Source organism: Eublepharis macularius, chromosome 4, assembly GCF_028583425.1.
Source record: "Eublepharis macularius isolate TG4126 chromosome 4, MPM_Emac_v1.0, whole genome shotgun sequence".
Taxonomy (NCBI): Eukaryota; Metazoa; Chordata; class Lepidosauria; order Squamata; family Eublepharidae; genus Eublepharis; species Eublepharis macularius.
Genome location: NC_072793.1, coordinates 67,789,759 through 67,911,654, shown reverse-complemented (window position 1 = coordinate 67,911,654; position 121,896 = coordinate 67,789,759). Strand labels below are relative to the sequence as shown.

The window sequence follows — 121,896 nt, the reverse complement described above, 5'->3', positions numbered from 1 at the left end:
AGAAATACAATTTCTTGAGTACAAAATTAGGATGCAGTAGCCAGGCAAGAGAGTGTGAGGTCTGCTTTGTTATAAAAGTACTAGACATTTACTCAGCCACTCCCAACTGGTTCCAGCCATTCAAGGTCAAGTGCTACTACAGAAAAGCCTTCATCTTGTCTTGATCTTACAAGGTAGTGCAGCATTTTTTTCAGCATACAATTAGTCCCATTGACTTTGCTGAAACATGCTCAGACAGAGCTGCTCCAGGCAGACTGAAGAATCAGTAAATTGTTTTTTCAGTCACTCAGCTAAAATGAGACCCAGCCTAGCTATAGCCTTCTGAGAATGCAGTAGTAGCCTCTACACTTTTAACCAGGGTTATTTTTAGTCCAAAGTCTAATCATTATCAAACCATTTGAGTTTTTGTCACCCAATGCTGGGCTGTAGGAGGCTGATCCTGCTCTGTGATCTAGTGGGGCTATGGTTCAGTGGTAGAGCATCGTGCTTTGTATACAAAAGGTCCCAGGTTCAATCCCTGGCATCACCAGTTAAAGGGATTAGTAGAGGGTGATGTGAAAGACCTCCACTTGAAACCCTGTTGCCAGTTGGAAGAGACAGTACTGAACCTGAGAGACTAATGATCTGGTTCAGTATGGGGCAGCTTTCTGTGCTGATGTCATTAGCCATTTGCACCCTGAGAAGTTCACAGGGCCTACCTTTACTTTGCATCAGCCATTATTATAAACTAAGGGTCAAACACACAGTTGCTTTTTGCAGGGATTGTTTTCAGACTAGAATGACTTTCTTCTGAAATGTTTATGCCCTTCCTGATGCTGAGGTTATAATGAGATGTGTGAGATTTCTCACTCGTCCATTCAAAGTCCATTCTGGTGGGGAAAGAAAAAATGCCTGCCACTCCATAGTGCCATTGCCTTACATATTAACCAGATGCCTCATCTATTAATTGCTGCACTCCTCATAGAACTGATAGATTGCAAGCCCGCTAGAAAAGTAACAGGCCTGCTTCAAACATTAGACATTTTATACAAAGCACAAAGGGGAGAAGTATGATTGTACACAGTGTTATCCATAACATACCCCTCAAGAGATTTGGATGTAATTTTATTTATTTATTATTAAAATATTTATATTTCACCTTTCCTCTTGGCTCAAGGTAGCTAAACATGGATAAGTGCCAGGCTATCCACCTGGGTAACAAAGATACAAAGCTTGCATACTGGAAGAGGGATATACTTCTGGGTAGCAGTGTGTGTGAGCATGATCTTGGAATACAGGTAAATGGGAAGCTAAATATGAAAAGTCAGTGTGATGGAACAGCAACTAAGGTGAACACAATCCTGGGGTGTATTAACAAAGGCATAACATCCAAATCACAGGATGTCATTATCCCATTATATACCACATTGTTCAGGCTCCACCTGAAGTATTGTGTGTAGTGCTAGAGGCCTCAGTGAAAGGACGTGGACAAATTGGAACGGGTGCAGAGGAGAGCAACAAGATTGATCAGGGGCCTGGAGCCCAACACAAGAGACCAAAAGGAAGTATGCTACTGCAAATTATATATCACGCAATAAATTACAATTTCAAGACCAGTGGAACTTCATTGTATTGTACCACATTGCTGGTCTGTTACTTGGAGTTAACTTTACTTGCGATTTGCTCCCCTTGGCGGCATTACAGTCACACGACGTCGTGGTCAAGAGTCTAATGGCTGACCTACAGACGTGTATGGAACTTACATGGACTTAAGCGATTGGATTTTGGTTGTGCATATTGTTCTATCTACAGGAATTGTTTATGAATGTGACTTTAATTTTCGAATGAGAATGAAGTTCCACTGGTCTTGAAATTGTAATTTATTGCGTGATATATAATTTGCAGTAGCATACTTCCTTTTGGTCTCTTGTGTTGATCTCGGAGGAAGTATTCTCCCCACCCCTTTTCCTTCTCTGATATCCTTCTTGCCTGGAGACCAACCCCTAAGAGGAAAGACTGAGGGACCTGAGAATGTTCAGTTTGGAGGAGGTTGAAGGGAGACATGATTATTCTCTTTAAGTATTTAAAAGGTTATCACTTAGAGGAGGGAAGTAAGCTGTTCCTGTTGGCCACAGTGGATAGGACTAAAAACAATGGGTTTAAACTACAAGAGGAAAGGTGAATACTTGTCAGGGATGCTTTAGGCTATTTCTGCATTGGGCAGGGGGTTGGACTAGATGGTCGGAAAGACCCTTTCCAACTCTATGATTCAAATCCAAATGGTTGCCAGCCATTTGGTAAACCCTAGGTTTACCAGTCCCCCAGTGGAAGTAGGGGATCACCCTCGCCCAGCCTCTGACCCCTGCCATTGCTCACCTGGCTGTCGGGGGAAAGTAAGGTGCAGGCACACAGTGATAGAGGTTAAGCGTGCTTTGATGTGCTCTGGAGTGCCCCAGCACATGCCTGCGTTGTGCCAGGAATGAAGTCATTCCTAGTGTGACATGGAAGTAATGGTTTATGCCAGGGGTGAGTGAAAATCAGCTCCAAATTTAGTGCTGGTGTGATGCAGGGTGCTCCAGAGTGCCCATACGCAAAGTGCACACCCGAGGTAAGTGCCCCCTGCGTGACTCCCCCATGCCCCCACATCCCCTGGTTTAGCCCCCAGGGACCTGGCAACCCTAGAACTCACCCAGTCCCCCTCCCATACAGTCTGTACTATGCAACAAGCTACCTGTGACATTCAAAAGTTCAGAATCAATTTCTGGGGGATGCTGTTAGCGGAAAAGAAATTTGGTATGCATATGTTAACCTCTTGTCTAAAGTAGGCCCTTATACCTGTACTGGCTGAAAGTTGTACTTTGATTTATGGCTGTGTCAATGAACATAGAAGGCAAGAAACAGTTACACTTTTAAGTGACTATTACAGGGGTTGCTCAGTTTATAAAATCAAATTTGACTGAAGTTCAGGGACAAATGTACCAGAGAGAGAAAGAGAGAGAGGGAGAGAGTTCAGCTTCTGAACAGCACTTATAACTTTAACAGAGAAGCTGTTTAGAGAGCTAGTACTTAAAAAGTACACCAGTTCAGATGACTAGATCTAATACACCTTTTTGCACTTGGTATTGTACTAATAATGGAAAGGCTGGTTACTAATTATGCCAAGTTCACACTAATTGGGCACAAGGCTTTGCTTTTTGAAACCGTGTTATGCAAAGTAGAGAGCATAACTGCTGTTCTGTCATATTACTAGTACCTTTAGTGCTTAGGTTAAATGCTGCCTCAGCAGGTTTCCCACAAGCCATTCCATCTGGTTTTTGATACAGAATCAACAAGAAGTCTCTCTTTCTAGAATGAGTCAGTTATTCCATGGCAACGCCCCCCCCCCAAAAAAAAACTGGCAAAGCTTGCTTTGTGAGCACAAAATCATTCTGAATTCTATTGCATCATTATGTTCTAATTATAGAACTTGCAATCAAATATTTGAGGTGGCACTGGTAGTCTGTAGCAATTAAATTTCTGCTAACTTATAATGTATTGATTTTTTTTCCAGAACAGCATGCTTGCAAATGGAACATTATGACAATAATAGCAATATTAATTTGCCTGTCCCACTGCCAAAAGGCTTGTAAGGCAATCACTATACATTATACCATAGTAAATCCTGTACAACTTTACAATATATAAATGACTTTGTATTTCTCAGATTTAGACCATTCTTAATCATAATCATCCGCATGTCAGATAAACAGCTATCTGTGATCCTCCCATACATGACATAGAGCCTATGTGTGGAGGGATCACCACAGAGAATAACAGTATCCTCTCCCCTCCCTCCCATATATATGGAAAATCCATCAAGGCTGTTATAAGGTATAAATGATCTGACCTGCAGCTCCCATATCTCCAGACTATTTTTTCTGCATGGACAAGAATGCAAGCTCTGAGCTCACTTGAGGTGGGTGGGAAAGACTCCATTTACAGGTCTCCCATTCCCTGTAGTGGGATGATTGTACTTTAATGTGCATGTGGGTAGGGGTGGGGTCCTAGTAGGCCATATGGAGTTCTTCCACTGCATGGTAAAAGTCTTTTGCTGAGAAACGTACATTGCTTCTGAAAAAATTGTACTGCCTACAGATGATGCAGTGGCTTGAATCCCACCTCCATTTTTACTAAAAGAAAGATTTCTGTCAGTGGAGTGTGATCTCCTCACCTCTCTCTTCCTGCTGCAGATCAAAATGCCTGCTGAAATGCTGCTTCTGAGTGAAAATGCACTCCCTCACATCAGCAGAAGAAATCCTCTGAAATCTTCAATCCACGGGCTTTTGAATATCTCCAGGGTCCCAGTGTCTCCATTGTGCCACTCTAGGAGCCTGGATGTTTTCCAGTATTGGGCTACAATAGCTTTGTTGGGTTTTTATATTTCATAGGTATAACAGTTAGTATTTCCCTGAGACCATTATATAGGCTTATTCATATAAGGGAGTTTTAATAAATTACATACTGTTATAAGTGGGAGAACCCTCAAGGGCATGCAGGGGGCATCTCATTCTCTTCCCCCACTATTTTTTCTTTCCCCTCTTGAAAGCCCCCCCAATCTCTCTTTTTTCCTGCTTCCTTCTCACTCACCAACAAACCTACCTTTTATCTGCTCCCCATCTTTAGCTACTTCTATTTACTTCATTTATACTCCGCCTTTCTCACAATAGGGTCCCAAAACAGCTTAGATCCTCCTCCTCTCATCCATTTTATACTATGAACTAAGTTAAAGCTGAAAATGTGTCACTGGCCAAGGTAACCCAGTGAGTTTCCATGGCAGACTGGCGATCTGAACCTGGGCCTTGCAGTTCTCCCTCCCTCCGCCTGTGGAAGTCAGGCAGCCTTTTGTACTGCAAAACAGCTTTAAGTCTTCAGCTCATCACTCTAATGAGAACGCTCCAGCCACTAGCCTCCCTCCTGTAACTCAGCGCACCTCCTCCCCCACCCCAACTGCCAGGCACGTACTGAGATTCAAACTTGGAAGGACACACGCTTTTGAAAAGCATCTCCTGAATCTTGCCTTAAGCTAGGAAGAGTTTGCTCTGCGCAACAGTTCCTTTAAAACAAAGGATATTCCAATCCATGGTTCTCGAGTGTGATCCTGAATTTCTTACTTACTGTTTACTTGCTTGGTAGAAAATGTCTGGCAAATTTACTATTCAAGTGCAGTTGGGAGTTGGTAGATATGGGAGTGGGACTTACCAAAGGCGCCCCGCATCAAGCAGTAATGCTCGCTGCTTATCCAACCTCTCTAGGATTCTACCTGCTGACAATGGGGCTACATCCACCCTGCTACACTAATCCTATGCAATACCAGATCTGTTAGAAACAAGGCTGCATGTATTGCTGGGATGTTGCAGGACGAGAAAATTGATGTAGCTTGCCTAACAGAGACATGGCTGCAGGAAAATGACAAGGTGTGTCTGTCCCAACTAACTTCCCTTGGCTATGCAATCCTATACCAATCTCGCTATAGTAGCCAGGGAGGAGGGGTTGCTATTATCATCCGTGAGTCCTTCAACTTCCGCAGATCTCCAGTACAAGCTATAGCTAATACTGACTGCATGTTCCTGTATCTGGGAATTAAAGATAAATTGGGTATCCTGCTTGTGTATAGACCACCCAGCTCCAGTTGGCAAAGCTGCTAGCAGACATGGTGTTGGAGACACCTAGGCTTATTGTTCTGGGAGACTTCAACATCCATGCTGAATGTTCAAAGTCAAGTCCAGCTCAGGAATTTATTGCTTCTCTGGCAACCCTGGGCCTCTCTCAAATTGTGACAGGTCCTACACATGAAAGAGGTCACACTTTAGACTTAATAATTTGCACTGAGCCTTTAAGAAATATTCTTGTTTCAGTGTTGGAGAGTTGGCCTGAACCATGGTCAGACCATCATCTGCTGAAGGCAAAATTGAATATAGCCCCAACACCCCACAAATGGGGGGTCCTGTTAAAATGATTCACCCACAAAGGCTCATGGACCCTTCTAGATTCCAAAACTCCTTGGGGGATTTTAGAATTCTAGACACATGCTTGACAGAAGCTGCTGAAGGACCGTGGAATGCAAAGCTCCTTGAAGCTATTGACTCCATTGCTCCTTGTTGACTGCTCTGGCCCTTGGGATGGACACCAGCCCCATGGTTTACCACAGAGCTGGCTGACTTAAAGAGGGTTGGAAGATGTCTAGAAAGACACTGGTGAAAAACGTGGAAGCAGATAAAGCATGCTACAGAACCCACTGGAGAACCTATGAAGCAGAAATGAAAGCAGCAAAGAAGCATTATTTTTTGGCAACCATTGCATCAGCTAGTTCATGACCATCCCAATTATTTAAGATATCACCTCCTAACCCCTAAATCTGTATCTTTACCATCCCAAGAACAGACAATTAGCGGTGAGGCTTTTGCTAAGTTTTTTGCTGATAAAATAGCACGAATATGCTCTGATCTAGACTAACTGCAATGCAAACAAGATGGAAGAAATGCTTAATACATCATCTAGCTTACATTTAGACTGCCTTGAACCAATTACAATAACAGATCTTAACAGGATCCTGATGTCTATGAAAGCCACTACTTGTGCCCTCGATCCTTGCCCATCCTGGCTGTTAACAACAAGTAAGGACCACAAAAGTGAACTACTGAAGTCTATTGTAAATCAATCGCTCACTTGGGGCAGCTTTCCCTGGCAACTCCAACAGGCTGTTATCCACCTGCTACTTAAAAAAACATCCCTAGACAAAAATGATGTGGCCAATTATTGCCCAGTTTCTAATCTGCTCTTTCTGGGAAAAGTGATTGAGAGAGCAGTAGCTGACCAACTCCAGACCTTCTTGAATAACTCTAGCACTCTGGACTCTTTCCAGTCAGGATTCAGACCAGGGCATGGGACAGAAACAGCACTAGTAGCATTAGTGGATGATCTTTGTCTGAAGATAGACAAAAGCCATGCCTCCTTATTGCTCCTCCTGGATCTATCTGCAGCCTTTGACACAGTAGACCATGACATCCTGTTGAGGTGTTTAGAAACATAAGTGGGCATCAGAGGATGTGCCCTGGACTGGTTTAAATCATTTCTCATGGAACAGACTCAAAGGGTGGTCGCTGGAGATCAGCTATCTCCAGAATGAGAACTATCTTGCAGGGTTTCATAGGGCGCAATCTTATCTCCCATGTTATTCAACCTCAACGTAAAGCCTTTAGGAGAACTCATTCACAGCTATGGAGTTGGTTGTCACCAATATGCAGATGACACCCAACTCTATATCTCTCTAGGTCCCCACAGGATGCAGTAGAAATCTTAGATCGCTGCCTGACAGGTGTGATGAAATGGTTGAAAAACAACAAACTGAAATTGAACCCAGAGAAGACTGAAGTGATGCTTGTTGGGAAGGCATTTCTCAGGTTTGTAGAAAGAGCTCTTTTCATGGCTGCAGTTAAGGGCACATTGAGAATTAGTTATATTGACAAGTGGAGAATCCACAAGAACTTGTGAAGAGCATCTCATTTTCCTCTCCCCCTCTTTCCCTTCCTTGAAAACCCACATAGCCTCTTTCCTTTTCCTGCTTCCTTCTCTCCTTCTCATCCAACGTAGCTTTATCTATCCCCTCTGCCTCTATTTTCAGCTTTCCCTGTTTCTCTCTACCTGGGAAAACTAAGACCCATTTACAGTACATGGTGCAGGCTGGGCCCTGTGGCACAGAGGGGAACCTGAAAGGACTTGGTGCACGTCACTTTCCCCTGTATCCCCCCCCCCCCATTTTATTTTCTCTTTCCCTCCTCTTGGCAACACCCATATCCTCTCTTTCCCCTGCTTTTGTCTTTCCATCCCACCCACCAACACACCCACCTTTTATCTGTCCCCATCTTCAGTTATATTTATTATTTATTATAAATAATATTATTTATCTAGTTCATTTATATCCTGCCTTTCTGCCAGTCAGGACGTCATTCTCCTCACCTCCATTTTAGATGCACAACTGGGAGCTAGAGAGAAGGCTGTGAGTGAGTGACTTGCCCAAGGTAACTCATTCATGATGGGTGAGATGGGATCAGACCTGGCTCTCCCATATCCTAGTCTGATAGTCTTACTACTACATCACACTGGCTTTCATGCAGTGGCTGCTGTCAAATAGCAGTGAGTCCCTAGGTGGACACCACTGAGCCTGATGAGTTGTACAATTTGTGTGGTACTGAGTCTTCTGTTGGTTCCTGCCAAGCCTGGCCCCAGTTAGTCCTGTCTCCAGAGCAAAAGAGAAAGGGGCATAGTTTGACTGGGAGGCCAAAATGACCCTGGAAAATGACCCATCCTCTTCTCACCTTTTACTTACAGAAACCAAGAAATGAAGGCTGGTATAGTATTGTGGTTGTCTAGCAACCTCCAGAATGACCACTGAGGGCATTCATTTTTAAAGGTACAGATGTTGCTTTTATTTTGGGGTGTTTTAACCCCCCTCAATTTTAAAAAGAAGATTTTAAAATTTTTTGCAGACTTCAGTCTTTTCTCAACTTTGTAGGAAGATCTGTATTTTATATTCCAGGTTCCAATCTCAAATATTCACAGATGGGCCCATATCGAGAATTAGACTGATATAATTTATTAACATCAAAAGAAAACCTGGCGAAACAGAAGGCTAATGAGTTCTCTTGGTTTGACAGATTGGCCACAGTACAAATGAATGTGCTGGTTCAGAGGGGAGTTATCTATGGACAGTTTAAATCTTGGCAAAAGATGACAGAAGAGTTTTCAGGAGTAAAGGCGCCAGGATCAGGGGTCCAGGACGATAGCTGTCTAAAGGTGTGAGTTCATAGGCTATATGATGGTTTATAGTATTATGCAGTACAATTTAGGTATATTTTTAACTGAGGGAGCAATAATCCTGACAAGCAATTGAGCAATTCTAAGGGCAGTAATAAAGCAAAAATCTATCAATGCTTTTGTGAAGAAAACAGAGCTGTTAATCTACACATCTTGTTAATCAAATGATAGTAGATGGACATAAACATGAGAAAAGGAAAAATTCTTTTGGAGCCTGGACTTTTTTCTGTCATCAATAATTGCTTTTACGCAAGAGCAAGAAAGAAATACTATCAAGATGCTGGTTAAACAAATGTGGAGGTTTTATTGCATAATGGAAATTAATTAACACAAAAAGTTACCATGCACTGCTTAAACAAATAAAACTTTGATTCTCCCAAAATTTGCAAGTTACTTTGTAATGTCTGCAATATTTTAACGATATAAAAGTAACCTTGATTAGATTTCAGTACCTGTTAGATGTGCAGTAAATTGTTTCAGGATTGTGTGCTTATTTGGGGGCATATTTTAAACATAACATGTTACAACGGGAGAAGGATTTGGAAATGGATTTACATGGCAGGGCAGATACAGATACATGGCAGGGCAGTGGATATTGTGTGCTGTGATTCAACACAGATGTTTAAAATAGGTAATGAGGCTTTTTGGAACACATGTGGGGAGAAAGAAATGTCTGGCTGTTTTAATGTATCCATTCATTTAAATGACTATTGCTCCTGAATTTTAGTTTCAATTAATGAAGAAAATCATGTGTAATTCTGTATCATGTACTGCTACAACATAGGCAATTTATTTTTTAATTTTTGTCTGATAGTCAAAACAAAGGGTTCAGCCACTATCCAAAAAATGGAAGAGAGGAGAAACCTTCATCTAGTTCCCCTAACTGTCTGAAGAGAATCTTTAACTTTTGTTTTAGGCATTTGGTTAAGTGAATTGATAGCTTTAGATATAAGTATGCTAGAAATGCTGTGATCTTTGTGGTGAACATACTCAGTAGATAAACATGCTGTTTTTAACAGTGACATTTTCTCATACACTGAACCTTGGACCTCCTCATATTGCTCCCTACCTGGGTAGTTGCTGTAAAGCTTTGTGGTAGTACAGGAATTGTGGTGGGAATATCATTTCCTTCTTCTACTTTTGCATCTGCACAGTGGATTGAACTGATTGCCCTCAGGGTCATTCATAGTCAGGGAACAAAATGGTGTGTGTGTATCTTCAACAGGCTATACAAAATCACACATGCACAACATGTCATCAATAATATGGACTTAGATGAATACCAAACAATAAGACTTACAACACACACACACAAGGGTGACTGACTGACTGGTTCATTCACCCTTTATTTAATCTACTGGCTGCAGAGCAGAAACAGTGATTACAGGTCTCTGTGTAGGGAAAACTAGGACTGTCACTAGGGTGTGAGAACGTGCATTCATGAAAGGCTGTGGATTGCACACCACTATCTGAATAGGTGGAATGTTAGCTGCTGAACAGGCTCAAGCTGCACACAAGACTGTCAAACTGCCCACTGCAATATCTGTTCCCTGCTCATCAGAATGGGAGCTGAGCTGGTGTGTGAGAATCAATAATGCATTCCATTTTGAAAATATAACAGATGTTTTGGAAATCTTAAGTTAATCAAATGCTTTCTCTGTACTGAGAGCCAGAATAATAATTCAATTTTTTCCATTTTATGTATTTACGTTAAAGTGTTTTACTTATATTGTCAGACATTTGTCTGGTAGAGATAAACCCCATTGGATGTTTTCCAAAGGATTTACGTATGATTCTTTTCATAAATTTTGCCAAGACTGCTGTAAATATTTTGTTATCTTGGTTAATAAGTGATACCAGATGATAGCCAGCACACACAGGCTATCTGCTCTTGGGTTAATACCATGATTCAGGGGTTCCCTTTTAAAGCAAACTCTTTAACAATGGAGTCCTAAACAGAATAATACTGAAATATGTTCAGTAGGGCTTACTCTCAGGAAAATGTTCTTAACTTAGTGAGCCAAGGTGCTAACTGTTCCATGTACCCTTTTAAAACCTGGAAGACACATCCAGTCCATGAACAAGATTAGAGTCCAGTAGCACCATAAAGAACAAAAAGATTTCCAGGGTAAAAGCTTTCAAGAGTCAAAGATTCCTTTGTTAGTGTATCCCTAGAAAGCATACACCCCAGAAATCTTGGTCTTTAAGGTGCTACTGGACACCAATTTTGGTCTTCTACTACAGGCCAACACAGGTATCCATCTGAAACTATCCAGTCAATGTGATTTTTTTCAGCACCATCTCCCACTCTTCCCAATTTCCATACTCAAAATACTTCTATACAACACAAATCAATATTTTAAAGTATAATTTCCTTCAAAGACTTTCATGGTCTTAAAGGATGAATTCAGCATCTGCCTACTGGAGTTCGATTAAACCATTAAAAAGTATCATCTTGTTAAGTTACTTCTGGGTCTTGATTTAAATGTTTACCAAATAAACTATAGATTTGAACTTTCCCAGTATTTTTATAAAATTATATCCTGATGTATTGTATTTAAAATGTTATAATGAATATAATTGCTAACTTCTATTTCACCTCATTCATTCATACACAAGTTTGTATTTGTGGTTTATTGATTCTGCCAAATTTAGTAATGTAAGTATGTAATCTAATTTTGAATAAGAATTATAAACTGCTACATAAATGTTTAGCATTCTCCAAACATCAGTTATATAAGCTTGGACCAGAATTTGATGCAATATTTTGTCTGCTGTTTTCTCATAGTGGAGCCATCATTGCATTCTAATCGCCCGACACAATTTTTTTTTACCAACCATGAAAAAGAAAGTTTTCTTTAAAATTCTGCTTTAAACTATTTTGGAATATTTTACAAAAGTCAGGGTTAGTTTTTTATTATATAAGTTTAGGGATGCTGCAAATTTCTCAACCAACCTGTCCAGCAAACAAACTTACCTTGTTTGATACTCAAAATCAGACCCATCAGGGATGTGTTTGGATTGCATCAAGCAAACAACTGCCAAATGTTAAATTTGCAACTGCCTGATTGGGGGAATCAGCTGAGAGTTACCTACTCAGCAAAATAGCTAATCAGTGAAGTTGCAAAAAGGCGCTCTTCCAAGCTGAGAGGGGACAGATGGACTGCTTTTGATCTCTGCATTGCGTAAGGGAGAGGAGAAAGAGCTCAATTCTCTCATTTTCTCTGCAGCCAAAGCTGACAGTCTTGGATGAGAAGGGAAATCAGCTTCTGATCAGCTCTCCTCCCAATTTACTGAATCTCAGCATTTTTAGAAGGCAGGAAAGTTTACAGGATGGGAGATCAGAATTCCACTCTCACCTAATCTGCGGAGAGTTGACTCCACCCCCCCCCCAAACCCTGCCAGCTACAGAACAAAATTTCTCTCCCAACAGATCAGAAGCTGGCTCTCAGCTTATCCCTTATCAGCTGAGAGTTGGCTGCTGATGGCCACAAGTAGTCTGCTCTTGGTAAGAGACATAAACAGGCTATTAATAGCTGAACAGCAGGTTCATTAATTGGCTGCCTGATCACCACTGGTGAACTGGAAATGAGCTGAACTGACAGGTGTTCAAGCATTCCTATGTAATATCCCTTCTTCAAAAATCTTGTCTCTCTTGCTGAGAGTAAAGCCTTTCACCTACAACAGTTGGTCTTCACCTTTCCAAACCTGAGATTTACCTTTAATCTTCAGAAGACATGTGACAGGAAGCAATGATGTCACAGGAGCTCAGGTGTTCTTCTCACAGCCATGTCCCAGGCATATGACAGGAAGAATAGGAGCCACAGTTCTAACTTCATTGGCTCAGAGCTTCCACACTAAGTGTGAATGAAACATTGGAAGAGTGTGAGTATGGCAGAGTGTGGCTAAGTCAGGCAGAGAGAGAAAAGGCAAAGGATAAAATGGGGAACAAGAATCAAGCACACCATTCTGAGCTCATTACAAGAGCTGTAGAAAAAAGTGCTAGAAAGAGTGGTGCTTTCATGTGTGTGCAGAATGTTAGAAGTCTAACACGAACGTGAGATGCGTGGATTTGTTGGATTGAGCTGGGCTGGGTAAAAAGGGAGAAGACAAGGGACAGCTTATGTGGAGAGGGAGCCTCTGAAACTACCAGGACCTTACTTCACTATCCTGCATGTCCAAAACTTTTCAACAGGTGTCAAGTATCAGTTATAAATCTTGCAAAGCCCTCCCATTCACTGAAACTCTACAGTCACAATTTCCCAAATTGTATTATCACATTTACTTGAAATGCTAAATAAAATCCAAAAACAGTAAGAAAAATTAATCCCAAATATTCAGACATTCTCAGCCAATGCAGCAAACAGGAAAAATCTTACTTCCATCCACGGAGAAGAAACATTTAGAAACTATTTGGAAAATAATAGTTTAGCTATAGGCCTTCTCAACTGACAAATTTAATTTTTTCTGGAATTGGGAGTGCGCAACAAAGCAGTCAACTTTATGGACAGACTGCAAGGAGCTCCAAAAAGGTCACTCCAAACTGGGTGAATGGTGCATGTGACAAAATTGTTGGCTCTGTGTGCAACAAAACTGAAGAAGGAAATTCAACTTAGCATAAATGTTAAAATTTAATGCTATCACTCAGATGTTGCATTTAACTATGGTTTGGGACAGCAACTATTTTATAAAGGTGCAAGAGACCTGTGAAACTTGTGTGCTGAGATTTTGTCCACTTGCCCCTTCTACTCAGCTGTTTTCCTTCTTACCCCCCTCCTCGCCAAGCTACATGACCCCTTTTGATGCTTCACTCACCCAACCAGCTGCCTGGCTCATGCTGTAATGGTGATGGCAGAAATTGGTGGTGGGAGGCAGCCGAGAATCCTGTTCCTCTTCAACCTTCCAGCCTTACCACCTCAGTGGCAGACCTGACAGCAGATAGAGGACATGGAGGATTGTCAGCAGAGGCTCACTCTGCCTTGCCCACCTTGTCTGTCTTTGTGGCAGAGGGAGGGGGTGGCAGCAGCAGCGTTCTCTTATCCCCCTTCAGCACTACTTCCACAGTGGGGGAGGCGGCTCCTCCTTCCTCCCCCATTCCACAGTGGTGGTCAGGAAGTGTGTAAGATTGCTGTTTGGGTTTTTTTCTACCCCACCACTTTAAAGATACGGGAATTTTCTCCAAACTTAGGGAAGTCCCTCAAGTTTGGAGAAAAAGTTCTCATTGTGTCCCCAATGCACAGATTTAAATATCCAGATAGAACTATGTTGACTATTTGATTGCTTTATAATGTTCTGTATTCTCCTACTCATTTAATCAGAATCAAGGAATCTTTGTTTCAGGTGGGTAGCCATGTTGGTATGTAGTGGAAGAGCAAGATTTGTGTCCAGTAGCACCTTAGAGATCAACTAGATTTCCAGTATGTATAATGCATGTTGCAATTATCTAGATAGAACATGGGGGCGGTGTGTAAAATTAGCATCAGTAATGCAAGAAAATTATAGCCAGCTTCCTGAAGTCCTCTTCCTGGACTTTAAAGACTCTTACCCCTTTTCCATTCCATGCCTGATGGAGCTTTGACTCTCGAAAGTTCACAGCCTGGAAATCTAGTTAGTGCTACTGGAAAAGAATCTCTGTGAAGTCTGTTGTTGACTGCTTCAGTTACCTGAAAATCATTTCTGTTAAAACCCTGGTTTCAAAGAGAATTTCCCTCATCTCCTGCTTGTGACTAGTTAAGCAGCTCCTTTCAATCCTTTTTTAACCTGAAGAGTTTGTGTGCGCTATCTCGTTGCTTTTTAACTTGACCTGAAGTATTTGCCACTCTATGTATTGTCGAAGGCTTTCACGGCCGGAGAACGATGGTTGTTGTGGGTTTTCCGGGCTGTACTGCCGTGGTCTTGGCATTGTAGTTCCTGACGTTTCGCCAGCAGCTGTGGCTGGCATCTTCAGAGGTGTAGCACCAAAAGACAGAGATCTCTCAGTGTCACAGTGGTGCTACTGAGAGACACTGAGAGATCTCTGTCTTTTGGTGCTACACCTCTGAAGATGCCAGCCACAGCTGCTGGCGAAACGTCAGGAACTACAATGCCAAGACCACGGCAATACAGCCCGGAAAACCCACAACAACCATCACTTGCCACTCTTTTCCTCCCCTCAATTTTTTTGAAACCTTTTCTTTTTGATGTAAAGATTTATGGGTTAAACTGTTCACATGTAAGGCGTCACTTAACCTCCAAAACATATTTAAGTCCTGTTTCCAAAACAATAAGCCATTTATTTGTATTCTACTTGGGGAATAAATAGAATTTATTGCTCTTCAGTTTTCAAATTGAGTTGCATTCACTGGGAGAGAAAGAGTATCAAGAAATTGCAGTCAGCTTTCAACCACTCTGGGGACAAATAAAGCTTTTCTGTTCATGCTCCCCACAACCCTGCTGGAGCTTTCAAGACTCTGACACCAGTTCTCATACAAAAATTGGGCATTGGAGGAGACCGGGAAGGCTTTGTGAAGATACAAGTATTTTTCTTAAATTTTGCATCTTTCTGCTTTAGTATTCTAACTAGTAGACAATGATGGCTTCAAAGTAATTATTGTATGAAGACAATAGTGTTCAAGGAAAGTAAGTGGATGAAGTTAGTCTTTAGCTCTGTACGAGACAAAAAACTACTTCAAAGGCATTTGAACATGTAATGAAAAAGCAGTTTTTTATTAATTCTGTCCATTATTCAGCATTGCTGTAAATGGCTTACATTTACTGCAACTTCTGTACAGAGGTGTGGTTTTGAATTTACTAGAACAGCGAAATTTAAAATGAAAAATAAATGCTTAACAGTTCCACACAAGATTTTACAATCCAACATTTCACTGAGTAGGTGAAAAGACAGTTACTACAGAGTTATTCAGCATGAATAAAAAACTACAACTTTTTATTTTTAAACAGGAGTCACTTGTTTTAATTTTTACACTGTTTAAAATTACTGTGAAAATAATGAAAAAAGCTTTTTAATAATGCCATACACCAGCATAATATAGGATTTGTCCCCATTATATATCTTTTAATATACAAAGTAGAATGTTGACACTACTGAATCCGTGCTCTTAGAATGGGAGGGGAGGCTATTTTCATACACAGCCTTTTACCAGAAAACAAAAGCCTCATAAAGGGTTCTTTAATGTTTTCCAACAACACAAGGCTCTATTCCTTGCCTGAAAGTATTGTTCCTATGAAACAGCAGTAGCATAAAATGTGTTTACCTTCATAGAGATGATCCCACTAGTTTCAATATTGATCAGATGGTGGATGAGGCTCAGTTCTGAAAGGGTGAAGACTATGGTCCCTTACAGAGTTCTTAAAGTACACACTTTTATCTTGAAGGGGCTCAAACACTAAGGACTTGCCACCCGTTTGTTGAAGTCTATGTCTTAATCCTCCTACACTTTAGATGCCGTAACTGACACCACAGAGATATTTAAAAATGTGAAGCCATTTTGTTATTTTCTTAAAATCATGAGATCTATCATTTCTGTGGTGTTCAACCTCCCTCCATCCCCTCTCCCCGCGTCTTTATGGGTTTTATTAAAGTTAGATTGGTGCGAGTTGACGTACCTCCAATATGGTGAGAACTAATTTACTACCACCATTGCTATCTAATGCTGAATCAGCAATTCAGAAACTAGGCATTCAATTTGTTAAAAGCATCCCTCCCTGAGGAATAGGATCTAAAGAACCACAAGTAGAATGAGTGTCACTACTAGTGGTGTTCTGTAAAGCTTGCACAAAGAGTTTCTGAATTGTTTTTTATATGCATGCAGTTCTATAGCAGCCGTTGTTCAACTGCTTGTACAAGCAGAAAAAAAATCTTTGGATTTTGTTCAGTTTTACTGGGTGACATTCTAGTAAAAGTGGAAAATAGTCCTTCTGTCAGTGGAAGCCAAATTCCACGTGAAGAAGGGTAACTTTGATTCAATACTTCAAAGGAAAAAGAACACTTTCACTAACATACTTCCCTAGCTCCAACTCAAAATACTCTGGTGGCATTAGTTTTTTTTTTTTTTTGCCAAACTCCAGGTGGTGGCTGGAGATCTACCAGAATTACAACTGATCTCCAGACTACATAAATCAGTTCCCTGATCTTTGGACTCCTGTATAACAATAATTAATTTCACTCCCCCCATATTCAATTGGAATCAAATCAATTCTTTCCTTTAAAAAAATCCTACAACTAAATTGGGATCTACTTCCTTTCAAAAACTGGGCAAATAAAGTGCTTTTAGCAAGTGTCAGAAGACTAAGCTCTTTCCATGGCCAATAGCAGAGTATATATGAGTATACATGACCATTTAAAATTAATTCCCATCAACTTTCTGCATGTTGGACAAAATGAAGATATGGTGAGCTGTCTATCAGTCTGATGCTCTTACACTTTTGCAAATACTCCTTGTAAATATTTTGCAAGCATGACAAAGACTATATTCTCACTCCACTTTCTACCTTATTCATCAGTAGATATTTTGTAAAGCTAGGAGGCTGTTTTCAAAGATAGCTTGGCACTTATTTCAAAAATTGTGTGCACTCTTTACTTCTGCTGCTGTTTTTAAGATACAATGTAGTATTTTTGGTTTACTCTGGGTGGCAAGATTGGCACACTGATCCTAAACACATTTACTTAGAAGTAAGTCCCACAGATTTTATAAGAGTTTACTACAAAGTAAGTATGTTGAGGTTTACAGCCTAAGGCTCTGACCGCTGCTTTACTGGTTCAAGAGCTGTATAATTTCTTCTCTCCATTAGCATGCCCTAACATACCTTATGAAAGGCCATTCCTATTAGATCCCATGTGCAAGTTAACATACAGCATGCATATCTGGGGCTATCCAATTATTCCCATGTCAGCATGATATGGCAAGGCACTGAAGAGACAGAAGTCAGAATTTTCCCTGCTTTATTCAAAGTGCTTTTTTCTCCCAGCACTAAAAAAGACTAGCCAAACAAGAAACAATGTATGTTTGTTGATGCGTATGTACTTTAAATGGCTTGTGTCGAAACTTTAACAGCATGTTTAGCTTGAAAGTTCTTTTCCCAATCATTTGCATTTAAAAAATGAAATCCATAAATTGAACGAACACATAAAATCAAAAGAATCAGAGCCTTCTCCCCCTTGCTAAAGTACTCATGTAATCATAGTACTGATTCTGGTATACTGCAATTATATTGGTAAACAGCCACACATACACTTGTCCATGCACACCACTAGTTTAAACTTAGGTAGCAGGGACTAGAATGATTAATATGTCACTTTGCAAGTATCACTTGTTCTAATTTTAGTCAAAATAAGGACAGGGTCTCATGCTCTATCTTTTCAGGAACCTTATGGAAACCAATACTTATTGTTAGAATTAGCTAAAAACTGGTAGAATACACACTTTCATCTGATTGGTTTGCAAACTATTGTTAAAATACTCTCTGAAGCTGAGGTTAACTGTTAAACGTACATACCATTAAGAACTCATTCAAGAAGACAGAGAGACTGCTTATCTGTAACTGGTTTTTCTCTGACTGGTCATCTGTGAGTCACACAAATGGTTTCTTCTTACCCTTGTGCTGAGCACCTTTGGAACCTTTTAAAGCTTTAGTCAGTACTCCTCTGGAAGAGCTGTGAGAACTCAAGGAGAATGTTTTTAGCAATGCTGCACTAGCAGCAGCCAGAAGAGAAGTCAAATGGGAAGATACTTATTCCGCTCCTTGGGACTGTGCAGAGAGGCTCGTCTCTGTACCTCAGAGAAAGGGCATGAGTGCCTGCTATCTTATTAGAGGTGTAAAAGGTTCTGAAGATGTTATTTGCAGTCACAGCATCCAAAATTGTGAGACTACAGAGAGGTCAGAAAGAATGATTACTTCATTAATAAATGTGACATTTTACTCCCATGTATTGAGTATAAACAGCTGGGGATTTTCATTTATAAGCCTAACATTTAAAAAGAGAATTAAGAAGAGATGTTCGGGTAAAGTTCCAACTTTACCATGAACGTTTTTGTTGAGTAACAGAAATGTAGTTAGTACACTGTGAATAACCTATGCTCTATATTTACATATTGCTGGTAAATGTATGCATTTTATTGCCAAATTTGACTAGCTCTTTTGCTGTGCTCTGTGAGGCTGTATGTGAAAGTAACCCCAAATATCCAGTTGTGTACATGAATAGCCAAATGCCTGCATGAACACACTAATTCAGTTTATTTATTTTTGCAGTGGAGGTCAAATAAACCTGTACAGCTTGTGTAAGTTTAGTCCTGGAATGTGAGGGGTAACCAAGCACACAGGCCCACTTATTACATCCAACTTCCAGCCTGTGGTTTTACTGATAGCAATGGATTTCGGTTTCAGCCCCAGGAACCCCCACTGAATTCTGGGAAATTCCTTTAAATGAAAGGGGGGGAGGGGAAGAAAAGAACAAAAAAAATACATAAAACCAGAGTACCTCGTCAGATACTTCAGAACAATGCTGTCAGGATTAATACTTCCAGACATACCATAATTCAACACTTTTGTGACCCCCTAGAAAAAATATATCGCGTGTCATGATAAAGCAATCTGTCATCTAAAAACCATTCTTATCATACACTATACAAGCTATTTTACAATCATCTGATAAACTGCTTTTAAAGCTGTAGTAGCCCTTCCATTGTTTTTTTCAAATATCAACAAATGATACATATTTGAAACAATATCTAAAATACATTAATAGCTTAATGTCCTAGTATTTTGATTTTTAGCCTCTTGTTAGGTTATTAAGCCCCACTATTTTCTCTTACAGAAATATTCAAGCCACTAGAGTAAAAATCTTTCCCCCCTTTTTCTTTAGAGTGGCAAAGTATTTTAAAATTTTCAGAAAATTGCTAAGGTGCTCAAAGAATGGGCTACTACAGCTTACAAATTGTTTAAAATATAAATCAGTGATGACAAGGAAAACTTCACAAGACATATACGGTTGTTTTATGGCACACTATTAGTTTGATACAGAAGGGATAGAGCTGCACAGAGACTAAGTTCTACTTTAAATCACAAAATCAGTAGCGGAATTTTCCTGTTCTCCAGGAAACAAGATGAAACAGTTGATGACAACAAGGTGAAAAATGGGTGTGTAAGCATACACAGGTTTGGGATTTTTATTTTCCACAAGTAAGAGGATTTTTTTTTCCTGTAGTTTGGTCTGTTTTATCTTCTGCATATCTTATTTGAAATAAAATCTTTTAAAGAATTATTACAATAAACATAAAATATTGGGCATAATTACAACTATTTTGTAAGTCAATGATATTTATGTGTTTATATATATGTATGTATGCATTTATATAGAAAGTATGTATACATGTACATATATATATATATATATATATAAGTTCCTGACAAAGTCAATGGAAATTTAGCCATCAACTTAAAATGGAGTCAAGTGTATACACGTTTGCCCCAATCCAGCAAGTGATCAATGAGCAGAAAGAAAATTCCTGCTTGTGGATCTGCTCTACTGGGAGTGCAAAAAGCTGCCATAGAGGTAAGCCCCTGATGTTCAGAACCCAGAGTACTTCTGCACCATGCACACACTGCACAACAGATGAATACCACTAACAGCTCTAACACAGTTTTGGTATCCCTTACTTGCTTCTAAATAGACAATCAGTGCTACCAATGCTGATGACATCATCAGATTGAGGGGAGAAGTCTCAAATGTGTGGCAGCAGAGCTCTGCTCTTACATTTGAAGAATGGGGCTGCAGGCTGCAACCCAGTAATTCTAGCACCCCACAGAGGTAAATGCACAACTTTACACTTTGTGGAAAATGATGATTGGTCACCAATAGTGATCTCCTAATTTTTTTTAAAAAAGCACAAGTTTTGTGGCTTTTTAATTATGTCTAAGGAGAACATTAGACATGTCATTGGTTGTGCATATCAGCTTTGTTCTGCCCACTTTAGCTGCTCTGGATTGTGGCCACTGTATACATATATATATAATATGCACCAATACACATAGAAGTACACACACTTATGGCAATAAATTGAGTATGGAAAAAAGTTAATTTCTCCACATAGAAGTAAACTTTTTAAAAATTATGCATATTTTCCTGAAAGTTTCCTGATGGGCAGTCAAGACTGATATTTTTACTGTCAATCCAGCCCAAGATTCTTATAACTATGGCTATCGCATTAAATGGAAATATCTAGGCTGTTTTCTTTAAAAAAGTTTAAACATCTGTTTAAGACAGAGTTAGTTTTCTAGTAGCTCACAGAACATGTTCGACAAATATCAAAAGTATGCACTTCAGATTAGATTTGGAATACATTTCAATCCCTACTCCCACCCCCTTAAAGAAGGCTGAATTTATCGGCCAAATTGATTTATATAGAAGGGTCACTATGACAGTCGTGATCAGGTTACAAAAGTCAACCTATATTCACATGAGTATATTCAAAGATTAATATCTAGAGGTCATTAAGCTATGAGCTGCCCCACCTTAAAAAACAGCTGTACAATAGGCATCTTGAAGTTTTACAAAATTATGTAAGAAAAAATGAGCAAGCTTTCACTGTATATAAAGTTAAAGGAAATTGCTAAAACCAGACAATAATAGCTATAAAAGGCACAACTTCCCTTTTCTGATATACAGTTGTAAACTTTCTTCATGTTAACATGCACAAATCAAAAATGCTATCTTAACTATACAAAAAATCTATACCAAAACAAAAACCTAGAAAATTTTATCCAGCCAACTTGCAGAAATTCCTAGCAAAATGTTGACAATGTAGGTTCTGAGCTTGACACCGCTGGTTTTGGTGCATACTATACTGCCAACAGGGTGGTGTAGTACATGGATGGAAAACCCCAACCCATCTTTCCTTCCTTTTCTTCTTCCTTCAACCATTTAGTTTGAAGGGTCTGCTTCTGAAACCTAGGTCTTGGCCCTCTGTAAACCACATGTAGTGCATAATTACAAAAACAAAACAAGAACACCCAATATAGTTGCAAGGACAAAATTAACAAGTCTTTTAGTTTATAAAAAAAGAAGCTATAATGACTTTTTTCTTAAGGCAATCTTTCTGTATTAAGGCAGTCACTTCTGATGAAATAACAGTTTTTTGATATTTCCATTTGAATATTTTGGTAACTGATTGCTGATGATTTCTGCCAACATTTCTGGAAATTCAACACTCATGGATTTATCCAAAAATGTCTGGAAGCAAAAGCTTAGAAGATTCTCAACCACCTGCAAATTATAAGAGAGAAGGATGAAGCCAATTTTTTAATGTATAAAAACAAACATTGGTGCTGTGTTGTGAAATAGTTGAAAACAAGACTAAATTATCAAGACTTCTGTATCTGTAGTAGCATATATAAAGGTTGAAAATGATGTCAATGTATATGAAACGGAAAAAAAGAACACTGACTTGGTTCAGAAGTAATAGCAAGCCACTGTTTGCCATCGTGGGTAGAGGTGGGGTTGAGGAGAATCTTTGGGCTTTTCTCTCCCTTTTCTACCTTCCCCTCATAGCACTATCTCTGCCACAATTTAAACATCACACCAAAGCAAGGTTTGCACCAAAGACAATTTGAACCCAGAGCACCATCTGACCTGGCATAAGGCATTGTAGCTAAAAAGGAAAACCTGGATGTCCTCCCCATGTGCATACACATGGGCCTTTCTGGATTCTGGCCAGTGATTTCATGCCTATCTATGCATAAAGGTTTATAGAAAACATAGCACAGCCAGTCACCTATTTTCAGTGTCAAAGATTACCCCCAAGAACAACAGGAAAAGTATATACAGTGTTGTTCAGACAGAAGAATACAGCACAGAAAGGTCACTGGTCTTTCCTGCCCCCCCCCCACTGTAATCTCAATTATTTACTCTGATTGAATCACGTGTTAATTTCTACAGAAGCTTGAAAGTGGGAGACTATGTTTGTACTCTCCGAAGACCCTAAGTACCAGAAAGTTATGCTGTTGCTCCTGCTTTCATTGCCCTCTTGACTGCAACACTTTGATTTAAAATGGTCAACACCGGCAACCCAAGGGACTTTCCCTTTTTTCCAGAGATTACCAGCTGCCAGTCATAACTGTCATGTGCACAGAATTAATGAAAAACAATAAACAAGCCATAAAACTTACATCATGCATGGAGTCCAACAGTTTCGTCAGTTGGTAAAATCGCTGCCAGTTCTGACTTGAGTTCCCTTCTCTCTTCACAATGGCTTTCCCCAGCTCTTTGATGTAAGTCATACGAATTTCTTCAAACAGGGCTTGGCTCTTTAGGCCCTCCTTGGGAACTGAAATATTAAGATGTAGTATTTACAATATGTTTCTTGTCCAAGTATTTATTTACAGAATGTCACTGTCTTCATGGACTTTGAAGCAACAGAATATGGCAAAATTTGGCACTTTAATAAATGCATGCTTCAGTTATTTACAGTGATATAGTCATTTTCACAATGACATAGCACTAGTCTGTGTGTGTTACGTGCTGTCAAATAGCTTCCAACTTACAGAAACTCTATAAATTAATTCCTTTCAAACCATCCTATCATTGATAACCTTGCTCAGGTCTTGCAAACTGAAACCAGTGGCTTTCTTTAGTGAGTCAATCCATCTCAGTTTTTCTGGCATTATCTTTTCAGTGAGTCTTGTCTTCTCATGATGTGACCAAAATATGATAGCCTCAGTTTCATTATTTTAGTTTCAAGGGAGAATTCAGGCTTGATTTGATCTCGAACCCACTTATTTCTCTTTTTGGCTGTACCATAAAAACTCTCCTCCAGTACCACCATTCAAATGAATCCATTTTCTTCCTGTTAGCTATTTTGATTGTCCAACTTTCTCATCCATACATAGAAATGGGGAATGGTTGATGATTGAACTAAAGAACAGAAAATCTTTAACAATTTCAATGTCTTCATTGTCAACCTTCAACCTTCAATAGCTTCTAGATGTTCAGCTGTAATCCTGCTTTGGCGCTTTCTTTTTTAACCTTCATATGTAGTCATTTCAAGTCTTCACTATTTTCTGCCAGTAACATGGTGTCATCTGCATATCTCAAATTGTTAATGTTCCTTCCACTAATTTTCAGTCCTCCTTGATCAAAATCTAATCCACTTTTCTCCATGATAATGTCTACATAGACTGAACAGCCAAAAAATGCAATAATCCTTGCTGACACCTTTGCCAATTGGAAACCATTCTGTTTCCCTACAATCTGCCCTAACAGTAGCCTCTTGTTCAGAGTATGTTCATAAGATGTTGTGGCACTCATTTCCTGTAAAACTACGCATATCTTTGCATGATTCACGGTATTGAAGGCTTTGCTGTAATCTATAAAACTTGAAAAGATTTTCTTTTGAAATCTTCTAGTATGCCCCAGTGACTTGTAAATTTACAATAGCATCTCTTCCTTTTCTGAATCGAACCCGTCGGGGTCTCCTTCTGATTTGGGGGAATTAGCATTCAAGGAGTCACAGCGGGAAGGGGTAACTAGGATCTCCACTAATGTATACCAGGACTGTTCCCTTAGAGATTCTCAAACAAACAGGCAGATGTTCTACAGGAAAGGTTTCTCTTATTAACAGAGCAATAAAAGGCAAGCATACATTACACACACAGCACACATACAATGCTAGCTAGAAAACAGGGAGGAAAGTGGGATAGAGTTGTTGGGCTGGGGTGATATTTACTAGTCCTGAAGAAAAGGAGAGGTCTCTGAGAACAGCGGCAAAACAACCAGTGCTTCATAGAGAGAAGTGGGGGCTCAAGCAAGGGTGGCTGGATTCAAAACACACATGCTGCACATGGCTGAGGCCAGCCCAGTTACAGTGTGAGACGTGCCCCGGGGCAGACTGACATTTCTCTGCTTTCTCTGGAGGTGGATAACGGAGTTGAGAGAGATTTCCTAAGATGGACTATAGGTGTGAAAAGTGCTTGATGATCTTGCTATTACCAGATGGGAAAAGCTATAAGGTCCCTGAAGGAAGATAGGTGAAGGGAGTATGGAAGGGGATGGGTGAGATACTCAGGAACTTCCTGGAAGATCTCATTGTTTCACTTAAGTATTTCTCTGGGGTGTGGGGCAGCTAGTCAGTCTGACACACATCCTGGTAATTTTCCAACTCCAGCCAGAGCTGACATCGGTTCTGTCTTGCCAGGCAGTGTTTTATGCTTAAGGCACATGGAGAAAAGGTGTTTATGATATTCCATGTTCATAAACTGCCCTTTCAATCTGAGAAAGGGGTCTGACTACTAATAAAATGTGATGAGAGTCTTTGCTGTAAGCATTTGAACATTATGGTTGTTGTGGATTTTCCGGGCTGTATAGCTGTGGTCTTGGCATTGTAGTCCCTGACGTTTCGCCAGCAGCTGTGACTGGCATCTTCAGAGGTGTAGCACCAAAAGACAGAGATGTCACACTGTGGAAAAGATGTTGGCGGGTAATTTATATCTACTCAGGAAGGTGGGGTTGGGCTGAGTCATCCTGTAAGAGTTTCCCAGGGTGTGGAATGCTAATGGCGGGAGGCTTCACTGTATCCTGAGGAGGTTCTTTTGCATATGGATTGGTGCTTGATATGCTAATCTTCTCTGCAGGGCTATTGTAGGGTGTAGAGTATTTTGTTAGCCTGGTGTTTTTCAGGACTGGAAACCATGCTCTATTCATTCTTAAAGTCTCTTCTTTCCTGTTGAAATTGTGCTTATGTTTATGAATTTCAATGGCTTCCCTGTGCAATCTGACGAAGTAGTTGGAAGTGGTGTCCAGTATTTTAGTGTCCTGGAATAGGATACTGTGTCCTGTTTAGTTACGTTATGTTCAGCCACTGCTGATTTTTCCAGATGGCCAAATCTGCAGTGTCTTTCATGTTCTTTTATTCTTGTCTGGATGCTACGCTGTGTGGTCCTGATGTAAACTTGTCCACAGCTGCAGGGTATGGAACTACAGGAACTACAATGCCAAGACCATGGCTATACAGCCCGGAAAATCCACAACAACCATCGTTCTCCGGCTGTGAAAGCCTTTGACAATACATTTGAACATTACTTTGCTTACATGGGAAATCAATGCAATGGTCTGATAGTTGCTACAATCTTTGACATCCCTTTTTTGGGAACTGGAATGTATATTGAATGTTTTCAGTCCCTGGATCATCATTTTATTTTCCATATTTGTTTGCATATTCTCGTTAAGATTTCTGTAGCTTGAAATAGCTCTATGGGTAATCTCATCTACTTCTCGTGATTTGTGTCTCCCAATTGCTTTGAGTACAACTTTCACTTCACTTTCTATGATCGCAGGTTCTTCAAAAAAAGATTCTTCTTTGAAAGTATCTGATATTCTTTCATCTCTTTTGTATAGTTCTTCTGGGTATTTTCCCGATCTTTTCTTTATTTTGTCCTGAGAGATAATGTATTTCCATGTTGACCTTTCAACTTCCCTAGCCATAGTTTGAAATTTCCCTTTGATTTCTTAGATTTTGTGGAACAAATCTTTTTCTATTTCTTTGCACTTGTTGTTATATCTAGAGTCAGTTTGGTGTGGTGGTTAAGAGCACAAGACTCTAATCTGGAGAACTGGGTATGATTCCTCTCTCCTCCACTTGAAGCCAGCTGGGTGACCTTGGGTCAGTCACAGCTTCTAGCTCTCTCAGCCCCACCCACCTCACAGGGTGTTTTGTTGTGGGGATAATAATGACATACTTTGTAAATGGCTCTGAGTGGGTGTTAAGTCATCCTGAAGGGTGGTATATAAATCAAATGTTGTTGTTATTGTTGTTATTATTATTACTTGTTGTCTTTGTCTCTATGTGCAAGTCACTGTAAAACTGCATTTAGAATTCTGATTCTATTTCTGTCACCTTTTGTTTGCTTCTAGTCTATCTTTAGCAAATTTAAGAGCTCCCACAGTCATCCAATGAGGCTTTTCCTTTTTTTAGCTACAGGAATAGTATTTGCACATTCTTATTGATAATAACTCTGGTTTCAACCAGGGGTGTGCACCCCAAAAATAACCCAAATAACCCAAGGATTAAGCAGGAAGCCACTTCAGGATTCGGGTGTTTAGATCACTTTGGTATGCTCCTTAAAGATTCAGCACACCGAAGCTTTAAACTTCCTGCCCTGTGGCTCCCCACCCCCTAGCCGATGGGTGAAGAAAGCAGATCGTTTGAAAGCGCTCCTTTCCATGTCGCTTGCAATTGGAATGAAAAGGAGTGCTTTAAGTTTCACGCTGCTTGCTTCAGCTGATGCGAGGGGGGCTGAAGCAAGCAGCGTGGTGTTTGAAAGCGCCCCCGTTCGTGCTGCTTTCAAGTGGCATGAAAAGGATGGCTTTCAAACTTCCCGCCTCACCACTTTTTCATCCCATGCGAGAGAGAGGAAGGAACCCTCCTCCTGCTCCCATTGGGGGAAAAAAGCGGGGGGACAGGGGATTTTGAAGGCAAGCAGCACTTTTCTGGCTGTTTGCAAATGCAAACAGCCAGAAAAGTGCTGTGGGCTGCTCCCACTTGACCTAAAGCTTTCCAAAACGATCCAAATTGCTTCAAAAAGCTTTGATTTGATATTTCCGAATTGGGCCAAAAATGCTGGGTCCGATTCAGGAATGCCAAATCTTGCTGAACTGCGCCTAATTCAAGTTTTTATCTTGAACTGGAATCCTGAATCGCACACCCCTCATTTCAACCCACAGTTCTTCCAGTTCACGTTCAGTTGAATGCTGTAATGCAAATCTGTTCTTTGGATGGTCTGTAAACTCTTCAGGAATGTTATTTATTTATTTAAATTATATTCTCTTCTGCTTCATTTCATAATCCTAGTGCAAATTTTCCGATGGTAGTTGATTTTGTTTTGTTTCCTACTTCTGCATTCTGTTTCTTACTCGTGTAATTACTTGTGATTATTAACACATCTTGTTTAGATGTATGATCAATTTCTTCCTGGACATTTGCACAAAAGCTTTCAATTTCTTCTTCTTCAGCATCTGTAGTTGGCGTTTAAATTTGAATGATGATTATATTGATAGGGTTTCCATGAAGTTGATGTTAATTGGTCAGACTTAGCATTATAGCCCAATTGCTTGTGCTAAATCTCATTTCAATATTATAGTAACACCATTTCTTCTGAGACTGTCATTTCCAGAGGATAAAAATGGTTATTTTTTGACTGTTCTAATCCGGTTCTCTATAGTTCACTCACACCCAGGATTACAATGTTTAAACATTCTATTTCTTGTTTTACTATTTTCTATATTATGTGTAGCATTAATCTAATCACAATTTTATAACACTCTGCATTACTTTAACGTCTGTGTGTCATTTTTACATGTCTAGTATTCAACTACAGAGGAATATTTAGTATTGACAAATGTACATGCCTTGTCCTGCCTTCATGTATATGAGGACGGAGATATTGCCCTAAGATGAGAGTCTGATCACTGATAAGGTACAGGGAGAGCAGGACTCTCTGTTTACTGGAAAGTAATAAGTAGTTCAAATTAGGCTAAACGGGTTAGTCCCAGATGCAGATTTCTAGACAGGGGAGATTTTCACAGAGTCTCCCTTCCAGAGACAGACCTCTGCCTCCCTCTCATCTTGTTCCTAGGAGCAACACTGGAGAGAGGCATTCTGGGATGCAGTAGAGTGTGGAAAAAGCTGACAGAAATCTCTTTTGTCAGAAGAAAACTCTAGTGGATCTAAGGTAATGATTCCTGCTGGAAAATAAACACTCTGACCCCATATAAATGTCAACTACTTTCATTATCAAAGTTAGTTTATATATTCACCTACCTGTAGAAAGAAGCAGCAAAGTTTTCATACAGAGGTATTCTTCATATGAAACCTGAAGCCGTGTTAACTCATTAGTAACCATCAGCAAACGTTTGCATTGTTCATACATGCAGGGTAAATTCATTCTCTGCCTGAAAAAGAGGAGAATCCACAAACATCAACATCAGTACAAATGTCAATCCTCTCTGGGTGGAATTGACAAGGATAAAAGACCAGCAGGAAGATGGGAACATCTGCCAGCTGTAAAGGATCCATGCTGAGCTTCGGTTTCTGGTGCTGGTATAAGGATCTCTTGGCCCACTGCCCATAGCTCAAAATCTATAGCCTTGGATGAGCCCATCAACTGGATCCAGCACCAATCCAAAACGTAGCTTATTATATTTTTTTTGTCGTTTATTTAAATTGTACTTTTATAAGCTATTTCGTTTCCCCATTGGAGAGAGAGAGTGCAGGAAAGAGTTAAATACTTACATACATACATAAATGTATGTTCCAAAACAGAAAATAAAAATAAACAGAGATACCAGTTTTTTTAGGAGCTGGGATTTATCTGGAAGCATATTCCTACACATTATGTAATACTGGGTTGTTCATGCAGTCATAAACAGCTGGATCCTATGCATGCTTACTCAGCAGTAATCTGAGTAAAGACTTACACTCAATGACATATGTGCAGAATTGGAACCGTATAATGTATAAACTATGCCTATTTGAACCTTGAGGTTTTGAATTGAGCTCCCAAGAAGAATGCTGTTCTCTGCTAAGCTACAGGAAGAGATATAAAGCCTAAGCAATAATGTTTAATTTAATTTAAAATTTCTATCCCGTTCAAGCCTACAGAGCAGTCCGCAATAACAGCTAAAAAGAGCAAGATCTCTGAGATATAAATGAATCAGAAAAGCAGCTGAAGATAAACAATTCAGCTTGAAAACAGCAGGCCTTCAAAATACTCAACAATAAAATGGGTAAAACTCAGGTCAGCAACTGTTTCCAACAGCATACCCGAATGGGCCTAATGACGTTCCCAGGGGAGGGAATTCCAAAGTATGGTGCCCTGTTCTCTGTGCTTGTCAGTGTAACCTCATGCAAGGCCAGTCATGCGAGCCAATCTTACCTGGCAGGGAAAGTATCCTCTGACCCAGGTCATTCAAAGCACTGAAGGTCAACATCAACACTCTGAAGTGTGCCAGGAGACTAATAAGGAGATTGTTTCCCCTAGCTGCCTCGGGTGGGCTGTTATGCTTTTAAGTGCCTGGTATTTTTGAATATTCTTTGAAATGAGATTTACCCTTCCAAGTAAATCTCATACTGTATTTCAGGATGGTGTCCTGGTCATTCTTCTCTAGTAGTAGTCGATGTAATCAACTGAAGTCAGAAGAAGGCACTCCTATCCACAAATGTCATCAGAGAATCCAAGAGCAGAAGCAGGTCAAAGAGCAAACTAAACTGCATATCTGATCTCTCAGGGGAAGGGGAAATGCCATCCGGAACAAATGATCTCCCAGACCACCCACTATGGTATTTACATTAAAGGTAATGGTCATTACTGACCCATGGGGGATGTCGTATCATGACGTTTTCTTGGCAGACGTTTTATGGGGTGGTTTGCCATTGCCTTCCCCAGTCATCTATACTTATAGATTACATTATAGATCAGTATTTCTGGACTGAGCTTCAATTTATTAACTCTTGTGTCATCTGTCACTGATTTCAGACACCCATTCAGGGTTTCTCCATCTTTATGTGGTTTGGGAAAAAAGGAGCTGAGTGACACTGGTAAACAATGGTACTGCACCCAACATCTCCAAATGACTTCTACCAGTGGTTTCACTTAGTGACAAAAATAAGAATGAATCCTGCTGCACCCTAGAGAAGAACTCCAATGGGATAGAGAAAAATGCCCCAGTAGCACCATCAGAGATCTCCCTGACTGCAAAGCAGTGTCCCCAAATCTCAATCAGCGTGGCCGATGGTCGTGGTACCAAAATCATCTAAGAGGACAAGCAGAGACTCTACTGGATTGTACCACCCATCTATCTCCCAGTATAGGTCATCTGTTTTGACTAGGCCTAAAGGAGACTCCTAATATGATAGCCAAGTACAAGAAAAAGAATCCCAACCCTGCATCTGTCATAGGCCATTTCTACCAACCAACGCAGCGGGGAAAAAAAGAAAAAGAAAAAAAAAGAGTAGTCTGTTATAGACTTATTAGACCCTCCTCCCTGACAGGTGCAAAGTTATAAAAATTACAAATGAATTTACACTTATATCAAACCAACTTCACAGCAGAATGTCACAAGTAGTACACATGTACACACGAAGCTATCTTATACTAAATCAGATCACGGATCCATCAAAGTCAGTATTGTCTACTCAGACTGGCAGCGGCTCATCAGGGTCTCAGGGAGAGGACTTCCGTATCACTGACCACCTGGAGTTGCTGGGGGTTGAACCTAGAACCTTCAGCATGATAAACAAGATGTTCTATCACTGAGTCCGAGCCTTTTCCCCAAGCTTCAAGCTTTCATGAGTGAGGAATCAAGCAGTGAGATGCTCCGAATGTACATAATACAGCTACTTTGGTAAAGACGGACTGGGGTGGTAAGTATTGTAGATGGAGACCTTCTGGGATCCCTATGTATACCACTATGAGTTCCATGAAGAAAGGGTAGGATATAAATGTAATGAATAAATACATGTGCACGTCCTCCAATATTGCACAACCAGAAAACCTAATTTCCAGTTTTCTCTCCATTTGCTTAATGTGTGAAGCCACTCTTCAAAGATGGGTTCCCATCTTATGATACAGTAAGGAGGCCTACTGCTTGAAGAACTGTTTCTGTACAATCTCAGCACTGTATCTGTCCTGCTATAATGACCATGGAGACAGGGACCAGCAACTGAGCAATTCTTCAAGTCATGTGCTTGCACAGAAAGTTCTAGCTATCAGTAAAGGCACAGTCATATTCATGCAGGTACATGCGTGTGTGGAGGAGAAGGGACATAAAGTGAGATTTTTGTAAAGTTAGCTTTTAATACAGCCCTCCCCCCTCTCCTGATCAGAAGAGGACAAATGTAATGAAAGATGTTTACTACATACTATCAGAATAATTATCTCCTTCCAAGGAAACATCTCATCACAAGTGCATTTCCACAGTAAATTATTTTGCTGAACTATACTACAGCAAATAGAAAATTTAACAAGTGAGTAAATTTATTAATGTACCTTTATGTTTCACAAGTTTAAACATCAAAAATAATCTAAAAACCTAGGTTTGCTACTAGTGCTGTTTCTCCTGTGTGCTGGTTGCAAGCTTTGCAAGAGGCATTTGGCTGGAAACAGAAGACAGGAAAGGAGACACTATGGGCTAGGAACACGAACTTAGTGCAAGCCTGAAGTGAGGGCTGAATGTCAAAAACTAGCCACTTCTGAGACCGCGTAACTGTTACCAAAAGACAGAATCCCTTTTACAGAGGACAATAAAGCGGAAGACAAGAGAACTGACAAAATTCACTTGTCTTCAGCCAAGTGAATTACAGACTGCAGGACCAGGAAGAGTTGTGATCAGAGCTCCAAACACTAATCCTAAGAAGATCCTATAAAGTGCCATGCTCTGAACTGTTCATCTCAGTTTCCCTAGATTTCAAAGGTAATTAAAAAAACCACAAAATTTAAGAGGTTTCTCAAAGCAAAGCAAAACACACTACTTTTTCACACAATGCACAATTAACTAGTGGAATTCACTATTGCAGGATACATTCCTGAATCATCATTCCTGTACCCCTAACACATTGAAAATTATTTCTGACAACATTCCTGATTTTTTTGATTTTTCCTTCCAGTTCATCTAAATTTTTCTTTCTTCAGTGAGTCATGTCAGTTTGGTGTAGTGGTTAAGAGCTGCAGAACTGGCTTTGATTCCCCATTCCTCCACTTGAAGCCAGCTGGGTGACCTTGGGTCAATCACAGCTCTCTCATAGGGGATAATAATAACATACTTTGTAAACTGCTGCTGTTGTTATTATTCAGTTTTTTTATATTGTCGAAGGCTTTCACGGCCGGAAAACCATGGCTGTTGTGGATTTTCCGGGCTGTATAGCCGTGGTCTTGGCATTGTAGTTCCTGACGTTTCGCCAGCAGCTGTGGCTGGCATCTTCAGAGGTGTAGCACCAAAAGACAGAGATCTCTCAGTGTCACAGTGACACTGAGAGATCTCCGTCTTTTGGTGCTACACCTCTGAAGATGCCAGCCACAGCTGCTGGCGAAACGTCAGGAACTACAATGCCAAGACCACGGCTATACAGCCCGGAAAATCCACAACAACCATTCAGTTTTTTTGTACACAGGGGTGGAAATGTGGGAGATGGAAGGGGGTCTCATGCCATAGCAAATGGTAGACATCCCTACAGATGCATGGTAAGATGCCAGTATGGTTCACTTCTTCCACAAAGAGATGGGACTCAAACAAAACAAGGTGCACAATTCATAGGTTATTTTTATAGTATTTTGAGCAATCTATTTCTCATACTTGTCACTAGCCATTTTAGCTAAAAAAAAACTCTTGACACTTTTAAAATTATATAAACTGAAAAAGATCTAAAACTATTTTCAAAGTAGTCATGGTTTTAAAAATGCACCGATTCACTAGTAGAAAGCCACCAGCAAAAACCTCATAGCTAAATTTCATTGTTCCACCCATCCATCTGAATGAAAATGTCAAATATTCAGAATTAGATGCTGAATACTTCTAAAATCTCCATGCAAACCTTGTGCACCTTTTCCAGCACATGCTAGCAGTGTATTAGTGTTAACTAGCTTTATATGTAAACAACTCCAAACTCCTACATATCTTTTATTTAGTAAGGTACAAAGGAGCTACTTTAAAGTAAAATTCTAGTAAGATGTTACAGCCTAATAATTTTAACAGCCTATGCAGTTTATATGACATGCAAATCTGAAATCCAGTATAACTAATTTAAAATAATGCTCGTGTTTAGCCATATGTTTGTATGTGATGCAAGACTGTCCATCTCTGGTTCTGAACTTGACAAAATTCATTGTCATATCAATTAGATTTAATGTTGTCTGTAAATTATGAATGCCTAGAATTTATTTAACAAAACCTTACACGTATACAGAGGAAGAGTGTTATAAAAAACACTTATATTTAAGAACCAAATGTTTATGGTTAAGATCAGCAACTGCCTGTTCATGTAAGAACCAGTATGGGTGTCAACCAGTGTGGGGTAGCAGCTAGAGTGACGGACTAGGATCTGAGCAACCCAGATTAGATTCCCTGCTCTGCCACAGAAGCTTGGTAAGTGATCTTGGGCCAGTCAAACATTCTCAGTGTAAACTATCTCAGAGGAAAAAAATGGAGAGGAGAATTATGTAAGTTGCTTTGGGTTCCCATTGGGGAGAAAGACTATAAATAAGTAAATAAAAAAAGATAAAAAATAGATAAATATGCATTTTTATGGTGGCTCTGATCTTCTGGAACAGCTTACCTGGAGAGGTCAGAAGGGTCTCCACACTTCTATCATTTTGCAAAATATGCAAAACAGAAATGTCCAGGAGGGCATTTTTCTAAAGGGATTAGAACTGTAGCAGAATGGAACAACTCAGAAAGTTGATTTTTATAGGGGAACAGGATTGTAGTCTACTGCAATGTTTACTGTATATCACATTACTCTCACTCACTCTTCCACCTTTGCAACTCACTTTCTGTATTATGGTTTTTTCATGCCTAGATAATTTTTTATTTCTCCTTTTGTTGTTGCTTGTGTCCTACTGCATTGTTTACTGGAGGCCCCTGCTGTCTGATCAAATTATTTTTTTAAGAATTTGCAACTCACTTTGAGTCTCAGTGAGACAGGTGGGCTATAAATGAAGTAAATAAAATAAAATATTTATATACCATTTTTCTAAACTAAGTTTAATTTTCTGGGTTTGGAAACGTGATGTTACTTTTTGCCACCAAGCCACTATTCATCATGCTGTATTTGAATAGCCAGTGGTTGCTAGCTGGATGCTGTATTCATTTAACACATGCTGCATTCAGAACGCTTTGCATAGTACTGAGCCATCTACTGAGTCATCACATGCAGTACTTGATCTTTTGACTTGATTTGTTAAAAATTCTGGTCTGTACTTGGGAATATATGCCTCCCGCTTTGGCAATCATCATGGATCTGCTGAAGTGTGCTCTGGCCCACAGGTTTATGTCACAGTACATTTGGCAAGATGCTTTATGGCTCTTGGTTGTCTTTTGCTGCAATAAATGAATGTGGCTTTCCTTTTTTTAATTTTTTTTTTATTTTAATTTCTAACATAGAAAACTACAAAAAAACTACAAAAATATAAAGGAAAAAAAGGGACTGGGGAAAGGGGAAGAGCAACATGTAAACAGAAAACACACACTACATCTACATGTCTTGTATTCCCTTCATGCTGCAATTTTTCTTTAAAGTTAACTTTCTAATATGTTGTCAGATTGGTAGATCTTATAAAATACAGACTACATTCAGGATCAGGTCTCCCCCCCCCCCCCCCGCGTCTCGGTCTCAGTTCTCTCTGCGCAGCTACAATAGCTGCGCTCGTTCCCTCTTCCCCCCCCCCACTCTCCCCTTCAGACTTTGGACTTTCTTCTTGCTGAAACTCCTGATGGTTAAACAAAAAGTCCCTCAGCTGTACTTCCGATGTTATCTTGTAGGTTTGATCCTTGTATCTGAACCAGATGCCTTCCGGAAACAACCATTTATATTTTACTTCACATTTCCTCAGGAAAGCCGCAAGTCTTTTATATTTAAATCTTCTTTTACGAGCCAAAAATGGAACATCCTTCAATATCTTAACCTTATTGCCCAGATAGTCCAAGTCCACATTATACGAATTATATAAGATGGTGTCCCAAGTCTTCTTAGATGAAAAGTCGATAATAATCTCGCGAGGCAGCTGATGCTTCATTGCATATTTTGAAGATGTCTGACAGACTTCCAGAATATCGCTTTTTAACTCTTCTTTAGTTGCCTTTGCGAATGGCGCCAAAAGTCCCAACACCAAATCTTTTAAATTTTCACTTTGCTCCTCTTTTACATTCTGAAGACACAGTACCGTTTGGGCACGGTCCACTTGTAATCCTATTATTTGATTCTCCAAGAGCTTTACTTCCTTACTTGTTGCTTTCATGAGTACTACGTTTTCGCGTGCAGACTGCTCTGCCCCAGACGCTGTTTCTTTAATGGTTTTCACATCGCTTTCCACTGAATCAACCTTTTGCCCCATTTCATTTAACTTCGCTACAAAGGGCTGCATAGCTTCAAAGACCGCTCGTCTAACCATCTCTTCCAGGGTTTCCCCCTTCCCCTGTAACATCGTCATCACCGATTTACTCATCGCAGGGCTCTGCTTTTTCGTCGCCATCTTGGGGGGCGGGGTGCCAGCTAAGTTCCGAAACTCCATGAAGGGGAAGAAATCCAAGCCTTCTTAGTTTCAACTCCCACCAATCCTTCGCATACGCTTAGAAATCAGAAGGGATTCGCTTACTTACAGGTTTTCACCGTAAATCTGCTTATTGCCGTTCTCCATGGCCCGGCGGCACGCGATGTGCTGCGCAAGTCTGCCGGCCTCCATTGGAGCAAACGGGCAATTTACCCCCTGCATTGCTTTCAGGAGGTTCTTCCCGCCGCGCTCCAGACCCTGACCCCCTCACTGGGAGTCCTGGGGGTTAACCCTCGCAGGTCAACCGCCCGGTCAGGCTGCTCGGACGTTTCCTCCCGGACCTGCGGAGAGGAGCGTCTGACATGGCCGGGAAAACGAAACTGAATGAAATGAATGTGGCTTTCCCACTGCCATTTGTGACAGACAAAACTATCATTTTCAGTGCAATTTTGAGTGCACTGGGAGTAAGCTTAATAAATAAACCTGCATGGGGTCATGCTGTGCACCTTCTATCTATTTTTCATAGGGCAAAAATATTTGTCTCAGTGAAAGTATAAAAACACACAGACATACACACACACATTTGTCTCGGTGTAAGTATAAAAAAGAAATGGTGTCGAATCAGAATGGTTGCTTCAAGAGAGAGCAGGATAATAACAAAAGTGAGTGTGTAACAGCAGCAAAAATGTTTTAAATGAAATAAAAAAGCAACACAGAAGATGGATAAATATCTTTCAATGGGATCCAATAACTTTATGAACTTTACCAACAAATTAAGAGGAAACTGCTCTACTTTTACAAATCCCAAGGATCAGGAAAGTGCCATTTTGTTTCAGAATTAAATACTGTCAGTTAGATGCAACAGACAAGAAATAAGTAGTATAATCCAACTGATTTTTGTTCTTGTTCACTTACTAACATTTCTGAACTAGCCTGCAGAATGTAATGTTTAGCATCTGTTAGCTATATTTTACAAGTGCACCAGATATGATTTATCTATAATTATGACATGAACGGGCACAATACAAGAGAGATTATAAAATAAACATGAATAGTAAGCACAACATACCTGCAGCTAGCTTTGCCTTCTAGTAAAGCAAACTAGTAATGATATGGTGCTAAAGCAAATCTGCATTCTAATTACATTCTAATTTCATTATAAGTACTCTGCAATTACAATTCCCATTTTCTCCTTGTGTTATATGTTCTGTGACTACACTTGTTGCTATTGTGAAGCCTGTAGTTTAAAACAGCTAGCTATTTAAACACACTATCTCTATTTTGACCCTGACCAGGATGGCCCAAGCTAGTTTGATCTTTTCAGATGCTGACAAAAGCTACGCAGGGTTGGCCCTGTTCAGTGCTTAGATGGGAGACCTCCAAAGAAGTCTAGGGTTGTTATACAGATGCAGGCAACAGCAAACCACTTTTGTTTGTCTCTTGTCCTGAAACCCCTATGGGATTTTCATAAATTGGCTATGATTTGATAGCACTTTATTCACACATCTCTAGTTTGAATGAAATACCATGTTGGTGTGGCAGTACTTTTTAATCCTCAAGAATCTGTACTTTATTTAAAAATGTTTGCACCCTGCCATTTGAGTGAGTTTACAAATAAATTAAAAAGATCAATAAAATTATAAAATAACAACACACACACACACCTTAAAAGTATAAGCCAACCAATAAACCCTCAGAGACAGAACTAAACTATCCCAGTCAATGTAATGATCTCTCTGGCCCAACTTCTGTCCATCATAACACACTGGCTTCTTGCTTAATTGTGCAATTATTAGAGATGCATGGTTTATGAAGACTGCTGTATTCAGTTCTCCTTGGCACAGCATTTCAGTTTCTGTTGGCAAAAATGTTTTAAAATACCAAGCAATACTACTGTAAGGTAGTGTAATCTTCCTGCTTAAAAAAAGGTTCACCTCCTGAAATTACTATTCACCTAATAAATAACAGATAAATAAATAGTTCAGATTTGTTTGTTAAAAGAACTCATTACTTATCCCTTGATAGAAATGCAATTAAAAGAGATGAAATAGATGAGCGCTACTAACAGTGAAAACTACTGTACACAGCCTAACAACTTCTATTTCCTGTTTACCTCCTGCTTCTCTTTTAAAAATGTTTTGGTAGAAGTCAAACCTCTATGGGAGAATTCTACAAAACTGTATTTGGCACATAATCTCAACTACTGCACTAATGACTGATTCAGAAAAAAGAACTATTGATTCATTAACTGGGATGCAGAATATAAATATATTAAGTCTTGGTATATATTAATTGGTAACACTGACATGAATCCTCTGATTGCCTCAGTTTTCTTGATTATATATAAAACATGGCAAGGATGCAAATTACTTGGGGAATGAAGTTACTTCTGCCTGGCAGCATCTAAGTTTCGGTTTCATGCTCTTTTATTCCAGGGGTTAGATAGGGGTGCTAGCTAATGAGTTAAAGAGGTATATTCTCTCCCTTCACCTGCAAGAGCTGCTTGGCAGCCATCCAGAGTTCTTGCAGTTTCACCTAGCTGCTGTGCTGCAACATTATCAAATGGTTGTATGAAATGCAAAAACATAACCATGCTTCATTGCTCACTTATTTCTACTTTCTCACTTTGGTCATGAACACATAGGCAAAAAAATACAGGTGCTCAATAGTTCATGGGGTGTATCCCAGGGGCCAGTAAAGAATCAGACAGACTGATGTCCATTAATGCCCAGATCCACCAACCAGTGACAACAGAATCCTGGAGATGCTTAGACAGACAGCCTACCTAGACCCAGCCAGCACTCGACCAGCCCCTGGAGCACAGCTTGGACAATGCTCCCTGTTAAGGGTTGACATGTATCAGCTTGCAAGACACACTCACACTACAGACACTCACTCAGCTACAACCTCTCTTGGGATAGACTTTCTATGTGAGTAGAAGCAATCTCTGCAGAATAGTTTGTTATTATCTTCGTCAATTGGTGTCACCACAGAAGCAGCTGCCATAGTATTTTCTAAAGGGAGAGGTCTCCACATGCTAAGCAAGGTGGGAGAATACTTTGTTTCTCTTCCTATTAGTTTAACCCTTTCTTACACTTTGCAGTACTGTTTTCCCTTTTAGCCACTCTTTTATAATGTACCTGCAGTGGCGCACGCACACATCTTGCATGATTCTTCCCCAGGTATGTTCACCACTTGCATGTGGAATTATTTCCAAATGGTATAACAGAGCCCGGTTTCTCTGTACTCCATAGTGGCCTGGCATGATTAATAACGAGGCATGAGTGATAACTCATGCCTCGTTATTAATCATGCCAGGCCACTATGGAAGATCTTTGTGCCTTCAGAATATTCTAGGTAACCTCATCTTGCAACAATGCATTCCTTTTGCTACAATGCTTAGTACGGTTTTATTCATTTATATCTTCCCTTTCTGTTCAAGAACACCCAAGATGGCTAACAAATACAAAACATCCAGGTAAAATACAATAAGTCAATCAGTTATTAACAAAACACTGAGCAGGTGGAAAGCTCATCCCCTGATAGAAAGTTCTGCCCAGCAGAAAAATCTGCTGACATTATGAGGTAAAGCTCTTTTATGAGTCACATAGTCTAATCTAGAATGTGAACTCCACATCTGTGTTACCTGTCTAAGCAAAGGGTGAAACAGAGAAGATATGTGAAGCATACACAGGGTTCCATTCCACACAACAGCCTGGTATGATGTTTGCATTCAGATTCATGCATTGTGGGACAGGGGTAGAAAAAGCTTTTTATATTTTAGAGAGATCCCTTCATTTGCAGATACAGTTCCTACATAAAGGTTAAGTGGAGCTCAGTTTCCTTTATGCATTTCTGGGCTACTATAACAGATTCCCAAGTATCTGAACAAAAAACCTGTTCCAGAAGTTCATCCTGGAGAACAGTATTTTGCGATGGAGTTTGAGAAGTGTGCTATTTGAGCAATCTATAAAATATGTCAGGAAGCTGTTTTTTTAATGGCCAGAAATACATGCTGGAGAACAGCATTTGTGTTATAAAAATAATGTTGGACTGCCCCAGATCAGTAAAATGTGTGTCAAGGATCTAGTTGGTCATCTGCAAACCTAATTTATGTCACAAACATCTTGATGTCACAATCAGATTTAGGGCTGCTGATGACATTTATACACCTTTGGCTCCAGCAGCCTTCTCTGGATTGAATAGTAAATCCAAGCCAGAATAGCCCTGCTCCCTTCCCCCATTTAGCTGCACAGCTGATACAGAAAACTGAGACAATGATATGAAACATATGAAAGGAGTGAAAATGCTTGAAGCATGCTTCCCACCCCCACTCTTTCCCACTTTCCTAAGCAGTGCATCGAGGAATTTTAGTTCCTACAATGCCTTATGCTATCAATATGGTGTTCTGAGAATGAAATACTGGACTCGCTGTGAAGGTTCTTTCTATTTCAGGTACTCCTCTCATCATGATCCCTGGAGGCTGGTTTCTCTTTCCACCTTAGTTGGTAGAACAGCACCCACCCCTCTTGAGTTCAGGTTTACTCAGCTGTCTAGCAACTTCACTATTTATTTATTATTTGTTTTATTTAGATCATATTTGTATTCCGTCCTCCCCGCAAGCGGGCTCAGGGCGGATAACAACCTTAAAATCATTTTAAAACGTTCCATATTAAAACATTAAAACATCATATAAAAATAGCAGCACTCTTTTGCCTGGCGGCAACAATACAACTAATAATCAACGATACAGCAATACAACTGCATATAGCAGCACAGCAACAGCAGCTGAAAAACAAACAGTGGTGGGCTACTTTCACGGGGGGGGGGGTAGACGTTGCATCCTCCGGTCAGTGGAGGCCCAACCTCAGCCATGAGCCTGGTGGAACAACTCTGTCTTACAGGCCCGGCAGAAAGATAGTCAATCCTGGCGGACCCTGGTCTCAGTAGACAGAGTGTTCCACCAGGTAGGAGCCAGGATTGAGAAAGCCCTGGCTCTAATCGAGGTGAGGCGGGCCTCCTTGGGGCCAGGGACCAATAACAATTGTTTTTCTCCCTATTGGAGGATCCTCCGGGGAATATACGGGGAGAGATGGTCCCTCAAGTATGCTGGCTGCAGTCTGCACAAGGCCTTTTTTTTTTAATATCTAACATAAAAAACTACAAAAGACTACAAAAGTATAAGGGGGAGAGAAAAAAAAAAGGGAAGGGGGGACTGGGAAAAGGGGAAGAGCAACATATAAACAACAAACGCTACACTACATGTCTTGTATTCCCTTCATGCTGCAATTTTTCTTAAAAGTTAACATTCTAATATGCTATCAGATTGGTAGATCTTATACAATACAGACTACATTCAGGATCAGGTTTTCTCCCCCCCCCCCCCGCATCTCGGTCTCAGTTCTCTCTGCGCAGCTGGAGCAGCTGCGCCCGCTCTCTCCTCCCCCCCACTTTCCCCTTCAGACTTTGAACTTTCTTCCTGCTGGAACTCCTGATGGTTGAGCAAAAAGTCTGTCAGCTGCGCTTCCGATGTAATCTTGTAGGTTTGATCCTTATATATAAACCAGACGCCTTCTGGAAACAACCATTTATATTTTACATCACATTTCCTCAAGAAAGCTGCAAGTCCTTTATATTTAAATCTTCTTTTACGAGCCAAAAATGGAACATCCTTCAGTATTTTAACCTTGTTGCCCAAATCAGTCTGCACAAGGCCTTATAGGTCAATACCAGAACCTTGAACCTGATCCGGTACTCCACTGGCAACCAATGCAGCTCATGCAGTATTGGTGTAATATGCACCCTATTTGGTGCTTTCATGACTCGTGTCGCTGTATTTTGCACCAGCTGCAATCTCCGGGTCAGGCTCAAGGGTAGGCCCGCGTAGAGCGAGTTACAGTAGTCTAACCCAGAGATGACCGTTGCCTGGATCACTGTAGTTAAGTTACAGGTAGACAGGTAGAGGACAAGATGCCTGGTCTGCTGCAGGTGGAAAAAAGAAGCCATGACAACCGCTGTGACCTGTGCCTCCATTTTCAGGGAGGCATCCAGGATCACCCAGACTCCTGACCCTCAGAACTGGCACAAGCTGTTCTCCATTGAGGGCCGGAAGCTGAAGTTCCAAACCCAGTCTCCCATGGCTCAAGTACAAGACTTCCATCATTGTTGGGTTCAGTTTCAGTCGACTCTGTTTCAACCAATCAGTCATGGCCACAAATGCATGTTCCAGGACATCTGGGGCTGAGTTGGGCCAGCCGTCCATCATTAGATTCAGCTGGGTGTCATTTGCATATTGATGACACTCAAGACCGAAACTTCGCACCAACTGGGCAAGGGGGCGCATGTAGATCCACCACCCATCTTAAATGTTTCTTGACAGTTATGGCATGTTGTTAAGGAAATAAGAACCACTGAAGGCACCTAGATTGAGCCGGGGCTCACACAGTGGTAGTGACTGCTGCAATCATAGAGCCCACCAGTTTAGTTAGGACCATCAGATCCACTGTTTTGGATGACTGGACGAATTTTACAGCATCCATTCATTTTTTGGCTTGTCTAGGGGTAACAACAGCTTGTAGTTTAAACTGACAATGGCAACCAGATGAAGAATCACTTGAATAGGGACCGGATAACTTTTAGTAATAGCTGATCAGGAATGCATGGGCTGAGAGGCTCTCAATGGTGGTCTGGATATTCTAGAATACCCTGCTCATGAATGAATCAGGAGATTATCCAGGTAATGATGCAAATGAATACCCTTGTCCTGAGGCTTGTTACAAGAAACATGATCAATATGATTAAGAGCACAGTCCTGAACAGAAAGTGTTTCTTTCCAAAGGTGAACTGAAAGAGTATCTTATGTGTGTCTGTGTGGATTGATACATGCATGTATGCTTCTGCCAAGTATATAGATACCATGAAGTTTCCTGGTTGGTGAACCTCTGCAATGGTTTTGAAGGTGTCCATCTTGAATTTTTGACACTTCACAAATTTGACACAGACAAAGGCAATAAACAAGAGGGGAGACATGAGAAAAAGATGGATAATAAACCAGCAACCTGAGAGCTTTGCAGCGAAAAAAATTCAGAGCTCTCTGAAAACTCATGCTCTCATAGAAGAGACAGGAAAAGAACTGAAGTATGGGCAGGCACTCCCTTCCCCCTTAGAGGCAGAAAGAGCTATCCATTTCCTGCTTCCAGGAGCCATGGAAAAAAGGAAGAGTCAAATGTAGTAGCATGTTCTCCTCCTTCTCAAATGAGAACTACATTCACAGAAAGCAAGAAGTACCTACCCTCCCCCATCCCAGTGCAGTCTTGGAATTGTAGTTTCCAAAATGCCTATCATTAACTATCTGGTGTTCTGGGCACTCCAATCTGAAAATGTATTGAGCGGGTGTAAAATAAACCCAAAGGGAGATGCATCCTCTTTCCAATGCACCGACTAGCAGACAACTTAGGATGGGATGGACGGGAAGGGGAGAGGAAAAATCATCAGGATGCTAAGAACGTGTAGCATTCCTGATGATATCATCAGTATATGACATTCCCAGCTTTCTGAAAGCTCAGATTTAAGCTCTAATATAATACATTATGCAACAAATTATTCTCATACCACCTCAGCTTGTTCAAGCTGGAATCTGAGATGGGGGAAGAGAGTCTGCCTGTATCTACAAAACACACACTTCATAAACTCTATACTAAGTAGACCAATATCTAGCTTAAGATTATATCTAACAACTCTTTCCAATGACTGGCAAGAATACCTTACATCCTCATAACATTTTTGTTGTTATTAAAATTATTGATTGCAGGTAGAAATATTAAAATCTAACTTGACTTGCATTTGAGGATTAACTCCATCAGTTCAGAATTTATATGAAGCAACTTTCACACATGACTGAAATACAGAAGTAACGTATTGCTAAAGACATACTCAACTGTTTATAGTTTTGGTTAATTTTCTGACTTCTATAATTATGCAGGGCCACAGAAATTCTACCATGTTATTAGAATTCTGTTACAATATCATCTACCCAACAGTATTAGAATCATCATCATGTATTATGTAGAATACATGATGTAGAGGGCATCTGTGGCAGAGACATTTAATCCTCTAAACTTACTATCACAAAAGAATTCACAGAGGTAAAAATGGGGTCAGGGTAACTAGACTAGTATCAGTTAACTGTTAACTAAAAACTAAACAAGCTATATAAATTTATGTGACTGATAGGTAAAGGTGCAAGCACCGAGTCATTACTGACTCATGGGGGGGGGGGATTGCATCACGACGTTTTCTTGGCAGACTTTTTACGGGGTGGTTTGCCATTGCCTTCCCCAGTCATCTACACTTTACCACCAGGAAACTGGGTATTCATTTTACCGACCTCAGAAGGATAGAAGGCTGAGTCAACCTTGAGCCAGCTACCTGAACCTGGCTTCTGCCAGGATTGAACTCAGGTTGTGAGCAGAGCTTGGGCTGCAGTACTGCAGCTTACCACTCTGCGCCACGGGGCTCTATGTGACTGATATTGAACAAATATTATTGTCTTTTATTCTGATAGTCCCCAAAAAGCACCAACAGGACAGCAAACTTGATTTAGTGGAATATTTCAGAATAGGTGAACATGTTGAAATAATAAGCAGTCTACTGAGAATATATATACATACTTTAAATTATTGTTTCATTTTTGTTTTCCCCCACACATTTTATAGTCCATCCTTAGCACTAACACACAAGGTAGGGAGTAAATTTGACACTGGTTGGCTAAAATTTTATTTCAGATAACACGTCTGGAGGTCCAAGTTGAAGGGCAACCAGGACAGGTAAGCAGGGGCAGGTATATAGCCACCCCAACCTGGGAGTCTGTACCTATTCCCCTTGCAGGAGGTCAGACACTATCCTGCTCATGCCAGCTCCCACAGTCGTGGCTAGTGGACTTCATGAACAGAACAGCCCAAGCCAGCCCTGCCCAGCACCACAGCATATGTCATGCAAAGGGGTGGGCTCCCAGGGAAATGTCCACAGGACAGTAGTCAATTATTGAGGGCAGGGATGCTTGCAGCCCTGCAATAGGCTGTCAGCACACTCCCTTGCTCCCCTGCATACTCCCAGCTCTCTTTTCCTAGGCAGTGGACAGGGTACAATTGTGGTTTGGGATGCCTGGCAGCTGATCCACTGTGGCGTGTGGCTCAGCTGGCCATGTAGCCCAGGGCCCCTTTGCCTTGCAGAATTTGAGACCTATGCAGCAGCAGCACAGGATGGGGCAGCTGCAGACCATTTTTTCAGGGGTTGGATAAGTATCACTGGGATGGCACGAGAATGTGTCTTTGGGGAGAGGGGTCTCCTGGCCAATGCCCCCCATAGGGTTGGGACTGCAAAGCCTGTTGGGGCACCACAGGCATGGCATCTGAGCAGTTTGCCACTGCCTCATGCACTTGCTCTAGCATCTGTGCAGGCAGTGATTCAACAGGGAGATCTGGGAGCATAACCCTTACAGTGCTGGCCACGCTACTCAGTCACCAGTTGCAGCCTGCCTCTTTGAGCATCCTACCTCAGGCAGCTGGATGTCTACCCATTCAGAGGATGGCTCAGCCTGTCCCCCCATGGCAGATGCCATACTGGATAAAGGGAGTTGGCAATCAAATCACTGGACCTCAATAAAGTCTGGAGAGTTCTACAACTCTATCCCTGCCTTTTTTGGTTTGCACCTGGAAGAAACCAGCTCCATGCCCCTCCCCAGCCCACCTCTTCTCCCATGTATGACCTCTTAGTGCTGTCCCATCACACATCTGAGAGGGTAGGCTCTGACTCAGAGTTGCCTATGCTGGAATGGCTGTGACTGGTCTTCCTGGTAACTCTGGACATTTGCTTCACTCAGCTGCCACACAGAGCAAGGGTCCCATGACACCATAAAGGCACACTCAGGTTCTCCCTTCCCCACTCTGCTGGCTACTGTGCACAGGGTAGGATGTGTCACTGCTCTGGGAAGGAGGTTCCTCTGGAACACTACCTACAGCACTGCTGGTACCTGATAAGTCATGCAGCTTGTTGGTGTAGTGGGAGGACATGTAAGATACACAGGAGTTGCAGACATGGGTGCAGTGGGAGCAGGGTCTCAGCTAGAATGATGGATCAGCCCATCAGCTAGCCCACCCTATCCCCCTCCCTTTTGCTGTTTGCAGAAGCAAAATAGCAGCATCAGCACTTTTGCCTGCCTCTAGCGTCTCTGGGGATCCAACTGGGTGCTCTGGCCATGCTATCCCAGTGCCCTTACACTGAGCCATGCCTGTCTGTACCATATTCTCTGCCTGGCCACATCTGGCTAGGGATGACTTAGAGACTTCAGTGTAGTGCATAGTATCGGTAGTCAGATCTCCTGTAAATTCCTTGGTCTAGTGTTTGGATGCTGATCTTGGGTATGAGGGGCTGTGGATTCAAGGCCTTTTTATTTTTTATTTTGTTTTACGGGAAGGGGGTGTATGACTTGGTGCAGGTATGGGTGTATGTAGGCAGCACTTTTGCTGCCAGTCAGACTCTTGCCATGGAAGGAGAATGTATCCTGTCCATTGCTGCTCCTGTGGGGCATACACTGTTGTTTCCCCCTGCACAATATCCACATAAATGGACCAACACCACTGCAACTGCATTGGCAGCCTTACACTTCTGCTGTTGCTGGCCCTCAGGATTGTGCTGCCCATTATGTTCATGCATGTCTTAGTATAAAATTTAAAAATATCTGTATTCATTCACAGAAGTGAAGGGCAAACATGTCTCTCTTATTCTATGAAGTCCCATACAGTTTATTCAAATTCTTCGAAATATTAAAAATGAAACAGATTTTAAAAGTTAAGCATTGGTATTATTACTGTGTAGCTACTTAGAAGAATATAAAATGTTATACCAGGAAATATTTCCCAAAGTTTTATCATGCTTTAGAAATTTCGTTAAAAGGGCTCCAGTACAACTTACTCATTAATGATCAAGTCTGGTGCAAAACACAGCAAGCTACCATTAGACTGCTTATATGATCTCCATCCTAGAGCAAAAGCCATCAGAAACATCCACGAATATTGCAGAAGGGTCATTTGGTCATCCAGGTGCAAGTTTCTGAAACCTGATTGGAAATAAATGTACAGGTTCTTGAACACTTCCTGTTACCATTGTCTTATGCAGTATTTTGAAATTTATAGTTCAAATGAAACAGTGGTGCCTCAGAGACTAACATAATGTGTTCTAGCATAAGTTATTGCGAGTAAGAACTTAGTTCATCAGATGCAGGAACTGTACTTCCATTAGGCTGGTGCGTATAGTGAAATTAACTCTATTGGTTACCAGTGGGCTCCTGCCTATTGTGCTGCTACAGATTAATATGACTACCCACCTGGAATTATAATTAGAACTGTTTCTTCCAGAATCACTTGAACTAAACTGCAACAAAAATCATTACTAGTGGAGAGAAAATATGGTGACCTGGAATGAGAGCAACCCGTTATTAACTATGAATGGGGAAACTGGCAACAGGAAACCTCTGCAGTGTTGAAGCAAGGAGAGCATTCCTGGAAGTAAGCTAGGGTTGCCAGGTCCCTAGGAGGACAAACTGGCAGATGAAGGGCACTTACCTCACGCACGCTCCTGAGTGGCCCACGACCCATTACTTCTGTGTTGTGCCAGGAATCGATGAAACCCATTACCTCCAAGTCGCGCTAGGAATGATGCCATTCCTGGCACAACAAGGGCATGTGTGTGGGTGCTCTGGAGCACATGTGAGTGTGCTTTACTCCCATCACGGTGTTCCTACACCTTTCTTCCCTCTGCTGGCCAGGAAAGAGGCGGCAAGAGGAAGAAGCTGAGGGCGGGGGATTCCTCACCCCCACTGGGAGGATGGCAAGCCTAAAGTGAGCAGGTACTAGCAGGGCAATACACACTGCAGAAAAATAGTAAGCAATTATGCTGATAAGTAGTAGTGGGGCAAATCCAGTATTCCAGATGAGAAGCAAAAGTATTCTCATGTTCGTGCTGAAGCTCTCGTCCATCACTGCCACTTATTTCCTCATCTGTCATCTTTTCCAATGCTGTGCTTCACTGGCTGCATCAAATAGCTGCAATAGCTATGTTTGAGAAACTATAATTTATAAAGTAGTAATTAGCTAGACATAAAACCTTTCAAGGAAATTCAAATACAAAACTACAGTTGTTTTCCCAGTAAGAAGGTTTTGCAGGGACAGTGAAACAGAACTAGGTAATAAACATGTCTCAAACTAGGAACAGTTCTATGAGGAAGGCATATTTCTTCTTGGCCTACTTTTAATCCTTCAGGCACAACATATCACTACAACATAGTATGGTTCTCTGGGAATTCTTTGGTACTTCCAATATTACATTTCAGTCTATGAAGTCATCATATTGTAATGGTCCACTATGATGACTGCACAGACTGAAATGGAATACAGAATACTACTGATGCCTTATAAGAAACATATATTAACTGTAATACATCCATTATGTACATATTACAGAAATGAAATTACCTGGTATCGCCTTTGCCCATTTCACTGCAGCTACCACTTGCCTTCCTCCTAGCATATTGAGAGTTGACATTATACGCCATGTTGTGTCTGGTATTGTGCTGTCATAGCCTGAAAACATCACTTCTGGTTCAATGACTTCCAGTAGGGAAACCAGAGTAGGAGTTAGTTGTGGTAGGGATACAGGCACTACAGCCTTGTTTACGGGACTTTCAGCAGTATCTCTCCCTGAAGAAATGCTGGACTGTTGAATTCCTTTTATTTTCTTCTTTGTCTTTCGAGCTAGGGAAGTATTCCAAAAAGGCAGTCAACAAAAACAGAAAACTAGAGAATGCAGTTAACACAACTGACTTCTTAATGCTATTTTTATGAGCAAAAGCTGAAGCTCTGATTTAAACACAGAGAAACAAAGGACAACAGTGTTTATGAAGATTAATATAAATCTTAACCCTGTAAAGGGCCTACAATGCAGTGGTTTCAAACAAATCTCACAGTACAAAATCATGACAAGAGGAACATGAGTCAGCATAACTTGGCAATGAGTCAACGAAATAAAATATACACTATGGAATTGTGCATACGTGCACATGCATTGTGCGTTTCTAGACATGAATCAACGAAGCCAGGAAAATTTTGTTACTGGAACAGCTGGGCCCAAGATGTTTTTTTTTCCTTGGCAACTTCCTGTTGTCATAATTAAACTATGAAATACATATGCTAAATGAACTGCTTAAAATGTGACTTCACTAAAGATTTTTTTTTTTTTAAAAAACATTTCCACAGTAACTATACCACCTGAATGCTTTTTAACTTTTATGAAACAAATCCTGACTATATTCCTTCAATATATAAAGACAAACTCATCTCTTTGCCTTGAGGGAAAACAAGCTAGCAAACTGCAGTTAAAGATAACAGTGGCAAGAACTGGAATGGACTTTTATAATCTTTTCAAACGTTTTTTATATCTAACCGTACAATCCTAAGCAGAGTTATACTTTTCTAGGACCTCTGAAATCAGTGGGCTTAGAAAGGCCAAACTTTGTTTAGGATTGCATTGCTAGTGACAGTTCAGACTAAACGATAGCAGGGGCATGATGACATTAAGGTGCCCTCCCTCTTAATTGCTTCAGTACTTTGGCAGCTTTCAGTAGATGCTCAATATTCCTGCCATGGTACTGTGACTCTGGTGATCCTACATATTCCAGAGTTGAGTCTACACAAGTAATATTTCGGGGGGAAGAAAGCAATACGAAAATGCAAAAATCATGATTTTTTTGGAGACCTTGTGGAGCACTATTAATCAACTGGTAAGGGAAACAGCTTACAAAACTCTCTATTCTATACTTAAGCCTCTTGGCATGAACAAAAATGTACATTACTAATATATGGGAGGGTCATATAGAATCCAAAGTCAGTCACAGAATTAGAAAACCCTGGTGTTTCACTAAGCATTGCAACAGCTGCAAAGAAAATAAAAATCTGCATGTCATTAAGTGTTGCACAAAGTATGCCCTTTGGCAGTATAAGAGTACAACAGCATCATGGAGAAAATAAAGGAAACTACAATTTTGTCACTATGTGCATCTAATTTTCCAGTTCAAAGCAAGTGGTAAAAGTGACCTCAGCTCTGTCAGAGGACACTATGAAAATTACATCGGAAGGAGCACAAATAAGCACGGGGCAACTGATCTCATTAAGGCTGAAGTGGAATCATAGAAGATTTAAAACAAAATTTTGAGATTTTTTATTTATTTCACTTCTCCAGATTGTTTGACTACACTTTTTGGCACAGCAAGGCAGGACATTTTGCTAGACACTGGCATTTAAGCTATCCTAATTTACACTTCTACTCTATACGTTATCCAGTACTTGGATAATAACTATAGTCATTATTATAATTCAGATTATTTAAAGTATTCTTTAATCACAGGAAATAGTAACAGGAAAATATGCCAATATTTAAAACATTGCTTGTTAGCATGCCTTTTAAAAAAACCACTTTCATATAAACATAAATCTGAGGTCAATGGGTCAGAGATACCCAGTGAATTTTTTTAACACAAATTCTGAATTGCTAATGTTTGCATTCGTTCATCAGTCAGATCTCCGAATCCCCAGACAGCAGATCAGAAGCCCAGTGGTCAGGTTACAGCAAAAGGTTTATAAAAAGAAGGCACCTACATCAAGTTAAAATTTGGACTTTAAACTCCCTGTGACAAAACTGCTGTGCAGGGTCACTATGCAGAGGCAGGCAGTAGCAGCTACCTTCTTTTGGTTCTAACTTTGAAAACCCTATGGGGTCACCATAAGTAAGCTGTGATTATGGCACAATTGTAAAGTAGCAGAACACATCAGACCATACTAAACTAACATTTTTATGATTGCTAGAATGCTGCATTGTATTTGCTAAGTTCTGGGGGGGGGGGGGAATTCTGTGGTGTTAGAATAATAGCAAACACAAAACATATGGCTCATTGACACTACTTTACAACAGCACAAACAGCCAACTATTTAAGTTGTTTACCCATCAGGTATACTATCTAAAAAGTGTGCTGCAAATTTTCAGTACATTCTGCCTCCAAATTTAGTGATCTCTGGTAAAGAGATTTCATTGTTGGATAAAAGCACTTTTCACATTTCAGGCATGTTCTAGACCAGCATTTCTGAAACTAGAGTTCATCAGGACACTCCAGAAAGTCCATGGTAGTTAAACATATCTGTCCATGCAGCTAGTGGAGCTCTGCCCTTCTCTCTCTGCTCACTCACTCCAGCAGCAGCAACTTTATACCAGGAAGGAGGTTATGGAAGGTTGCTTTCCTCCAGCAGCAACAATACCAGAGGGAAAAAAGGCAGGAGATAGGCTGCTATCTTCCACTGGTCAGGAACAGAGAGTGTAGCATCTCGGAGCAACAAAAGCAACAAGATGAAGGCAGTTCCTGCTATGCAAAAAGATATAATCTTTCTCTAGCATTCATTCTCAGTCACTGGCTTGGGCTGAGCTGCAAATGCAGCAGGCAGTCAAAGAAGGGAGCAACTGGGTCTGTGTCTACGAGGAGGCCTGCATTGCAGGAGGAAGTGATTACGCTGTAACATGAATAGCTCATTTGCAAAAAAGGAGGAGGGAAAGACACAGCCTGATTACTAATTCTGGGAAACAAGCATAAGCAACTGCCTATCCTGCACTTGCCAACAGGGATGAGCAGTTCAGTTTGGAATTTAGATTAAAACGTCGACTTTTGGCTGGTTCAGTAAAATCCACATATTCCAAATAAAAAATCAGGTATCTTGAATTTTTACCAAAGTTTCAAAAAAAAAATTGTTAAAATGCATCCATTGTTTTCTATGGGGAAATCATTCTGGGAGATATCCAGTGGGCTGGAGGGGTCATTTTTTCAACCAAAGTTCTCCAAATTTGGTGGGAACGTACTCCTGACTGTTTTCTAAGGACCCCCAAAGTTTCATTATGATTAGACCCCAGGGGCCAATTTTATGGGCACCCAAAGAAGGTCCCCCAAGGTTATCTTGGGGCTGAGGGTGGCATTTTCCCAGCAAACTCCCCCAAATTTTCAGGGGACGTACTCCTGACTGTCCTCTAAAGATCACACAAGTTTCAGAAAGATTTGACCCCAGGAGCCAATTCTATGAGCCCCTTAAGTTTTTCTTAGCCACTCCAGTTTCCTATGGGGAAAAGTCAAAGCTGACTCCCACTGCAGAAATACAGTGGGGCAAGACTGCCATGACCAGCTGAGCTCATCCCAGAGAAAGCCCAATAGAACCAAACTGAAGCACAAGAATAAATCCTCCCAGAACCAAAACGAAGCAAGGGGACCAACATTACACCAGAGAATCACATCCATTCTACTCAAAACAAACTGAAGCAAGCAACACTGTTGCAATTTAGCCGATCAAAACTAGCGTCATTCACAGAAGCCAGATGCTTGATTCAACTAGTGGAGAAACACTACAGAACACAACTGAACACAACCAAGCAGTACCAAATTACAAGCACAAAGCATTCCCTTGCTTCAGTTTGCTTCTGTTGTGCCCATAAAGTTGCTCCCCGGGATCCAATCTTAATGAAACTTGGGGGATCATTAGAGGACAGTCAGGAGTAGATTCCTTCCAAATTTGGTGAAGTTTGGCTGAAAAATGACCCCTCCAGCCCACTGGGTATCTCCCAGAGGGATTTTCCCATAGAAAATAATGGCCAGAATTTGGGGGGTGGGGGTGCACACCCCCAATTGCCAATGTTGCCCACCAGCTGTCTCCTTGCTGCATCCTTTCTGCTTTCTTTTTTTTGTTCTCAGGGCCTAAGTCAAGCCAAGCCAAGCCAGAAATACTTTATTCTTTTTGATGCTTTCTAGATCCAAACGCAGCATTGAAAAGTACCAGTGAACCCTGGCTTTAATTAAGTCACACTTGGAACCACAGAAAAAAATGTAAGATTCCATATAGTTCTCACAAAGAGAATGGGAGACATGCTCCCCCCCCCCATAAAAGGGAAGGGTTACCAGGTTCATTTAACCTCCTTGGGGGAGGGGGGCTGGCACTTACCTCTGTGTTCTTGAGTGTACGCTCCCAGCAGGAACGATGATGTCACTTCCAGAAGTGATGTCATCGCACCCAGCAGAAGCATGCCTGGTGTTCGCTGGCTGGGGCCTGTTCCCCTGGGCCTTCCCCCTTGTGGCCAGGTGAGTGACAATGGGGGACAGAGGCTGGGAGTGGGGGAACCCCTCCCTCACCAGGGGACTAACAACCCTATACAAGGGCTTCCTTGAATCATCTGGCTGGCCACTGTCCAAAAACAAATGCTGAACTAGATGGAAAAGCAAAGCTCTTCTAGTGAAATGAAATGGTAACTGCAGCCTTATGGGAGATATCAAAGAATAATTTAGAGCAACATTTCTCAAACTAGGGTCTGCAATGGTATGTCAAGTTGTTTATGACAGAAAGTAAGGGCCATTTTCTCAAGACTCCTTCAGACCAGCACTTCTGTGACTGCACTTTGGCTGTAGTTGACTCACTGTTTCATACTTTTTTCCACTGTTCAAAGCATGCAATAACCAGAGATAGATTTCTTTAAAAATGGCTACTGAAGTATTAAACCATTCCTGACTCTAATGTTAAGACTGCTTGTGGATGTGGCAAACTTTTGTTTTACTGTTATTTTTAATTCTTAAGTTTTGTTTATAGCGTATGGCCTATGGGCTGTTAAGCTTGAATAAACTGTGACAGAAAGTGGTGGCAGTTAGGTAAAAATGTCCATTCCTTCTTTTCCTGCTCTCTACTTAACTGCTGCTTGTCCAAGAATGTGATGTATGTAACGTATGAAAAATTTTCCATTGTTGCATTTCTATGGTCTTATGGCCAAAGTTCCCATCACTGCATGACAGACAAGAATTCAACAGGAGCAGATATCCCCATTACTGCACTTCTACAGAGAAGAATGCTAAATCGCTAAATTTCTGTTTCTCTGATAATTGTTAAAGGCAAAGAAACCTAGCAGAAATTAAGCAAAAAGGTTTAGAGTTGGGGTATCCATAACAATAATTAAAGTTGAAGATAAAGTAGAAACTATGATTTCAAAACCAGCCTGAAGGTAAAATCATTTTGAAAGCTGTTTGTACAAGGCCTTTCCCCCTTTGAAAATAAACAAAAATGTGCTTAATGGTTGAAGACTCCATGCATCTGATGAAGTGAGTTCTGACTCATGAAAACATAGGGTGCTACTGGACTCCTGTTTAATTTTACTGCAACAGCTATATCCCTTTGGAATATTCAATTTGGACCAGATAGCATTTCAGTATAATGTATTACTTTGTACTTTTAATAGCCTGCAACAGCACAGTTTGAGAAAAATAGGGCATCCCTAATCCCATCTGTATGACACTGAGTCCTTCAACAAAGGAAAGCTTCTAATTCATGTACAATTGTCTAGATTTATATTAAAATGTACATCTAAACATCTGCAAATATCTGATAAAATAACAGGCCTTGATTTCCCATTTCCTTTACCTCACAAACTGACCATTTTAACTTGCAAACATACAATGGCTTCAATCCAAACCACCAAAACCGGAGAGCATTTGTGGAAGTGATTTTTACCAGATTCCCTCTTTCCATTGTATCCAGCTCCTCTCAAAGTTTCAGAAACCCTCGAGAACAGTGTGTGATGAACACATCACAGTGAAAATTAACACACATCACGCTCTTGTGTTACCTCTTACATAAAAATAGCAAAAAGTCTGCACAAAGGGAGGGTGAGGACTTTCACCTATCCCCCTGAAATGTAACACATGTCATTCTGGCAAGTCCATGACTGTTAGAAGATTTATGAGCAGAGCAAAAAGCAACTGGCAAAGGCCCCTTCTACAAAAGCCACTTAATTTCAATGCAGGGCTATGTAACTAAACACCACTAGGGAATAAAAGCCATTTTATTTGTACTATCGTTTCAAATAATGCCACTGTTCCTCTTTCTAGTAAAGGTGGCAATGTACCAGTAGAAAAATAGTGTAGCAACTATACTGGGTTGGATTCAGCTTATTGTTTCTGCAGCACAAGGATTTCTTCCCATGGACTGCAACTTTTACAGCTCCGTATACTGTGGGAGAAGGGATCCTTGGAACAGGATTTTAAGGGGCATTTCAGATGGTCACAGAAGAGCTGTGAAAGTCGCTGGCTGAAGTCCTTGCACCCATGGAAACCCTTCTCTGGATTCAACACATTATTTTTACTGTCTAGCACGACTTGAGCCTTGAAAGTCACATGTTACAGCGCACGGTTCACTATTCAAAAGTTTTCCAACTTCAAGAGAGCAGGAAGCATCAGAGTCTTTATCCTGCCAAGTGATCTTGACAATACAGCTACTAATATGGCTAGCATATTGCAGTCCTAAATTTGAAACAGTCACTACTAATTAGTAAGGCCGAAACCTGTACGTTTGTTCATTAAGCAGATCCCCATAACACGGTCACTGGATGTTACTGCCTATTCCAGAGGAAGAAATATTTCATATTGTTGAGGATGTGTACATATAGAACACCACAGCCATTTATTATCAGGATCTATTACACCTGATGCATAACTCTCTTTTTATTGCATTGTCTTCTACCTTTGTCACCTACTTTCTACATTATAGTATCTCATCCCATAGACAGTTTTTTGTTTGCACTGTTCTCAAATTCTGATATTGCACTGGAAGTCTTTGCAGTCTGGTTGAATTGTTTTTATAATCTGTAATCCGCCTTGAATCCCAGTGAGAAGGATGAGTTATACATACATTTAATAAAATAAAAATAAAGTTGCATTCAGATTGCTTCAATTGCTTCAAAAAGCAACAGTAACTATTGAAAGAAACACACACAAACACTAAGCATGTGATGCACAAAGAGGGGGGAAACAACCCAGGGAAAGAAAAGATTTGCATGAACATAATACTTTACTGGAAGACTACAATAAAAATGCAGTTCTTTTGGTAATAGAAGAAACTTGAAAAGCATGCAGGAAGAAACATCCAGCTTCTACCAAGAAAAATACCAGTGAAAGCTAATATATATACAGTAATAAATACTTGTACAAAATATGTTAAAGCATAGTGCATATTGTCTCTATGTCCTAAAAACTGATAATCAAGTTTGTCTGGGATTCAGGCACAAAACAATACACTAAAGCACTACAAGTTACCTTCTAGGTTCATGCCAGCTTGAAGACATTTCCTGTAGCGGCAAGCTGGACAGTTCTTCCTCCGAATTTTGTCAATAATGCAATCATTTCTTCCAGCACAGAGATAATTGTGCTGTCCTGTATTTGTAAACAAAACCAATTGTAATTATTTCCATTTTAGTATGCATTCCATGGGAGAGATCAAATGAACCCTGCTATAATCTCCAGCTAGAAATATAAATACACGATTTTTCCATATTAGCCAATTCCAAAGTCTCTTTTAAATGGTATCATTATAACGTTCTTAGAGGTACCCCAGGAGCAGCAATTGGGGGCTGCAGTGGAAAGGGGGGGGGGGGGGAGAGAAAGTCATGTTCTGTGAATGGAACACCTACTCTGTGCTAAGTTTCAACAGGATCCAAGCCATAGTTTTTAACCCATTCAAATACAATAAAATATGTACACATTAACAAACACAACTCCCAACACAAACAAATTATGGATTGCCCCAAATCTCTTCAGATTTTTATGAAAAACATTCTCGACCAGAAAATGTACACACTGTACAATATTTGTACCTGTTCAAGTTGAATTCATTGAAATAAATTTATAACGACAACAGTGGTAGGATATTGCCAATGTAGCCCAGCTACAGGATGTGGATAACTGATGACTAATCAGCTATTACCAGAGTGCAAAGAGATTGCTCTATGAAATTCAGACCAAGCAGAATGACAATTTGTTAGCAGATAAGCGGTTATACCAGCACTCCAGAAAATTGCTCAATGCACAGAAGGCTACAAATGATTCTGCTTAGTCACTGCAATGCACACTTTCAAAATATGGCCCTATCACTGCAGAAATTTCTATGAAGAGGAAGTGTAGTTTCTTGAATATCAAAGCAAAAGAATTGTAAACTTAACACAAAAACGTAAAAGCTAAACCAAGTTAAATAGAAAAACAGAAATTAGAATAGCTAAAAAAACAAAAAGAAAACACAGTACTTCATCTAATATAGGAGGATGTCTAACCTTGATGCTCTGATTCTTTTGGTAACCAGCATACAAGATAGCAGCTTGACAGTTCCCTTGTAGCACACATCAACCCACCACCCTAGAGAGATTCCCCATTACAGGTACCACTGTGACCTTTGCCCTCTCTGGCAAAAGCTCTTCCCAACTATTTGCTGATGCCTGAAGATCTGTTTAAAAGCACAGGACAAGAACAGGGATTGGCGAATGCTGCCATTATCTGCATTTGCTGCCAAAAGTTAGTACATCCCAGGCAAAAAACCAGGTGGGTGATAAAAAAGGGTTAATTTCATGTGTTCCTTCGTTAAAAGTAGCATGTGAATCATCCTTACTGTGTATATGCTTTGATTTGCCAAGAATGAAAGGACAGACATAAGAAGAACTAAAAACTTTCCCTCCTTTAAAAAAAAAACAGTTTTATCATTATAATTAAATATTACATTACAAAAACAAGAACACAAAATCTCACAAAAGAAAAATACTAATCACCATTGTTAGCAAACTAAACAAAATGCAAAATGAATTATCTAACAGCCTGCACTATTTGTTAACATCTATACTAAAAACTTCCTTTTCCACAAGCAAGGATAAGCAACTCCCTGCCATGTAGATGAGTGGCAGTTCCAGAAATAGCTGTTAGAATTTCCTTTATCTACAAACTCACCTCACAAAAAGCATTAACTAAACTATTATCTACCCCCTCCACCCCACTAGAAGTCTAAAATTGATTTTCAACATGTCTTCGTATCAGTACTGGTTAACTAAGTCAATGTCTGAACAAATATCAAGCTATTTTGAAAGAGAACAAATAGACTGGCGCGCGCGCGCTGCGCGCGCGCACACACACACACACACACACACACACACACACACACACACACACACACACACTCATCACAGCCATCTTCCATGTTTTAATTAGATTATGTCCTACCTTCTACAGCTCTTTTGAAGAATACTTTGCAGCTGCCACAAGTTAGGACACCGTAATGACAGCCAGAAGCCTCATCTGAGCAAACAAGGCAAAGTTTGGGAGGTGGTCCCGTAGCTGTTGAGGAGGTAGATGGTGAAGTGCTCACATCAGATCTCATTCCAGGACTAAGGAAATAAACAAAACACAAATCAATCTATAAGCATTAAAAAAAAAACTGACTCATTTTCTTTGTTCTGCTAATGAGTCTCCATGGCCAAAACTTGAGAAAATTTAGTTTTTTGTGATATCCGTTACACTTGAAGCCAAGTACTTTAAAATCTTTAAAGCCTTAACACGTAGTACATAAAGCCTTAACAGGCAATACAGTGATGTTTGCCCTGAAAAAAGAGCACCTACATTTTTAAAGATATATGCAACTATAACTACAATTATATTTAAAGGTATCATTTTCTATTTCCTCCTTGACTGAAAGACAACATAAAAATTGGGCATGTACTGTGATACAAGCAGCTTGCTTGTGCTTAATCTAAGTAATTTTAATCTGAATACACAACATTAGGAAGTTTATTGGAAGCCAGCCTAGACACTCTTTTTACAAATATTGTCTTGAGGCCATTAAGATCAACAGAATATTTAAATGCTTCAGTTTACACACATGGTACTTTCACAGAGCTAAAATGGCAACACTTTCTTAGAGAAGAAACATTACGTAATCTTGGCCCAACAGCAACTGGAACAGAACTGGTTACTGAAGGATGTTAGAATAAAAGATTGAGGCAATCTCTGCTAACTGCATTTTAACATATGCACTTACACAGCAAAGCTAGTAGTTTAGGCTAAGTGAACTGTGAAGTCTTACTAAGGAGTTGCTTTGAGGCTGTTTTAAAATAAACTCTTATTACTACAAGATTAGAAATGACCACCACACATTCCTTAGTGTGAAAACAGAGTTATTTAATTTGGGAGCGTACTCTAATTTCCATGAACTAATAGTCCGCCTGTATTTTGGCGGCGGCAGCGAGGGGGGGAGCGTTGAATGGTAAATGTGGAACACTCATCAAACAGACCATTTTGGAGTTAGGCTTGGTAATAGAACTTAGTATATGAAAGCTGTGTATGTCAGTATTAAACATATGGTAAACCTTGCTCTTTGTCTATTACATTGTTCTATGGGCAAAGGTATGCACTATTTATGAATTGGTAAATATCTGTGTGTACTGCAAAATTTTCCTTATCAGAAAATGAAGGCTCTGTCTGCCACTTTCATTTATGACTCATCATGACTTGCTCTATTATGCCACTTTTAAACTGCATGGAAATATTGGGGCTGACCCAGCAGCTAGATTTGTATGTGTCCATTAAGCTCTCAGGCTAGCCTGTCCATGCTGATATTGCAAGGCAGTAAGACGCAATTAGACTATCAGGGAAGCAAGGCCAGACGAATTACAGGGCTGAGAAAGCATGACATGGAGAATCCTTCTCAAGACCATACACATGCATGAGTTCCAGTGAGAAGTAACTGCAGCCCACAGTGGAAAGCATTCTATCATTCAACTTTATGGGGCCAAGAAAGGTAAGGGCAGCTATTCAGTATTACTGGTAAGAATTGCAATATGAACACTATACAGCTAGCTTGGCTCAGTACTAAATTAACAGTGAATTACAGCACCCTATAGGCACTGACAACCCACTTCTGTTTGTCCTTTTCGTTGAAACATCTACAGGTTGCCATACGTTGGCTGCGACTGGATGGAACTTTACAAATACACAGCACGCTACAGCATAAAGAATTTGCGCTAGGAAAAAAAAACTTGTTGGTCCTTAAAGCACTCCAATCCTGTTTATTTTTGTTGCTGCAGTATATTTATTTATATTTAGTAATATGCACCATGTGCTTGTATGGTGTACAAATATATTTTTCTACCTCATGAATTTATTTCCAGACCTTAAAACACTGAGTTCAAATAATTTCAGACTAGGTACCTTCCGCATCATTTAATATGTCGTGTTTAATTGCTTGTGCTCTTTTCAGCTATGTATAGGATTTCCTCTTGTTTTCAAATTTCTGCAATCCGTACTCTATTGCACTGTTTACTGAACGCTGCAGTCATTGATCTCTGATACTGATGACACTTTAATCCCAATCTCCAGATGACAATTCCTAACATTTATGACTACCAGCCTAAAACCCAGACATTTATTTTTCATCTTTAGTAGTTTGCATGCACATTGCCACTTTTAAATTTTTTGAATTTTACCACTTTTAAATTTCTTGACACCTGTTAGAGCCCTATCCTGTGCATGCTAACTTGAAAATAGATCCTCAGAATTCCCAATAACCATGCAGCGAACTGCAGGCTCAGTTTGCAAGCGTGTCATCTTGCATATGTTCAAAGACAGCCAAACAAAAATATGACTGCTGCTTCTAACACATAGGGCAAAAGGCACTGTGGGCTGCACTGCCAGGAGTTCCAGATTATTTTCTTAGGTTTCATAAAAGCTTATTTAGTTACAAACCAGTATGTTTCACTATTAATGATTTTATAGGTAATACAAATCAATTATTTAAATTGATCTTGGGATGGGAAGAGAGAGGGTAGAAAGACTTCTCATTGCAAAAGTATTCACTAACAGTGAAATCCTAAACGGAGTTAGTCCAGTCTAAGCCAACTGAAATCAATGGTCTTAGACTGGAATAACACGGTTTAGGATTTCACTGTAAATTATCCAGGAAATTCATATAATTCTATACTAAGCACACCCACTTATTTAAAGGGCTAGAGTCAGCATCTGTTCAGTTGGTGCTATTCTCTCTGTCTGACCTCATGGTTTTACTACCTTTCTCTATGCGTAATCTAAATTACTGGAGGGCACTTCATGGTCTATAATATAGCCTGCACTCATACCTACACAGGCGGATAACAGCTTGTATAATGACTTTTTTTAATTGCTCCCTCTCCCAAGGTTAACACTATAACATGACTACACTGATTATAAGACGTATTATATTATTTGCATAAAGGAAGCATTTGTGTGAAAGGAGTGATTTCTGTCTATGGAATGCCACTTTCTCATTCCCCCCACCTCCTGCTAAGGCCCAATATATCCCCCTTGCAATATTACAAGGTTATTGAAGACCACATCATTTTGAATACAGTGCAACCCCCCTGCCCCGGCCCAAGTTTTCTACAAAACTTAATTTTCATTTTACTATTCTGAAAAAACAGAAAAAAATCTATTTCTCTGTAGACAGTATGGAAGATAGTATTTATTAGATTTAGCCCATGGATAGACAACTGACTAGTCAAGATCCTGGTAGCAAGGTTTTATACAGGACAGGTATGCTAAGATTGTGTTCACTTTGTCCTAGATAAGTTTCCCTCAGCCTCTTTAATTATTGGTGGTGATTTTAACGCAAGATTAGGACATACTGACGAACAGCTGATCAACGAATGTGGAATAGGTGGTCTAAATTTAATTGATGAATCCTGGCCTCTCTTTAGGCGACGATCACTAGATCCAATCACAAATTTTGCTGGTGCATGCCTTTTTCAAATGGCACTTAGGTTAAATCTTGTCATTCTGAATGGTCTATCATTGGGAGATTGCCCTGGCCAATTTACTTATTGGTTGGGACTAAAACACTCCACCACTGATTACATCCTTATTTCGCAAGACCTTTATGATGACCATATTGATTTTATGATTGATATAAGAACAGAAAGTGACCATTTGCCTCTAAATCTTAAAAAGATTGATCCACCAAGACTCCTTAGGAGCTGGGCCTGTCCCAAAACAACCAAACCCGATGGTTTAAAACAAAGAGGCAGATTTAGAATTAAATGGTCCTCCCACATTAATGACAATTTTGGCTCTTGGATAAAATCAGCAGATGGTCAGCTTCTCTTAGACACCCTAACCTCTAATAACACTAAAGGGAACTACCTAATTGATCAGTATAATTTATTAATCTCAAATCTTCAGCTATTGCTTTCAAGATCTAGAAGCCCTAAATATGATAGGATCCCCAATAATAAAAAATGGTTTGACCATGAATGCATCCAAGCAAAATTAACCCTTAGGGAATGCTTTAGTGTTTTCCACCAAAACCCAAACCCAATTACCAAACTTGAATTACAACTTAAAAAAAAGAAATATAAAGAGCTGTTAAAAACTAAAAAAAGAGATGCTGATCGTCTTTTATGGCAGTCTCTTATCAAAGCCACCAAAGAAAAAGACAATGTTAGTTTCTGGAAGATTATTTCTAATCTCCAAACCAAAGCACCCAAGGTATCCAGTACTATCCCCGCAGATGTATGGGAAAAGCACTATAGTGCTTTGTTTAGGGATCAGTGGCACTCTGCTCCCCCTGCTATCTCATTAGATAACTCTACACAGTGGCCACCAGTCTCTGAATCTGAAATTTCCTTGTTAATTTCACAAATGAAATCTGGTAAAGCCCCAGGAAGTGACTTTATTGTTGCTGAGCTTCTGAAATCACATATAAACTGGTGGGCTCCGGTCTTAGCAAATCTGTTCTCATACATAGATGCCTCAGCTCAATTTCCTAAGGATTGGGGCTTGGCCACAATTGTTCCCATATTTAAAAAGGGTAATCCCTCTGATCCGTCAAATTATAGGCCAATTAGTCTTTTGAATGTGATCTGTAAGTTATACACGAAACATCTCTGTTTAAAACTGTGTGAATGGTTAGACCAAAATAATCTACTCGAGATTGAACAGGCCGGTTTTACACCTGGTCGCTCCACTATTGACCACTGCTTGGTGTTAGATTATTTTATTTATAAATATGTGAAACACTGGAAGAAGACACTGTATGGGGCCTTTGTGGATCTCAAGGCAGCCTTTGATTCTGTGTCTAGGGGAAGGCTCTGGGTTAAATTGGCTGACTTGGGCATCAATAAAAGGCTATTATTTTTATTAATTAAGTTACATGAAAATAATAGCCTTCAGATAAGACTTACACAAGACGGCAGACTCTCAAAAAGAATTCCAGTCCAAAAAGGGGTCAGACAAGGTTGTCTACTGGCCCCGTTCCTATTTAACATCTATGTCAATTCTCTAATCACATGCTTTCATACAACGGACACTCATGCCCCTGTGTTCTCTAGTGGCAGAAAAGTTCCAATTTTAATGTATGCTGATGATGCTGTTCTTTTATCTCAGACCAAAGTTGGCTTGAAGCGAGCTTTAGAAAAATTTAATGATCAATGTAACATTGAATTGTTAACAATTAATTTCTCTAAAACCAAAATTGTTTGTTTTGGCAGCTCATTTAGGAAATATATCTGGAATATGAAAGGAAATGTCATAGATCAAATTAAGAACTTTCAGTATTTAGGCATAACTTTTTCCTATAATGCCAAATTCTCAGCACATCTGACCTCATCAGCCACTTCAGCAGAGAGAAGTGCAAATGCCATCCTTAAATTGTTTAGAAGGAAAGGCGCTGGCTTTCTCCCTATGGCCTTAAAAACTTACCAGGCAAAATCTTTGGCCCAACTTTTGTATGGCTCACAAATTGGACTCTCTGCCAATCTTAAGATTCTTGAAACAGTCCAATCAAAATTTCTTAGATCTCTATTTGGTGCTCCCAAGAGTACATCTAATGTAATACTTAGACAAGAGGCAGGATTACCCAGAGTTGAATTAAAAGTATGGGAACAGGCAATATTCCTCTGGCTGAAAATTCATTATAATCCAAAGGGAATGATAACTCATCTCCTAGCTGCGAACCCTTATCCACCTTGGTTCACACAAATCTTTAACAAGATCAAGCAAATTGGCCTAAATCCTGAAGATCTTTTTAATGGAACCCTGAATATGGCAAAAACAGCTATTACTCAGAGGCTTCTTGATATTGAACTTCAAAATGAAGAAGCTTTACTTCCCAAGAACTTCAGGTGCTTAAAATCTTGGCCTAATTTTTCAGCTGCCCCATATTTATCCAGTATTACCCATGAGTCCTACAGATGGGCATTTTCTAGAGCCCGGTTTGAGGCATTGCCTTCAGCTGTATTGTACGGCAAATTCTGGCAGATACCAATGCATGAGCGCTTATGTCCATGCATGGACAATATGGTGGAATCGGTTACTCACATACTTTTATTCTGTGAATTTTATTGTGAAGAACGGTCTCGCTTCATACTACCTCTTTTGTCTAAATTCATCCCTTTGCAATCCTATTTGGAATTTAGACCAGAAGTTCTGCGCAAATTTCTTTTAGAAGATTCTCAGAGCTCAGTAACCTATGCTGTGGCCAAATTCTGCTCTTCAGCTATCAGAAAACTTAAACTTCTCTTAGTGGAAAAAACATTATAATTTTTTTTCTATTTTCATTATTGTTATTCCATTTTCACTCTTATCCCTTTATGCCTGTGGTTTTCCTGTATTGATAATATTGATTTATTGTTTGTAATCATATTGTTTTATATTGCTGGCTTTTGCTGTAATAAATTGGATTTGGATTTGGAGTTGTAAAACTCCATAATCATAATCCAGAGATAGTCTTTAGAATGTATACTATCTTTTATTCATAAAAACAGCAGATTTTTTTATAAAAAAAGAGTGCAGTGTTTACCTCCTGTAGGCTAAGGTAAGAGTCCTCTAAAAGTTCAAGGATCAATTTATATAGACAAGTCAAAGTTACCCAACATCATTTTTTTGTTAATGATTTGTCAGAGTCTATCAAACACAAAGTCCAAACATATTAAAAAGGAGAGTGAAAGTTTGAGTGTTAAAAGCAAGTGATCTAATTTTGATATCAAATGTAAATTCAAAAAGTAGTACCTCTTCAATTGATACAATTAAACACATAAAAAAGACTCCTAACTTTTGAACTATAGCCACTGACGTACTATGAATAAAACAAGGAAGAATAATATGTATCAAACTTTATCATTAAACCAGTGTTTTGGAACCTGAACAACTGCACTGAAGCTGCCAGGCTTTTCTGCAAATACAATATGCAAAACAGGCATGTAGAACGCCAGCTATCTTTGCAGGATTCTGTAGCAGCAGTTTTCAGTTTCTTCCATTTTCTACTTTCTTTCTCTGCTAGCAACACACATCTTCACTGCTTTTATGCAGCCACGTACTGTGGTTCTCATTCCTCATAAATACCCACCCACACACTGATATTCAAAGCAATGCAACACCATAATTTGTCTGAAAAAGCATACCTAGGTACATCTGCGTATAAGATAAACTGCAAGATTAAAGTTCTCATTTGCAGTAATAGCTTTAAAGATGTGCCCAGACATTGCTCATACCAAACTTCTCAGTCTTGACAGAGATTATTTAAGTTTGGAAAAGAAACTGTTTGAAATTATCTTCATCATTAATCAATTCCTATGACAAAGTGTTGCTTGCATTATGAACTCTAATTGTTTGGTTAAGTGCCCTTCTTCCTGTTTCATTGAATGAGACAGCAATGTCTATGTAAGGTCAGGTTCTTAAGTTTTCTATATAGCAGTCCCACAAATTACGTAAAGAAACTGCCACCCGCTGACTACAAGAATATTTACAAATCTTAAATGGAAGATCATGCTGATTATATTCTGACAAACAAAACCAAAAAGGACCCCTTAAAATAAAGCCAGCAAAGAAGAATACACATGAGTAGGGTAATGACAAAACAAAGTAACAAAATAACCAATAATGTTCTCCAATAATTGGAGAACATAACTCTCAGCAGAATCAACAAGTTAAAGAAATCAATTACAATGAAAAACATACGTAAGCAACAACACTGGATAATGCAGTAAATCACAGAGAAGTCGCATTATGGAAGACATCCAACAGGTAAGCTTCCAATGAAGAATGACTGTAAATCACAAAAAAGTCGCAATAAGGAAAACATCCGACAGGTAAGTTTCCAGTGAACAACGAAAAAGTCTGACAAATACCAATAAAGTCAGTTTGTCTTCCAGGTGGAGATGATGAAGGTGGGGTGCCCATAGCAGAGCCCATGACGCCCCACAGGCAGCGCTGGCTTGGATCCGCTGTTTCATGTTAATAACCTCTTCAGGGGCGACGTGCTTCCACCAAACAATAACTAGTAAACAACATTAATCAATATCCATAGACAAAATGAAGTCTTCCAAGTAGTCACATATGGCGTCCTCACTTAGTCCCTGAAGAGGTTATCAACACAAAAGAGCGGATCCAACCCGGCGCTGCCTGTATGGGTGTTCTGGCCTAGCTTTTTTGGCTGCCATTCTTCCTTTTCTTTTGTGCTGGCTCCTCTTCTACTTTTAAAACATTACCAATGACTCTAGGGTTTGGTCACTGAGAGAGGCTAAATCAAGTTGAACATTTTTATAGACAAAATGCTGAACTGGAGAAATTTTTGAACCAATTTTACTGACAAAGATTTTGTGAATTTCCTGTTGTCCGTTATGCTGTTGTGAAATTAAATTAATGCGGGAAACGTAAAAGTAGTACTTGCCACTGCTCTGAAACAACAGTAGTATTGGGTAATCCCTCTAGGTACTCATTCCATGACCTTTGAAGAATAGAAGGTGTCCAGTTATTCAAATGCCCAGTTGTTCAAATGCACTGCCCCAGGGGCAGTTCCCTGGGGCCAGATCTTTAAATAGCAAGGAGAATTTGAGTATACTGCATGCTTTTTGTTGTTACTGGGCCTTCTGTGACAAGGAGAACACCTCCTGCAAACACTCCCCAAATGAAGATGCCACCAATGATACTGAGGCTGTATGTCAAAAGGTGTTGTATGATTTAGGATGGTGGAGATGCTGCACCAACGATTGCAAAGCACTTTTTTACTATGCTGGAAGGAGTGGACCGGGAGGACCAGGGCAGAGGAGGAGGAGCCTAAAAGCAACACCAAGAGTCAGTCTGGAAAGTGGTAGTGGTGAGGAAACAGGGCCTACACCACTGAGACAAACGGTACCTAAAAGAGGTATGTATACAGGCTTCTAAGTATGTGCAGTGCATGAAGTGTGTGATGAAAAACTAAAAGGGGCTACTGTCAATTTTTTTCAGCGATTATTCAGTGGAGAGGCTGAAGACAAACAGAACTGTCTCTGTCCTGTTCAAAATGTGGCAAGTAATTTTTTTGAACTGCAGGATTTTAGACCAGTGGCACCATAGAGACCTTTTTTGAACTGAGCACCCTTGAATCAGGTTACGCCGATCTTCAAAAATTCCAATCTGTGATTAATTATTTTGTGAAATCTGCTGTATATACTGCTGTGAATTACTGTTTCAAGGAGAGACAGTTCTACATGTACTCAGGATGTGTGAGTGGTACTCAGGATGTGTGAAGGATGCAAAAAGCTGGAGGTCCCACAAATATTGACCTGATCCAAGGAGCTTATCAATCTTCAAAACATTTATGTTCTAAACTGAGCATGAAGCCTGCGTTATCTGCTATTACAGTATTAGTCTACTCCATTTGCTGTTTTATTTATTATTTTTTGTCCAAAAGATGCCTGCATTCCAACACAGAACATGGGGCCTATAGTACCAAATGGCACAGGAATGCAAACGCTAAAGTTAATGTTAAAAAAAAATGTATCTAAGCAACCAAATGTGCAAAGGAAAAACGCTCCTCAACTTTCGGCCAACAGGGGGACAAGGGAGCCTTATCAAAACTACAACACTGAACAGTGTTCTCCTTTTTCCTGCCTCATCAAAAGAATCCCAATGTATGCAAATAAGGCAGGGAAAGAAAGGATCTAATGAGCCACAATCTTAATTATACTGCTTTCCTATTTAAAGAAAAAGAAAAAAGCAGACAACATGGAAGTCCGCTATGACCTTTCTGATCTTAAAGGTAGTACGTACGCTTAAGCTGTAGCACGTGGCAGGTTTCTCACAATTTTAAATAATGATTATGCATGCTTTGTCCTGCATGGAAAGGGAAAGATCTTGTTTCAGCCGACAAGAGAACAGAGGGATGCTGTTTCTCATCTCTTTAAAAATGCCTGAAAAATGTAATCACGAAAGCATGCGCATAAGGAACTGAATTTCTTTAAGTACTCTCTTAAGTATCTAATTTGAATAACTGCTTGCAGACCCATAACCAACTCTGAATCTGTCTAAATAGCCATGAAGCTGTCCAACAACTCTTATGCATCATGAAAGAACAACATCTCTTTTTTCACTGCCTACCACCATTTTTAGTGGGGAAAGAGAGCAAATGCTTTCTTTTCTGGCAGCCAGGCTATCATCAGGCATAGTATACAGGGATGACCCCAGAGGAGAAAGATCTTCCCATTTGTTAAGAACACATGAACATAAGGAGAGCCCTGCTGGATCAAACTAGTGGTCCATCTAGTCCACCATCCCATCTCACAAAGGGGCCAACAGGGCACAGAAACCAAGGCCTTCCTTTGACAATGCCTCCTAGCACTGGTATTCAGATGTTTACTGTCTTTGAATGTGAGGGCTCCTTTTAGTCAGCATGGCTAGTAGCCATTGATAGAACTATCCTTCATGAATATGTTTAAACTCTTTTAAAGCTGTGTATGCCTGTGGCCACCACTACATCATTTCACAGTGAATTCCAAATGTTGTTTACTCATTGTGTAAAGTAGTATTTTCTTTTGGCATCCCTGAATCTATCACCCATCAGCTTAATCAGTTTTTCTTTCTGTAATTCTGAAATTTAAATATCTTTTAATGCTTTTTAATCATTTTTTTATTTTGTAAGCCACCACAAGCAGGTCTTGGAGAGGTGGCATAAAGAATATTCTCAATGAAGACTTTACAAGCTTGTACTTTTTTGTTTATCCCCACAGACTGGACCATTGGACACTCACCATGAAGGGTCCTTCTCCTCTGAGGAAAGGAGGACATCTTGATGGGTGATTCCCACCCTCTAGTCAGGGAGGCAGGAACAAGTTTTCTACTTCCTGTCTTCCTAATGGGAGCCACCCTTTCTTTCAGTTTTGGCAACTCCAAAAGCAGTTTATAGCGTCATAATTATGAATACGACACTCTAGAATTGAATAACGAGGAGAAAGGAGAGAACAAACCTGTTAAGGACAGGAAGTAAATTTGTCAGGCAGAAGAGAGTGAAAAGACAGTGACTTTGGGAGGGGCAAGATGTCCTCCTTTCCTCAGAGGAGAAGGACCCTTCACAGTGAGTATCCAATGGTCTGTTCTCCCTCTGAGGCAGAGGACATCTTGATGGGACCTCCTAGAACAGTGCCCTATTTTCCGGGTGGGTCATTGTCATCTGGTCATAAGATATGTTGTAATACTCTTCTGCTAAATGCTGCATCAGCTGAGTCATAAGTGTTCAACTTACAGTGTTTAACAAAGGTAGATACAGACAACCAAGTAGCTGCCTTGCAAATCTCTTAACTATAGCACGTCTGGCAAATTCTGCACTGGAGCAACACTTCATATTGAGTAAGTAGTAATCCTAGCTGGTATGTCTAGTTTCTGAATTTTGTGTGCTTCGATGATGCATGCCTTGAGGTTACTGATAATGGCAAATTTAGACATTCTCATTCCTTTTTATGGTGAGGATATAAATAAGGAAGCTGTTTTCCAGATTTGCTCTGTTCTATAAAGAAATGCTTTTAGAATAAGTCTTACGTCCAAAGTATGCCACATTTCTTCTTTGGGATGAAAAGTATTTGATCAACTGATGGTAGACATAATTCCAGTGATATGTGGGAGAGATCACTTTTGGTATTAAGGTAGGACCTGTTCTCAGGACCACTGTATCCTTGTGTAAGATACATAGCTCAAGCTAATTAACAGGATACTCAGTTCTGATACCCTTCTTGCAGATGTAACTGCGTTGAGGAACAAAGTCCTCAGCCACTTAAGAGGAATTTCCTTGGCAGGCTCTCAAAGATGTCTGGTAATAGCATACAGAACTGTATGCATTTTCCAAGTCAGAAATTGGTGAACCTGTGGTGGATCCTTCAGTGTATCACACTCAAGGGAACTACATATGTGAGGCGTCTGGACAGACCCTAGTACTGTGGCAGTTCTGTTGTTAAGACTGTGATCTGACATCTTAAGATTGAGGCTCTGAGACCGCTTTCATGAGCGATGTGTAGGAAGTATAGAATGGATCTGGTTTTGGGTTTCATGCCATTAACCCCTTTTTCTACTGCATCTCCTGTGAAGGCTTTTTATGATGCATTAGATATCCTGTTAGTGGACTGTGTCCTAGAGGCCAGTAGCATGTTGGTTACTTCTTGAGAATAACCTAGCTGAGAGAGTCTCGCTCACTCTCCATACAGTTAGATGTAGCTATTCCAGCTATTAGCCATCCTTCTGGATTCAATTTTGCAGCCAGCAGTAGCTAAAATCAGACCCCTAATTCATGATACTCGGGACTTCATCCAAAGAGTAGAGGGGTTTACCATGGGAAAGGGAAGTGGCTTCCTTACCATGGATGTCACCTCCTTCTACACGATTATTCCACATGAAACCGCTAGGGCAGTGGTGGAGGAAGCCCTTACTACTAGCTCTGAGAATCGTTTGCCCACCCACTTCTTGCTCCAGTTATTAGATCTGGTGATAGAGAAAAATTATTCCCGTTTTGGAGATTCATTTTACTTCCAGCTGAAGGGTGTTGCTATGGGGTGCTCTGCAGCACCGGCCATAGCAAACCTATTCATGGGGAGGTGGGAAAGTAATTATATTTTGAATTCCTCTAATCCATTCCGAGAGAAGATAGCTCTTTATTTTCGCTACATTGATGATCTCTATTTTGTATATAAAGATATGGATAATGTGGAGAAATTCTGCTGCTGGCTAGATAGTAGAGATCCGAATGTACGGTACACCTGGAAACATAGTAGTCAGGAGATCAATTACCTGGACGTTATATCCTATAGAGGTGCAGGAAATAAGATCATGGTTAAAACCTATCACAAAGAAACAGACAAAAATTCTTACCTGGAGTTTGGATCTTTCCATCCGCGGCATCTAAGGGAAAATATCCCTTTTAGCCAACTCCTAAGAATTAAGCGGAACTCTTCGGCTAGGGAAGATTTCGAGAGGGATGGCCGCGAGTTATGTAGGAGTTTTGCAAGGAGGAACTACCCAGAGAGTGTGTTGCGATCGGCTTGGGAATGTGCCAGCTCCAGAAATAGGGAGTCTCTCTTTAATTGTACCACCAAGGAACGTTCCAACAGAATCATATGGGCTCTGGATTATACCCCGCGGGCTAATGCTATTAAAAAGATAGTCTCCAGACACTGGAATTTAGTTTCAGATATAAGGGGGCGTGAGCACCAGCCGATATTTGGTCATCGCAGGACAAGAAATTTGAAAGACCAGTTGGTAAGCGCTATTTATGAGGGATGAGATATGTGGGAAGGGTCCCTTTAAGAGACGGGTCACCCAGTAATGAGGTGGATTATTTGAAGAACACGCTATTGCTTAGGGGGCGCGCGTTAGAAAGCACTGCCGCCCGTGCCGGGATGTATTCTGGATAATTTTTCCTCGTGTGAGATACGTATGTAAGTACATTTTGAACAGTTATGAGATGGGGAGTAATTATGGGGGTTAGAAGAATGAATGAATGTATGTTTATGGTAGAGAGCTCACTCCTGAGGAAGGAACAATGAAATCTGTGGACTATAGCCGGCCCCAGATTGAGCGGGAGGAGGTTTTGCCATCAGCCTCAACTCTACGTCTCATCTATACTTCAAGGGCACCAAGGAAGATAGTTCTAACGGAATGGAACTTGGATTATAAGGAACTGAATAAGAAAGGACTTTTCAGCATACCCGGTTATGTATAGGATGTATATGGATTGTAATCTGCTCCTTATATTTCATTGCTGCTATTACTGCATAGGATATACTTTGTAATGTTGATATGAAATGATTGTTCAATTTTTGATATTGTATGCACTGATAAATTAAGTAGCACTTGCACTTTAATTGATAAATTGGGGAATTGAAAACGTATTGTATGGAATTCCAGTGTCTCCTCCAGAAATCCCAGTGACTCACGAGCCACTTCTTGCACAATGTGAAAGCAACTCACCAACTGCACCAGAAGCAGGACAGGACAGGCATGCTGGATCACTGCCTGATCACTGATGTTGTCACTAGCTAGATCTCCAACTGTGCCATGCTTCAGTGTTTGGCTTTCGGTGAGCAACGACTGGACAGTGGAGGGTGAGTTCAGCCCAGAGGACTGGATCACCATATCCCAGACAGAGGTCTTGAGGCCCTTCAAGAATTCATTGTCATGGTTTCATCTGACATGGCAACCCTGGGTTTGGTCATTCCTCTGGTGCATATGCTTCAGAGTGCTATGGCATCCTTCCTGGACCCAGACGCAGGATGTGTAGATCTGGTTCCAGGAATGCAGACATTTGTGTCCCGGCTGCAGCCTCTCACTGAGAAGGAGTTGTACATGTTGGCAATGATGTGCAACCTACATATCAAGTGGACCTTTTCCAAGCACTTCATCAGCGTGAGAGATGCCCTCTCTTTGTGGCCAACAGGGGCCTCCTGCAAAAGGGGGCGGGGAGGAGCCCAGCTCTGCTGGTCCCCTTTCGCCGCTTCTCAGCAGGCTCTACCCACAGCCAGCACCAGGGTGCTAATAGAGATGGAGATACCTTGGTCCCTCTGGGAACGTAAGGTGTGTGAGCAAGGTTTCAACAGAGGCAGTGATCAGGGACTACCTTGCAGAGCTCTGTGAGTTGCTTTCCACCAAGCTGCTGAGCTACAGGCCAAGGAGGTGGCAGTCTGGTTAGACTCAGAAGCACCTCTCATGCTCGCTATCAAGTGTGCTGACAACTTTTCCCATGCAGACAACTTTGTCAGCTTGCACTATACTCACCTGCTCCCTGGGAGAGTTGAGCAGTTGGTCTTCCTGAACATTTCAATCTTCAATTTGCAAACATTGCACTTTCAGAGTGAATCAGGTGAGCCCATCTTGTGGCCTGCATCCTCTGGGAGTCTGGGAAAAATGTTCTTCCCAATACTTAAAAGTGAATGAGGAAACCAGCAGGAGGACAGTTGTTTGCACAACAAATGCACACTGCAATCTGAAACCCTCCCAACACACATTGCAAAATCACCAGCCCGTATTAGCACAAATTTCTACAAATAATTGAGAAAAGAAGCCCCAGAAATGTTGATGTCTTACCCCTGGGACGAGAAGTGTCAGAGAGAGAGATGCTAGGGAAAGCAGAGAATGACAAACATGTGTCACAGAGGAAACTCAGATAAGCACCCAAGTGAAACTAATGTTAACTAAACTTAACTTTCCTCATTGCAGGGGTGGGAGGGATGGCTGATGTAATATATGGTTCTAATATGTTGTTGTTCTCATGTTAATTTTCCTCAACGCAGGGGTGGGATGGCTGATGGTGAAAGCTGCTGCAGAGAGAAAATTAATTGGGTTTCCCAAGAGTACCTCTCAGTCAATTCAGCCTGAGGCCAGTGGGTGGGAATGGGATCCATCTTATGCAACTGTGCTCGCCGCAAGCCATTGTCTTGTGTTTGTAGCTGAGTATTACTTGGTCCTGTTCTGTGATGTTCACCCACTGGCTGAACTCAGTGCCTGGCTGTTGTGAATGACACTGGTTCTGTTGGGCTTGGGCTAAGTTGCAAGAGTGTCCCTTGGTTCAATTTGGTTTGGGTGGAATGGATGTGATTCTCTGGTATGGGCTAAGATGCAAGAGTGTTCCTTGCTTCAGTTTGGTTCTAGTTGCAGGAGTGTCCTTTGCTTCATTTTGGTTTTGGTGATTCTCTTGTGTGATGTTGGTCCTCATAGGGAACAATGAAGAATGGCTAGTCAGCCTGCTCAGGGGGTGCTGGGGGTTGGGGGGGGGTGTCAGTTTGGTTCTGTTGGACTTCTCTGGGGATGAGCTTGCATTTAGGAGCACGCTTTGGCTGTAGCATCCTTGACCTGTGTGTATGTGCCCCTGGAAAAGAACTTGTAAAATTTCTCACCATTGAGAACAATGGAGAGTGGCTGGTCAGCCTGCTAAGTGGGACATCAGTTTGGTTTAGTTGGACTGTTTGGTGTGGAGCTTGTATTTTGGAGTGTGCCTCTGGCCATGGCAGCCTTGGTCCATGTGCTTCTACAGTGGGAGCCAGCTTGGGCTTTTTCTCCACAATAGAAACAAACGGAGTAGCTGGAGGCACCTCCTTCGGGGGCCACAATGTGGCCCCCTTGGGATCCAATCTCCCTGAAACTTGGGAGTTCTTTAAGGAGAGTGCGGAGTAGGTCCCCTGCAAATTTGGCAAATTTTGCTTGCAAAATACCACCCCCATCCTCCTGGACAGCCCTCAGATAGTTTTCCATAGAGAATAATGGAGATAGGAGATGGCTGGGTCCAACCTTTTTGCTCTGTACTACCAAAACAAACTGGAAAATGAATTCGGTATTTGGAGAATGCCGTATTTTTTTTTCCAATTGGTATTACCAAACCTGAATGTACTGATTTTTTTTCCTGTGCACACCCCTACTCTCTGGTAATACACATATTTATGCCCATGTAGAGCTTTACAACTCTGTCGACAAGCTGGAAGAATAGTATTTGAACAATGAAACAGACTGTTATATTTATAAGCCAATAAGGTGATTGGAATGCTCTGTTAGGAGACCATTTAGGGCAGGGGTCTCCAACTTTTCTAAGTCTTTGGGAACCTTTGGGATGCTGACCTAGGGTGGTGGGTACAACAACATAATAGCTGCCACTGGAGGTGGAGCCAAGCACAAAATGTAAGGGATTAAGGTCATGAATATTGAGGAATTGTAACTCTTCAGTGTATCAGGTAGAGGCTCTGTTAAATAGAATGCCTTTTTAAATGAATATATTGTTTAAAAATATTTTCTTTCCTATACACAGCTAACCTTCAGTCATCCAGTGAAGATCCCTGTGCTGTGATGGCAGCTGCTGCTGAAGCAACATTTTCTTTGAATCTGCACAGCCAATCAGAAGCCCCTGATGGGCAAAAGACCTACCTGTCCCACCCACTTTATAAAAATACTTGGTGGGCATCCGCAAATGTGCCAGTGGGCCCATGGGCACCACACTGAGGACCCCCTGATTTAGGGGTACTCACCAGTGAATTGCCCTCAGATCAACAAATAACAGTTTTTCTCTGCCGGCCCTAAAACATATGGATATTGCCTGTCAAGAAGACTGGACTGCCTGAAAGTAAAAAGCATTATTTTCAATGCTGCCAACAATGATAGTTAGACTTTGGCAAGCCTCCCCATGAGGTGACATGTCTCTGTGTAAAGAGAAATCTAGCCCTTTTGGAGCTTCTAGCCCAGTCCCCTCCCTGCCAGAGAAAAGCTATTGTATGTTCAGCCTCAAATGACCTGATTCTTGCTATCATCAAAACAGCTCTTAAACCTTAAAGGGTAATATTCCCTATACCTCATCAGGTATGTGTTCTAAGGAAAAGGTGTAATTTTATTTAAAACCTATGCAGCAACAAAGTTTCTCTTAGAAGGAACACCTGTTGAGGCAGTTAGGTAGCTTTCTTAGCCCTTTGCTGAGTTTTGTCCTTCCCATAATTACAGACTTTTTACCTAGAACATGATGGAGTATGCTGAAAAAATGTCTCTGGTCCCCTGCCATCAATTAGACCAGTTAAAGGCTACTGTACCTGAAGAGGAAAGCATCCAAAGTGTGGCAATGCATGCCCAAAATTAGAATATGAAAATTATTGTTGAAACAAATGACCTGCCTGAGTATGGGAAGGCCATGTGCTCCAGAACTCGCCTTCAAAAATATCTAACCTATATGAAACAGGGGGAGGCTGAATCTCTTTCCACACCTGTCCAAAACAGATGCCTCAACTTCAGTGCGGACATAGACAATGTGGCCTCTAAATATAACAGCAATGCCTAACTGCTACTAAACAAAAGGAAGCAAAACAGCAATCTTGCTTCTTGGGGTTGGGAGGCACATTCACATATAAAAGGAAAATCACTGAGAACAGTGAAGGTAGGTGTTTACCACTTCAGATGCAAACGTCTGCATTTGCAGTTTAGGTTGTTATCCCAGAAAAAGGTTCTCCTGGTTGCTTATGTGGCTACTTATAGGGATACTGAACATTTTCATTCCTACTTGGTTCACAGGATATTTTGTGTTGCCAATAAGGAATGCCTTTGCATGGGCCAAGCAGACACCTGGAGTAAAAACAGGGTTTCTCACCTGTAACTGTTGATCATCGAGTCTCTTCTGTGCAGACACACATTTGGCCTGCGCCTGCGCAGTCCCAATGTGGGGCTGCACAGAAGGACGACAACGATCTTTTCACTTTTCACAAAAAGGAAAGCAGATAATATTTGGAATTTAATTTCCCTTGCCTGCTTGTCACTTAGGATGCAGAGTGGAACACTGGACTGACCATGAAGGTTTCTTTTGTTGGAGGATAAGGAAGACATCCTGGCATGCTTGGGTACTTTAAAATGCCTGTAATGGAAGCAGTTAATACTCTGGCTTATGAATATGTTTCCCACTGTGACACCAAACTGGATACAAAAGGAAGCAATCAGGTAGTTCAGTAGTCTCATTTTGGCATACCTATCAATGTTAGTTCCATTTTCCTTTACAATTTTACAGCAACCCTACAACAATGTATCCAGAGGAGTTAGCCGTGTTAGTCTGTAGTAGCAAAATCAAAAAGAGTCCAGTAGCACCTTTAAGACTAACCAATTTTATTGTAGCATAAGCTTTCGAGAATCACATCTGACGAAGAGAACTGTGATTCTCGAAAGCTTATGCTACAATAAAATTGGTTAGTCTTAAAGGTGCTACTGGACTCTTTTTGATTTTCCTACAACAATGTATTATTTAAATATAATTTCACAGTTGCCAGCTATGAAAAAGTTCAAAGGGGTGAAAGAGAAGACACTTCAATATACAGGCTTTTCTCAATACAGGTTTTGGTGGAAGCTATCTGGAAGAGGTTGAGTAGCAGGCACGTTTCGGACTCTACCAGGGACATAAACACTAAAGTTAGAATAATTCCTCAAAAATACATGTACCCAAGTTAACCAAAAGTAAATTTATGCCACTGAGTCTGACTTTTGACCTTTGTCTAGATACATAAATGCAATTTTCTTAGTTTAAACGCTAAAAAAATGAAATACTTGCTTATAAAAGTTTCACATTTGGTTATTTACATAAAACTGTGAAACCAGAAATCTTGTCTACATTTCAAAATATTAAACAAAATGTTATTCCATCTTGCCACTTGGAATGCGTTTAAATTTGAGGAAACCATTTTGTATTTGCAAAACAGTTTTTTAAAACTTCAAGTATAATTCAAGCAATACACAATTATAAACATTTAGCTAGATTTCTTTTAAGATTTCTTTTAATGATTGATGCTACAGCTGCAATATGAAATATCTACATATACTTGTTACCTCTTATCAATATCAACTGCTATAACCCGTAAACATTATTATGAGGCAATAGTTTTAAGGATGGCATGATGCAGTAATTAAGAACATACTCAATAAAACTCAACCGTGGGGCACAATCCCTGCAAAAGGTTGCTACAACAAAAATCTTCTGAATACAACAGAGAATGATTTAGTCAGGACAAACAAATTCCATCAATCTAAAGATTAACTTTAAATTGTGCTGATTGTACCCTGCAGTATCCTGAATTTCCATCAGCAGGATTTGTTTTTAGCATGCCTGTATATAAACAAGATGGAACAGACTAGCACTGATAAACTGCAGTGAGGTGAAAATTTTGATGAAAAATTATCCAATTTGAAATTAATGTAAATAGTTAACTAAAGTTAGCAAAACAAGGCAAATACACCACTGTACAAGCTGGACCATGTACAAGCACTGGAATCTGTCCTTGCTTGGTATCTCACACTCAGCCCATCTAACACAAATGATTTGCAGCACAACTGTAGGTAACACTATATTTGCAACTGATTACAACTGTTAATATAATACAGCTCTAACACCCCGCAAAAGGAGATCCAGTTAAAACAGTCAATGGAAGCTCATCAATCCTTCTGGAGTGAAAAATATTCTGGAGGATTTTAGGATCCCAAACACATACTCTGTTAAGACTGTGGTGGGAGCTTAGAACATGAAGCTCCTCAAAGCCACTGACAAGATTGCTGCTCATCAACCTCTACTGTACTTGGGGCAGAAGCCAGGACAATGGTTTTATTGCAGAGCTGGGTGACCTAAAGAGGGCTAGAAGATGCCTAGAATGACCCTGCCAGAAACCCATACTGAATCCAACCGAGCAAGCTATAGAGCCCGTTGGAAGACCTATGCAACGGCAATGATACAAGCAAAGAAATGTTATTTCTGTACAACCACTGCATCAGCCACTTCATGTCCATCTCGACCATTTAAGGTATCTGGATATCTGCTGATTCCTGAGCCTTTATTGTCTCAGGAACAAACAGTTACTATACTTTTGCAAAGCTTTTTGTTGATAAAATAAATAACACGAATATGTTTGATCTGGATGCAAGCCATAACACAGAACCAAGCAGCAGAATTATCTAACACTTCATCTGATCTGCTTATGGACGATTCTGACACAGTTGCCCGGATGGACGTTGACAGGATTATAGGATAGGTGAAGGCCACTTCTTGTGCACTGGATCCCTGCCCATCATGGCAGATAAAATCATGTAAGGACCACATAAATGATCCCTTGATCATAAATCAGTCACCAACTCATGGCACCTTCCCTCAACTACTCCAAGAGGCAGTTATCTATCCACTGTTTTTAAAAAAATCCCTACAGAAAGATGATGCAGCCAATTATCACCCAGTTTCTAATCTCCCTTTCCTGGGAAGAGACTGAGCGAGTAGTGGTAGACTAGCTCCTTGGATAAGTCACGTGCTCGGGACCCTTTTCAGTCCGGTTTCAAGCCAGGCTATGGGTCGGAGGATCTTAGTTGATTACCTCCACCTGAATGCAGACAAAGGCCATGCTTCTTTGCTGCTCCTACTGGATCTATCTGCAGCCTTTGATATAATAGATAATTCTATCCTGTTACAGTTTTTGGAGGCATACACAGAAATCAGGAGATATGCCTTGGATCATTCCTTATGGATCATACTCAAAGGGTTGCCACTGGAGGTTTCAGTATGGGAACTGTCTTCTAGGGTTCCACATGGTGCAGTCTTATCTCCCACATTATTCAACCTCCATGTAGAGCCTTCAGGATAAATCATTTGTAGCTTTAGAACTGGATATCATCAATATGCATATTTAGTTATTTACATCATTTATAGTCTGTATTTCTCACTGAGACTCAAGGCAGATTACACAGTGTGAGTCAGTAGCAATGATATTTCAATAATCCTGTAATGGGTATATACATGCAAATCTGCAAAGACTCCCCAAAATAGCAGAAATCCAATATAGAGCCAAAAAACGTTGAAACAAAGCTCTGTATTTCCCTAATCAAATCCCTTGGGTGATGGAGTTGAGATCTTCAGCTACTTTCTGATTGCTATGGTTAAATGGTTGAAAGGAGACAAACTGAAACTGAACCCAAAGATGGAACTGATACGGATGGTAAAAGCAGAGATCTTGAAGGACATGGTGCTTCTCATTTTTGATGGGATTCAGCTGACCTTTGCTGACTCAGTTAGGAGCCTAGGAGTTATACCGGATTCAGCATGACTGACGGAGAAGCAAGTTAACACAACTGCAAAAAATGTTTCTTCCAACACAATCTAGCCCACAAGGTGACCATCCACCTTGTCATGGCCTGACTACCTGGATCCCATCCAGAGTAACATCAAGACAGAGGTTTCTCCCCAAAGTCAACTCAAAGATCTGCTGGTACAGAAGGCCACAGCTTATTTATACATTTAGTAATATAAACTCATTATATATTCATTTATATCCTGCCTTTCTTTCCAATGGGGATCTCGAGTGGCTTACACCTCTATTTTATCCTTGCAACAAACATGTGAGGTAGCTTAAGCAGAAAGCATGTGATTGACCCAACGTCACCTAGCAAGCTTCCATGGTAGAGTGGAGATTCGAACCAGAGTCTCCCAGGTCCTAGTCCGACATTTTTTTAATAGCTTTTTATTCGTTTTCTCATATAGGAATAGGGGGGGACAAGGGAAAAGGTAGGGAGGGAATATCAAACATATATCATAGAGTTTGCTCTAGTTATAGTTCTACTTATCTATGTCCTTTCCACATAACGTTTTATCAAACAGTTAACTGATTATTAATAATACATTACAGTGGTGTTTTCATATAGTTACTACCTAGTCCGACATTCTAACCACTGCACCACATTGGTTTCTATCAGGACACAGGCAGAATGTGCATATTACTCCCATTTATCAGTCACTACGCTGGCTGCCTATCAGCTACTGGAGTCAATTTAAGGTACTGACCATCACATACAAAGCCCTTGGTGGCATAGGTCCATTATATCTGCAGGACCACCTCTTTCCCTATGCACCACCATGTAAGCTTTGCTCATATGAGCAGGGCCTTCTGCAGGTGCCACCCTTGATATGGGCAAAATCAACAACTGCCCATACACTGCTGTGGTGCCACCTTATGAAATGGCCTGCCTGAGGTCACAGTAACATCTGCAGTTACACAAATGTGAATTATTCAGGAGAGCTTTTTCTCACATGTAATAATGCTATACTGTAATGAAATGTTTCAGAAAGATTCTCTGGTGAATGAATAGGGCCTGTGGTCTATACTGCTGTACATAGCAGACACTGACTGTTGCTATAGGTACAATCCTACTATTTTCTGCCTCATTTAACATGTCATGTTTCATACTGTGTTTCAGCTCTGTATACAGATTTTTGCTCATTTTCAGATTTCTGTAAACCAAACCTCTATTGCATTGTTTACTGGATGTCCCATTTCTGTTGATCTAAATTGTCTTTGTGCTTTGTAATCTGCCTTGAGCCTCAGTGAGAAAGGCAGATTATAAATGTTGTAAATAAATACGTAAAATATGTGGGGAAGAATTTTTTCCATAAAAAAATATAGCATTGGAAAACTTTCTGCAAAGCCCCACATCACTGGTAAAACATCTATGTTTGCACCAGAGCAAATATATCTTTTCCATCTTCAATAAATGATATACTCAGTGTAAGTGTATGGTTCATCATCACACCTAAAACTCTTAATTCTTATCATACTTAGTTCATCACCCAGAAACATTTTAGCTTGGAACCAAAAGCAGAGTCACCTTCCAGTCACTTTCTTCCTAGTGCGGACTTTTGAATTTCTCCCAAAAGCCATAGCTGAGAGAGACTCTCTGGAAGTGTTCAATGTTGTTTGGAGGCTGCACCTGAGTAGCAAGGGCTTGATGGAAATCAAAGATACAAAATTCCTGCAAAGGAATTTTGCTTGCTTAAGGGTCTCCCTGGATTCCAGCTATTGTTTACAAATAGTTTGTCAGAACCTGAAACACTTCCCTATAAAACAGACAGAAATGCTAAATATTTTTCGGAACTGGTTAAGAATCAAAGAAACACAAACAGATAGAAGGAAAGGAGGAGAGAAACAGCAGACATTTTTTTGGAATACATTAGTAATAACTAATAAGGTACCTTTTTGAGAATACCTTTTTCAGAGAAAAAACAAACTACTAGTCCAAATGAAAATGTACTACTTTGTGGAAGAGGCATAAAGCTTGTATTAAAGTAGTTGATAGATTCACATTATCTTCAAGTCAGCAACTAAAAATACCTTTAAACCTTTATGTTTTATACAACTAGTGCAATCCCATTTAAACGACAATTTGTTTACAGAAGAGTAGAGCACTCACCTGAAATATGGAGAGAGGCAAAAATGTTGTATTAACTGTCAAAGCCAAACACTCACTTGGTTTTCATTTAGAGATCTGACTGATCTGACTGCCTTTTCCAGCACCATTTAATCCAGTAATACTCAGTAGCCTGTTCCTCAAGGTGGCACCCACCTATGCTCTAGGAAAGCAGAAAAAGCCAGCACTCAGTAGGCCTTCTGGTTGGCTAGTGGGTTACACTCTGAAACAGCTGCTGCCAGAGGGACTGGAAGACAGGTAAACTGCCAATCTTCCTGAGGAGAAGGCCCTGTACCCGTGTGGAAGAGCTGATGTTCTTCACAAATCCCCACCCTTCTTGCAGCCTCTCTATTCTTATGCTAGCACCTGGACAACTACGAGGAAGACAGCAAGCTCGTTGCAGAGATGAGAATAAAGCCACCACCTCCGTGGCAGTCAAAAGGAAAAGAGCAAACTGGACACAGCAGGGTGATGGTGGTTTTATTTCCCATTCTTCATAGCCAGCTGGCTCCTCTCCAAGTTCCTTGGCAGTCTCACTCTCTTGCCTGATCTACTGTATCTCATGCCAAGGCGAGAAGGAAGGCAGAGAGGGAAGCCCTTCCTTCCCCTCTTACTTGAGATCACGACAGTTAGCTAAAGTTCACAGTGGTGGGCAGAAACAACCCCAAATGTGCAGAGGTAAAATATTATAGTTATATGTTTAATAGTAACAGCTATATCTTATATTATTGTAGGTGTACATTTGGTGAAGTGGTGCTCAGAGCATACTGAAGTCATTTTGGTTGATGGTAACTGTGAATGTGGTTCTCTGAGAACGTGGAGTACCAGCGATCAAATCAAAGTTTTTCAATCCTGAAGGCTCTATATTAGGGGACTATCTGAGAAATAAGTGCTGTAGGAACACTTATTCCAGCAGTTTATTTCTTCTGCTATTTTGAAAAGAGGTATTAGAAATTGGTGCAACTATGTAAGCATGTGGTTGCTTATATTCCTTTTACATCTGTTTATGCCTGGTACCAATATTGAATGCCTTGGCTTTGACATACTTCACTGGCAAAAGGATAGGATTTTGTTCTCTTTGAGTAGTCCAGTCAGGAATGGCATTTGCAAACAATATGAAATTTGGAGGAAGTTCCTGTGCATGTACGGTAAAAATTGACTATGGCAGTGAAATAGCTTGAAGTATGAAAAATAAGAGAAAGCCACGTCTGTATCTTGCAGGTTATGTTTCTTGTTTCTGAAAGTTTCTGGCAAATTAAATAATGCAACCACCATTCAACACCAACAGCTACTTGAAAAGCCACTTAAATTAGAAATTTCTGCCACAAAATGGGTTTCAATTTTTGCAGGTAGATACTACTGATCTTGTAAAAACTTTAGGTATTAAATCAGACCTAGTTTAAAAAGTATGTTTTGAACATTTAAATTTTCTTTTATTCCCCAACTAAATTAAATAGTATGAAGGAGTAAGATTGGGTTCTCAGCATCCTGGAGTGCTGTAAGGAGAGAGAAAGAGTGCTGTACTGGTGTGAAATCTACCCAAGGCAGCCTCAGGCCATCATCACCAGTCAGCTGACTACCTTCCTCTCCCTCCAAATATTGTGCTGGTATAGCTTCTTTGGATGCAGAAAAAAATGAAGTATTAATCATCCATACACCATGCCTCAATTGCTGATTCACAGGGGGTTAACCAATATACCAGTGGATGACTTGCACTGAAAACCTGCTCACATGATCTGCCTAGTCATGTAATGATTGCTACAATTTTAGAGCCACAAACTCACCTGAGATTAGAAGCCTGTCCCTAATGGTAGCCTATGTTGAAGAATTCTCCTCTTGTTTACAAACTTCCACACACCAGATGCTCCATGTTACAAAAGTCATGTATGTTCTTAGATTGTCTTGCCGTAAGAAAATCTAGCTAGGCCCTAAAATACGAAGCAAGATTTGTATCCCTATATAATTTCTAAAAAAGTATTTCAAAACATGCTCATTCATATAAAAATGCAGTACAGATTTAATTCTGTTTCATAGCACTGTCCATTTTCTCACAATCAAAAAGAGTCCAGTAGCACCTTTAAGACTAACCAATTTTATTGTAGCATATTGTAGCAAATTGGTTAGTCTTAAAGGTGCTACTGGACTCTTTTTGATTTTGCTACTACAGACTAACACGGCTAACTCCTCTGGATCTATGACCATTTTCTCACAGGTAGCCATTTACAGCAGGGATGGTCTCATGATAAATGAGTTATAAGTAAGGAATTTAGTGATTACTGTGAATATTTAGTTCACCACAAATCCGAACATATAAAAGGGAGAGTGTTCAGTAACATGGTTGTTGCTAGATTTTTTTTTCTAATTTGCTTACATTATAATTTACTTTAAATGTTTCATTCATCTGAATGAAACAGCTAGGTTCCATAAAGACTTATCTAGAATTTTAATGATTCAAAATTAAAACCAGAACCCCAACAGGTTTACCAACTTAAACCAGGTACATCTTGTTTAGTGGGTTGCAGAACAATGCCTCATTCAATGGGCCTTATTGTCCAGAAAGAATGCTCATAACTGCAGCTTTTGTTAACTGGTATAGGTCAGTGTAATTCATTTTAAATAAATATTTACGACAAGGATTGCTCTACAGTGTCAAAGAAAGACAGTTTAAGCTTTGCATCTGGCAATGTGCCAACTGTGAAGCAAAGGAATTGTATTTGTTTCCAATTACTAATAAATCTGTGCATTCTCTATTCTATGTCCTCTTTGCCCGGTTACTACATTCTTGGGAACAAGAAGGACATTGAAGAATAAGATTTTATTTCTTAATGAACTTCTGAACAAACATCTGAATATTCTTCATTCATCACAGCAAGGAAGTAGCTAATACTACTAAAATAAAGAGGAAACTTGATACTGAAGTTAGCACAGTAAACCCTGCAATACATACAATATTCTTGATTTGCTTATTTCTTAATTTTTGCTGAGTAAACGTGAAGCTGCCCCCAATACTAAAGATATACGTTACGTATTCTCTACAACAAGCAATTCTGAAACAAAAAAGTTTTGCCCAACTGTCCAACTAGAGCTGCAATTTACTTTGTGGATCATGGTCTCTTGTAATTTGAACATAACTTTCAAATTCATTGATGACTTAACCCTTCTTTAAAAAATGCAAATATGGGAACCCCAATAATTTAATAAAGCGATATAAAACCAGACTGCTGAAATGGCTTCAGATTATATCTTCTATAATCCTAATGAATACATATGATTTCAAGCTGTTGCCCAGCACACATGTAACAGTAAATCTGTTCACAGAATCCCAAAGTTCTCAGATTACATTTTCAAGGGAAACTGTCTGCCTCACAATGGACTTACCTAAAGTTTTGCCCAAAAGATGGATATAGCAAATATTAAAAAGGAGAAGAAGAAAAAAAGATTAGCAAGCAGTCTTCATTATTTAGTCCGTTCATCACACCAACAGTGCAAGTAAGAAGCAGAAAAGAAAGCAGAAGCAATATCCACATATCTGGAAAAGTGTTGAGAAAGCTGTGCTCTGACTTCCTCATACAACTGCTTATTAAGTTTTCAAAGTAACACCAAGTTGTAATTCTATTAATATATAAATAAAATGTATGGTAACACTAGATGTTAAAATATCTGATCTGATCAATGCTAGAAATAGTTTGTCTTTTTCTAATTAACTTTTCCCCACTTCTCTCTCTTTTTTAAAACAAATAATAGTTCCAGGAGAAAGAAAATACTAGTTTACCAGGAGGTACTATCGTTTTCTGAAAATGAGATGTATAATGCTGGGTTAGCCACTTTACTATTAACACGCATTCAAAATGAACTGCATAACCCATACAGAGAATCAATTTTCAACTGTTAAGTCATGACTCATTATCTGACAGCTGGATCGTAACTTGATCCAAAATAGGGTGCAGTGCCTTAAAGATCTTTTGGAGGATGGGCATGTTAGACACTTAGGATATGATAAACATTGAAAAAAATTCTAAAGCCATACTGCTTCTCTACATTTCAGTACACAAGATACTAACTAGAGTCCAAAAATATTATGCTCAAGTAGCTAGAAAATGAACAAAAATAAAATTAATGAAGTCCTACACACAACCTTACAATGAACAAAAACATCAAAGAATTGAGGAAGGGGCGGGGAGAACACAGGGACAAAATCTTAATAATGTAATTGTCATAGAGAAGCCCAGAGCAGGTGCTGCTCTAGAAAGGTTGAAGGTCACTTCTTAAGAGTTTTGATACTTCTTATGGATTTTGTTTAAGCCCTTTATAGATTATCATACTATAAATTCTCAAGACTCTAGCATAAGAGGAGTTTGTAATTCAAGACAAGATAAAGGACTGAAAATTTGTAACATTTTCTACTACATTGAGACTTTATTTTAAATGAATTTCTTAATTGTATAAAAACAGCTCTAGCCATTTCCAAATAGTGTTTTTTTCCTTAGTGAGTCCTCGATTATTGCAATTCTAAGGAAGAAAAAATTGGTATAAACATGCCTCTGTCCACAGACAGTTAACTATGCTGTTAAATGGTGGTAGTCATCTTTTATATTAAAGTTGTTACACATTTTAATTGCTATGTCAGTTGACTTTATGAAAAACTGTTACTAAACAGGATTTTTTTCAACTGTATTTTATGGTCATCCCTAGTGGGAAAGTAAAATGAGCCTAACTCTTTAAAACTGGGTAGAGAGAGAACGCAACATAAAATTAAAATTTTTCCTAAAGTAATTTTTAAAAGCTAGTGCAACGTCCTTGTACAAACGCTCTGAAAACCTTCTCTTCAACTCTAGCCAGGCCAGTCTAATCTCACCATATCAATAAATCTTTAAGATTTCCTCACATTAAAAGCCAGTAAGAGACACAGATATAAGCTTTCTACTGGAATCGCGCTTAGTCAGTGTTCCACATCACACCTGAACCATTACATTTTTAACAAAATTAACCAGTGGGATTTATTTTATTTTGCACATTTTTATTCTGCTCTTCTCCAAGTACTTCAAAGCAGTGTATATATACTGTTATGTATTCAATTTTAGCATCACATCAAAAACCTGTTAGATAGGTTAGACAAAGTGAATGACTAGCCAATGACACAAACCAATTTTTATGAGGATTTGAACTTTGATCTCCAAGATACTAGTCTGACACCCTAATCATCACATGCTCTGATCTGAAGCAGTTTTGAAACATTATGAGAATCACATTTTAAAAGACATAAATCAAGCTGTATCTTGTATGTATTTTCATAGTGACTATTATTTCCACAATAAATACATTCTTATGCAGACATCCAAAAAGTCAGTAATTGCTATAGATTTCATTTAGTGAGACTAACTAAAAATGTATAAAGGCATAAACGTAACAGGAACTGACCATGTTTTACTGTGTTCTACTAATTATCTCAATGTTAATGAATTGTTCAATTCAGAATTCAATTCAGCATTTCTTTGACATTTAGAATGCGCCACCTACATATACAAGCAATAACTTTTCATTTTATAACTAATTCTGAACCTGTCTCCAAGCACGCTGATCAAAAATCCACATAATAATAATTCAGATGTTTTTGCAAACCTGGGAGACCCAGGTTTAAAATGCATCCAGAATAGAAAGGACTACCTGAAATTTGCAAAAATCTCACAAGATCATGTTTGACATTATGGGTCTGTTTAGCAAGTCCAGTAGGATGGGAGGCTTTTGGCTCCAAAAGGCAGTGAAAACAGAGATTGGGACGGAAGAACCCTATGAGGAAAGGCCTGAGCCCTATGAGGAAAGGCCTGAGCCCTATGAGGAAAGGCTGAGAGCCTTGGGAATGTTTAGTTTGGAGAAGAGGAGATTGAGGGGGGACATGATTGCTCTCTTTAAGTATTTGAAAGGCTGTCATTTGGAGTAGGGCAGGGAGGGAGCTGTTCCAGTTGGCAGCAGAGGGTAGGACCCAAAACAATGGGCTTAAATTACATGATCAAAGGTACAAGCAGGATATTAGGAAGAACTTTTTCACAGTCAGAGTAGTTCAAAAGTGGAATCAGCTGCCTAGGGAGATGGTGAGCTCCCCCTCACTGACAGTTTTCAAGAAGAGGCTGGATGAATATTTGTCAGAGATGCTTTAGGCTGATCCTGCACTGGACAGGGGGTTGGACTAGATGGTCTGTATGACCCCTTCCAACTCTATGATTCTATGATGAAGGGAATAAAAGCAAGGGGCAGGGCAGGAAAAAGGAGCAAAACCTGAGGAGAGGTAAGCAGGGAAATGGACAAAATTCCCCTCCCAGTGAGTCTTGCAAGCACCAGCTAATGCAAAAAATGGCCACATGCAGATAGACAAACTCAGGGAATGTGGCCATATTCAGATGGGGGCATTCTTCTGTAAACTTGAGGGCACCCCCAGAATAATACAAACAGTTTTTTTAAAAAAAAATGGGAAAAGATAATAAAGGAATATTGCCTGTGCTTGCACAAATGTAACCCTACAGAGAGACTGGAAGAGCCAGCTGAGTAGAGCTGCCACAGCCCGCTGCTGAAGCTAGCCCTGCTGCTAGTGCTTCTCCAAGATGTGCAGGTAGATGGATCGAGGAGGAGGAACAGAAGGCTCTGAAAACGCCCCCTTTCACCAAAACCAACCACGACACTGTTGTCACTCCTCTCTGGGTGGGGAAGGGAGATAAGGAGCTGCCCTGCCCACTTCACCACAAAAGTAGCAGCACTGCAGAAGGGTGGGTGATGAGGAAAGGAGCTGTTGCTGCTCACCTCCTTCTCTGCCAATACTGGTCCTGCCATCTCCACCATTCCTATGCAGGCAGATAGGTGGTGGAGAAGTAGCCACCCCACCAGCACATGAGCCAGGTGGGGGAGGAGGCAGAAGCGCTGCAGGGGAGTGGGCTGACCATCAAATAGCTGGCCTGGTGAGCAAGAGAGGGGAGGAGATTCCCCCTATGAGTCTTGTGGGCCTCCATTTGTACTTTCCGTAATTCCAAAACGTACTGACTCCATTTCCTCACATCCTCTTAATTTATTTTTACAAGGTGGTGTTCCAAATGTGCTCTTCCTCACATCAGAGCAATTTCTGTCTCTATGAAAAATGGGAGCTGTTCAGATACAGAGAGGGAAGGTTCAAAACCCCCAATCACACATCTCTTACATAAATTGTAACTTGGTCCACTGACTTTAACTCCTGCAAACTGCTCAACAAAACCTGGGAGCCAGGTCACCATGATGTATGGAAATCCCATCATGATACATAATATATCTGTCCCCTACTGCGAGGCTGAGGGAAGGAAGCACAGAAATTGGCACCCCCACAGGTGAGGCCAAGATACTGCAGCTGTGATTGTAAACACAACACTGTAACCATCTCTAGCGCCAGTCCAGTTCTTGTGGAAGAATACCTTCTCCAGGACTTCCACTGGAACCAGCTGAAATGCTATGGCTCTATGGTGACTGCAATGATTAGTTTTCAGCTAACAGGCAGCAATTGCTCCTCAGAATCACAGCACCTCAGGTTCTGGTCAGCCGGGAAGAGCTCAGGCAATTAGATTCAGATGGTGCTCTCACTGGTTTGGTACATGCAGGGACGCTTCCTGGAGAAAGAGTTACTGGGACTTGGAGGCTGGACTGCAAGGCAATCTTCATCATTTGAGCAGCCTGGACCCTTCTAAGGCCAATACCTGGTGCTCTTTGTTCAGCCTACATTTGGATAGTGACAGCACTGACCTTTGCTCATGCACAGGATGCAGGAGGATGATTCTTGATGCAAGGAGATAAAGGGAGGGGATTGGGCACCCAAGGGAAGGGCTGCCAGGACATGAAGACACAGGGAGATAGAAAGAAGGCTGTAGGAGTCACCCAGTACAGCTTAGTCTCAAGTTGGCTCATCTTTAAAGGCACATGGAGATTTCCTTCTAGCAGTTCTGGCTGACAACATGCAACAGAAATTTGCCTGAGAGAAGGGGCCCTAGGATGCAACACCCACTTCTGAAGACAATTTGGATATGAACCTTCCACACATAATGGCTGAAACCCTAAGGAAACTTTCCTGGGAGTAGGCCCCATTGATTAACATGAGATTTACGTCTGAGCAGAACTGCTTATGGTTGCTCTCAATGATGCTTACCTGGGAAAGTCTGGCTAAAGCCTTATCTGTGAGACCAACACACTTTCCACACCCATCTCTTTGGAGCCAGGGATCAGCTGTGAACAAATGAGGATTTTTACCCCTGAATATGCCATATTTGATTTCACTTCTAAATTTACAGCTGCAAATAGATACAGATAGAGTGGAATCCCACAAATTATCCATAGTGACTGAGAATGCACTGCCACCACTGCAATCACGCTCAATATACAGGTGGGGGGGGGAGCTTTCCATCAGCTACTACGACAGCTTAAAATTGAAATAGTCTTGAAACCCAGTCAAGGAATATTACCCAATCCCACAGTGATTAGGAAACAATAATTTACGAGAGATATTATATAGCATCACATGTCTTCATACACTCTAGATTAAACGCTCTTGCTTTTCCTGGTTTCTAGTTCACAATTTCCTTCTCTCTTTTCCACTCCATTATTTTGTTGTTCATCATCTCTAAGGTAATAACTAAATAGTCAATTTGAATTTTCTAAGATGAATACTAAAGCTAGGAACCAGCAGAGCTAGGGGGTGTCAGAAGAAGGCCATAGTCTCACACGCTGCTCTTGATGCCAGTGAGGTGGCCTTTCTTATAGCTCCGGGTGAATGTAAAGAGCTCTTAAATTAAGTGGGAAAGTACAATATAGAAACAGCTAAATTCAGACATCACACCAAACCATAGTTTGCATTAGTAATGATATCACAACAGAATAGTTTCAGCTTCTTAAAATATATAGCCAAACAATAGTTTAAAAACTGTTGATTTACTTTCATTTTCTATCTTCTCGGCACTCCTGTTTCCATGATGTGGCTGCTTCTAGAAAAGAACTACAGTCGTGGCTATGATCTGACAACTGAGACATCACATCGAGCTACAGTTATCACAACTACCACCACAAACATTATCATGGTGCCTTACCTGAACCACCAATCGAAACTACAAGATAATTACTAATTTAATAAAAAGCTACCATTGATTAATAGCCAGGAGAAAAAAATCATTTAATATTTTCTGTTCCCCATTACAAAAAAATACCAAACATCATCATGAACTTGCAGTTCTACCAACTAAAATTTGTCCTTGTCAATTAAACAATTGTTGGTTAATCTACTGATATATCCAATTAAAAATTCAAGCCTTATATAACTATATACTAGCAATAACTTCCGTGCTGAGAAATCTATAGTTAGATCAACATGCACTTTCCATTTGGAAGACTAAGTATTCATTCATCAAAACCCTGCTGGCGGTTTTCAACATTCCTCCTCCCTCTACCAAACACATAAAATTAGCAAAGCACAAAAAGCATGTAACTGCTTTTAATAACGTTTTATAAGCAGTAAGAATATCTATTGTGTTAAATAATTGAGTTAAATAATTCCCAACAGTAACATTTTCAGTTGTATTTTGAAGGCAAAGTAGTTGTGTGCAATACGAAGAAATATTAACGGTGATATTCATAACCTGAGATGTTTTAGATATATATTTAAATTCATAAAATACAAGAGAACTGTCCCATTTCATTTTTACATAAGTTAGAGGAAGCAGGCTCTGGCCTAGCGGGTTCAAACCATAATAGAAGTGTCATGACTAGGTCTCTCAACTGAAACAAACACCATACGCGACAACTGTTTTCCTATAACAATCCAAAATAAAACTACTTTTAATTCAGATTTTAATGTAACCATTAGAAAGAATTTATGAAAGAAAAGGAATTGGCAGCTTTATATTAAGCATTTCAAAAGCAAATCTGCAATATGCAAGACTATGTCCCCAGTTAGAAAAGTATAAGCGTGTGCTAAAAACTAGGCTCATAATGTTTAAGGTTGCCACAAAATGTCTCTCTCTTGGATGGTAATTCACAGCATAGGAAAGATATACTAGCTTGATTTTTTAAATCAACTTTGGATCCAAATATTTCAAATAGCTAATAATCTAAATAAATAAGCATTAATAAACACGGCTGATCATTTTATCAGCACAATAATGTTTTACTATGATTCACTTCCCAGCTCTACAATCAAAATTTAGATTGGTTCATATACTTCTTGCCTTTAAATATGGTAGATTAAAAAAATACGATCAAAATGATTGTTCATTGGGTAGCTAACATACCATCAAAACGAACAAAACTATTTAAAAGTTCAAATAGTTTAAGGTGAGGGCCCACCAAATAGTGTACTGAATATTCACTACTTTGAGAAAAGGCAACTTTACCTGTTCAACCAATCAGAAGAGTCTTCTGCATGTGGTTAAAGATTAACTTGAAGTAAATGTAATAGGTCTTGCGTTCATTCTTATTTTTTCCATCTCATTTTTTTTTAAAGCATGATGAAACACTGTATTATTTGATCAACCACAGTTTTTCTACTTACATTATGTTAACATATACTAACTGCCAGGTAACTAATTAGAGCTAGACCACCAATTTAAGGAAAAGTCAACAAGCATTTTATTGTACTACCTATACATGTAATAAAGTAAAAGATCTCTTACCTTGAATAGCCATTAGAAAAGGCAGATCTTCCAGAAAAATTCAAAGCTCCTATTGCAGTAAGAGCGTCATCCCCAGATCCTTGGCACCTATTCCAATTTTCGGAACCAGCAGGATGAGATGGAATGGCATTAAAAACTGGTTTCTGATCCTGCTGTTGAGAGACAGATGCCGTATTCAAGTCATAGTGGTACATTTGTCCTCCAGAAGTGCTGACACCATGAATAGAAATAGCAGATGTTTTATTTCCAAGCACACTAGACCCAGAGAAGCTAGCCTGGCAATAAACTGGGCCAATTTTCTCCTGCTTTATAACCCCAGGGGTGCAGAGTTCGATAAATTCTTCTTTTTCAGTCTTCACTTGTGGCATCTGCACTGTCTGGGTGGGCAAAATATCCCCACGCTCATTGATAGTAGGCTTAGTGTCTGGTAAAACAGGAGGCTTGCAGTCCTCAATTTCCTTCTCTTCTAGAAGAAACCCCTCATCTGCACCCAGAGGCGAAAGCAAGCTGCCTTCATCCAACAAGGGGTCCATTCTCCAAGGACTCCCATTTGTTTCTTTTCCAGGAGATACTGGTGGCAAATCAAAATCCTGCAGAATATCAAATGTGCTTTGGTCTTCAGAAAACAGCTTCAAGTTGCCACCATTACTGCCAACTTGGCCTTGCACTAAGGCTCCTTGCTCTGAAGTGCGATCATGACTAGCCATACTTGGGAACCCTGGCTCTAGGGGCACATCGAGAGATGCCGTATCCTTTGAACCTTCTGTCAGGCTAGAGGTCTTATTCAAGCTTGCAATACTTTCTTCGAGGAGCCTGAAATCTGTTTCTCCAGAAGAGAGACTGATTTGGCCCTGCTGTTGAAATCCAAGTTCGTTTCCCATCACTCTTGTATCTGTCTCGCCCATATATATCCCCATTGACAGCGACACTGCTTTGGAGAGATCTGGTTGTGGTGCATTGCTTCCTAATCCCTTTGATAAATCACACAGAGCAGGTTGCTGCTTGGAATCAGATTGAGAGGAGGCAAGCAGGGGAGTTGTAGATGCAGGAGTCTTGACAGGAGCTCCACCCCTAAAGGATGGAGGAAAGTCTATCACAAGTCCTCCTTTGTCACGGAAGCGAACACTTTTCCCTGCTTCCTCCCCTGTGGACTTCAGTGATTCTTTGGACTCCATTGTCTTAATACTGATTATAAAAGAAGGGAAATATTAACAATTAGCCCAAAACTGTACATGTATAAATCAAAAGTAACAATCAAACAGAGCCAGTGAATTGCTTAGTTAAAAAGATAAAACATTTTCCAATGCCGCTCCATTTCTAATCCAAAGGTTTGAGACTGAAATTTTTAAGTCACGTTCTCAATTTACAATTTAATAAAGTATTTAACTGTAAATCATGAAGAAAACTACTCAATTAGAACATCTTACTTCGTTTTTGTCACTGAATTATAAACACACCCCAACATTATCACAAAATGAAATGCATATATAAATGTTATCTCCGTTTTTAAACTAGAGATACCCAAGTACTTATTTTAATTTCAAGGTTTTGTTTCAACAAATTTTGGATTAACTACTAATACAAGTGAAAAACACAAACTCTTAGTGCCCAATTTCCACACACATTGGTCCTTCCAAATAGGGAAGAACCAATGACACTTTCCACCTGGGGAAAAAAAATTCCCAGGCAATGCCATGTTAACTGCTATACGTGCTTTCTTCCCAAACTTCTTTCTATTTTCCACTTCTACTTTTTACACTCTCATGGGTGAAGGGGGGGAATACAGGGTTCAGGGTTTGCCCAACTTAATGAATCATATTATATTCTGGTCCAGAGTAAGTTTCAAAGGGGTATAATTATATCAACATATTTATTGAAAAATGAAAAAATTACTCCTTTACATCTCACAAATTTCAGAAATGTCATTTAAAGAACATGTAATCAAAAATAACCTATTTACACTTAACACATTATTAAATAAACTATCTACACCTCATACCCACTCGCTTGGCGAAAACCAAATACGTTATTGTATCCAAAAGCTACTGAATGCTTGTGCAGAATATTTCAATTCCCATTAGCGATTGATTGGACAAATCTGACCAGATGTCCCCTTTAAAAGGACAATACTTAGAAATTCAAATGTTGAAAGGAAAAAGAAACTAATATTCTGAATGTTTATTAGGTTTCTTTTATGTTCACCTCTTCTCTTGTTTGGACATCTCACTTCCCCCCAAAACATATGGTGCTTTGTGAACTGACAACAGGGTTGACAGCTCCTTCAAACCAAACAATAAAAACATCATATAAAAACTGAAACAAGCAATTTGATTCTGTAACATCCTCCCTAGAAGTTGTATGAAAACTTAATTTTTTTTGCCATGGCGCCATCATGAATTTTTTTTTTGTTAAAGCATAGATCAGAAGAAAAGCGGGAAAGAACTGGAGTTAGTACATTGACAAGTTTCTGTCTCACTTTCACACACACTATGAAATGACAGACAAGGCCAAAGGGAGAAAAATCTGTCACATGATACGATTGCAAACCTTTAAAAAAAACACCTCGAGGATATTTAAGCACGATCTTTGTGAGCTGAAATGCGCCCCCTTTACCAAAAGTATATTTGATGGTGCTTTTTTTAAAAAAAAAAATGTGTCGGGACCTGTTGAGCGATCTGCTGGCACGCCCACTTCTGCAAAATAACACCAACCCTTTTGCTACAAAAACTCTCAAGTATTGAGATTTTTACTCCCTTGATTGTTTCCAATCCCTCGGCCCGCCAAATTATTTATTTTTAAGTAGAAGAGGGAGAAGGATCAAGAAAAGCAGAAAAAGGCAAAGTTTCTCTTTTTAAAAAATTTAAAATCCTAGGAACACTTTTTAAGAAACCCAGAAAATGTCATTTTCTCCACAGGAAGGGGCGCGGGGGGGGGGATCGGAAGGCGAGAGAACGAACTACTACGATTAATAGCCCCTCTGAAATTTTCTCTGAGGCCAGGCTCTCTCAGACGATATTTTAGGGAAATAAAATTAGACCCAAATGGCTGTGAAAGAGGAGAGCACGACCCCTCCCCTTCTCCCGCGGCCGAATTTAACGCAGACGAGTTAAAAGTTGAACGACCCGACAAAACGAGAGCCGCCATCCCACCACCCCCCTTTTCTGGCCTCGCGACTCAGTACCAAATCGCTTGGTCGGGGGGGGGGGGCAGCAGAGACTTATGACTGGGGGTGGGGAGGGTGACCTCTGAGAAAATACGCGCCACCGCCCCCCTCCTTCTCCTCAGCTACGCACCTCCCTTCGAAAAGCACATAACCCCGAAGAAGAAACCAACCCTCGCACTCCCGCGACGCCCCAAAGACACCCTTTCCCTTACCCAGTGGGGGCGCTGGGACCTCTCTAGCCGCCAACTTCCATGGCTCCAGCAAGAAGCAAGGCGAATAAACAACTTGGCGAAGACTGGAAGGAAGGAGAGTTCAGGGGCAAGGGGATTGGGTGTGGGGTGGGGGCTGACGCAGCCGCCCCTTTGCAGAGGAGCAGGGAGGCAGCCCTCCCCCTTCTCGCGCGCAGCGCCGCTCGCCCCTTACCTGCTCCTCCTCCTCCGCCTCGTCCACCCCCTCCCCAGCACACACTATTCCGCCTCCCCTCCCGCTTAATTAAAGCGAATTAGCCACACTTCGCCCCCCTCCTCCCTCTTCCCCCTCTTCCTAGCCTCCGAGCGTCCCGCCCTCCCCCTCTTCCTCTTCCCTTTCCCCCGCCCGGCTGCCAGCCGCTCCGTCTGCGCTCGGCTCCACGGCTTGCCCCAGCCACAAAATGGAGGACGGCGGCGCTAGCAGCAGCAGTAGCCTCCGCCTCCCTCTCCCTCCTCCCCTCCAGACATGGAAAGAGAGCCGATAGCAGAGACGCGCATAGGAGGGGGGAACAGCGCTGCGGCCGCTCGCAGCATAGCAGAGAGCGCGTCCAGGGAAGGAGCCCGCGGGTGCGCGCATTGCGGGGCTGCCGAGGGGGAACGGTGCAACCTGTTGACTGAGAGCGGCAACTGCAGCCCCAAACGGGTGCCTCTCCCTCCTCCTCCTCTCCCTTCGCCTTGCCCACCATTCTTCCCCTTCGGCTCTCGGTTTCCTTTTCTTTCTTTGCTTGACTCAATGTCGGTATCTCACGTTGGGCAGAAGATGTTCCTTATGCCATCAGTGATCGTCGCCGTGTTTACTTGGAAGTTCAATGGGGTTTTACTACCCAGCGGATGTGCATTGAGTGCATTGAGTTGCCAGGCGATGAGATCCTTTGCACGCTGGAAAGTAAATTGCTCTCCGTCAGCAGAGCCAATTTCTAACTGTACGCATGTAGGATCAGGCTGCAGGGGTAAGCAGAAAAAGGAATACACAGTATGATATTGCTAGGGTTATCAGCTGTGGCTTGAGAAATTCCTGCCTGGGGAAGGTAAAGTTTGGAGAGGGAAGGGAGCCCAATGGAGATGTGATGTCATGGAGCCCACCCTCTGAAGCTGCCATTTTCTCCAAAGGAACTGATCTATGTGGTCTGGAGACTGTAATTCCAGAACTATCCCCTCCCCTCCCAGGTTAGCAGCCCTAGATGATGTGCAAGCCTAAATGCCATTTTCCATGTGAGTCGTAGTGACAGGAAACATTTTCATTTCACTATAAGATAATTTTGTGATGATACTAAACACTATAGTTGTTGATTAGCTCCAGATTAAAGAAAAATACAGTAATACTATCTGTTATTTGTAAAAGGCCTAACAACCAGATGCTCTCCAAAAACAATATTAAAAAGACTGAGTCCTGCCTGCCTAAAAAGGTAACAGGAGTGGAGAAAGGGAGAGGAGATACTAAATGCTCAAGAGAAGAGGTATGTTTTCAAATGTTTAAACAGTAAAAAAAAAAAAGGCACTGATACGGAGGGGAAAGGCAGTGAGTTCCTGAGAAAAAGCAGCAAGAAAAAAAAAACTGAACAGCAAAATAGAAGAAGTTGTTTACTTAAGAATAAACTGGGAACAAAACATGCCCACTCTGGGATCCTTAGAGCAGGAGTCACTAAGAAGAGGCTTATGAGCTACCAGTAGCTGCTGCATCCTCTAGAACAGTGGTTCTCGGCCAGTGGTACACATGCCACCAGTGAGACACAACAGAAGGAGTCTAGGTGGGCCATGGAAGGAGGGGGAGGTTCTTAATCATTGTAAAGAATTCTCTCTCCCTCAATATCCATGTCCGCCTGCAAAAGTGATGTGCCATCTCTTGCTGACCCTGCCTGCCATGCATTATCCACCTGTAAACTTTAGGCATGCTGGTAGGCAGCCCCATTCCTCTTACATTGCTTTTGCTGACCCTATCTGCCAGGTATTTATCCATTAAAACCATAGCAAGTGAATTTACTCTCAACAATATTACATTTCTTTTTTAAATTTTTAAAAAATATTGGAAAAGAAAAATACAAATAGCAGTAGAAAGTTCATAGAAACTTATACAAAATACAGAATATTAAACTATAACAGAAAAGTATATTCAAAATACTTAGTAACAACTAAATTATGAAATATTTCTTCTTTCCCTCTCCTTAGTTGCAAAATAGAAAAGGGTCCAGTAGCACCTTTCAGACTAACCAACTTTACTGGAGCATAAGCTTTGGAGAACCACACTTCTCTTTGTCAGATGCATCTACAGACTAACACAACTAACTCCTCTGGATCTATCTCCTTAGTTGCTTTTACTTAAAATTTCATATCTAATCTTTAATCAATAATCTATTTTGTATTTAACATATTAAGGTCTCTATTTTATAATTAATCTGTTTTCATATTAGCTATTCTTAATTTTTCTCAACTTAGAGCTGCATAGTCAAAAAATCCATTTTTTCTGAAATTCCGATGTTGGTCTGTTATGTATGTAGGAAGTTAGTTTAGCCATCGATGCATATTCATACATTTTATCCATCCACTCTGATTCATCTGGGCAGGATTCTGTCTTTCATTTTGCTCCATAGAGTACTCTCACGGCTGTCATCAAATACTTGAAAAGTTCACCATGGTCTTTTGCGATATTGCTCAGTAGAATATTTAGTCTCTCCACCCAATAGTGCTCTCTTAGCTCTCTTAATACACTTTATGGTATCTAAGCACTCCTAAGCATTTCCCGACTTTTTTTTACCCCTCCCCTCATCCTTCCTGAATTTGACATTAGTAGAAAACTGGAACGAGAGTGGCAAGGGTTAAAAAGTTCCTTCTTGTCCTGGTGACCTTCTTTTTTAAGTTTCATGTGAAACTTAAAGCATGTGAAATGCCTCCAAATATGAAAATAATTTAATCCTTTGCCTTGGGATCAGTCCATTGTGATACAGGCATTGTCTTATTCCCACGTTTGATAGGTGTGAGTGGGCTTTAGGTGTTCCCACAGTGGAGGGAAAGAAGTGCAAATAACATATTTGGGACTCAACCAGAGAGCTACAACTGGCCCATATGCCTTATGTTATATTGTAATTTGCTCTCTTATTTACAAACTCTATGTTTATTTAAATGTATATTTCAAGTATTACCTCATTTTGGGAAAAGGTAATTCTGTGAAATACACCAGGAATCTTTTACACAGCACCCTCAGAAAGCCACTGATTTCTCGTGTTGGTCAAACACCCTTGCTATCCCACACATTTCTAATCATTTTTCCGTTGGACTACCAGTTCAAAAATCTGGTACAAATTGGAGTTTTTTCCTCAAAGCAGAAGCCTAGATTTCTGTTGTCCATTACCCAAGGCATATAAATGAAGGATATGCATTTTACAACAGTTCAGTCTTTAATTATCAGTGTTTATTAATCACCATGCTGATATTATCTTTTATGATAGCTGCTTTCCTCTTCAGTTTTTCCTCTGCTGTTGAGTTGTCAGACTTAATAGCAATGCCTACAAACACATAATGCTGACATTTTTTTCCACATCTAATATTTGCTTTTAATTTGGGGTGGAGGGTGGCATCACCTGAAAGCCATGTAAGAAAACGTTATGAAAAATTTCTCTAGCAAGTAATATATTTAATATTAGGTTTTCTTGGCTTCATTCATTTTTCCATGCTGACCAGTATGTAGTCCTATGCAATGGGCTTAGAAGGGTATAACTTTGTTTAGGATTATACTTTACATGTGCCAGCATTTATGAACGCAAGGGAATTGTAGGATGGAATAAGTAAAATTCTAACACAACTGCCTTTTGTTTCTGTGGAATTTGTGAAGGATTTATGCATGGTAAAGTGTATCCAAAATTATTTCCAATCATCGTGCCGACAAATTCCTCTAAGGCCTGATTGACCATATTTATTTACTTCGCAGTCAGCAATTTAGAAAAACAACTAAATGACTGCCAGTATTTTTTTTAATTGTCTGGCAGTCACACTGAGGACATGCAGGAGGAAAAAAAACCCTTCCCCCTCTTTTTTATCATTACTGTGTCTCTGACACCTCCTACTGTTTTTACCAAAAAAAGAATTTGCCACTTCTTATGGTTTGGATTGCTCAGTTTTCTGTAAGGTAGGCATCAGGCAAGGACACTTCTGCATGACACGAGTACAATAATGATTGATGGTAGTCAATATCTGCCTAAAGAGCAATATGATCCATTTCTTGGGATATCAGTGCAGCCTCTCAGTCACGTGTAGTGATTAGTAATGGAAAGAATTTGCCAGTAGGTTTGAAAAGGGAGCAGGGATGGCATAAGCTATGACGTTACCTTAGACAAAAAATTACTTCTGTGCCCTCCCACTGGCATATGCATAGTTTGGGGGAGGATTGGGGTCTATATTCCTCAGAGATTATGTTCCCTCCTAATTGAAGCCTTCTGCTTTGGCTTCCTTGAACAGATGCCTGCAGGTAAGGATGCAGTACTGCATTCCCCCCCCCTTTCTCCCTTTGTTTCCCTTCAGTCCTCTGGCAGGTGGCAGTAGGTAGAGCAGAATTAGTACATGCGCTCAGAGGAAGTGGTGATTGGTTGCTGTAGATATTAACTGGCCCAACACCTTTTTGTTCTCTCCTAGTGGCATGCAAGAAGGGTAGCCATCCACCAGAAGCAGCCAGAAGAATCAAGTCAATTAGATGGTGAAAGAGAGGGGGCTTTCTCTGGATGAATCCCTACTAGACATGGGCAAGAACCACAAAAAAACAGAACCATGCAGCTCGTGGTTCATGGGTTTCCAGGAACCAGGAACTCCCACAAACTGGGGCAAGTTCCCGAACCAGGTTCGTGGGGTTTAAATGCCCCTTTCCGGCTGCTTAGATAAAATATAATTTTAAGAATCTCAACAAAGTGCTTTGTGAAAGATTACGTAGCCTCAGACAACTCAAGTCTGAGAGATTCGGGGTCTTTGGGGTATGACTAAAAATTCACATAACCATATCAAAATCCTCCACTTTCCTATTGTGTGTCATAGCTTCTCTGAGCTGAAGACTTTTCTCATGCAAATAAATGTAACAAAGTTTGTACTTATTCAGAACAAGCTGTTGAGATTAGTCTGGGCATCCATCTGACCTAGGGGTGCCATTCACCCGCCCGGTGCGGGGGATCCCCACCCAGGGGCCATTATGCCTTACCTTATTCAAATATGTACATGAAGAACTTAGCAGGGAAAAAAATCTTTGCAAATATGAAAATAAAGCACTTGTCCTTTTGTTCAACCACTATATGTTTCAGATAAGAGCCTGTGACAGGTTGGTGGCATTATTTCCTAGCTGCAGCCAAGCCAAGGTAGGCCCTCGATTGATATGGAGTTGGGCTGCATGTTTTTAAAGTACGCACAATAATTAAAAAAAAACAGTTATGACAATCCTTTACTAGTGTTGAAACAGAATGTATTCTAGCTGAGATCTGCCCTTTAGATTTTTTGAAGGGGCCACACATTTTAATTAGCCCCCTTTCAGGGCTGATGTGAAATCAGTGAATTGTGAAATGAACGAGCCCCTCCTTCTAATAAAATAATTCATCTTATTGAACAGATACCTGGTTGCTATATGAATATGGGATCAAAATGATGTTTTCTTTCTAGCTCAAAAGCTTGTATACATAGAAGCTTGTTCAACATGAGGCATTACTTTACTCATTTTATATATTATATTCAAAATACCCAGTGTTTATTTCTGTATGCCTGGAAAACCTGAGAGTCACTTTCATTATCTGCTGCAAAAATGATATGCAGCATCTTGTATGTATTTGTGTGTGTGTGTGTGTGTGTATTGATTAATAAATTTTATACATATGTATGTATACAAATTTTCTGTTTCAGCTTTCTTCTAAAGTGGGGTATAAATGCCAAGACCACGGCAATACAGCCCGGAAAACCCACAACAACCATCGTTCTCCGGCCGTGAAAGCCTTCGACAATACATGGGGTATAAATGCTTATAATAACTTGGATACTGACATTGAAGATAGCACAATCACCACTTCTTCACTATTTTACCTTTTTTGCCTCAATAAACTGGATTAACGCTTCTTTTGTAGTAGATCTTTCAGATCCTGCAAGGCTGCATCAAATATCATATAAGTCCCTCATAGGTCCTGTGTGAACATACACCTCTTCTATGGTGTGAAAACTGTCTTGATTTTCTTCCTTTGCAAATTCCATAAATTGTTCTCTGAACTTGTGCAGTCAGCTTACAACGAGAAATGGTGAAACAAGCTTAATATGTATTCAGTAAATGATAAAGTAGTTTACTATATTTTTGCTGTAATAAATTACATTATTTGATAGCATTGCCATAATTCATAATTTTCTAGAAAATCCTAATGAGTAATTGCAATCATTGTAATTTGTGTGTGTGTGTGCCCTTTCAGTTTTTTACAGAACAACATTTGAAGGATTAGGTTTTGATGGTTTTGGTGGCATCCTTAACCTTTGAGATCTAGTATATAGTGACTATGTTGCACCATAGTTTCACCTGCTGAGCCTCCCATGGTAATTACCGTCAAATCAAGTAATGAATCACTAGATTTGTATTTCCAAAAGATTTGTATTTCCAAAAGAAGAACTTTTCTGTTCTTCTTTTGTAGAAAATTCAAGAGAAGTCCAGTAGCTTCAAGAGTATGTTCAATACTTTTAAGTTCCATTAAAGAGATCCTTTGAGAAACCCGCACTCTATAACAAATTGTTGAAATACTCTAGGCCTGTGACTAGTAAGACAATAGAAATGCTTTATAAGAGAAGTAGAGACGAGTTAATTGGTTTAATTAAGGAGGAGGAGCCTTCTGAACTAGTGTTTATGGATGAAGTCATATATGTGAGGGCATACAAATGACTATAATATTTGGAAGAGTTTTGGAAACATCTGGCAACAACATGCAGTAAAGGAGAAACTTTTATGTTTTATGCATCAAGATTTGGTTGGAAAGGGGGTAAAGCCCTCATTAGAGATGAACCTCATTAAAAAAAAAAAACCTCAGACATTCTTGATGTAACAATACTGCCTTCTGAATGTGTAAGTTCATATTCAAGGTCCTGGTTTAGGATAAGTTTACAGGTTTATGCAAGGAACTAACAGTGCAGTCCTAAGCAAAGTTACACACTTCTAGGTCCATTGGAGACAATAGGCTTGGGTGGGTGTAATGCTGCTTAGGATTGTGCTGTGATGGATGGAGAAAGGCAGAATAAGAAACAAATAAGAGCTTGCCATGTTTCAGATGTTCTGGCCTTCCCCCACCCAGGAAAAGTAATGCCCTTGCATTGGAGAGGCATATTACAAAGCGGGTCATACTCCATCAGCTTTTCTCCCATTGTTCTTTGAAGACAGAAAAACATGAGAGAATCTAGCATAATTCCCAGGCACATTCTCTGTGCAAAGATAGCACTGTGAATAGTTACATAATTGCAACACACACACACACTCCTCTAACCATGAACCAAATATGAGATGCAGGTTCTAATGAGAGGCGGTTGAAAGCCAGGAGATGTCAGCATGACAAGATGCAGTAGGTTCCAGATAAAGATCAGCTAATGGAAAATAATGTAGAGAAAGCAGAGGAACCTCCTCAAACACTATAGATTATACCGTCTGCCATCTCTGCTCTTTTAGTTAAGAGGGAAAGGCAAGAAAGTACATAGTGATAGGTGGTGATTGCTTGCTTCAGAGCGAGAAGATGCGAGGAAGCTTCAGGAGTCATGTCCACGTCTCTAATGCCTCTGGTGAGTATGTCGGGAAGTGATCAAACACATACCTCTCCTCTCTACCCTGTTCCACAATTGCTGCCGCAGTTAAGCAATTCCTACTGCTCCTCCAGCTACCTGGCTGAGACTAATAGCCCTGTTTTAAGAGTGGTGCTGCATAACTAATGAAAACAAGCCAATGGGTGCCAGTGATAAGGATATGCATTTCTGGTACATCATAATTACTCACTTTTCCCCAGGATATGTTTTATGTTTGCCTGGGCTTTCAACTCATCTGTGAGGATGTTTATATAGACTAATCTAATGTAAGAATTGGCCACCATTTTGTTTAGTGTTGTTTTGGCTCAGTTTGGGGTCACTTGCCTCCCCCCCACCCAGCTTGTTAGAGAGTCTCATTTGGGTGCTATCTAGGAATGCACGGTCTTCGGGGGCCAGGACCTCTGGAGGAGAAGCTCAGAGGGATGGGGCAGGACCAGGCAGCATGTGGCAGGGGAAGTGCGTGACAGCCTCTGGTTGTGCCTGGTGGCTTAAGAGTGCAGCTTGATGAATGTGTGAACGAAAGAGCAAGATCATTCAAGGTATGCAGAAAATAGCCTTCTCCCTTGCTGCTTGTGACTTACCTTGAAACTAAGTCTCTAAAACCCTGAACGTTATCTAACCCTGGGACCAGGCAATCTTAATGTGACCACTGCATTGTGCTTCTGTCTCTCACCTAGAGGACAACTCAAGAATTCAGCTGTACATATTTTCAGATTTGTACTGATTTTCATGAAGGAGTATTAAAGTACATCCTGTTACATTTCCAAACAATAGCCACACTGGGGTCTAGGCCATTATATTTGATTCCCCACTCCTCCACTTGAAGACAACTGGGTGACCTTGGGTCAGTCACAGCTTCTAGGAGCTCTCTCAGCTCCATCCACCTCCCAGGGTGTTTTGTTGTGGGGATAATCATAGCATACTTTCTAAACTGCTCTGAGTGGGTGTTAAGTAATCCTTAAGGGTGGTATATAAATCAAATATTATTATATTTGAATGCATTAACACAGATTAATGATTGAAAGCCCAGTCCTGAGGCCTGCTGGGTGTGCATGCCCGAGTGCTCGCGTAGCAGAGCTGGTTCGCTCCCTAAAGACTTTTGCAGGAGACCTGCACTGGGAGGCAGAGCATGGCAAGGCGCAGCTAGGAGAGAATGCTCCATAGTTGCCTGGGCAACACTAGCAGAATCCACCAATTGCAGGGTGGCTGCTGTTAACAACACTGAGTGTCAGGGAAAGGCATAGGCAGTCCTCAGGTTGCACCGCTTTCCCTCGTCACCAGCTGCCAATGCCACTCGCCTGCCGCACAGAGAGCAGGCGCACAGGGCAAGAAGAACCCTGCAGACATGCTTGCTACACCCCAACAGAAGTGCCTGCCTTGAGAGGAGCCCTGCCCTGTGGGGAAGACACTGAAGGTGAAGACTGGGCGCCTGCTCACCCACTCACTGAACCCTCATTCATGAATAGGGCCAGGCTGATGACTAAAGCTCTTCTCACTTGCAAACTTTGCTGCTGCCGCTCTGAGAAACATGCGCTCTCTCCTTACAAAGTAAGACCAGGAAGGAAGCAGGATCCAGCAAGGTCACACCCGTAGCCCTTGGCACTCAGGATCGCTCCCCCCCCAAGCCTCAAGCAGCTCCTTAGAGGCAAGCAGGGGGTGAGTTCCAAAAATTATCACAAGACTACCGATTGGAAACCACTGGAGAGGCTGGAAGGCCCATTGAATGTGATGGGCATGACAAATGGCCATCAACGTGGCAGCTCCATTGAAACACATTACTGCATCTCAAAGATGCAAAGAACACAGGGTGGACCCTAAGAACCTGGGATGATGCCTTGCAAAGTGGAATGACCGCCTGTGGGACCAGATAAATGGCTCTGAGCCCATCATCCCATCCCATGCACCAGATTCCCGAAGTCCATCCTGCCTCCACAAACAGCAAAAGGGAGGGTGGTCTGGCCTTGTGTGGGAGGAGCCCCAGGGATACCAAGACAACAATCCACCCACACCCCTCCCAGCATCAACCTCACTTCCCACATATAGCGGTCTTCTGCCTGGCTTATCAGAAACCAGCTGTCTGTTGGAGAATAAGAGTCCTCTGTGGTGCCCCCCACCCCAGCAGACAGACATGGGCAACACTACAAGTCCCACCCCATTGCCTGCAGTGAAATTGAGGGGGGGAGCTGGACAGGGCCAGAGCCTCCAATGTCACTTCGTCACTTGCTCCTTCTGGCAGCAGAGCAACATCTAGGCACAGAGCCTCTTTGTGATCACCACATCCAGCCCAGAGCCAGAAACCATTCACTGGGATGTGTGAAAGGGCACCCCTACAGGGAAGTTAAGGGGAGGACTACTGTCATCCACAGCAAGCAAATAGACAGGAAGATAGTTGATATTCAACACAGACTTTATTGAACCTCAAAAAATAAAGAGGATGAACAACTCTCAGCCAGGAAGGGAACAGAGTCTATTTCTGCAGCAGTCAGATCTGCAAAATCCATTCCTCATGCTGCCCTCACTGGAGCAAGGTTGAGATGCAGGCTGCCTGGGGAACCACTCCCTGGGCTAGTCTTGAATGGCTGTCAAGGAGGATCACTGGTGGCTGGAACTGCAATGCTCCTTGGCCTCCCTGATGGGTCATGACTAGGCATGGGCACGAACAGAAAAAAACCAATGAACATGGTGTTAGTTGTTCGTTGCCATCCACAAACAACAAACATTGATGAACATGACCTGTTCACGAATATGTTTGTTGTTCGTGGGGGCCAGCAGGCCCCCCTCCAGCCATCAAGATCCCTACCACACCACTCCCAGAAACCCTACCTGAGCAGGCAGCAGGAAAGGTACCAGTAATAAATAATAGGTACCAGTAATAAATAATAGCTTGGTCCAGAGCCTGGCAGCAGCCCTGGAATTTGAAGAGTTCCCACCACACAAAGAAAATTCAAGCTCCAATGCACTCTCTGTCTCTCTCTCTCAAATGCCAACAGCAACTTTCTCTCCCTCACTGTCTGCAAAACGAGAGCTGGGAGCCCCCCTCCCCTCTGCTCTTTGCTTCCTTGTAACAAATTTAGAGCTCCACACTTGAAAGGAAGACCTGACTATCAAGCTAAATTGGACTTAGATTGGGGTTTCCAGGGCAACAGCAGGAGTTCAAACAGAGTTCAGGCAGTCCCTGCCTCTGGTTGCCAAGGGAATTGATTGCAGGTGCCAGACTGGCTTGACGAACAGCAACGAACGAGGCTTGCAATGACCACCTGTTCATTTAGAATGGGGCCTCGCTAACAACTTGTTCTTGAACAGCAGATCAGGCTGTTCGTGGCTTTTTAAAGTTCGTATTGCTGTTCGTGCCCATCTCTAGTCAGGACCTGCCTTAATGGGAAACAGACACATGTGCGGCAAGGAGCCCTGCCTCATGCAAGGCCCAGCCCAGCCTGCCATGTCCCGGGAGGGTGTGAATGGCTAGGTGCAGTGGTGGTGGCTCCGTTTTTACAGGTGCTGCTGCAACCAGATGATGCATGCCCCTCCGGCGTGAAAGTATTCCCCATCTGTGTATGGATGATCTGCTCCTGCAGCTGTTTACAGGCTCTGACCCTATGAGGGAGAGTTGAGCGGTTGTGCACGGCTCCTGTCGACTGGGAGTTGGTAGAGCGAGCACTCAGTCACCCTGACCTGCAGCTGCATTCTCTCCCTTGCCCAAGGCGAAAGCCCAGCCAAGGGAGTTTGAATGGAATCCGGCATGGACTGCTGGAAGCCCTCCCCCTGTAATAGCTGTGTCAAGCACGGCTCCTTGGGCATCTGCCTCTTTGACAGGTATGGGCCATGCTGGCTCGTGGGCAGGGGCCATACCCCCTTCCTAGTGAGCATCATCCACAGAGGTGGAGTACCAGTAAGGGAAGAAGGGATGCCAGTGTGAATGAGCAAGCCAGGCAGCTGGTTCCTCAGCTTCTTCTTACCTGTGTGCGTACCCTCACCACTCCTCAAGTCAGGACTCAGGAGACAGGAAACCTGTAAGGCAACTTTGGTGGAAGTTGTTAGTCAGCCATTTTGGACTTAGCTCTTCTTCCATGTGTCAGTGCAAGGCATGCCTCGAATTTCGCCCTGTGCACTCTTGCCCTGCCACCGTGTGTACTCTCTCCTGCCTTGTGCTCTAAGTCCCTAGAGCAGGGGACTGTCGGGCAGAGCCTCCAGCTGCATCCCTACTTACCTGGGCTGTCCTGGCCAGGGGGTATGTAGGGTGGGCAGGGGACTGATTGGTTATAGTGGAGGGGGCTCAGCTGCCACAGGGATGCAAATGGATAGGTCCCCACTGTAGTCAGCATCCTATGCTCCACTGGGCTAATTGGGTGGGGCAAGTTTTCCCAAACAATGGGCGCTTATGAGCTGAGCCGCTGTTGTTAGCGGTGTAACTTTCTGCTGAGCCTGAAACGGCTTGGGGAGCTGACTAACTTGCACCCCACACACCCTGCCCTGCTCCCTTAGGTGCCAGCGTAGGTGCTTGCCACACTTAAACGCCTGTGTCTGGCCATAGTGGCTGGGTGCAGGCAGGGGGCTGCAGTGGAGCAGCACTGTGGCCATGCGCCTTTGTAGGGGGAGTTACACTGGTGTAAGGCCAGAATACGCTGGTGTAACCCTTAGCTAGCTCCCTGATCACTTTCACCCCCCCTCCCAAACTGGGCTGTAAATTATATGACAATTGTACTACTTTTATTAATAATAAATCTGAAATAAGATATGACAAATACTGTGCAAAAGATAGAATATTTATATATTGTCTACTTGCTACTGGGAACTCAAAGTGGCTTAGAAAGAAACACAGTAATATAATATGAAATAACATGTATGCGGAGAACAACATCAAGAATCTATGGAACAACTCCTGGGCTGGTCCTGGATCCACTGGGCTGGCTCACTTGGAGTCACAGGCTATGAAACTCTTATTCTTGCCCAAAGACCTAAGTGCCTGTAACAGGAAGGGAAAGAGAAATCTCGGCCCAGAACTTATTCAACAGACCACAATTTCCCCTCCTCTGCTCAAAAATCATGGCAAAAAGTGGTCTGAGTATGGAGCAATGTAATTGTTGAGAAATTAAGATAGGTTGGGAGATTCCTAATTTAGGACGGTGGAAGGCGAGAAAGCCCCATAGATTTGCCTCCTACACTATCACTCCAAATCATGTTTTGGGATGGGCAAATATAATCCATGTTATAGCCATGCTTAAGGTATTGCACATTAGCACACAGAACAGCATATATGCAGCACATACAATTTTTTGTGTTTATCTGTTCACTACAGATTGTATATTGTTCACATTTTATAATAATGAGTGTACTCAGAAGCAAATATCTTTTTTTAAAAAAATAGGTTATTTTTTTTTAAAGATTAAGTTTGCATTCTTTCTTGACATTATTTTAACTGTCTGTAGTTTTAGGGAACTGCAAATCTTTCCGCTGCAATACCAATCTGCAATGCCACAGATTTAAATCAGTGAATGGGACGACTCTTGGAAAAGACAATAGTTGTTTTATTTTCCCCACAAAGTGGTACTATTCAGCCACCACTGACTATGGTGAACAAACTCATCATTCTTGTTCAATCATCATCTCTCTTCAAACAGATTTTTGAAACACTACAAAAGCCTGTTTTACCAAAGAGTTTAACTATTGGATGGAGCACAAAAAATAAATGTATACATGATGGATAAATCTTCAGCCTCTCTGTCCAAATGGAATTCTGAGGATTTTCAGGCTGAAAGTAGGGTCAGAGTTATGACTACAGGTTTACAATAGCCACAGATCATTTGCTGGATTTCTACACAGCTTATCAGTACAAATTATGAGTCATGTACATGAAAGCTTCAGCAGCTGTATTTCAGGATTAGAACCTTGAGGAACTATTGAGGGAACACAGAAGTATGTCCTAATAGTAGTGTTCATACATTACTACCTGCTTCTTCTCTTCATTTATCAGTTCAGCCAGATAATTCTGGAGATACTTTGGCTGACAACGGACCTTATCTGCAAAGCTAAATGGTGTCCTGTCAGTGCACTGCAGATATGGACTTTGTATACTATTCTGTCCATCCTACACATTCCTGAGACCCCTCCTTTAACCTTGACTCACTTAAACCTCCTCAGTCCTGCCTCATTCCCCACTCATGCCACAAAACATTACACAACAATAGGTGACATTGCATTTTACTTTTTAATTTTTTTTTTTGGCAAAAGTTTGAAGTGTTCTGTGAGAACACAGTTGCAAGGGGAGAAGAGGAATGTAAAAGCAATTGTCACTGTGTCACAATAAAAATCTGAATTAATATAAATCTGTGTTACCCTGAGAAGAGAGAAAAACTTTAAAGATTATGATGTAACTACCTAGCTTACTTTGGTTGTTTTGATGCCAGACAGATAAATATGAAGGGGAGGAAGTACTCATAATAAACAAGCAGCGTGTTACAAATTAGAGATGTAAAGAACCTAGCAGTTTATTAAGCAAAGTGCTAAATTGATATGCTTTTATATTCACTTCCAACTTTTCCATAATCTTAAAACACAGTGTGGGAATACTTCAGCCACAACCATAAAGCAGTAAGTGGGACAACTGCTTTTGTGTTGCACTACTGAATGTAAAGAAAGCCTTTATGCACATGACCCAGACCCAGTTTTATGAGTTACTGAATTCATGGAGCTTCTAGCATCAAGTCTTTAAAAAATGTATGTGAAATAGAGAGTTGGGTATTGCAAATTCAATGCAAAACAAGTAGTGCAGGAGATAGTGGGTTAGAGGTTGAAACTTTGCATGTCTTTCTCCTTTGCCAGCTGAGTCACTTGTTTCAGTCCTGCATATACTTATCTTGTGCTGGGGAAACTGCACAAGTATATTCAATCGGGGAATGAAAGAAAGGAAGAAAACCCTTCTGCAGACATGTCTTTAGCAATCAGTCTCAATTCATAGAGGGTATGATACCCACAAGGTTTCTGCATGACCAGGGTTCATTTCCTGAATGTGTAGAGCAGTGGGGCTCCAGATGTTATTTACCACCATGTTTACAAAGTGTTTGAGAGAAGAAATTAGTCTTCCTTTGTTTAACTGTTATTTCTTTAAAATATATATTTTCTTATTGAAGTTAAGATAAAAGATATGGCACATCTTTACTTATTTCTAAACATCATCCCAAATGTATGTTACCACAAATAGTTAATGATTGAGGTTTAGGACTTGAAGCAATCATATACAGAAATGTAGAGAATTTAAATGTGAGTATGAGAGAAAGCAGCTGGTTTGTCATTAGGCCACTTACACAGGAGGAAATTAGTTATGAGAGCCAGTTTGGTGTAGTGGTTAAGAGCACAGGACTCTAATCTGGAGAGCCAGGTTTGATTCCCCACTCCTCCACTTGAAGCCAGGTGGGTGACCTTGGGCTAGTCACAGTTCTCTGGAGCTCTCTCAGCCCCACCCACCTCACAGGGTGATTGTTGTTGTGGGGATAATAATTACATACTTTGTAAACCACTCTGAGTGGGCATTAAGTTGTCCTGAAGGGAGGTATATAAATCAAATATCATTATTACTACCACTACTACTACTACTACTTTTTCAAATGGCAGAACCAACCAATATAATTCATTTTGCTAAAAAGTGTGTAAGCGTCATACAGATGGGAACTGAAAATTAGTAATTCCCTGTAAACAGAAACCACTATAAGAAGGAGTATAACATAGATCCTAATCTACCTATCCTTCATTGAAAGCTTTTATAAAAAGCTTTGAGGAAAATCTCAGTCTGCAGTTCCTTTATATATGCTTCCCCCCTGTTTCTTCTCTGGCACATTGAAACAAACATTATTTTTCTTGGGATAAATGTTAATCTAGGATTTCTGAAAACTATAAAATTGATATTATAGAATAGTTCATAAGATTTTCTCTCTTCCATTTGATAATTTTTATGATTTACAAGTTCCATCTATTTTTCTATCTATCTGTCTGGATTTGTATTCAGATGAATATACATAGATGAATATACATAAAAGTATGATAGGTCTGTGGCTGTCTTATATAGGCTCAAATTATGTGAAATCCTCAGGACCATATCAAAGCCTTCCAGTTCCTTGGTTCTGAGCTTTAGAGGAAGTTTCCTATCAGAATATATGTATCAAAACTGTTTACTTTTTAGACTAAGTTTTTCAAATATTTGATTCTGAGTAGAGATGGGCACGAACAGAAAAAAATCCCCGAACATGATGTTTGTTGTTTGTTGTTATCCATGAACAGGGACTCACAAACACTTATGAGCATGACCTGTTCACAAACATGTTCGTGGTTAGATGTTCGTGGGGGCCAGCAGGCTCTTCCCCAGCCATCATCCAAGTTTGGTCAAGATCCCTACTGCACCACTCCCAGAAACCTTACCTGTGCAGGCAGCAGGAAAGGTACCAATAATAAATAATAGCTTGGCCCAGAGCCTGGCAGCAGTCCTAGAACCTGAAGGGGTAGATCCCTATCCCACCACACACAAAGAAAATTCAAGCTCCAATGCACTCTATCAAAATGTCAACAGCAGCTGTCTCTCCCTCTCCACTATCTGCAAAGCCAGAGCTGGGAGCCCCTCTCCCCCCCCCCCCAGTCTTTGCTCCCTTGTAACAAATTTGGAGCTCCACATTTAAAAGGAAGACCTGCCTATCAAGCTAAATTGGGCTTAGATTGGGGTTTCCAGGGCAACAGCAGGAGTTCAGACAGAGTTCAGAGAATCCCTGCCTACGTTGCCAAAGGAATTGATTGCAGATGCCAGATGGTCTGGCTTGACGAACAACAACAAATGAGGCTTGCAACGACCACCTGTTCATTTAGAATGGAACCTCATGAACAGCTTGTTCTTGAACAGCAGATTGGGCTGTTTGTGGCTTTTTTTTGGTTCGTATTGCTGTTCGTGCCCATCTCTAATTCTGAGCATCCATCTGGCTTTTGAAAGTTACCTCTTTCAAGGATGTAACAGCAAAAATTAGCTGAGCAAGTAACTTGAATATACTTTGCAAATATAAAACTAAAACAAATTCCCAGGCCTGCTTTTTTGTTCAACAAATACCTGTAAGACTGTAGTCTGTGACAGGTATTCTCCTTCTCCTTCCCTCTGAGTGGGGTAACTTGCTCAAGCTCTTGGTACTTGAATCACTTTCTCATCCATCCAGCTCTGTTCATTCCCCAACTTCGATACTTTGTATAATTATTTTTTGTATAATTTCCTTTAATAAACCTCATTTCTGAAATTAATTCATACTTGGATTCTATGCCTTATTCAAGCCTGGAATAAGAGTACTACTTCCTAAGAAACATTGCTTCGGGCACTGCCAAAATATGAGCTGGTATCTCTACAGTTAAGAACTGAGTGAGAGGCGAGATGGCTTCTTTACGTTAGATTTCTGGGGCCAGTTTTGTGAATACAAGTTCTGTTTAAGAAGGATACATGTCTAAAGAGCATGTTTGCTAGACCACACACAGTAATATGTTACAAGAAAACACTAGCTTTGACTGTAAATCTCCCAGGACCGTGTCCTTTCTTTGATGTGAGAAGAAACTCAAGATCCTTATCATCTTTGTACATCAAGCTCTCAGTATCACTATAAACTTGTTTGCATGTCTTTATTGTCCATAGATCACATGCATGTTACATTAACCAATGGAGATTTATAACCAGCTTTGCAGTTCTGATACTGGCAAAGGTACATATCACAGATATCTTTCAGTGGTTCAGGACAGAATGCCTTGTGCTCACCCACTTGGGTAATGGATCACACTGTGAGATTTCATCTTGATCTTTTCTCATCTTGATCAACCTGTATTTTCTTGGCACAGCTTGGAGGGAGTCCAGGGAAAAACAAAAGTTTATATATATATGAAAACCAATGGTTTAAACTCTGATTGTAATTCCAGAAGGATAGTTGTGTTAGTTTGTTGTAGAAGAATAAAACACAAGTCCAGTGGCACCTTAAAGACTAATAAAATTTATTTCGGCATGAGATTTCATTGATCAGAGCTCACTTCAGATGCTATTCTGAGCAGCAGGAAAACACAGATCTTATATTATTAGACACAGCTGAAGCTAATGTTGCCAAATTCTTAATGGGCTATAACGTCACTAAAGTCTAATACTTGGCAGAATATCAAAGCTGAAAGGCTATGACCATATTGCTTTGAAATCAGCAATGTATGGAGATAGATGAGAATATGTATAAGGTGTTCAGTAGGCAAAGGAGCACCTTTCTGCCACGGGGTCTTAAGAGTAAGGCTGCAATATTATTGTACTGTTATTTTAATTTATATATTATTCAATAAAGAAAACTTTTAAATGACTAAAACTGGAGATTACACTGATTTTTCAGTTGGTTCAAAATCGGAATTGCATCTCATGGTGTGCATATTTAGTTGTTGCCTATGGTTGAGTTTTTAATTTGTATTAAAAAAAACAGATTGTGACCAAACTGCACAAAAGAAAATCAACAGATTTAAACACTGATGAATGCCATATCTTATTTAGTCCAATAATTATAAAATACAGGAAGAGGCCCTAAATAACAAAACCATTAGTTCATCTATACCACTACTGTCTAATCTGACTGGCTACATCATTGCAGAGTTTCAGGGAGAAGTGAGATCCTTTAACTAAAAGTGCCAGGGATTGCATCTGTACTAATATACAAGATAATTCCACACCCACCCCTCTACACATAGTGTGTTCTTTACTGTCAGGCTATAGCCCCTCTGTGTAAGAGGCAAATGGAAACTTTGCAAGGGGCAATACCAAACTACATTGAAAAGAAGAAAAGATGAGTCTTATGGATCCTGACCAGGGCTGACAACTCTGGGGTTGCCCGTCCCCTGGTGGTGGTGGTAGGATCCCCGTCACCACCACTCCCCTGCCGGTTGGGGGGGAAAGGCAGAGGAACAGGCCTCCCAGGTGTGCTCCTGGTGCAGTGTGATGACATCACTCCTAGGAGTGATGTCATCATGCATGCACAGAAGGAGGTCAAATCAGCCCAGTGCAAAGTGCAGGAGTGCTCCCAGGGCCTGCACAATGACCTCACTTCTAGAACAAATGTCATCACACTGTGCTGGGAGCAGGCACACACTTTGCATGAGCACAAGAAGATTGAGGACGAAAGTGTTGAGTCCCCCCTCCCCCCAATAGGAGGGTAAGGGGACTTGGCAACTTTAGTGGGAAATTGCTGGAGATTTGGGGGTGGAGCCTGAGGAGGGAAATTGGGGAGAAGGAGCTCAGCAGGGATGTGAGGCTATAGAGTCCACCCTCCAAAGCAACCATTTTCTAAGGGGAACTGATCTCTGTAACCTGGAGATGTAATTCAGGAGCTCTTCAGGCCCCACTGGAGGTTGGCAACCCTCATTTTCGTCTCCCCCATTATTTCTTCATTCCTTTCCCTAGAAGCCCCCTTTCCCTAGCCTCTCCCCTTTCTTGCTTTGTTTTCTCCTTCCCACCCTCCAGCCAACAAACCTTTATTTCCCTTTTTATTTCTTTTGGATTTCATATTTTTCTGCAAACCTGTGGCTTTTCTAAGGTTCGTAGAAAAATCTGTCTTGTCTGTCTATGGCTCCAGGCTCTGGATTTACATATTCATAGGCTACATTGAGAATTCAGTATCTTCTTGACATGCAGGAACCTGCAAAGATTTACGGAGGGCATATAATTTCCCCCTGGCCCACTATTTATCCCACTATTTCTTCTTTCCCCTCCCTTACAGCCCCATAGCCTCCACCCCTTTCTTGCCTCCTCTCCTTCTCACCCACTAGCCAATCTATCTTTATCTCCCCCCATCTTTAGTTTTTTGTTCTTTTCTATTCCTGGCAACTTCTACTTGGGAAAACTATGGCCCAGTTGTGCAGTGCTTGTTGCTGGGCCAGATCCACTTGCACAGCGAGGAACATGCAAGTACTTACAAGGGGCACCTCATTCCCCCCCCGTATCACCTCCCCCACAGACTATTCCATCTCTCCTCCCTCCTACCATCCCCATATCCTAATTTGCTCCTGCTTCCTTTTCTGCTTACCATCCACCCACCAGCCTAACTTTTATCTGTTTCCCCAGCTACATTTATTATATATTTATGGAATTTATACCCCCGCCCCCCGCCCTTTCTCCACAATGGGGACCCAAAGAAGCTTACATAATTTTCATTTCTTCCATTTTATCCTCAGCACAAGCCTTTCAGCAGGAGCAGATTGAGAGTGAAAATCCCTGAAGAAGGGCCTCTCCCCCAGCCTGCCTTGGCCCTGTTCCCCTGAAGGAAGGAAGAGAGGTGAAGAGGCAATCTGTCTGATCTTGTCTCTCATTCTAAGAAAAAAAGGAAGGCAAAAAGGAAGAGGCAGCATTCCTCAGCAACTAGCCAGTAGCCTTTTCCCTCACAGTGCACAGGGCTGGATTTTGTTTCCCTTGTCTCACGTAGGGCTTTGGTGGGACAGGAACAGCTTCCCTTGCCTTGTGCAGGGTTCCCGCGAACATGAGTTCCTGTGCTACAGCGCAGGAATTGTCACAACTTAGCGCAGAGCTGAGAAGCCCCAGCGCACGGAAGGCTCTGGAGGAGGAGCCGCGGCTCTGTGGGAAGAGCTGCAGCAGGTGCCGGTGTAGCCTTTTCCTCGCTGGGCTCTGGAGGAGGTACCGCAGCCGCCACCCACACGGCCTTTCTCCAGCCCCTCGCCAGGCTGGGGGGGGGAGCCGCAGCAGGCACCCAGGCAGCCTTTCTCCCGGGCTCTGGAGGAGGCACCGCAGCAGGTGCCAGCACGGCCTTTCCCCAGCCCCTCGCCAGGCTCGGGGGAATGAGCTGCAGCAGGCACCCACGCGGCCTTTCCCCCCTCGCCAGGCTCAGGGGAAAGAGCCATGGCAGGCGCCCGTGCGGCCTTTCCCTGGCCCCTTGCTGGGCTCTGGAAGAGGAGCCACGGCCGGCGCCCGCGTGGCCTTTCCCCAGCCCCTTGTTGGGCTCTAGGGGAAGAGCCAAGGCAGGCGTCCACGCGGGCTTTCCAAGGCCCCTCGTTGGGCTCTGGAGGAGGCACTGTGGCAGCCGCCCACACGGCCTTTCCCCAGCCCCTCGGAGGAAAGAGCTGCGGCAGGCATCCGCGCGGCCTTACCCAGGCCCGTTGCTGAGTGTGGAAGAGGAGCCACGGTGGGCATCCCCAAGGCCTTTCGCCAGCCCGCCAAGCATCCTCTCTGGCCCAGTGCTGGAGGAAAAGGTGGCAGCGGCAGGCACCCGTGCTATTTCTCACCAGCCCTCCGAGCAGCCTCTCTGGCCCAGCGCGGGTGCTGGAGGAGGAGGAGATGGCGGTGATGTTTCACACTCTTAGGGTTGCCAGCTCCAGGTAGGGAAATACTCTTTTTTTGTGTGTGTAAATTCATGCCTAAGAAAATCTATTTTACATGCACACAAAAAATTGACTTCCTAGTCACAAAGACTTGCATGGCAAGGAAAATTCATGACAGAGCTAGGGTCTGAATCTGGAAATTTTACACATGCTGGTAAGACAGGCTGTCCTCTAGTTAAATTACTCCATGGGGAGTGGGGAGCTGCAGCCTCAATTTTACCAGTATTTTGTACATCAATGGCATTCTGCTTATATCTTCAGGGGAGAATAGATCATTGCAATACAGTGTAATAAAACAGAATGGCAAGCAAGGAGAAGGCAGGACTTCAATGCTGACTTTACGCTTTATGACTTAATTTCATTTCAAAGATTCCATGACCAGAACTCACCAAGAGAAAAGGAAAGAGTTTCAAAGCCATGAAGCCTCTAGAGTGACTAAAGGCCAGTTCTAGGCTGTTCCAATGAGCAGCTCTCAGCTGGAAGCTAAATAGGTGCTCCCTCTACAACTTCAGTCAGCTTTCTTCTTCTTTCTGCAGACCTGGCCACAGAAGAAACCGGAAATGCCAATCGACAGAGCAGAGGTAGAGGGAGGGATGACTGCCCATCACATTCTGTTTAGGATTTGCTTGTGGGCAAAGAGGAACCCTTACTGAAGCTCATCTGCCTGATGTTGCCCAAAATGCAAAGAAAACTGGCAATACACTGATGCACATGGAAAGAAATGGTGTCTGAGCCATTTGCAGGCATGCTTCACAACACCTTTTTATATAAAACATAGAAGGGAATAGTCAGAGAGTGAGTGCATTGCGGGGCTGGATGATGCACAATTCTTCTTCTCTGTAGATCCAGAGGAGTTAGCCATGTTAGTCTGTAGTTGCAAAATAGTAAAGAGTCCAGTAGCATCTTTAAGACTAACCAACTTTATTGAGGCATAAGCTTTTGAGAACCACATGCCTAAGTGGGTGTCATCAACATATTGATGGCACCCAATACCAATGCCTCAGACAACCTAAATCAAAAGTCTTTTAATCAAATGGATTCTGGTTTTCGAAAAGGCGCGCTCACAACTTGCAAGTTGCTGCTCACAAATTGGATTTCTGGCTCACAACACTGCACCGCTTAGAGGGAACATTGGTTCTTGTGTGAGGCTTGAGTGGGCCAAGCCAGATGCTGATTCTCTAGCCTGGCATGTTCTTGCCTCACCTGAGCCGAACCAAGCACTGCCTCCTTCACCTTGACAGGGCTTGAGTATGCACTGCCTCGCTTGCCTCTCACTGGGCTCATGCAGGCTGAGCCAGGTGTAGTCACCTCATCTCGTGTGAGCAGTTGAGCCAGGCACTGTTGCTTTGCCTCTCCTTACATGGTGCTGGGGCAGGCTGAGCAGGAGACATCTCATTCACTTCATATCTTGCAAAGTTCAGGTGGGTCATGTGCCCCTTCCCCATACTCCTGCGGCGACCAGCAGGCCAGGAGCTGCTATTCCAAATTCCACCCTCTGTGGGGCTAGCTGCTGGTAGGCCAGCTGCTGCCTGTTCTGTCTTGCCTATGCCAGGATGGGCACCTCCTCCTCTGCACTGCACAAGGCTCTAGTGGGTCAGGCTCAGGCTCTATAACAGGGCTGACCTGGCCCAGGTGGCAGTGAGAGACCATTGGGTGACTGGGAGGCACCTTGGTGCTCTTGATGGGCAATCCACCCCTGCCTCTGAGGTAAGTTCAGCTGAGAATGTGTAATTGGCCCAAAGTCACCCAGTGAATTTCCATGGCAGAATGAGAATTCAAGGTCCTAGTCCGAAGCTCTAACCACTACACAACACTGGCTTTTGTGGAATGGCAGGTGTTAAACAGTAGCAAGTAGCCAGGCCTGGGTGAGTCATGCAAGTCAGGTAGCAGCAAGTTGTCCCGTGGTTATGCCAGACCTTGCCCAAATGAGTCTTCCCTCAAAGGCCAGAATAGACTTGGAAAGAGCTTTGCCCCTTCCCTCATCTTTTACTGACAGAAATCAAGCTTCGAACGCTGCACAAATTGTAGTTGTTTGGCAGTGGCCACTGAGCTCCTTCTGTCATTTTGGGGTTATTTTTAGCTCCCCAATGTATGTGTATGTGCACTTTTTTGTTTTTAAGATTTCATAACTTTTTGTAAACCTGAGGTGTTTTTCAGATTTGTAGAAAGATATGTTTTGTCCATTCATGGCTCCAGCCTCTGGATTTTGCTGTCCTCAGATCTGGCCTGGTTGAGAATTGGATATACTGATAATGATAATGACAATGATGTCTTTGTGTGCCAAGTTATGGTAAATGCAGCCTTGAAGAAGAGATGGTTTAGAAGAGGCTTTTATGGGATGGGAGTGGTTGCACATTTATTAAAATGGTTTCTGTGCAATAGCAACAGAGACTGAAATGAGTTCTATATATTTTGTTTGGTACCCAGTCAGAATAATTCTCCTCTATATACAGTAATTAATACTCAAGACAATTAAACTGTAGAAAAGGTAAAATTTACATTTATTGATGTAGATTCCATTCACAATAATATCTTGCAGAAGAAAGAAAGAGCCCTAGTCTAAAGCATTGCTTGCCCTGTACCATGGCAGTGTAGTGTAGCATTGAGGCTGCATGTGGGTGTGTAGATGAGGCCTGTATAGTTGCAGCTCTGAAAAATACCTCCTTCCCTGTGGAAGGCCCTGAGGCAAGAAGAAAAAATTTCCAAAGGGAACAGGAGTATTAGTAAGTCGTTCCCATAGAAGCAGTTTACTTATCAAGTAACAAATCATATGCCAACTCATGTGCCACCCCTCCCTTCTCCTGATGGAAGGTTGAAATAAATCCCATCCCTGGATAATAGGAATTATGAGCAGAGTTTTATGCAACTGAATTGATTTTATGATCCGTTATTTTATTGAATTTTATTGTGATCCATGATTTTATTGTATTTTATTATGATCCGTGATTTTATTGTATTCTATTGTAAAAAACACAAGGTATTATTGTGTTTTTAACAGTTGTTGTAATCCACCCTGAGCCCATTCATGGGGAGGGCGGACTATAAATGTAATAAATAAAATAAATAATTAAAAGAGAGTAACACATGCACACACACAAAGACATGCAATGACTCCCAATGCCCAAGATATGCTGAGTCACCTATTGCAATACTAAAAACTGTTTCTGCTTCTAATATTTGCTGGTTGCAAACATGGATTCAAGGCACCCACATGCTCTGTCCCAAAAGTTTATTTGCTGGAAAAAGCAGGCATCTTTGATTTAAAACCATCTTCCTTCTGAAAATAACATGCTATCACTTGCTGCTTATATTTTTCAGCAACACACTCTACAATTCAGAGTTCTATTGCTGCATGAGGTTAGGGTAATCTTGCTTCTTGCAGTCACAGACCTTTCACAGTCAGGGTGTATATGATGACATACAATAACCCTGGCAATCAGTGGGAGGGGTGGAGGGTATTTATCCGTGAGCATATGCGTCTGCGACCTTAGTTGATGGTGTTACTTGTGGCATAAAAATGCTACGTTTCAGGCTGAGTGTTAAAAAAAATCAGTCCTGACACAGCTCTGTTGCTTCCAGGTCATGCTGCAAGTGATATTGTCGACTAGGGCAACCAGGGCTCTCATTTACCTGGGCCTGCCTCCTCCCACGAATCAGAGGGCAATTAGCAGACAAAGGCATAAATCTCTGGGAGAGTGCCTGCAACCTAACAAACCATAAAGGGATAACCTGCGGAAGCAGATTCCTGGAGTATCTGTATAAAGCAGATAACAATCTCCTAAGATGTGGGGATGTAATAGAAAATACTTGTATGAACAGTCATAATCCTCACCCCCAATAACTTAAATTGTTTAGATTCATCAGATCTCTTACTTTTCAGTGATTTATTTTCTTTAGAAGAATAAACTTCCCTGTTTTAAACACCTCTGAATTTAGTATATAAACAAGATATATTGCAGATTAGTGTTTTATGGGCTTTTCCCTTTATTACAAAAGGAGGTCTCATGGCAGCAAGCCATTAGGCGCTCACTGAACAGTTCTGATACATTCATTAAGTCAAAAACTGCAATCCTAGCCCTCTAACAAGGAGGAGGATAAAGTAGTTACATTTTCCAGGCTATGGTGACAAGGTATAGGGAGTACAGACCCAAAGATGCTTTTTGAAAGGTTTACTGAAGCCTGTCACCTGGCAGAACTGGAAAGCTGCTCTTTCATTTAAGGCCAACTTGCTTGCCCTGCAGTGTGCCTAGTCAGTGTTTTCAGAACCATTCTGGCTCTCTGGCTTCTACCTCACCAACTCTATAGCCTTGTTCAGGCATTCAAAATCACGTGCAATATACACAAACTGCTTTTTGGCCCCTCCTCATGGACATTTACACACATCATTTATAGCGAGTCCTATACATTTAAAAGTGTACATAATACTGAGAACACTACAAAAAGAAGGATTCTGATTGCACATACTATATCCAGACCCTGGTATGTTCATAGGTTTTGCTGCAGACTTCAGCTGTATGTATGGACATCCAGAAATGTGATCCTGATATATTTATACTGTATATGATTTTGACTGCCTGAACTAGTCTTACGTCTGTTTAGGACTGTGGCCAAAGTATGGGGTGGGTGGGCGGGCAGGATGTTTAGATAGCTGCCCAGTTGTGTATTGTAGTTACAGTA

General features: G+C 41.0%; 1 protein-coding gene across 2 annotated transcripts; it reads right to left on the bottom strand.

Annotated features, from left to right (window-relative positions):
* Positions 1-15,516: 15,516 nt before the first annotated feature.
* NR3C1 (nuclear receptor subfamily 3 group C member 1) lies at positions 15,517-96,320 on the bottom strand. 2 transcript variants are annotated; one of them, XM_054978453.1, is made up of 9 exons: positions 96,040-96,320; positions 92,665-93,849; positions 58,238-58,401; positions 56,294-56,410; positions 48,612-48,890; positions 47,053-47,197; positions 28,641-28,771; positions 22,996-23,153; positions 15,517-22,093 (listed from the first exon to the last, which is right to left on the bottom strand). In XM_054978453.1, the coding sequence occupies exons 2-9, from the start codon at positions 93,837-93,839 to the stop codon at positions 21,941-21,943; spliced, it is 2,322 nt and encodes a 773-aa protein (XP_054834428.1). In that variant the 5' UTR covers positions 93,840-93,849; positions 96,040-96,320; the 3' UTR covers positions 15,517-21,940. The 2 variants fall into 2 exon arrangements, with proteins under 2 accessions (XP_054834428.1, XP_054834429.1); XM_054978454.1 differs by having other exon boundaries at positions 96,251-96,272.
* Positions 96,321-121,896: the final 25,576 nt, after the last annotated feature.

Coding starts and splice junctions, on each gene's coding strand:
- NR3C1 (XM_054978453.1), bottom strand. CDS start 93,839: ATGGAGTCCAAAGAATCACTGAAGTCCACAGGGGAGGAAGCAGGGAAA. Junction 56,411..58,237: donor CTTCAAAAGAGCTGTAGAAG/GTAGGACATAAT, acceptor TTACAAATACAG/GACAGCACAATTATCTCTGT. Junction 28,772..47,052: donor CCAGACTTGATCATTAATGA/GTAAGTTGTACT, acceptor CCTCTTTTTCAG/GCAGAGAATGAATTTACCCT.